Source organism: Bos grunniens, chromosome 13 (assembly GCF_055505025.1).
Source record: "Bos grunniens cultivar Pamir isolate PY7600 chromosome 13, Bosgru_T2T1.0, whole genome shotgun sequence".
In the NCBI taxonomy this organism is placed as follows: Eukaryota; Metazoa; Chordata; class Mammalia; order Artiodactyla; family Bovidae; genus Bos; species Bos grunniens.
The window spans coordinates 40,114,983-40,226,257 of NC_141177.1; the positions used below are offsets into that span (position 1 = coordinate 40,114,983).

The window sequence follows — 111,275 nt, forward strand, 5'->3', positions numbered from 1 at the left end:
AGAAAATAACTAGAGCTAATCAATGAATATAGTAAAGTTGCAGGATATGAAATTAACACACAGAAATCCCTTGCATTCCTATATACTAACAATGAGAAAACAGAAAGAGAAATTAAGGAAACAATTCCATTCACCTTTGCAATGAAAAGAATAAAATACTTAGGAATAAATCTACCTAAAGAAACAAAAGACCTATATATAGAAAACTATAAAACACTGATGAAAGAAATCAAAGATGACACAAATAAATGGAGAAATATACCATGTTCATGGATCAGAAGAATCAATATAGTGAAAATGAGTATACTACCCAAAGCAATCTATAGATTCAATGCAATCCCTATCAAGCTACCAATGGTATTTTTCAGAGAACTAGAACAAATAATTTCACAATTTGTATGGAAATACAAAAAACCTCAAATAGCCAAAGCAATCTTAAAAAAGAAGAATAGAACTGGAGGACTCAACCTGCCTGACTTCAGGCTATACTACAAAGCTACAGTCATCAAGACAGTATGGTACTGGCACAAAGACAGAAATATAGATCAATGGAACAAAATAGAAAGCCCAGAGATAAATCCATGCACCTATGGACACCTTATCTTTGACAAAGGAGGCAAGAATATACAATGGAAAAAAGACAATCTCTTTAACAAGTGGTGCTGGGAAAACTGGTCAACCACTTGTAAAAGAACGAAACTAGAACACTTTCTAACACCATACACAAAAATAAACTCAAAATGGATTAAAGATCTAACGTAAGACCAGAGTCTATAAAACTCATAGAAGAAACCATAGGCAAAACACTCTCAGACATAAACCACAGCAGGACCCTCTATGATCCACCTCCCAGAGTAATGGAAATAAAAGCAAAAATAAACAAATGGGACCTAATTAAACTTAAAAGCTTTTGAACAAAGAAGGAAACTATAAGCAAGATGAGAAGACAGCCTTCAGAATGGGAGAAAATAACAGAAAACGAAGCAATGGACAAAGAATTAATCTCAAAAATATACAAGCAACTCCTGCAGCTCAATTCCAGAAAAATAAAAGACCCAATCAAAAAGTGCATCAAAGAACTAAACAGACATTTCTCCAAGGAGAACAGATGGCTAACAAACACATGAAAAGATGCTCAACATCACTCATTATCAGAGAAATGCAAATCAAAACCACAACGAGGTACCATTTCATTCCAGTCAGAATGGCTGTTATCCAAAAGTCTACAAGCAATAAATGCTGGAGAGGATGTGGAGAAAAGGGAACTCTCTTACACTGTTGGTGGGAATGCAAACTAGTACAACCACTATGGAGAACAATGTGGAGATTCCTTTAAAAACTGGAAATAGAACTGCCATATGACCCAGCAATCCCACTGCTGGGCATACACACTGAGGAAACCAGAATTGAAAGAGACACCTGTACCCCAGTGTTCATCGCAGCACTGTTTATAATAGCCAGGACATGGTAGCAACCTAGATGTCCATCAGCAGATGAATGGATAAGAAAGCTGTGGTACATATACACAATGGAATATTACTTAGCCATTAAGGAGAATACATTTTAATTAGTTCTAATGAGGTAGATGAAATTGGAGCCTATTATACAGAGTGAAGTAAGCCAGAAAGAAAAACACCAATAGAGTATGCTGCTGCTGCTGCTAAGTCGCATCAGTGTCCGACTCTGTGTGACCCCATAGACCGCAGCCCACCAGGCTCCCGTCTCCAGGCAAGAACACTGGAGTGGGTTGCCATTTCCTACGCCAATGCATGAAAGTGAAAAGTGAAAGTGAAGTCGCTCAGTCGTGTCTGACTCTTGGCGACACCACCCCCCCTCCCCGCCGTCCCCCCCGCCCCGCCACCAAACCCCCCCCCCCACACCGTCCCCCCCGCCCCCCGCGCCGGACTGCAGCCTACCAGGCTCCTCCGTCCATGGGATTTTCTAGGCAAGAGTACTGGAGTGGGGTGCCATCGCCTTCTCCAAATACGGTATACTAACGCATATATATAGAATTTAGAAAGATGGTAATGATAACCCTGTATGAGAGACAGATGTATAGAACAGTCTTTTGGACTCTGTGGGAGAGGGAGAGGGTGGGATGATTTGGGAGAATGGCATTGAAATATGTATAGTATCATATGTGAAATGGATCGCCAGTCCAGGTTCAATCCATGGGACAGGGTGCTCGAGGCTGGTGCACTGGGATGACCCAGAGGGATAGGATGGGGAGGGAGGTTCAGGATGGGGAACACACATGCACCCATGGCTGATTCATGTAAATGTATGGCAAAAAAATATATATATATACTACAATATTATAATTAGCCTCCAATTAAAATGAATACATTTATTTTAAAAATTAATAAAGTGAGATGAAAGTACCAAAAAAATATAAATAAATAAATAGATACCCAGTAATCCTTACATCCGGAGAAGGCAATTGCACCCCACTCCAGTACTCTTGCCTGGAAAATCCCATGGACGGAGGAGCCTGGTAGGCTGTAGTCCATAGGGTCACGAAGAGTCGTACACGACTGCGCGACTTCACTTTCACTTTTCACTTTCATGCATTGGAGAAGGAAATGGCAACCCACTCCAGTGTTCTTGCCTGGAGAATCCCAAGGACCGGAGAGCCTGGTGGGCTGCCGTCTATGGAGTCACACAGAGTTGGACACGACTGAAGCGACTTAGCAGCAGCAATCCTTACATCCCAAATGATCCGTGGTCGATCACTGGCATCGGAGGACCCCAAGACCACCTCCAGGTTAAGTGATTTGCTAGAAGAACCCAAAGGTCTCAGCATAAAGTTTTAGTCATGAATATGATTTATACTACAAGATAGGTGACACAAAATCAACGAAGGTATAAGGTACACGGTATAGGAGTGTACTCTATCTCAACTATAGGAGATAGAGACAGGGAGCCTGGCCTGTTACAATCCATAGGATCACAAAGAGTTGGACATGACTTAGTGACTGAACAATAACAAAAAGCATCAAGAAGCAAGGTGAAAGCTTCTAAGACCACTGTCTACCAATGAAGCTATGTGGAATATACCAAATGTAAACTGTATCTATTCAAGGTGTACAAAGTGACGTTCTCATATAAGGATCCATTGTTGATGATCACAAAAATCAAGCTAGTTAGAGGATCCATCGCTTCACATACCTTACTTTAGGGGGTGTTTGTAAGAAGGATTAAGATCTAGTCTCTACAAAATCTCAGGGTATCACCCATTATTTTTAACTATGGTTGTGGTGCTATACCTCATGTCTCCAATGTATTCATCTTGTAACTGAAGGTCTGGACTCTTGACCAACATCTTTCCATTTTTCCCAGATTTGTCTCAGCTTCTGGTCATCATTTCTGTTTCTATAAATTCTACTATTTTAGATTCCACTTACAAAGAGATCATGTAGTATTTGTCTTTTTATTTCTGGTTTAATTCACTTAGCTGAAGTTCTCCCTGTTCACCTGTGTGGTTTCAAATGACAGGATTAACTTTGTTTTAAATGCTGAATAATACCCCATATCTTTTTCATGTGTCAGAATCTTTCCTATTTCAAGGAGGTAGATAATTGGTGTAACCACCCTCTGTTGGGTTCAGTCCTGGTCTTTCTTAAATGCTCAGGCATTCAGGGAATGTGCTGAGGAATGGACCAGTGAGCTTCAGTACTAGCCTTGACACATTACTCCCCTCACCATACTTTGCACTACAAAGTCCTGTCTTCTCTTTCCAAAATGCCTCTGAATATTTCCTTCTGTTTTCCAAATGAAAAAAGTGAGATGCAAAGTTTCAGGATCAGAACTTGTCACAACTACATTCTCTAAAGACAAGATGGACAGCAAACTTTCTAGCTTCAGGTCTAGAGACTTGTCTGCTAGTCCCTTTTCTGTCTAAGTACTGAAAACTACACTTTAATAAAAAGACATTACAACACCCAAGGATACATTACACAACCTGGCCTGTAAGATGGTAGCTTATCCCCTCAAATGACACTATATTTTCCACTAGAAGAAGTTTCCAAGGAGCAACCAAAGTACAAGGCAAAACAGAGCTAGAGTGTCTTCCCTGGCACCTACCAGGCACCCCACGGTAGAAAAGCAATTCTCTCCCATTAGTTCCTATTCACCTCATCTTTAAAACCTTCCACCTCAAATACTTCTCTGGGTCACATCTTTTTTGAAGGAGGTAAGAGTTCTGGAACTAATGAAATACACAGAGAAACCCGGCCATTGCAATTGCCCTCAAAGCAAAGCAGCTGACAGTCAGTGATCTTAACAGCCAAGTCTCACCTCTTCTGCCAAGCTGGGAAAGAGACAGAAACTGGGGGGAAACCCAGAGTAATCTGCAGGTGAGCACAGCCTCAAATCCTGATGCAAAGTGAAGATGGCATGCTCCCTCCCCTTTCACAGGACATAGTTCTATCCTGATTGTGGAACCATGTGACCCTCCCAGAGTCACACAGGAGCTCTGTGCTTGACAGCCCAAGTCCCTTCCATTCATGTTACATCCACTACTATTTATATCTCAACCCCACACCAGTACTTATACCTCTGGAGGTACAGCGGTGCCAAATCCCAGGAGAGGAATGAAGTGGCTGTCATTAAGCTTCACACTCTGGCCTTTGGGATCCATTGCCTGTTTCGCCTCTGAATAAGCAGACACTGGTCTTTTCTTCCACCTCCACTGGTTATAAATAACAGGAAGTTAATGCCCCAGCTGACTGTCCAATATTAGCAGATACATTGCAGGAGGAGAAGAATTAAACCAGTGCCCATAGAGTAAGAAGAGAATTGAAGCCAGTTACATTGCTTTTTTTTTTTTTTCAGAATAACTTAAGTTATATAATGATGAAATGTCCTAAACAATTATTGACCAAATGTTACACAGAAACCTCCACATATCAGTCATTTCATTTTTCTAATTATGAAGCCCACTTTTGATCAAACATCAATTGAAACAACTATGTCATTGTACAGAAAGACACACTAATCACACAATTGAAAAGTGATGATTATTAACCATTTTCCTAAATGTAATCCTAAAATAAAGAATCCAAATGTGAAATGAAACTAAATTTGCCTTCTTAAATTTCCCAACAATAAAATTATTTTGCTTTATACACCTATGGTTGCTGCAGCCAGTGCAATAAGGTAGGGATCCAAAGTGGTCGACGCACAGTATGGGAAAAAGAAACTAGACAGAATGAAAGTTTTAAAGATGGGATAGGGGGGTTCAAGACCCCTTGGATCAAGAGCCTTGTTCCTCAGAGCCACATCACTTTTATTTAGTGTCTTGGCAAGCAGAAAGCATCTGTTACACTACAATGAAGTCAGCCTCCTGTGTCCCCTGTCACGTCTACCATTTTATTGATTACTTTAAACCATCTTCCTCGTACAAGGACTATCACCTAGCTAGAGGTCATAGACCCGCATATGCCTTGGGAAAACATCTTGGTGTGTGCACAACCCACGTTCTGAACTTGCATTCACCCCGCATCCCAAGGTCCACACTATGTTTTCCCTTAGCTTACCAGGGTATGACGACCCCAACTAATCAACCTAATGTACTTTTATTGGGGTTATGCTGTATTGCTATATTTTGCTTTTATTCTTTTCCCGTGGTGACTTTCTCATGGCTTAGCCAGAGCAACAGGGTGCTGACTATTAAACCCTGCGTATCCCACTTTTTGTTTTTGTAGCAGAAAATATATTGATCTCGCAACTTCTTTCTTCATTAGTTTTCAGAGGGCTTTTTGCATGCATCTAAGAACTAAAGAGAAGATTATAGTGAAACAGCAAAACATTGCTAGTGTTCCAATGAGACCACCTCCGATACCTTTGATCCACTCAAGAGGACTCAGTGAGTTAAGGCCCTCTTTATTCCTAGAAGTGTATCTGTACCTGGTGATAGTCTAAGAGAAGCATGCTGTATGCCAATGATTTTCGCTTGTAGCTTTTTAATATGTAGAGTGAGGTTGTCAGCCATATAGCCCCACAAGTGCCATCCAATATTTTCCCAGGAGTTTTCGGATTGGTTATATTCCTGGGGGTTACAGAGAAAGTAATAATGTTCTAGTCACACTTTAGATGTATTTGTAATTTAAGATTTTGTACTCCTAAGAGTAGCACTGCATTTTCTAAATCCACCAACCTGTTGTTAATCTCCTCATCTATGCAAGTTTGGGCTCTGCAAGTGAAACTGGCATTTTTATGCCATTCCTGCACAAAAGTAGTAGTTTGTACTATCTGATGGAGAGCTATTTCCACCACTGCCGCCATGGTGGTGATGGCAAAAATGCCCATTATGGTGGCAATGAGCCCAAAAAATGTTTGGATCTTCTCAGAATAATATTTAGGTCTGTGAGCAAAGTATGAGTGTCAGAGGAGAGTGTCCAAGGCCTATTTTGAGTTACTGGCAGCCAAACTCCTAAACATCTATGCAAAACCACATAGGAATGTTTAGAGTTAAATAATGAACTGTTCAAGTATACAGTTTGCAATCCTGGAAGGTCAGGTTCCTCGCTATCTGATTAATAGTTATCAGTTCAGTTCAGTTGCTCAGTCATGTCTGACTCCTTATGATCCCATGAATTGCAGCAGACAAGGCCTCCCTGTCCATCACCAACTCCCAGAGTTCACCCAAATTCATGTCCATCGAGTCGGTGATGCCATCCAACCATCTCATCCTCTGTCATCCCCTTCTACTCCAGCCTCCAATCCCTCCCAGTATCAGGGTCTTTTCCAATGAATCAACTCTTTGCATGAGGTGGCCAAAATATTGGAGTTTCAGCTTTAGCATCAGTCCTTCCAATGAACACCTAGGACTGACCTCCTTTAGAATGGACTGGTTGGATCCCCTTGCAAGTGGGTGAGAGTGGGCACCCTTGTCTTGTTCCTGACTTTAGGGGAAATGCTTTCAATTTTTCACCATTGAGGATAATGTTTGCTGAGGGTTTGTCATATATAGCTTTTGTTATGTTGAGGTATGTTCCTTGTATTCCTGCTTTCTGGAGGGTTTTTATCATAAATGGATGTTGAATTTTGTCAAAGGCTTTCTCTGCATCTATTGAGATAAAGATCTAAATGTAAGACCAGAAACTATTAAACTCCTAGAGGAAAACATAGGCAAAACACTCTCCGACATAAACCACAGCAGGATCCTCTATGACCCACCTCCCAGAATATTGGAAATAAAAGCAAAAATAAACAAATGGGACCTAATTAAAATTAAAAGCTTTTGAACAGCAAAGTAAACTATAAGCAAAGTGAAAAGACAGCCTTCAGAATGGGAGAAAATAATACCAAATGAAGCAACTGACAAAGAATTAATCTCAAAAATATACAAGCAACTCCTGCAGCTCAATTCCAGAAAACTAAAAGACCCAATCAAAAAGTGGACCAAAGAACTAAATAGACATTTCTCCAAAGAAGACATACAGATGGATAACAAACACATGAAAAGATGCTCAACATCACTCATTATTAGAGAAATGCAAATCAAAACTACAAGAAGATACCATTTCACACCAGTCAGAATGGCTACTATCCAAAAGTCTAAAGCAATAAGTGCTGGAGAGGGTGTGGAGAAAAGGGAACCCTCTTACACTGTTGATGGGAATGCAAACTAGTACAGCCACTATGGAGAATAGTGTGGAGATTCCTTAAAAAACTGGAAATAGAACTGCCATATGACCCAGCAATCCCACTGCTGGGCATACACACTGAGGAAACCAGAATTGAAAGAGACACATGTACCCCAGTGTTCATCGCAGCACTGTTTATAATACCCAGGACATGGAAGCAACCTAGATGTCCATCAGCAGATGAATGGATAAGAAAGCTGTGGTACATATACACAATGAAATATTACTCAGCCATTAAGGAGAACATATTTGAATCAGTACTAATGAGGTGGATGAAACTGGAGCCTATTATACAGCGTGAAGTAAGCCAGAAAGAAAAATACCAATACAGTATACTAATGCATATATATGAAATTTAGAAAGAAGATAACGATAACCCTGAATGCAAGACAACAAAAGAGACACAAATGTATTGCACAGTCGTTTGGACTCTGTGGGAGAAGGCAAGGGTGGGGTGATATGGGAGAATGGCATTGAAACACGTAAAATATCATATGTGAAATGAATCACCAGTCCAGGTTTGATGCATGATACAGGGTGCTCGGGATTGGTGCACTGGGATGACCCAGAGGGATAGGATGGGGAGGGAGGTGGAAGGGGGGTTCGGGATGGGGAACACATGTACACTAACGGCAGATTCAAGTCAGTGTATGGCAAAAGCAATACAATATTGTAAAGTAAAATTAATTAATTAATTGATTTTAGAAAATTGAGAGTAAGTAAAGCTTTATTAATATTGTTTTCTGCCCTATGGCATCTCCCCCTTTTTGTTTTGTATCATATGTTTACATGATTTACTAGCCCCCTCCACTATGGCCTGTCCTTGTGGATTATAGGGAATGCCAGTGGAATGTTTTATAGATCAAATTTTAAGAAATTGTTGGAATACTCTACTGGTATAAGCAGGGCCATTATCAGTTTTTATAATTTTGGTAGTTTTATAATAGCAAAAAATAAGCACATAGATGTCTTTGTACATGTTTCATAGTCTCACCAGATTGAGTAGTGGTCTATATAAATTGAAAGAATTTATCAACAGTCACATGTGCATAAGAGAGTTTGCCAAAGGAAAATATATAAGTTACATCCATTACAACTATGGATTTCACATGGAACTGTATACCATCATTATATCAGTGACTCAGTCACACCTTTGATAATACCTTTGACAAAACTTTTTGAAATAGGCAATGTAGAAAACAATATAGCTAGCAGTAATAGTAAAATCATAAGTAAAAACTTAAGAACTTTCATTAGATATAGCCCAGTGACATTTTTAAGTCATCTGACTTAGTTTGTTAAATGACTATAGCTTGTTGTTAACTTCCTGGTTGTAGATCCTGGAGCATCTGATCTTTATTTAAAGACTGGTTACTGAGATAAGCTTTAGAAACAAATTTAGAGTGTCCTTTCTAATGAACGACCCTTTTAATTTAACTTAATGAATGTCCTTTTAGCAATGTAATATAACCACAAGGAACTATCTAAGAATGAGTCTTATTAAGTACAGACCTTAATTAACAAAACTAGAATTTAATATGCAGTGAAATATATTAGATGTCATAGGCTTGACATCAGTTGAGTGGATATTTCTTTCAGAGCTCCCTAGTAATGGCACCCCACTCCAGTACTCCTGCCTGGAAAATCCAATGGATGGAGGAGCCTGGTAGGCTGCAGTCTATGGGGTCGCTAAGAGTCGGACACGACTGAGCGACTTCACTTTCACTTTTCACTTTCATGCATTGAAGAAGGAAATGACAACCCACTCCAGTGTTCTTGCCTGGAGAATCCCAGGGATGGGGGAGCCTGGTGGGCCACCATCTATGGGGTCTCACAGAGTCGGATACTACTGAAGCGACTTAGCAGCAGCAGCAGCAGCAGTATTACTCTGAGATTTTTGTATATGTCTGGAGACAGTCTTTTTTTACCGTGATGAAGCTGTTTAGAACTCAAAATGTCTCCAATTTTTGGAGGCTGAGGCAGAGAGAAAAGAAAAATGTTCTAATTTTACCCACAGGTGTAAATCACTAAATTGTTTTAAACCATCAGTTACTTGAGGAGAAGAGCTTTTTTATATCTGAAAACAAAGATTAGAAACCAGTAATACATCAGACAAAAAGTCATGAAAATTGTAGTCATATTTAGCGGCTGTTTAATCTCATGTAACCAATCCCTTTGTTTTGTGGTCCTTGTCTGATGACAAAGGACGTCAGTGAAAGTGATAATCTCTAAGAAACTCATGAAGTTTTTGCTAGTGTCTGTAGACCCAGCAAAGTGGGTACCCTGATCACTGGAGATTACAGAAAATGCATTTTAACCATTTTTTCCATTGTGAGATATTAACCCTGCAGCCAGGAAAGGCTTTATCCTATCAAATAAAAGTAAGGATTTCCCATAGCCCTGATTGTGTGGTTTATAGCCATTGTTTATCCATTTTAAATTTCCTGATGGAGGGTTAATTTTGTAGAAGCAGAATGAGTTTTGTCTATGTGTGCCATGGTTTCCATAGATCATTGTGAAATAACACTCATTAATTTAGCAAAGTAACAACAGATTTTAAAAGCAAGTATGAATCATTTAAAGAAATTTACATAATCGGTTATCAAAAGCCGTATTCCAAGAAACATTTGTTTTTTTAATAGGAAGAGAAAACCAAATTCCAGATTGGTACCACCTTATATTCAGTGTCAAACAATAATTATTTACTCAGTCAAAGTAACAATAAGACTTCAAAGGCAATTTAATGTCTTAAGACAATTGTACCATGCACAAAATTCTTGTATCTCTTGTCATAAACCTTTTTTTACACTTTCTGTAGTCATCACTCCATTTATCTATTTAGAGAATAGCCACTTGTAAGTTTAGATTTACTTTATTTTCTTCCTTAAAAGACTGTAATTTTATTTTTCATATCTTTTATTATTATTAACAACATAAATCTTATTTTCCTTAAGCAACCATGAACCGTCTTGTATATTAGCATTTTATAGATTGGTGAACATAAATACCATAAATATTTTTAATTTTTAAAAAATATTTGCTTTTTTTTCTTTTTTAATAGAGAATATCTCAGGATGGCACCAAACATATTTATTAATAGTCCAAAATCTCTTTAGCTTCTCTGTAAGACAAAGTTAGTGTTCAGTAATTAATGTTTCAAAATCTTATTTTATTTGGATTTGGAAATGACCTAGCTATTTAATAAACTTTTTTCATTTAGTTTAGTACAACTCTAGAAATTTAAGTTACCCCAATCTTCAGAGATTATTTTAGATAGACATTTCTAAAATATAGCTATTTTTAATAGAGTTTATCTAAAAGTTTTCATCTCATTTATATATATAAAGAGTTATTTTCTTTGTTGACAAGTTTAGTTTACCTTAAACCTAGGCACAATAAAAATATTACATAATGTTGATGACTTAAGACATGTCTTAATTAGATATTTAATTAAGATGATTAGATAATTAGATACTTATTTAGATATTAGATACTTAATTAGATGTCTTAATTAAATATTAAATATTTAATATTTTTCAGTTCACGTGAACCTGAATTTAAATAGAGCTCATTTATAAATTACCCTCGTGTTATGCAAAAACAAAGACACACACTGAGACACAGATAAATTTAAACAGACAGACAGAGATCCCATAGTTTTCCACTTGAAATTTAAAATGTCTCTTTGCTCTGCCCCACCCCTTTTTTTCCCGCCTTGGCTTGAGTTCTACCAATTTGCTCAGGGCTGGAGTCCCAGATAGAGTAGGCTGTATATCCCAACGACATGATAAGAGTTAATTAACTTCAGGTTTTTTCCCAGGCCTGTTGTTGTTTTTCAGGCAGAACTGGAGCTCCAAAAAAGTATCTTAACAAGCCAAGTTTTTCTTAATTGTACATGGAAGAAGAACCAGTTTTGCAACTTCAAAAAAGATTTTATTTTAGCCAGTTTTCTAAAGAATATCATGGCCATTCGGTGTCAAAAATGTCATCTCTCTTTTTTGTAGTCATAGTTTCATAGCTAAAAATTAAACCAGGGAATGTTCAAATTGGCTTGATGACAGGGGTAGCCTGACAGATAAGATGTTGTCCCAGCAAGGATTGTCTCTCTGGGGAGGTGAGGTCTTCTTTTAAAGTAAAGAAAGCCTGTCCTTTAGCCTCTATTTTCTCCCAGGCTCTTATGCAGTATCACCTCACCTGTTCTATAGCTTGGTTGTCCATAAGCACTTGATCTTGAGTTCTCCCCAATTTCAAAGAGATGGGGCTCTGCCTGGCTTGGTCATGAGACACCATAATCAAATGGGAACCCTCAGCTAGTCCCTGCACTATGCCCAAGGTAAAAGGAGAATTTACTCCATGATTCTGAACAGCTTGCTTAAGTTCCTTTAGTATTTTGAAGGGAATCTGTTTGTGTACAGCCTCACACACCCCATTAGGATTATTAGGATCTGTCCCAGGAGCTATCCGTTTGTGTATTGTCACTGGGAATGCCATAATCACAGCCTCCAAGTCACCCTCCTTTCGAGTCCAACAAACACCTTTCTGGAGGGGTAACAGAACTGCTGTGTTGTGAGGAAGGAAAAGCTTGAGCCACTCCAGCGGTCAAGGCAGGAAGGGGCAGAGGAAACCGGTCTTCCCCAAACAAAGGCTCAGAAAGAACTGCAGCTTTAAGAGCCTCCTGCGTTTTCTGTTCTACTCCCTTGGGCTCTGCATTTTCAGGTCCTCCCTCTGATGGGATTTCACTTTCATCTTCACTCCCTTCTGAGCTTTCCGGGATCTGAAGAGGTTCCAAAACGGATTTTATCAGTGCCCAAGTTGACCAGATATATACAGGCAAGAGCACTCCCTTGCAAAGAGGTTTCTGTAATTCGCTACCTACCTTCTCCCACGTTCTTAAATCTAAAGTAAGGAGAGAAGGGAACTATGAGCAACGTTTCTCAATGGTGTGTGAAAGCGCCAATAGCCGGCCCTCACTTGTTTCTGTTCCCCTGCTTACCTGTGATGGATTCATTTTGATATTTGGCAAAACTAATACAATTATGTAAAGTTTAAAAATAAAATAAAATTAGAAAAAAAAAAAAAAAAGCTGCCTTTTGTTCCCAGCTTTCTGAATTCCTATGCCCGGTTTCAACCCTGAGAGAGTATCACTTACCGCAAAGGGGGGTTTTCAGAGGCCTCGCCCCACTCTTCTGCAGGACAAAGCACCGCCCATATTTCAACTTCAGTTTCTCTCGAAGAGATCTTTCACATTCCAGCACCAAATTGGGCACCACTTGCTGCAGCAGCAGGTAGGGATCCAAAGTGGTCAACAATGCACAGTTTGGGAAAAAGAAACTAGAGACAGAATGAAAGTTTTAAAGATGGTACTTCGGTACTCAAGACCTCTTGGATCAAGAGCTCTGTTCCTCGGAGACACATCATTTTTATTTAGTGTCTTGGCAAGCAGAAGGTATCTGTTGTGCTACAATGAAGTCCGCCTCCTGTGTCCCCGGTCACATCTCTCATTTTATTGATTACTTTAACTTATCTTTGTTATTTCCTTGTACAAGGGCTATCACATAGCTGGAGGTCATAGACCCACATATGTCTTGGGAAAATATCTGGTGTGTGCACAACCCGTGTTTTGAACTTGCGCTCACCCGGTGTTTCAAGGTCCACAATATGTTTTTTCTTAGCTTAGCAGGATATGATGACCCCAACTAACCAACCTGATGTACTTTCATTTGGGTTATGCTGTATTGCTGTATTTTGCTTTTATTCTTTTCCCATGGTGATTTTCTCATGGCTTTACCAGAGCATCAGTTAACCCCTGCATGTGGTGGAGGTTTAGTCAATAAATCGTGTCTGACTATTTTACAACCCCATGGACTGTAGCCACCAGGCTCCATAGTTCATGGATTTCCAGGATTTCCAGACTAGAATACTGGAGTTGGTTGCCATTTACTGTACCATGGGAACTTCCTGGCCCAGGGATTGAACCTGAGTCTCTTGTGTCACTTGCATTAGGGGACAAATTCTTACCACTGGGCCACTTAGGAAGCCCTTACAGAAGTGACAAGGGAGAAATCCTACAAAATTTACAAAACCAGATATTTTGGCAACGTGTATATTGAAAGCTAATTATTAATAGCTTCACGACACCATGTGCAGGATGCAAAGAGACTCTGATTGTTTATACCTTGTACTTAGTTATAGAACATTTAGAGTACTCTCATAATGTAGCTGAAACATATTATACATACTTTATTATCTTGTTCAACATTATTCATAAGAGGAAAACCTATAAACAACTGAAATTGCAACAAATTTCGGAAGAGTAAGGGAAATCATGATGCACTGGCACAAGTGGATGTTGTGAAGGAAAATACAGTTGAACACATAGAGTGATGTCAGCAAAATAGTGAGCTAGGAGGAGTGAAGTCTCCCTTGGAAAGGGAAGCATGGCAAGAGAAAGCAGCTGAAAAACATCACAGGAGTTCTGGAAAACAGTCAAACAAACATCTTCAGCAACAAAGTGAATCCGTAACTAGGGAAGATCCAGAAGACTGGAAGGACATTTCTGTGTGTTTTTGTTCATACTCACCTCTCCTGTGACTTGAACAGAGCCGTCTTGATCTGTAAAGGGTGGTGGCTCAGCACCCTGGTGCCTCCCTCAAAGCAGACTCATTGCAGAAATCCTCATGTGCAATATTCTCCCCTACTTAGGGGCTGCCTGGAGACTGATATCCATTTCACTTAACTGAGCTTAAACTGAAGAGCAGCTGGAGTGGTTCCTTACAGTTGCAGGCAGACTATATATATATGGGGCCAAGGACAAGGGAGTAAGGGTGGAGACACAGACTGGACCATGTAAAACCCTGATGGAACTGGGGTGTAGATTTCGGGGGTTGTAGGGCTTCAAGGAAGGAAAGGCATCAACACAGAGTGTGTTTTCAGGCCTCTATCTATCAGGAACTATCCAGCTTCTAAGATGTGAGACCTCCAAGTTTGCCAAAAGGCCTAACTTCCAGAGACAGGGCAGTGTGTCTCCTTGCACTTTCCGAGCCTTATAAACACATTCCTAGGTCATACTGGGACTGCCCATGAGGAAGCAGGTTGTGGGAGTGTGTCTGAGAGTGCTGGGTGCCGTACTGTGGTTGCCTAGACAAGGTGATATTAGCTCAAAAAGTAAAGAATCTTCCTGTGATGCAGGAAACCAGGGTTCAACGCCCCAGGTTGGGAAGTTCCTCTGGAGAAGGAAATAGCAATCCACTTCAGTATTCTGGGGGAAGAATTCCACGGACAGAGAAACCTGTCAGGTTACAGTCCATGGGGTCGCAAAGAGTTGGACACGTCTGCACGACTAACACACACACACATGCAAACACAGGGCACTCAAAAACAGTCATAAATTCCTCAAAACTCAGGGGCCAGGTAAGTTGTGACTCAGAAATCAACTGAGTTGCCCTTAGTTTCCTGTTGGGCTGACCCCAGGACCAGGCACATGCCACGTCAGCTAGTGAAGGACAATCAGGATGTGGTACAAATCTGCAAACAGTAGGTATGCTGTGGTTGTTCAAGAACCCAGTCATGAACACACAGAGGAAGAGAGAGAAAAGGCATACAATAAAGAAACAAGGAGGGGGAAAGCTAAAAAAGAGACAGAGAGGAAAAAAGAAAGAGAAAAACATGAGCCATGAAACGGTTTCTGTTACTGTTTAGTCGCTAAGTCAAGACCCTTCTTTTGTAAACCCATAGATGGTAGCCTTGAATGGTCTAGTGGTTTTCCCTACTTTCTTCAATTTAAGTCTGAATTTGGCAATAAGGAGTTCATGATCTGAGTCACAGTCAGCTCCTGGTCTTGTTTTTGTTGACTGTATACAGCTTCTCCATCTTTGGCTGCAAAGAATATAATCAATCTGATTTCGGTGTTGACCATCTGGTGATGTCCATGTGTAGAGTCTTCTCTTGTGTTGTTGGAAGAGGGTGTTTGCTATGACCAGTGCATTTTCTTGGCAAAACTCTATCAGTCTTTGCCCTGCTTCATTCCGTATTCCAAGGCCAAATTTGCCTGTTACTCCAGGTGTTTCCTGACTTCCTACTTTTGCATTCCAGTCCCCTATAATGAAAAGGACATCTTTTGGGGGTGTTAGTTCTAAAAGGTCTTGTAGGTCTTCATAGAACCATTCAACTTCAGCTTCTTCGGCGTTACTGGTTGGGCATAGATTTGGATTACTGTGATATTGAATGGTTTGCCTTGGAAACGAACAGAGATCATTCTGTCATTTTTGAGATTGCATTCAAGTACTGCATTTCAGACTCTTTTGTTGACCATGATGGCTACTCCATTTCTTCTAAGGGATCCCTGCCTGCAGTAGTAGATATAATGGTCATCTGAGTTAAATTCATCCATTCCAGTCCATTTTAGTTCGCTGATTCCTACAATGTCAACGTTCACTCTTGCCATTTCCTGTTTGACCACTTATAATTTGCCTTGATTCATGGACCTAACATTCCAAGTTCCTATGCAATATTGCTCTTTACAGCATCAGACCTTGCTTCTATCACCAGTTACATCCACAACTGTGTATTGTTTTTGCTTTGGCTCCATCCATTCATTCTTTTTGGAAAACATCTATTTCTGATTTATTGACTATGCCAAAGCCTTTGACTGTGTGGATCACAATAAACTGTGGAATATTCTGAAAGAGATGGGAATACCAGACCACCTGACCTGCCTCTTGAGAAACCTATATGCACGTCAGGAAGCAACAGTTAGAACTGGACATGGAACAGCAGACTGGTTCCAAATAGGAAAAGGAGTACATCAAGGCTGTATATTGTCACCCTGCTTATTTAACTTTTATGCAGAGTACATCATGAGAAACGCTGGGCTGGAGGAAGCACAAGCTGGAATCAAGATTGCCAGGAGAAATATCAATAACCTCAGATATGCAGATGACACCACCCTTATGGCAGAAAGTGAAGAGGAACTAAAAAGCCTCTTGATGAAAGTGAAAGAGGAGAGTGAAAAAGTTGGCTTACAGCTCAACATTCGGAAAACGAAGATCGTGGCATCTGGTCCCATCACTTCATGGGAAATAAATGGGGAAACAGTGGAAACAGTGTCAGACTTTATTTTTTGGGGCTCCAAAATCACTGCAGATGGTGATTGCAGCCATGAAATTAAAAGATGCTTACTCCTTGGAAGAAAAGTATGACCAACCTAGATAGCATATTCAAAAGCAGAGACATTACTTTGCCAACAAAGGTCCATCTAGTCAAGGCTATGGTTTTTCCAGTGGTCATGTATGGATGTGAGAGTTGGACTGTGAAGAAAGCTGAGCACTGAAGAATTGGTGGTTTTGAACTGTGGTGTTGAAGAAGACTCTTGAGAGTCCCCTGGACTGCAAGGAGATCCAACCAGTCCATTCTGAAGGAGATCAGCCCTGGGATTTCTTTGAAGGGAATGATGCTGAAGCTGAAACTTCAGTACTTTGGCCACCTCATGCAAAGAGTTGACTCATTGGAAAAGACTGTGATGCTGGGAGGGATTGGGGGCATGAGGAGAAGGGGACGACAGAGGATGAGATGGCTGGATGGCATCACTGACTCAATGTACGTGAGTCTGAATGAATTCTGGGAGTTGGTGATGGACAGGGAGGCCTGGCGTGCTGTGATTCATGGGGTCGCAAAGAGTAGGACACGACTGAGCAACTGAACTGAACTGAACTGGATGGTAGCCCCACAGGTTTCTCTGTCCATGGGATTCTGCAGGCAAGAATACTGGAGTGGGCTGCCATTTCCTTTGCCAGAGGATCTTCCTGGATCAGGGATCCAACCTGCATCTACTGCATTGGCAGGCAGATTCTTTACCCCTGCCCTACCTAGGAAGTCTGATTCACGAAAGGAAGAAAAGAAATTGGCACCGACTCTTCCAGAACTGTCACGGGAGCCACACTTAGTGCATAGTGAGTGTCACACATTGTCCTGGGGAGGAGCTTCAGGTAGATAAGCTGACGCTGAGATCACCCCCACCCCCCACCAGGAGCACATCAGGGTCACATCTCCTGAAAACACACGACACCAGCAGGAAGCCTTGTCCACACCAAGGCTGGATAGAACCATCCCCACAGAGCTGGCTGGGAAGGGAAGAGAAGCCGTCAGATCAAGACTGAGTCCCCGGGAGGGCCCAGACGAGGAGTGGGGACAGGGGCTCAGAGGTCCTCCCTGGAGAGACCCGTGCACACCATGCACTGGGCACCGCAGCCCTGGGACGATGCCAGGAGGTCATAGCCCCGCAGCTGCTGTGAACCCAGGGGGACCCACAGGAGGCCTGGGAACCTGACTTTTCTCCTGAGACATGCACCCACTCCTGCTCCTAGAACAGGCTGAGGGGGCCACCAGACACTGCCCAGGACTTGGCTGATTTACTGGGCAGCCCGTGTGCCCCCAGCCCAGACATGCCCCCTCAGTGCCTCTGGATTCAGTTCGCTCTCCCTGGGGCGAGGGCCACCTGTGCTGGGCAGAGTGGGTAGTGGGGGATACAGAGCCGGCTCAGATCAGCAGGATGTCTGGACAGGCCAGGGTGGCCACTGGCTATCAGAGAGGGGCCCAAGAAGCAGTGTTCTGGAAATATCCTTCTCCATTTCCCTCACAGTAAAGTCCTTTAAAAGCTTATGTGACAAGGACCCCCTGCCCCACTGGCTCTCTGACTTGTCTTCAGCTCCTCCGTCCCCACCTCACTAAATCCACCCAAATCAGTCAACTTGCTGGCCCTTAAATGTTCCATGAATACTCTTCCTTCCTGGAATAACTGTTTACTATTCCAGAGAAATGCAGGGAGCCACTGTCTCTGTGTTGCAAGGCTGTTTGTAAAAATGAAAAGGTGGGTGAGGTGAAGGAGATTTGGTGTCTCTGCCTAAAAGATGTACAGAAGAAATAGGAGAAATTGTGCAGAATTATCTCAACAGACACTTACACATTTCTAAAAGTTAAATTCTCCTCATATCCTTCACAGTTTCATTCTCCACAAGACTAATGACTCAAGACATTTCTCATTTCACTTATTGACATTTATTGATATAACAATTTCTTACTAAAGAATGCTCAATAAAGTTTGGCTAAATGACCAATGAATAAACTCAAAATATGTAAAGATTCATCAAAATGCTGAGCATGGGAAGACAAATAAGAAATTACATAAATGACTAGAATGTGCTGCTTACTATACAGGAAGCAAAATATAATACTGGATTTTTTAACTCATATTTTTAGCTTACCAAGATACTTAGGCTATGTTTCAAGAGAAGTATACAACCTGTAGATTGAAGTTTATTTATCTTCATAAATAAACAAACACACATATTTGCCTAGGAAAATCACAAGGTAAACACATCAAAGGTAACTGTTATCCAATGGGTAAATACAGCTGATCATCACCGCCCGTCCTGTCCCTTCTCTATCTAAATATTCTGTCATATATATGTATTATTTGAATCATCAGGAAGAAAGCGTATTCTTTTAAGTCTATGCTGTTTCATAAACAGTTTATTTTTAAAAGAAAAAGCATGGTTTCAGAAGTTCAGACACTTTATTTAAACTTCTTCAGGCATAAAAATTTCCTTCACCACCCTAGAAGTAACAAGTTATGGTAGAACCACAGTGAGAGCTGAGAGTCAATATTCTTCATGGTATGGATACTCAGGGTGGCTGAGACCACTGGAAGACAAAGAGGTTGATTCATTTATGAGATCTGGCATCATTATAACATAGTTTTAATTAATGTAATCATTTTCCCCTGACGTAAATAGAATTAACAATTAAACATGTTCACTGGTCCCTGAAAGAATAGTGGGCTGCAGGCACTGTGCCCTTTGTGTTTCCTGGCTCCATGGGCTCTGAGAGAAGGTACACCAGGCACAGGGATTAGGGGCACAAAGTAGTGAATTTATTCACCACAATGTCAACTGTGGGAATTTTACTGATGGACTGTCCTGGTCCCCAGTCGCATTTCTGTTGATCAGGATGAAGCCCTGGAGGAAATCTCTGGTTTGAGGTCTGCAGGAAGTAACTGGCTGACTCCTACACTAGAAATCAGGACTGTCTTCCAAGAATTAAGCTTTTTAAAAAGCTTAGTTCCCCTGCTTACCTGCCTGCAGCAAAAAAAACAAAACAAAACTGTGTGTGTGAAACAGTCACTTACATTAGAAATTCATAGTATCTTAGATTTCTGTTGAGGCCATCAATTGCTTTCATGTCGTCCGGACTCAGTTCAAAGTCAAACACCTGGAAGGAAGGAACAATCACATTAACCTCTCCCGGAAGGAGCTGGCCTCCCCCTGGGGACTGGAGGACTTTCCAGCTGGATGGAGACAAGAAGAGGGGACAGGGAAGACGTGTCTGTCCTCAGCTTCCAGGAGAATAACCTGGGTCCCTCTGCTGAGTTCTCACCTTTCCTTCCCACACCTTCTCCTTCTCTGTCCACCTCACAAACATTACAGCACATCAGTCCCTTATCTTTCTGAGTGAATCACTTGTGACAGAAAACAAACTAAAATCTGCTTTTCCAAACACTCTGCTTTAGACACTCCTGATTCGATACTGAACCTGAGCTAACATTAGGCTGATTGCCTCTCCCTAACACGCCCGAAGGGTGACAGCGTTCAGCTGAAGCAGTGTGGGAAGGAAATGCCCCCTTGAAATCCTGTTCAGAAATCTGTTATGAAACTTGCTCATTATCTATGAGTAAATCTAACGAAACCTATACATCAATGCCTTAGTGGAGAAGATCCCTGTGTTGGGGAAATGTCCTGGAGAAGGAAATGGCAACCCACTCCAGCTTTCTTGCCTGGAGAATCGCATGGACAGAGGAGCCTGGCAGGCTACAGTCCATGGGGTCGCAAAGAGTCGTATACAACTAAAGCAACTAATGCTTTAGTGTAAACAGCTATGAATGAATGGTGTTTAAAACATTAAAGAACAACAAACTATTAAAAATTCACATCAAAGTCATGAGAAAAAAGCTCAACTTTCTAAAGAAATACATTTTACAGAGTGATCCAGTGATTCAGTGCAACATGAACATGACTTAATTACATATTCCTTTGTGGAAATCCAAAAAGTGATACTAAATGTTAAATAAAAGAACAGCCAGTCAAGAGTAGTCAAGACATCCTTAAAGACAAATGTATAATTCTGAGAAAAAACACTTATTTTCCATTTTTAAAACACAGAACAGAAAACTGAATAGTTAAATAGGAGAGAAGGGCCACAAATGTACTTATGGACACTTATTATATGACAGAGTTGATAATGAAAATCTATTAAATACATTTAAGTAAATAAACATATAGGCAACCATTTTTATATCATATTAGAAAATCAGTTTCAGGTGTATTTTTGAATCAAATTTGAATGGAAACAGAAAAACAATTTTTCAAGGGCCTATGCACCTGACCCTAGACATGGCCTGACCTATAACTTGCAATGGAGACTGAAATGTGCAAGAAGTGGTGACTTAGTTCTGAGCTGAGATAATGACATGGATTTTTTTCCCACTCCCTGGCTTGAAATCACAGCACTGTCCTGAGATGAAAATCAGGTTAGCTGACCACAGCCTAGCCAAATATATATGAAAAACTACATGGAGAAATGTGCAGGCTCCTCTGAGAAGAGTCATATCCACCTGCTACAGCAGAACTGCCAAGCTGCTCTGCACTGAACTGCAAATGCATGAGGGAGCCCAGCCAAGAGGACAACAGTTGAGCTGAGTGCAGGCAGAATCTCAAACCACAGAATCAAGAGATGCATAACTGATCTCTGCATTAAATCTTAAAACTGAGGAGAGTTTTCTGTACACCTATGCCTAAGGGAAGAGCAATGGTCTCTTACACAGAAAAAAATGAGAGACATCATGCAAAAGTGGACAAAGTCTTGAAGAGGAACTTCACAAAAACAGAAACTCAAGAAGGTTAAATATATGAAGATGAAACCTTATTGGTATTCAGGAAAATGCAAAATAAAACCACGATGGTTTGGAGATGAAAGATTGCTGCCATAATTTTCATGCTTCAAAATTCACATGTGGATCGTGTTAGAAATGGAGCCATTCAGGAGTGATTAGGTCATGATGGTGGAGCCTTTGTGAATGAGATTTCAACAATATCACAGTCATATAAGAAACTTGAGAGAACTCTGTTGCCCCTCAACCATGTTAAGATACAAGGAGAACTTTATGACATAGAGGAGGGGCCATTACATGAACATACAGGCACCCTGACCTCAGACCTCCAGCTTCAGAAATGTGAGAAACAAATTTTCATTGTTTCTGAGACATCAAATCTGTGGCATTTTGTTAAAACAGTCCAAATGGCTTAAAATAATCACATAATGCAATTTCATCCATTGAGAATGAAGGTAAGAAGACATCATTTGTACAAGGTGATAGGATAAACTGAAGACCTAGCACTGTAACTAAAATCTCCATTTTCTGTCCAAATTTAATTTCTTGGGCTCCAAAATCACTATAGATCGTGACTGCAGCCATGAAATTAAAAGACCTTTGCTCCTTCTAAGAAAAGCTATGACAAAACTAGACAGTATATTAAAAAGCAGAGACATTACTTTACCGACAAAAGTTCACAGTCAAAGCTATGCTTTTTCCAGTAGCCATGTATGGATGTGAGAGGTAGACCATAAAGAAAGCTGAGCACCAAAGAACTGATGCTTTTGAACTGTGATGTTGGAGAAGACTTTTGAGAGTCCCTTGGACTGCAAAGAGATCAAACCAGTCAATTGTAAAGGAAACCAGTCCTGAATATTCATTGGGAGGACTGATGCTGAAGGTGAAGCTCCAATACTTTGGCCACCTGATATAAAGAACTGACTCATTGGAAAAGACCCTGATGCTGCAAAAGATGGAAGGCAGGAGGAATAGGGGAAGATAGAGGATGAGATGATTGGGTGGCACCAACAGCTTGATGGACATGACTTTGAGCAATCTACAGGAGTTGGTGATGGACAGAGAAGCCTGGCGTGCTGCAGTCCATGGGGTTGAAAAGAGTCAGACATGACTGAGCAACTGAACAGAATAGAACCCTCTGCAGCCAAGCCACCTCCTACCACAGTAGGAGGAGAAAACCATCAGGAATACATACAAGGCATTCATGCAAAGGGAAGAACAGGTAATTCATCTTGTCTCAAGGAAAGTCTTGAGAGACAAAGAATGACCCTCATGAAGGATATTCCTTAGGACCCCTCTGCCAACAGCTCCACTCATCACCTGTATGTTCTCTTTGATCCGCTTCTTGTTGTAACTCTTGGCCAGAACCACAACCCCACGTTGTACCTGGTAGTGAAGGGCAACCAGAGCTGGGGTTTGCTTGTGCTTTTTGGCAATGGCACAGAGAACTGGGTCCTCCAAGAGAACGGGGTGGTTCGGATTCACCCTGGAAGAAAATTCAGAAATACTGAGGACCTGAGACTAAGTACTCAGTTCATGAGTAGTTTTCCCAAACAGATAAAGTAGGTACACTCTACACCAGTGCTTCTCAAAGTGTGGTCCATGGACCAGCATCATCAGTATCACCTGGGATTTTGTTAGAAATACAAATTTCATGGCTTAGCTGAAGAGAAACTGAATCAGCATCTCAACTGTGTCACCTCCCATTCTCTGTTTACAAAGCTCTGCAGGTGGTTCGGATGCATTATTGACCTCAGACCAGGATTGCTAAAGTTGCGGGGTTTTTCTTTAATTCTCAGAGGTTGTTTTTCTTCTATAATCAAGGGCATGAATCGAGAAACAGAAGGGAAAGACCACGGATTGTTTTTATTTTCACTTTCCTATTGATAAAAAGTAAGTAGCTTCAAAATCAGAGACATGTATTCCCATATTTACAAAAATGGTTCAAGTTTAGTTTTTTCTATCATAATAGACCTGAGAATTGTATATGATTATCCCAATTTTAGGCATAAGGTAAATGAGATTTGGAATTTCTATTTTTAGAAACGTGTTATTAGTTAACAACTACATAAATCATGGCATAAGCTTGTGTCTCTGGTCCAACTAGGGGATTATATATAGATTTTTAATGCATATATCTGTTAATGATGAGTCTACAAGCTAATACAATGTATGAAAAATGTCTGGGTAATGGGAAGTTAAAAGAGAAGAAAATATTCCATCTGTCCCCTCTCTCCCCTCTGCTTATGAGTTATCTGAGTAGTGTATTTTAAAATATCTCATCAAAAATTGAATTTTAGGGAAACTCCCACTTGTCTTCAACAGGATTCAATACCATTCTTTTATTCGTTGGGATCCCAGAGCACCATAGGCAACAAGAACAATATCATGTGACTTGCAGAAATCCAACAGCTTGCTCTGGTTGAGATAAGGGTGACATTCCACCTGTAGAATGTCAACAGAGAAGAGTGTCAGATTATTTGAAAAGGGAATATTAATATGACAGATAAAGATTAAAATTTTTAAGTGCCTAAAGGAGAGATAAACTGTGGAAAATTCTGAAAGCAATGGGAATACCAGACCACCTGACCTGCCTCTTGAGAAACCTATGTGCACGTCAGGAAGCAACAGTTAGAATTGGACATGGAACAACACACTGGTTCCAAATAGGAAAATTAGGAAAAGGAGTACATCAAGGCTGTATATTGTCACCCTGCTTATTTAACTTATATGCAGAGTACATCATGAGAAACGCCGGGCTGGAGGAAGCACAAGCTGGAATCAAGATTGCCGGGAGAAATATCAATAACCTCAGATATGCAGATGATACCACCCTTATGGCAGAAAGTGAAGAGGAACTAAAGAGCCTCTTGATGAAAGTGAAAGTGGAGAGTGAAAAAGTTGGCTTAAAGCTCAACATTTAGAAAATTAAGATCATGGCATCTGGTCCCATCACTTCATGGCAAATAGATGGGGAAACAGTGGAAACAGTGTCAGACTTTATTTTTGGGGGCTCCAAAATCACTGCAGATGGTGATTGCAGCCATGAAATTAAAAGACACTTATTCCTTAGAAGGAAAGTTATGACCAACCTAGACAGCATATTTAAAAAGAGACATTATTTTGTCAACAAACATCTGTCTAGTCAAGGCTATGATTATTCCAGTGGTTACATATGGATGTGAGAGTTGGGCTATAAAGAAAGCTGAGTGTCAAAGAATTGATGCTTTTGAACTGTGTTGTTGGAGAAGACTCTTGAGAGTCCCCTGGACTGCAAGGAGACCCAACCAGTCCATTCTAAAGGAGATCAGTCCTGGATGTTCTTTGGTAGGACTGATGCTGAAGGTGAAGCTCCAATACTTTGGCCACCTGATGCAAAGAGCTGACTCATTTGAAAAGACCCTGATGCTGGGAAAGATTGAGGGCAGGAGGAGAAGGGGACAACAGAGGATGAGATGGTTGGATGGTATCACCGACTCAATGGACATGGGTTTGGGTAGACTCCAGGAGTGAGTGATGGACAGGGAGGCCTGGCATGCTGCGGTTCATGGGATCGCAAAGAGCTGGACATGACTGAGCCACTTAACTGAACTGAAAAGAAAGATCGCAACATTAAATGTAAACTGGAAATATCAACATCTAGAGAGAAATAGAGAAAAGTGTGCTTATACAGTTAATTTTTTCACAGACCATGGATGGAAGAACCAGTCCAAGGCTGAGTAATCAAAAGGTGTACTCTACATTTGGTAGATATTCCCGAGTAAATGTTTTATCTTCTGTTAGCATCATCACAAACCTTTAACTTCACCCTCTAAACTGGATGACTTTCATCATCTCCAGCACATGTTTCTGTTCTGTGCTCCCTGTTGAGACTCATAAATGCTGAGACAACAAGACTAAGGATTCAGCCATCAGAACCCAACACAAACCCTTACCACCCATATCAGCTGATTTGTTACTTTATTAATTTACTTCTCATTCTATGTTTTCATGGCTTCCTTCCTATACACAGTTCATTTCAGGGCACTTTCCCATTCAATCTTGTCATCTTTTAATCTCAGGGAAACACCTCCTACCTCTACTTCTAGGTTCTACCTACAATTCAGCAGGATGCCCTCCACACCTTTTCCATCCAGACTACATAGAGATACTATTTTGGGTTCTAGTCACACCATCCAGATAGAGATTCTGTTCTCTAGAGTCCTCTGTCCACAAAGGTCGGATGAACAGGAGGGAAGGAAAGACAGACGTCTGGCTTTAGTGCGAGAAGGAGGGTCTGAAGATCAGGAGAGAGAGGAGCTGAGTTGCTCACCTGGTTGCAGACGGGCTTATACTTGAGCCCCGGCTTGTTTAGGATCTTCTCCAGCTGCTTACGGTTGAAGTTGGACACCCCGATGGACTTGGTCAGCCCTGCATCCTTACACTTCTCCAGGGCCTGGAAGGGAGGGGTGGTGAACAGTCACTTGGAATGGACAATAGAACAAGAACAAATGCTGAAAAAATCAATAAACATGGTCACGTTCAAGAACTAGTGTTGAAAAAAAAAAAAAAGAACTAGTGTTGAGTATCAAGAGGAAAAAATGGAAGAAAGTCAACACATAAATTGAAGAATTACCATTTCCTCCATAAAAAAAACTGAAGAAGACATATATGGAAGGAAAAATGCATTGTCTTCATTGTCCAAAATTCTCCATTTCGTTCCTCCATGGAAACATTTCAGCAATGGTTTCCTCCCCACAACCTCAGCATCGCAGCCCTTAGATTCATGAACTGCTGAGTCTGATGGGCCACAGCCCATTCTCAGAGGTGGAAGAAATGAAGGAGGTTCCCCCTCACCTGGATCCTCCACTGGTTCTCTCCTCCCTGGACTCACCTCCCATGTGTGACAGAGATCCACCGAGTCAAATATCAGTTTTCCATTTTCATCTTTTGGAAATAATTCCTCCCCTGGCTGGAACAGAAGCAGAAATATTGGAGATGTGATAAAATAATTTCTCCACATTTAGCCAAGCTGCAAGGCACCAGGAATTAAATCTCCATGAGGTAGGTTTACAACTTTCTACATTTGTGAGGTGATTTATGTATGGAGTTGTAAGCAACTTCTATAGGAGGAAGGCTTATTCTATTGTCTTACACTTATTATATGTTACAAAAAATACAATTTTTATATGTCCTAAAAAATAGGGACTTCCAGTGACTTCTGTGAATTTTGTCTGTTTCTTGTACTTGCCTTTCTTGAAATGTCTCTGGTCTGAGAATTGCTGTAAGTTCCATGCTATAATTTCCAGAATAAAAATTGAAAGCTACACCTGGGCTAGATACTCAGATTTCCTTTTCCCTTTGAGTATCAGATGCCCTAGAGCTGGCATGTGAACCAGCAAGGCTCTCATTAGGTTGGCATGGAGTGTGGAAGAGCCAGACATGCTCTCAAATATTCATGACCCTGAGCCTTGAAATGCCCCCAAAATCATACTTGCCACCAATGGAAAATGTTCAGTAAAAATATAGTAATGCCATGATAAGGGATAGAAAAAGGAGACATTTCTGAAGAGTCCTGCAAATCCTCAAATTTCTCGCTCTGAGACTTGCAGTCTACATAGTCCACTTAGCTATTTTGCATTAGATGGTTTGAGTTGATTTCTGTAACTTGAAATCAAGAGTTCTAAGTAAACCATTCTTTCTTTTTAATTTCTTTTTTTATTGAAGGATCATTGCTTTACAGAATTTTGTTGTTTTCTGTCAAACCTCAACATGAATCAGCCATAGGTAAACATATATCTCCTCCCTTTTGAACCTCCTTCCCATCTCCCTCCAAATCCCACCCCTCTTGGTTGATACAGCGCCCCTATTTGACTTCTAAGTAAAACATTCTTAATGACTAAGTGCAGTCTAAACATCTCATCGTAAAGTAGGGCAGGACTGCAGACAATGTCTCCTAATTCCCTATAAAGGTACAAGGTTTAGACTCACCCAAGTGGGAGCACCACCAAATCTGCTCAACTTAAAAGGATGAAAGACAAGATAAAGTCATCATGTTCAATGTAAGGCAGTGTCATGCTCACCACGGCTTCACCAAACTCTTGGTTCATGAAATCCCCAGACACTCAGGAGTCATAACCAGGACTGTGTGCAGAACTCACCTATTTCTACTTCCTCAAGTTTTTCAGGCAGAGACTCTCAGATTATTAACTCCTTTGTCTCAGAGGCATGTAACAGATTCAAAGAAACTCAGTAAATAGATGACCACAAAGGCTTATTTGGGGGAGTCTACTCTAGCATTATCATCCCTTCAATCTACTAATAAAAATCTTAATTCAACCATCCATGCAAGTTGACACACATTCTAACACAAGATATAACATCGATGTGATCACACATATTTCCGACCTTCATAGCCAGTGGAAAATGAATAATATAGAGATCGACATAGTCCAGTTGAAGATTTTTCAGTGACTTTTCCAAGGCTGGTCTGACCAACTCTGGTTGATGGAAAGTGCACCAAAGCTGAAAATATTAAACAATAGAAATTTTATTAATAATAATTAGGGAAGTTTCTTTTGGTTTTACTATGTGACTTGTGGGATATTACTTTCTTGACCAATGATGGTAATGTGCCAACTCTTAACCACTGAACACCAAGGATTTCTAATACCTTAAGAATATACCAAGAAGCATAGTTCACCAATCAACTCTTCACCAAACAAATGATCCCATTATATATTAGCCACCAGGGCACACTCACAAGCCCACATATTCACACACACAACACACAACACCTTTGACGTGTAGAATATGTCTTCTCTCTTCACAGTGCCATCTGCAATCTTGCTTCGAATGGCCTGGCCAACGTGCTCTTCATTTTTGTACACATAAGCACAGTCAATATGGCGGAACCCAACCTCTATAGCAAATCTGGTAACTTCCAGAGCTTCTCTCTTAGGAACCTACATAAGCAACAAAGGCAGAATTTTAACATCCACATGATTAAGAGATTGCTAGCACAAGCTTTGATCTTCCAAAGAATCAACTTTTCTTCATGTCTTTGATTAGATCTGTATGTGTGGTGCTGAACCCTGGACAGTTTCCCTGAACATTCCTAGTCAGATTTTAAATACAAACCCAGTAACCCTTACCTCCCTAATGATCTATGGTCGATCACAGGCATCAGAGGACTCTAAGCCCACCTCCCGGTTCAGTGGACCTAAAGGACCTAGCATAAAGTTGTAGTCATGAATAAGATTTATACTATAAGATACTTGAAGCAAAATCAACAAAGGTGTAAGGTATATGATAAAGACATTAAACTACAGGAGATAGTTAGAGACAGGGAGCCTGGCCTGCTGCAATCCATAGGATCACAACGAGTCAGACATGACTTAGTGACTGAACAACAATAATAACAAAAAGCATCAAGGAGCAAGGTGAAAGCGTCTAAGACCACTGTCTACCAGTGAAGATATGTGGAATATACCAAATATAAGCTGTATCTATTCAAGATGTACAAAGTAATGTTCTTATATAAGGATCCATTGTTGATGATCACTGAAATCAAGCTAGGTAGCAGATCCCTCATTTCACTTACCTTACTTTAGGGAGTTTGTAAGAAAACTTAAGACCTAGTGTCTACAAAATCTCAGGGTATAACCCATTATTCATAACTATAGTCATGGTGCTTGCATCAGGTCACCAACTTATTCATCTTATCACTGAAGGTCTACATTGTTGACAAACATCTTTCCATTTTTTGCAGATTTGTCTCCAGCTTCTGGTCTTCATTTCTCTACTCTATGTTTGTATAAGTTCCACTATTTTTGATTCCACCTACAAAGAGACTTCATTGGTGGCTCAGATGGTAAAGCATCTGCTTACAATAAGAGAGAACCAAGTTTGATCCCTGGGTCAAGAAGATCTCCTGGAGAAGGAAATGGCAACCCACTCCAGTGTTTTTGCCTGGAAAATCCCATGGACAGAGGAGCCTAGTAGTCTACAATCCATGGGGTAGCAAAGAGTCGGACACGACTGAGCGAATTCACTTTCACTTTTCACAAAGACATCATGTAGTATTTGTCTTTTTATTTCTGGCTTACTTCACTTAGCTAAACTTCTCCCAGTACACCTGTGTGGTTTCAACCTGTGTGGCAGTATTAACTTTGTTTTAAAGGCTAAATAATATTCCATTTCTTTTTCATGTGTCAGAATCTTTCCTATTTCAAGGAGGTAGATAATTGGTGTAACCACCCTCTGTTGGGTTCGGGTCTTTCTTAAACATTTGGGCATTCAGGGATGCACTGAGGAATGGGCCAGTGAGCTTCAGTACTAGCCTGGACACATTACTCCCCTTACCATACTTTGCACTACGAAGTCCTGTCTTCTCTTTCCAAAATGCCTCTGAATATTTCCTTCTGTTTTCCAAATGAAAAAATGAGATGCAAAGTTTCAGGATCAGAACTTATCACAACTACATTCTCTAAAGACAAGACGGACAGCAAACTTTCCAGCTTCAGGTCTAGAGACTTGTCCACTAGTCCCTTTTCTGTCTAAGCACTGAAAACTACACTTTAATAAAAAGACACTACAACACGCAGGGATACATTACACAACCTGGCCTATAAGATGGTAGCTTATCCCCTCAAATGACACTATATTTTCCATTAGAAGTTTCCAAGGAGCAACCAAAGTACAAGGCAAAATAGAGCTAGAGTGTCTTGTCTGGCACCTACCAGGCACCCCACGGTAGAAAAGCAATTCTGTCCCATTAGTTCCTATTCACCTCATCCTTAGGACCTTCCACCTCAAATACTTCTCTGGGTCACACCTTTTTTTGAAGGAGGTAAGAGTTCTGGAACTAATGAAATACATAGAGAAACCCGGCTGTTGCAATCGCCTTCAAAACAAAACAGACAGCCAGTGATCTTGACAGCCAAGAATCACCTCTTCTGCAAAGCTGAGAAAGAAACAGAAACTGGGGGAAACCCAAAGTAATCTGCAGGTGAGCACAGCCTCAGACCCTGATGCAGAGTGAAGACTGGATGCTCTCTCCCCTTTGACAGGACATGATTCTAGCCTGGATAGTGGCTAGAGGAGCTAGCCAGGAGCTCAGTGCTTGACAACCCAAGTCTCTTCCACTCATGTTACATCCACTACTATTTATATCTCAAGCCCATACCAGTACTTATACCTCTGGAGGTACAGCGGTGCCAAATCCCAGGACAGGAATGAAGTGGCCATCATTAAGCTTAACTCTCTGGCCTTTGGGATCCATTACCTGTTTCACCTCTGAATAAGCAGACTGATCTTTTATTCTTCCTCCATAGGTTATAAAATACAGGAAGTTAACACCCCAGCTGACTGTCCAATGATAACAGATACATTGGAGGAGGAGAGGATTAAACCAGTGCCCATAGGGTAAGAAGAAAAATGAAGCCAGTTACATTGGTAGTTTGTTTTGTTTTGTTTTTTATCAGAATAACTTCAGTTATATAATGATGAAACGTGCCAAACAATTATTGACCAAATGTTACACAGAAACCTCCACATACCAGTCATTTCACATTTCTAATTATAAAGCCCACTTTTGATCAAACATCAATTGAAACAACTATTTCATAGTACAGAAAGGCACACTAATTACACAATTAAGAAGTGATGATTAATAAGCATTTTCTAAAATGTAATCTCTTAAGAAAGAATAAAAATGTAAAACAAACCAAATTTGCCTTTTTAAATTTTCCAGCAGCAAAATTATTTTGCTTTACACACCTGTGGTGGTAGAGGTATAGTCAGTAAGTCATGTCCGACTCTTACAACCCCATGGACTGTACCCCGCCAGGCTCCACAGTTCATGGAATTACCAGGCTAGAATACTGGAGTGGGTTGCCATTTCCTACACCACAGTATCTTCCTGATCCAGGGATCGAATCCAACTCTCTTGTGTCACTTATATTAGCAGCTGAATTCTTACCACTGGGCCACCTAAGAAGCCCTTACAGACCTGTCTAGGGTGAAATTCTGAAAAGGATACCAAAACCAGACATTTTGGCAAAGTGTTTATTGGCGTTAATCAAACAATTTATGGATACTGTGTGCAGGTCAAACAGGCTCTTGAGTATTTATACCATGTACTAAGTTACATAGCTTTTTAGAGTACTTTTATAATGTAACCAAGGCTTCAGCAGTATGTGATCTGTGAACTTCCAGATGTTCAAGCTGGTTTTAGAAAAGACAGAGGAACCAGAGATCAAATTGGCAACATCTGCTGGATAATCAAAAAAGCAAGAGAGTTCCAGAAAAATATCTATTTCTGCTTTCTTGACTATGCCAAAGCCTTTGACTATGTGGATCACAATAAACTGTGGAAAATTCTTCAAGAGATGGGAATACCAGACCACCTGATCTGCCTCTTGAGAAACCTATATGCACGTCAGGAAGCAACAGTTAGAACTGGACGTGGAACAATAGACTGGTTCCAAATAGGAAAAGGAGTACGTCAAGGCTGTATATTGTCACCCTGCTTATTTAACTTATATGCAGAGTACATCATGAGAAACGCTAGGCTGGAAGAAGCACAAGCTGGAATCAAGATTGCTGGGAGAAATAGCAATAACCTCAGATATGCAGATAACACGACCCTTATGGCAGAAAGTGAAGAGGAACTAAAAAGCCTCTTGATGAAAGTGAAAGAGGACAGTGAAAAAGTTGGCTTAAAGCTCAACATTCAGAAAATGAAGATCATGGCATCTGGTCCTATCACTTCATGGGAAATAGATGGAGAAACAGTGGAAACAGTGTCAGACTTTATTTTTGGGGGCTCCAAAATCACTGCAGATGGTGATTGCAGCCATGAAATTAAAAGACGCTTACTCCTTGGAAGGAAAGTTATGACCAACCTAGATAGCATATTCAAAAGTAGAGACATTACTTTGCCAACAAAGGTCCGTCTAGTCAAGGCTATGGTTTTTCCAGTGGTCATGTATGGATGTGAGAGTTGGACTGTGAAGAAAGCTGAGCACTGGAGAATTGATGCTTTTGAACTGTGGTGTTGAAGAAGACTCTTGAGAGTCCCTTGGACTGCAAGGAGATCCAATTAGTCCATGCTAAAGGAGATCAGTCCTGGGTGTTCATTGGTAGGAATGATGCTAAAGCTGAAACTCCAATACTTTGGCCACCTCATGCAAAGAGTTGACTCACTGGAAAAGACTCTGATGCTGGGAGGGATTGGGGGCAGGAGGAGAAGGGGACAACAGAGGATGAGATGGCTGGATAGCATCACCGATTCGATGGACGTGAGTTTCAGTGAACTCCAGGAGTTGGTGATGGACAGGGAGGCCTGGCGTGCTGTGATTCATGGGGTCGCAAAGAGCTGGACACGACTGAGCGACTGAACTGAACTGAATACATATTTTACATAGTTTGTTATTGTGCTAAATATTATTCATAAAAGAAAAACCTATAAGCAACTTAAATTGCAACAAATTTGGGAAGAGTAAGGGAAATCATGATGCACTGGTACAAGTGGATGTTGTGAAGGAAAATTCAATTGAACACATAGAGTGATGTCAGCAAAATAGTAAGCTAGAAGGAGTGAAGTCTCCCTTGGAAAGGGAAGTATGGAAAGAGAAAGCAGCTGAAAAATGTAGTAGGAGTTCTGGGAAAGAGTCAAAAAGACATCTACGGCAACAAAGTGAACACGCAACTAGGGAAGATCCAAAAGACGGGAAGGACATTTCCGTATGTTTTAACTCTCACTCACCTCTCCCCTGACTTGAGCAGAGCCATCTTGATCTGTAAAGGGCAGCGGCTTAGCACCCTGCTGCCTCCCTCAAAGCAGACTCATCGCAGAAATCCTTACCTGCAATATTCTCCCCTACTTGGAGCTTGCCTGGAACTGGTGTCCATTTCACTTAACTCTAAGCTTGAACTGAAGAGCAGCTGGACTGGATCGTTACAGCTGCAGGGGTACTAGAAATATATGGGTCCAGGGCCAGGCAATAAGGGTGGAGACACACACAAAACCATGTAAAACCCTGATAGAACTGGAGTGTGGATTTGGGGGATAGTAAGGCATTCAAAAACAATTATATATTTCCCAGAATCAGAAAGCCACTCAAGGGCCAGGTAAGTTGTTGACTCAGAAATGAACTGAGTTTCCCTTTGTTTCCTGTTGGACTGACCCCAGGACCAGGCACATGCCAACGTCAGCTAGTGAAGGACAATCAGGATGTGGTATGAATCTGCAAACAGTGAGTGTGCTGTGCTTGTCCAAGTACCCAGTCATGAACACACAGAGGGAGAGAGAGAAAAGGCATACAGTAAAGAAAGGTGAAACAACAAAGCTGAAAAAAAGAGAGAGAGAGGAAAAAAGAGAGAAAAACATGAGCCATGAAACTGTTTTTGTTACTGTTTAGTCACTAAGTCAAGACCCCTCTATTGTAACCCCATGGACCGACCCCACAGGTTTCTCTGTCCATGGTATTCTTCAGGCAAGAATACTGGAGTGGGCTGCCATTTTCTTTTCCAGTGGATCTTCCTGAATCAGGGATGCAACCTGTATCTCCTGCATGGTCAGGCAGATTCTTTACCACTGCCCTACCTGGGAAGCCTGATCCATGAAAGGAAGAAAAGAAATCGGCACCAACTCTTCCTGAACAATTGAGCCATGCTTAGCGCACAGCAAGTATCACACACTGTCTTGGGGAGAAGCTCCAGGTGGGCAAAAGGACACTGAGTTCAGCTCCCCCAGGACCACATTAGGGGGTTCCATCTCCTGAAAACACACGACACCAGCAGAAAGCCCCCTCCACACCAAGGCTGGATAGAACCGTCCCCACAGAGCTGGCTGGGAAGGGAAAAGAAGCCGTCAGATCAGGACTGAGCCCACAGGAGTGCCCCAGATGAGGAGGAGGAACAGGGGCTTGGAGGTCCTCCCTGGAGAGACCCATGCTCACCACACACTGGGCATTGCAGCCCTGGGATGACCCCAGGAGGTCGTAGACCCGCAGCTGCTGTGAACCCAGGGGGACCACAGGAGGCCTGGGAACCTGACTCCTCTCCTGAGACACGCACCCACTCCCGCTCCTGGAACAGGGTGAGGAGGCAGCTGGACATTGTCCAGGACTTGGCTAGTTTACTGAGCAGCCTGTGTGCTCCCCAGCCCACAGACACCCCCTCAGTGCCTCAGTTTACCCACCCCTCAGGGCAAGGGCCGGCCATGCTGGACAAAGTGGGAAGTGTGGAGTACAGAGCTGGCTCAGACAGGCAGGACGTGTGGACAGGCCAGGGTGGCCATTGGCTATCAGAGAGGGGCCTGAAGAGCAGTGTTCTGGAAATATCCTTCTCCATTTCCCTCACAGTAAAGTCCTTTAAAAGCCTACGTGACAAGGACCTCCTGTCCCACCGGCTCTCTGACTTGTCTTCAGCTCCTGTCTCCCCACCTCACTAAACTCCACCCACATCAGCCAACTTGCTGGCCCTTAAATATTCCATGAACACTTGTCCTTCCTGGAATAAGCGTTTTCTGTTCCAGAGAAATGCAGGAATCACTGTCTCTATCTTCAAGGCTCTTTTGTAGAAATGAAAAGTTGTGTGAGATGAAGGGTGTTGATGTCTCTGCCTAATAGACATACAGAAATGCAAGATGTTATGCAGAACTATCTCAACAGACACATACCCATTTCTAACAGCTAAATTCTCCTGATGCCATTCACAGACTCATTCTCCACGAGACCAAAAGCTCAAGAATTCATTTCACTTATTGACATTTATTGATGAAACAATGTCTTTCTAAAGAATATTCAATAAAGTTTTGCTGAATGATCAATGAACAAACTCAAAATATGTAAGAATTCATCAAAATGCTAAGCATGGGCAGACAATTAAGAAATTATATAAATGAGTAAAATGTGCTGCTTTACAGGAAGCAAAATACAACAACTGATTTTTTAAATCATTCTTTTAGCTTACCAAGTTACGTATGCTAAGTTTCAAAAGAAGTATACAACCTGTAGATTAACGTTTGTCTTTGTAAGTAAACAAATGCACATATTTGTCTAGGAAAATCACAAGGTAAATATACCAAAGGTAAGTATTTTTAAGTGGGTAAACACAACTGATCTTTGTTTTCTATCTGGTCCCTTCTATTTTCCAAATTTTTTATAATTTGGAGGTATTATTTTAATGATAAGAAACAAGAGTTCTTACTTGAAGTCTTTATTGTTTCATGAACTTTTTATTTTTTAAAAAGGAAAGGCAAGCTTTCAGAAGTTCAGACACTTCATTTAAGTACCTTCACCAAGTACAAAAGTCTTCACCATCCTAGATGCAAAATTCTTGAAGAATCTCAGTGAGAGTTAAGAGTCAATATTCTTCAGAGAATGGATACTCAGGGTGACCAACACCACTGAAAGATAAGGAGGAAGATTCATTTATTAAATCAGTCATGTTGTCATAGAGCATTACTCTATGATGTGGTCAGAATGGGCTAAAACTCTAAATCCACAAACACATCCCTCATTCTCCCCCGACAAGCACACATGCAGATGTCTGCTCCATGTGCACACGGCACCTGCACATCCACTCCCAACATCCACATGTGATATTCACTCCACAGTGACAGGTAGTTTGACTCATTACAATTTATATGAGACCACAAGATCAGGCAGTAACTGTAGCAATCATTTCAGATACAGGTGAAATTTCTACCCCTAGATGATGAAAAAGTGCACAGTAAACAAATTAGCTGCCCTTTTTCATACATCCATGGGTAAGCAAATGAGCACTCTAAAAATGCAGAGTGCCTGGAACTTGTCATCTATTGAAGAGCTACCACAAGCACCTGAATAATCACACAGCTCAAAGTGGGATTTTTCCTTTCTTCATTAATAATGTATTAAAACATTTGTTACTCAGCAATTAGTATTACTGCTGTTTTCCTTTTTTCCATCTTTTTACTTTTCTTTCTGAATTTGTCCTTTTTCATTCATTAAAAAGTGCACTCCGAGCGATTCCAAGTGCCAGGAGCTGTGCTGTTGACCCAAGCCCACAAAGATGAGTAAGTCTAGGCATTCACAGCCTAGTGAAGAAGAACATAGAATTATACTTAAGAGCCCCTAAGTACAGAAAAATAACCTTCCACATCTTTTCTTTTATCATGGCTTTTCTCAGAAGCATGATACAGCTTTACAAGCAATAGGGAGAGTTTTGAGATACTTCATTGGAAACAAAATCTTCATTTTACCAATAATTTGTATTCCCTTCTCTCTAAACTCCCTTCCAACTACTCTCCGTTTGATCAGTCATCTGTCTCTTCGGTCTTGACATCCTCCTGCAGTAATTAGGCAGCTGGAATCTCATGTTAGTGACTAAGTTAAAGTACAGGAGGTAGGGACTCCACAGTGGATGGATCACTGATGAACAAATACAACACAGGTGTGAGTCTTTACTCAAGAAAGCAGCAGACCCAGATGATCTTACCTGGGTGTGTCCTGCTAAGGACACAGTCACTCACTGGAGGGTCAGTTAAGCTCATGATCTACTGGTAATTCAGCTTTGTGAGATAACAAGGATGGGGATGTGGGAGTTATAACAGGGGAAAAAGGCCAATGAAGAGTTCAATTTTGAAAGAAATGGATGATGTTTTGGAGAAAAAATGCCCATTAGGGAGAATATCCACCAGACACTTAGGGGACACAGTGGAAGCAGGCCCCCTGTGACTTCATAGCACAGATGCACATTGGATTTCATGGGACCATCCTTCACAAAAAAATAAAACAATACATTTTGTAATTTTGTTAGGCATAATATGAATGCCTTCTTCCCAGGTGGCTCAGTGGTTACTGATCCACCTGACAAGCAGGATACCTGGGTTCGATCTCTAGGGTCACAAGATCCATTGGAGAAGGAAATGACAATCCACTCCAGTGTTATTGCCCGGGAAATCCCCAAAACAGAGATGCCTATTAGGCTATAGCACATGGGATGGTAGAGTCATACAGGACTTAGAGATTAAACAAAAACAACAAAACATGAATGCAATGCATGATGGATTCATTATTATATAGTTATTATTAATATAATTATTTTCCCCTGATGTAAAAAGAATTAAAGATGAAACATGTTCACAAGTCCCTGAATGAATACTGGGCTGCAGACACTGTGCCCTCTGTTTCCTGAGTCTCTCAGCCCTGAGAGGAGGTGCACCAGGCACAGGGGTCAGGGGCACAAAGTAGTGAATTCACATGATGTGAACTTGGGATTTTATTGATGTGCTGTCCTGGGCTCCAATCACATTTTGGTTGGTCTGAGATGAAGCCCTTGAGGAAACCTCTGGTGTGAGGTCTTCAGGAAGCCCCTGGTTTACTCCTATGCTGGAAATCAGGACTGTCTTCCAAGAATTGAGCTTTAAAAAGCTTAGTTCACCTACTGAATTGCCTGCTACAGAAAATAACATATGTGTGAAACATCTGCAAGTCACTTACGGTAAAAATTCATAGTATCTTCTATTTCTGTTGAGGCCATCAATTGCTTTCATGTCTTCTGGACTCAGTTCAAAGTCAAACACCTGGAAGAAAGGAAAGAACCACGTTAACTCCCCCAAGAACTTGCGTCCCCCTGGGGACTGGAGGACTTTCCTGCTGGATGGAAATAAGAAGAGGGGACAGGGAAGTCGTGTCTGTCTTCAGCTTCCAGGTGAACAAGCCTGGGAGCCTTTGCTGAGTTCTCACCTCTCCTTCCCACACCTTCTCCTTCTCTGTCCATCTCACAAATGTTACAGTGCATCAGTCCCTTATCTTTCTAAGTGAATCACTTGAAAAAACAAACAAATTAAAATCTTCTTTTACCAAGCATGGTTGTTGAACACTCCTGACTCAATACTGAACCTGAGCTAATATTAGACTGATTAACTCTCCCCAACATGCCCTAAGGGTGACAGCATTCAGCTGAAGCAGTGTCAGAAGGAGGCTCCTCCATGAAAGCCTATTCAAGAATCTGATATCAAACATACTCATTACCTATAATTGAATCTAAAAAACTTTATGTATATGCCTTTGTGGAGAAAGTTATGAAAAGTGTTTTAGACATTAGAGAACACCTAAATAATTAAAAATTCATATCATAATTTTGAAACAGAAAGCTCAATTTTATCAAGAAATTCGTTTTCTCCAAAGTGATGTAGTGTTTCAGTGCAACATGAACCAATGACTTAAACACGTATTATTTTGTGGAATTCAGTAAAGTGACACTAAGTCTGAAATAAGAAATAGCTAGTCAAGACCAGTCAAGATAGCCTTAATGAAGAAGAATATACCACTCTGAGAAGCAAACTTATTTTATACTCTTCTAACACAGTACAGAAACCTGAATAGTTAAATATAAGGGAGAGGCCAGAAATGTATTTATGAACATTTGATATATGACAGAGTTGGCAGTGAAAATCTGTGGAAAATGTGGACACTTAGATTTCCATTTAAATAAAAAATATATATAGGTAATCATTTTATATCATATTAGAAAATCAGTTCCAGGTGTATTTCATACACAAACTTGAATGCAAACACAAAAACAATTTTTCAGGGGGCCATATAATTGACTCTTGACTTGGCCTGACCCATAACTTGCATTGGGTAGTGAAATTTGCCAGAAGAAATGGTGAGTTAGTTCTGAGTCTAGATATGAAGAGGATTTTTTCCTACTCCCTAGCTTGGGATCATAATTGGGAAATTAAAAGACACTTGCTCCTTGGAAAAGTGTGAAGAAAAGCTATGACAAACCTAGACAGCATATTAAAAAGCAGAGACATCACTTTTCTGACAAAGGTCCATCTAGTCAAAACTATGGTTTTTCCAATAGTCATGTATGGATGTGAGAGTTGGGCTATAAAGAAAGCTGAGGGCCGAAGAATTAATGCTTTTGAACTGTGGTGTTGGAAAAGACTCTTGAGAGTCCCTTGGACTGCAAGGAGATAAAACCAGTCAATCATAAAGGAAATCATTCCTGAAAATTCTTTGGAAGGAATGATGCAGAAGCTAAAACTCCAATACTTTGGCCACCTGATGCAAAGACCTGACTCACTGGAAAAGACCCTGATGCTGGGAAAGATTGAAGGCAGGAGGAGAACTGAACTAGCTGTCAGTTCAGAAACTGAACTGACGGACTGGCTTGGGATCATAAGGCTCTGCTAAGATATTTGTCACAGTCTCCAGTTCAGTTCAGTTCAGTCACTCAGTCATGTCCGACTCTTTGCGACCCCATGAATTGCAGCACGCCAGGCCTCCCTGTCCATCACCAACTCCCAGAGTTCACCCAAACTCATGTCTATCGAGTCGGTGATGCCATCCAGCCATCTCATCCTCCGTCGTCCCCTTCTCCTGCTGCCCTCAATCCCTCCCAACATCAGATTCTTTTCCAATAAGTCAACTCTTCACATGAGGTGGCCAAAGTACTTGAGTTTCAGCTTTAGCATCATTCCTTCCAAAGAACACCCAGGGCTAATCTCCTTTAGCATGGACTGGTTGGATCTCCTTGCAGTTCAAGGGATTCTCAAGAGTCTTCTCCAACACCGCAGTTGACAGCAAAAGAGACACTGATGTATAGATCAGTTTTATGGACTCTGTGGGAGAAGGAGACGGTGGGGAGATTTGGGAGAATAGCAGTGAAACATGTATAATATCATGTATGAAACGAGTCACCAGTCCAGGTTTGATGCACGATACTGGATGCTTGGGGCTGGTACACTGGGACGACCCAGAGGGAGTGTATGGGGAAGGAGGAGGGAGGAGGGTTTAGAATGAGGAGCACAGGTATACCTGTGGTGGATTCATTTCGATATTTGGCAAAACTAATACAATATTGTAAAGTTTAAAAATAAAATAAAATTTAAAAAATAATAAATTTATATTAAAAAAAAGAAAATGATATTTCTAGTTTAAATAAAGTCAAATATAATTTAAAAGCATCAATTCTTCAGTGCTCAGCTTTCTTCACATTCCAAGTCTCACATCTATACATGACCACTGGAAAAACCATAGCCTTGACTAGTCAGACCTTTTTTGGCAAAGTAATGTCTCTGCTTTTCAATATGCTATCTAGGTTGGTCATAACTTTTCTTCCAAGGAGTAAGCATCTTTTAATTTCATGGCTGCAGTCACCATCTGCAGTGATTTTGGAGCCCCCAAAAATAAAGTCTGACACTGTTTCCACTGTTTCTCCATCTATTTCCCATGAAGTGATGAGACCAGATGGCATGATCTTCGTTTTCTGAATGCTGAGCTTTAAGCCAACCTTTTCACTCTCCTTTTTCACTTTCATCAAGAGGCTTTTTAGTTCCTCTTCACTTTCTGCCATAAGGGTCGTGTCATCTGCATATCTGAGGTTATTGATATTTCTCCCAGCAATCTTGATTCCAGCTTGTGCTTCTTCCACTCCAGCGTTTCTCATGAGGTACTCTGCATAGAAGTTAAATAAGCAGGGTGACAATATACAGCCTTGACGTACTCCTTTTCCTATTTGGAACCAGTCTGTTGTTCCACGTCCAGTTCTAACTGTTGCTTCCTGACCTGCATACAAATTTCTCAAGAGGCAGGTCCTGTGGTCTGGTATTCCCATCTCTTTCAGAATTTTCCACTCCTTTTCTAGCCAAATATATATGAAAAAATATACAGAGAAGCATGCAGGCTCCTCACAGAAGAGTCACATCCACCTGGTAAAGCACTGAACTGCAAATGCACAAAAAAGCCAAGCCTAGAGGACAACAGCTTAGCTTCATGCTGCCTAACACTGTAGATTGTCAAGCATTGTGGATTGTCAAATCACAGAATCAAGAGATGCAGAAGTGATCTCTGCATTAAATCCTAAAACTGGGGAGAGCTTCCTGTACAGCTATGCTAAGGGTACAGTAATGGTCTCCTATGCAGAAATCAAAACACAGACAGCTTAGCAATAATAGGCACAGTCTAGAACAGAAACTTTGCAACAGCAGAAACTCAAGGAGATTAAATGTGTGAAGTGAAACCTTACAGGATTCATGGAAATACAAAATAAATCCAAAATTACTAGAGCTAATCAATGAGTATAGTAAAGCTGAAGGATATAAAATTAACACAGAGAAATCCCTTGCATTCCTATACACTAAAAATGAGAAAACAGAAAGAAATTAAGGAAACCATTACATTCACCACTGTGATGAAAAAAAAATAAAATACTTAGAAATAAATCTACCTAAAGAAACAAATTGCAGCCATGAAATTGAAAGACGCTTATTCCTTGGAAGGAAAGTTATGACCAACCTAGATAGCATATTCAAAAGCAGAGACATTACTTTGCCAACAAAGGTCTGTCTAGTCAAGGCTATGGTTTTTCCAGTAGTCATGTATGGATGTGAGAGTTGGACTGTGAAGAAAGCTGAGCGCCGAAGAATTGATGCTTTTGAACTGTGGTGTTGGAGAAGACTCTTGAGAGTCCCTTGGACTGCAAGGAGATCCAACCAGTCCATTCTGAAGGAGATCAGCCCTGGGATTTCTTTGGAGGGAATGATGCTAAAGCTGAAACTCCAGTACTTTGGCCACCTCATGCAAAGAATTGACTCATTGGAAAAGACTCTGATGCTGGGAGGGATTGGGGGCAGGAGGAGAAGGGGACGACAGAGGATGAGATGGCTGGATAGCATCACCGACTCAATGGATGTGAGTTTGAGTGAACTCTGGGAGTTGGTGATGGACAGGTGATGGTCACAAAGAGTCGAACACGACTGAGTGACTGAACTGAACTGAACTGAAAGAAACAAAAGACCTATATATATAAGACTCTAAAACACTGATGAAATAAATCAAAGAAGACACAAATAGATGGAGAAATATACCATGTTCATAGATCGGAAGAATCAATATAGTGAAAATGAGTATACTACCCAAAGCAATCTATAGATTCAATGCAATGCCTATCAAGCTACCAATGGTATTCTTCACAGAGCTAGAACAAATAATTTCACAATTTGTATGGAAATATAAAAAACCTTGAATAGCCAAAGCAATCTTGAGAAAGAAGAATGGAACTGGAGGAATCAACCTGCCTGACTTCAGGCTCTACTACAAAGCTACAGTCATAACAATATGGTACTGGCACAAAGACAGAAATATAGATCAATGGAACAAAATAGAAAGCCCAGAGATAAATCCACACAACTATAGATACCTTATCTTTGACAAAGGAGGCAAGAATATACAATGGAGAAAAGATGATCTCTTTAACAAGTGGTGCTGGGAAAACTGGTCAACCACTTGTAAAAGAATGAAACTAGAACACTTTCTAACACCATACACAAAAGTATACTCAAAATGGATTAAAGATCTAAACGTAAGACTAGAAACTATAAAAATCCTAGCAGAAAACATAGGCAAACCCTCTCTGACATAAATCACAGCAGGATCCTCTATGACCCACCCCCCAGAGTAATGGAAATAAAAGCAAAAATAAACAAATGGGACCTAATTAAAATTAAAAGCTTTTGAACAATGATGGAAACTATAAGCAAGATGAAAAGACAGCCTTCAGAATGGGAGAAAATAATAGCAAATGAAGCAACTGACAAAGAATTAATCTCAAAAATATAACCAGCTCATGCAGCTCAATTCCAGAAAAATAAGCTACCCAATCAAAAAATGGGCCAAAGAACTAAACAGACATTTCTCCAAAGACAGACAGATGGCTAACAAACACATGGAATGATGCTCTACATCACTCATTATCAGAGAAATGCAAATCAAAACCACAATGAGGTACCATTTCATGCCAGTCAGAATGGCTGCTATCAAAAAGTCTACAAACAACAAATGCTGGAGAGGATGTGGAGAAAAGGGAATCCTCATACACTGTTGGTGGGAATGCAAACTAGTACAGCCACTATGGATAACAGTGTGGAGATTCTTTAAAAAAAAAAAAAAAAACAGAAATACAACTGCCATAAGACCCAGCAATCCCACTGCTGGGCATACACATTGAGGAAATCAGGATTGAAATAGACATGTGTATCCCAATGTTCACTGCAGCACTGTTTACAATAGCTAGGACATAGAAGCAACCTAGATGTCTATCGGCAGACGAATGGATAAGAAAGCTGTGGTACATATACACAATGGAATATTACTCAGCCATTAAAAAGAATGCATTTGAATCATTTCTAATGAGCTGGATGAAACTGGAGCCTATTATACAGATTGAAGTAAACCAGAAAGAAAAATACCAATACAGTATACTAATGCATATATGTGGAATTTAGAAAGATGGTAATGATGACTGTATATGTGAGACAGCAAAAGTGACACAGATGTAAAGAACAGTCTTTTGGACTCTGTGGGAGAATGCAAGGGTGGGATGATTTGAGAGAATAGCATTGAAACATGTATATTATCATATGTGAAACAGATCGCCAGTCCAGGTTCAATGCATGAGACAGGGTGCTCGGGGCTGGTGCACGGGGGTGACCCTGAGGGATGGGATGAGGAGAGAGGTGGGAGGTGGGTTCAGGATGGGGAACACATGTACACCCATGGCTGATTCATGTCAGTGTATGGCAGAAACCACTACAATATTGTAAAATAATTAGCCTCCAATTAAAATAAATTAATTAATTTAATTTAAAAAGGAGGTTAAAGATCACTGCCATAAATGTGTGCCCCCTAATTCACATCTTGATGGTGTTAGAAAATGAGTTTTTGAGAGGTGATTAGGACATGATTGTGGAGCCCTCATGAATGAGATTTTTTAAATATCATATAATATAAGAGACTTGGGACAGCTCTGCGGCCCCCTCCACCATGTTAAGGTACAAGGAGAAGCCTGTGACCTGGAGGAGGGCCCTTACTTGACCACACGGGCACCCTGACCTCAGACCTCCAGCTTCAGAACTGTGAGAAACAAATTTCACTTTTTTCTCAGTCACTCAGGCTGTAGTATTTTGTCAAAACACACAAAACAGTCTAAAAAAAACCACATAATGCAATTTCATCAGTTGAGAACAAAGACAAACAGATATCATTTGTACAACGTGACAGAATAAATTGAAGACATAGCACTAGAGTTAAAAATCTCTGCTTTCTGTCCAACCGTAACCCTCTGCAGCCATGCCAACTCTCCTGTTGTCACATCAGTTGGAGCAAACCACCAGGAATACACACAAAGCTTTCATGCACGGGAAAGAGCAGGTAACTCATTTTGACTCAAGGAAAGTCCTGAGAGATGGACACAGAATGACCCTTGTGAAGGATATTCCCTAGGAGCCCTCTGCCCACAGTCTCACTCATCATCACCTGTATGTTCTCTTTGACCCGCTTCTTGTTGAAACTCTTGGTCAGAACCACAACCCCACGTTGTATCTGGTAGCGAAGGGCAACTAGAGCTGGGGTCTGCTTGTGCTTTTGGGCAATGGCAGAGAGAACTGGGTCCTCCAAGAGAACGGGGTGGTTCAGGTTCACCCTGGAAGGAAATTCAGAAATTATGAGGATGAGACTCATTTGTCTTAGGTTCTCAAACAGACCAAGAAGGTCCACGGTAGACAGGGCTTCTCAAAGTGTGGTTCATGGACCAACAGCATCAGCATCACTTGGGATCTTGTAAGAAATACAAATTCCATGGTTTAGCTGAAGACAAACTGAATCAGGACCTCAACTGTGTAACCTCCCATTCTGTGTTTACAGAGCTCTGCAGGTGATTCAGATGCATTATTGAGTTGAGACCAGGACTGCCAAACTCATGGATTGTTCTTTAAATCTGAGAGGTTGTTTTTCTTCTATTATCAAGAGCATGAATAGAGAAACAGAAGGAAAAAAAACAGGGATCATTTTTAAATTTCACTTTTCTAAGGTACTAATTGAGAGGTCTCAAAATAAGAGACATTTATTTAATCATTATTCTATAGATGTTTACAAAAATGGTTCATCGAAATTTTTTCTAACATGATTGATCTATGAGTTACATATTATTATCCTAATTTTAGACATAAGGTAAGGGGCTTGGAACATCTATTTTTAGAAATGTGTTCCGTGGTTAATAAATAAGTAAATCATGACATAATGCTGTGTCTCTGATCTCAACTGGGGGACTATATGCAGATTTTAATGCAGACATTTATTACTGATGAGTTGACAAGCTAATACAATGTGGGAAAACAGCCTGGGTGATGGGATGATAAAAGAGAAGAATTCATTTCATCCCTCCCCGCTCTCCCCCCTGCCTATGAGAGCTATCTGAGCACCGTATAATGTAAACTATTTCATCAAAAATTGAATTTCAGGGAAAATTCCAGTTGTCTTCAATAGGATTCAGTACCATTCTTTTACTCGTTGGGATCCCAGAGCACCAAAGGCAACAAGAACGATATCGTGTGACTTGCAGAAATCCAACAGTTTGCTCTGATTGAGATAAGGGTGACATTCCACCTGTAGAATGCCCAAAGAGAACAGTATCAGATTATATGCAAAGGTAATATTAACAGGAGAGAGAAAGATTAAAAGGTTAAAAAAATGCTGAGGGAAAAACTGTAACATTAACTGGAAACTTGAAATATCAACAGCAAGAGTGAAATAGAGAAAAGTGTGTTTATATAGTTAATTTTATGATGGAAATGGATGGGAGAACAAGTCCAAAATTGAGTAATCAAAATATGGGCTCTACATCTGAGTAAAAGTTTCAGAATAAATATTTTATCTACTGTTAGTATTACCATGAACCTTTAATTTCGCCCTCTAACCTAGATGGTTTTCATCATCCCCAGCATGTTTTTTTGTACTGTGCTCCCTGTTGAAGGCCCATAAAGGATGAGACCACCAAGACTAAGGATTTAGCCATCAAAACTCCACACAAATTCTTAAGCCAGTCTTACATGATTTTTTCTTTTTTATTCACTTCCCATTCCATCTTTTCATGGTTTTCCTTCCTATACACAGTTTGCTACAAGCAGTTTCCCATCCAGTTTCTGGTCATGCTTTCATCTCAGAAAAATGCCTCTGGCCTCTACCCATAATTTACCTGGAAGCTTTCCCCACCTTTTCCACCCAAATTTATCAGACAGAGATACCATTATGGATTCTATTCACACCATCCGGACAGAGGCTCTGTACTCTAGAATCTTCTGTCCACAAAGGTCAGATGAATAGGAGGAGAGGAAAGACAGACATCTGGCTCCAGTGCAAGGAGGAGGTTGTGAAGAGCAGGACGGAGAGGAGCTGAGCTGCTCACCTGGTTGCAGACGGGCTTGTACTTGAGCCCCGGCTTGTTCAGGATCTTCTCCAGCTGCTTGTGGTTGAAGTTGGACACCCCGATGGACTTGGTCAGCCCTGCATCCTTACATTTCTCCAGGGCCTGGAAAGGAGGGGTGGTGAACAATTACATGGAATGATAGAGCAAGAATAAATGCTGAGAAACATCGGTAATCACCGTCATCCATCAAGAATTAGCATTGATTTTCAAGAAGAAAAAAGTGGAAAAAGTCATGACACAGGAAGAATTACTGTCTCCTCCCTAGAAAAACCCTAGAGAAGACATCACATGGAAGGAAAGAGATACCTGTCTGCACTCTCCCATATTCTCCCTCTTCGTTCCTCTCTGTGAACATTTCAGCAATGGTTTCCTCCCCACAACCTCAACATCACAACCCTTAGATTCATGAACTGCTGAGTCTGATGGGCCACAGCTCATTCTCACAGGTGGAAGAAATGAAGGAGGTTCCCCCTCTTCTGGCTCCTCTCCTGGTTCTCTCCTCCCTGGACTCACCTCCCATGTAAGACAGAGATCCACCGAGTCAAATATCAGTTTTCCATTTTCATCTTTTGGAAATAATTCCTCCCCTGGCTGGAACAGAAGCAGGCATTTTAGAGATGTCACAAAATAATTTCCCAACCTTTATCCAGGGTGACAGGCATCAGGAATTAAACATCCATGAGACAGATTTAAAGTTTCTAGATACTAATATCTGCAAAGTGACTTGTTTGTGGAGTTGTGAACAGTGTCTTTAGGATGGAGGCTTATTCTAATCTCTTATACTTAATATATGTTGCAATAAATAGAATTTTTCTAGGTCCTAAAAGTGACTCACAGTGATTTCTGTGAATTTTGTCTGTTCCTTGTACTTGTCTATTTTGAAATGGCTCTCTTGAGCTAGAACTGGTAGTAAGTTATATGGACTTTATTTCCAGCATAAATGTTGCAATCACTTTCTTTTCTCTCTGAGGATCAGATGCCATAGGGCAGGCATATGAACCAACAAGGCTCAAGTTAGGTGGATATGGAATGTGGAAGATCCAGACAAGCTCTCAAATTCGTGACCATGAGCCTTGAACTGCTCCAAGGCCATATTTGCTACCAATGGAAAATGTTCAGTAAACATAAATAATACCATGAGTAAAGCCATGATAAGGGATAGAAATTAAGAGACACTTTTGAAGAGTACTGCAACTCTTAAAATCTGTCTGTGACTGGGACTTGCCATCCACATAATCCACTAAGCGATTTTGCAACAGATGACTTGAGTTGATTTCTATAACTTGAAATCAAGAATTCTAAGTAAACCGTTCTTATCGGCTAACTGCAATTTACAAACATCATCCTGAAGACAGGCAAGAGTGTAGGCAAGGTCTTCCAAGTCCCTATAAAGGCATGAGGTTTAGACACACCCAGAGGGAGCACCACCAAATCTGCTCAACTTAAAAGGATGAAAGACAAGATAAAGTCATCATGTTCAATGTAAGGCAGTGTCATGCTCACCACAGATGCACCAAACTCTTGGTTCATGAAATCCCCAGAGACTCAAGAGTCATAACCAGGACTGTGTGCATAACTGGCTTATTTCTCAAGCTTTTCAGGTAGAAAAACTCAGATTATTTAATACCTTTCCCTGGGAGTCTTGTAAGAGATTCCAAGAAACTCAGTAAAAAGATGATTACAAATGATTATTTGGGGGATTCTACTCTAGTGTAATCATCCCTTCAACCTACTAAGAAAAATCTTTATCCAACCATCCAAGAAAGTTGATGCACATTCTAACACAAGATACAAAATGATGTGATCACAGAAAGTTCTAACCTTCAGAGCCACTGGAATATGAATAATATAGAGATCAACATAGTCCAGTTGAAGATTTTTCAGTGATTTTTCCAAGGCTGGTCGGACCAACTCTGGTCGAAGGGAAGTTAACCAAAGCTGCAGAGGTTAAAGAATGGAAGTTGTATTAATAACACTTTAGGTAACTTTTTTTCCTTACCACTTGGCTTGTGGGATATTACTACCTTGACCAAGGATACATCTGGGCTCATGGCATTAAAGCACCAACTCTTAACCACTGAACCATGAGGGAACCCTAATACTTCAGGAATGTATGTAAGAATAGTTCACCAATCATTCACTGAACAATGATCCTATTATATAATTGTCACCTGGGCAAAATCACTTGGACACATGTGCACACACTCAACACACAGCACCTTTGAGGTGTAGAATATGTCTTCTCTCTTCACAGTGCCATCTGCAATCTTGCTTCGAATGGCCTGACCAACTTGCTCTTCATTTTGGTACACATGAGCACAGTCAACATGGCGGAACCCAACCTCTATAGCAAATTTGGTGATTTCCAGAGCTTCTCTCTTAGCAGCCTACATAAGCAACAAGGTAGAAGTTGAGTATCTACATGATCAAGAGATTGCTAAGGCGCAAGATTGATCTTCCTGAGAATCAGCATTTCTTTGTGTTTTTGGTTCATTCTGCAAGTGTTGTGATAAACTCATGACAGTTTCTCTGAATGTTCCTGGCCAGAGATTAAATGGGCACCAAGGAACCCTTCAATCCCAGATGGCCCGTGGTTGATCACAGGCCTCAGAGGACCCCAAGACAACCTCCAGGTTCAGTGATTTGCTGGAAGATCTAAAGGACTCAGCATAAAGTTGTAGTTATGGATAAGATTTATACTGTGAGATGTTTGAGGCAAAATCAACAAAGGTGTAAAATGCCTGGTAAAAGCATCAAGAATCATGTGAAAGCTTCTAAGACTTCTGTCTCCCAGTGAAGCCACACAGAATACAAATAAAAAGCATGTATATTGAATAAAGTGATATTTTCATATAAGTATATATTGCTAATGGAGAAGGCAATGGCACCCCACTCCAGTACTTTTGCCTGGAAAATCCCATGGACCGAGGAGCCTGGTAGGCTGCAGTCCATGGGGTCACTAGAGTCGGACACAACTGAGCAACTTCACTTTCACTTTTCACTTTCATGCATTGGAGAAGGAAATGGCAACCCACTCCAGTATTCTTGCCTGGAGAATCCCAGGGACGGGGAAGCCTGGTGGGCTGCTGTCTATGGGGTCGCACAGAGTCAGACACGACTAAAGCGACTTAGCAGCAGCAGCAGCATACATTGCTAATGATTACCACAATCAACCTAGGCAACAGATCCATCACCTCACATACTTAAATTTAGGGCATGTTTGTAAGAAAATTTAAGTTCTAGTCTCTACAAAATCTCAAGATATAGTCCATTATCTTTAACTATAATCACCATGCTATACATCAGGTGTTCAGACTTTATTCATCTTAGGACTGAAAGTTTGTGCCCTTGACCAACATCTTTTCATTTTTCCTAGACTTATCACCACCTTCTGGTCACCATTCTCTACTCTTTCTTCTATGAGTTCCACTTTTTTATATTTTACCTATAAGATCATACAGTAATTGTCTTTCTGTTTATGGCTTATTACACTTAGCTTAAAGTTAGTTCATCTGTGTGGTTGTAAATGACAGGATTAATTTCATTTTTAATATTGAATAATATTCTATTTCTTTTTATGTGATTCAGACTCATTCCTGTTTCAAGGAGGGAGATAGTTGGTGTAGCTTCTCTCTGTTAGGGCTAGTCCTGGATTATCTTAAATGCTCGGGTATTTGTGTATACCAAGGAATGAACCCACTGAGCTTCAGTAACAGCCTGGACACTTCCCTCCCCTCACCCCAATTTGTACTACAAAGTACTGTCTTCTGTTTCCAAAATGTGTCTAACTATTTCCATCGGTTTTATAGATGAAAAACATGAGGCTCAAAGTTTAAGGACCAGTCCATTGTCACAACTACATACTATAAACACAAGATAGATAGCAAATTTTCTGGTTTACAGCATAGAGACTTGTCTACCAGCTCCTCTTTTATACCCCAGTGTTGAAAACAATACTTAAATAAAAACATATTACAAAACACACAGATACATTACAAAACCTGGCCTGTAAGATTGCATCTCATCACCTCAAATGATACTATAGTTGCCATCAGAAGAAGTTTCCAAGCAGAAACAGAAGCACAGGGCAAAACACAGCTGGAGTGTTCCTGCCCTGGCACCTACCAGGCACCCCACAGTAGAAAAACAATTTTCTCCCATTATTTTTCAGTCACTTCATCTTCAGGACCTTCCACCTAAAAACTTCTCTGTGTCATATCTTTTTGGAAGGAGGAAATAGTTCTTGAACTAATAAAATCTACAGAGAAACCCCACCATTGCAATCATCCTTAAAGCAAAGCAGCTGACAGTAAGTATTCTCCACAGCCAAGTCTCACCTCTTCTGCCAATCTGGGAAAGAGATGGAAACTGGAAGGAAAGCCAGAGTAATCTGCAGGTGAGCACAGCCTCAGACCCTGATGCAGAGTGGAGACTGGATGCTATCTCCCCTTTCACAGGGTATGTTCTAACCTGGCTAGTGGAACCACATGACCCCCCCAGAGTCACACAGGAACTTAGTGCTTGACAACCCAAGTCCCTTCTGCTCATGTCACATCCACTACTATTTATATCTCAACCCCAAACCATTACTGTTACCTCTGGAGGTGCATAGGTTCCAAATCCAAGGACAGGAATGAAGTGGCCATCATTAAGCTTCACCTTCTGGCTTTTGGAATCCATTGCCTGTTGTTCCTCTGAGTAAGCAGATTGATTTTTTCTTCTGCCTTCAGAGGTTATAAATAACAAGAAGGTAACACTCCAGCTGCACTGTCCAATGTTAGCAGATGCATTGTAGAAGTGTGATTATCTAATGCCCATGGAGTCAGAGAGTTAACTTGTTTGATTTTTTTTTTTATCAGTATAACCTAAAGTATAGTATAAATTGAGATCAGCTGAGTGATTAATGACCATTAGTTAAACTAGAAATTTCCACACACCAATCTTTTTTTATTTCCTATTATAGGCCCAATCTCAATCAAACATAAACTGAAACAACTATCTTACAGTACAAACAGCACACATACACACACCACAAAATATAAAAGTGATAACAGCATTTTTGAAAATGTTATACCTTAATAAAGAATCAAAACTTCAAATGAAAGTAAATTTTCCTTTTAACATTTCCCACCAGCAAACTTATTTTGCTTTACAGACTTGACAGTGGTGAAATCCTGAACAGGATACCTCAACCAGACATTTTGGAAAAGTATTTATCGGAGGTTAATTATTAATAGCTTTAGGATACCATGTGCAGTGTGCAAAGAGACTCTGAGTGTTTCTATGTTGTACTTAGTTATGTAACCTTTAGAGTACACTTGCTTTCCAGGTGGCCCTAGTGGTAAAGAACCTTCCTGCCAAAGAAGGAGATGTACAGTTTCTATCACTGGGTTCAATCCCTGGGTTGGGAAGATCCCCTGAAGGAGGGCATGGCAACCCACTCCAATATTCTTGCCTGGGGAATCCCATGAACAGAGGAGTCTGGTGGGCTGCAGTCCATGGGGTTGCAAAGAGTCAGATGGGACTAAAACAGCTTAGCACACACCCAGAGTACTTTCATAATGTAACTGATACATACTTTACATAATTTACTAACTTGTTGAACATTATTCATAAGAGAAAACCCAATAAACTACATGTGTGTTAGTCGCTCAGTCATGTCCAACTCTTTGCGACCCCATGGGGTGTAGCCCACCAGGCTCCTCCAGCCATGGGATTTTCCAGGTAAAAATTCTGGAGTAGTTTGCTATTTCCTTCGCCAGGGGATCTTCCTGACCCAGGGATCGAACCCGAGTCTCCTGCATAAGGTACATAAATTATAACACATTTGGAAAGAGTAAGGGAAATTGTGATGCACTGATATATGGGGGTGTGGTGAAGTTAAACAAAATTTAACATATATAGTGATGTCAGCAAAATGGTGAAGTTGCAAAATGGTGAATTCTCCCTTGGAAAGGCAAGAAATGAAAGAGAAAGCAGCTGCAAAACCTCCTAAGATCTCTGGAAAACACTCAAAGATCTACAGCAACAAAGTGAACACACAATTAGGAAAAATCAAGAACAGAATGGTAGGAAATTTCCTCGTGTATTACTCACCTGCACCCTCCTCCTGCCTGGGACAGTGCAATCTTGATCAGCCCCCAGTTGCTTCCCTGAATCCAGAGTGATCAAAGAAAACCAACTGTGCAATGTTCCAACCAACTTGGGGGCTTTCTGGGGACTGGTGCCTGTTTCAGTTAACTCTAAGCTTAAACTGAAGAGCAGCTGGAATGGCTATTGCAGCTGCAGGGGAACTATATATACACACACAGAACCAAGGACAAAGGAATAAGGGTGAAGCCATAGACTGGACCATGTATTGATAAAACCCTGAGTAGAACTGGGGTGTGGATTTGGAAGCCATAGGGCATTCAAAAACAGTCATAAATTCACTGGACTCAGAAAGCCACCCATGGGCCAGGCAAGATGCTGACTCAGAAATGAACTGAGTCACCCTTAGCTTTCCTGTTGGGATGAAACAAAGACAAGGAGAATGCCAGGCAAACTAGTGAAAGCCAGCAGGACAAGGAACAAGATCTATCAAGAGTGAGTATTTGCCTGCTGTTTCAGGTAGCCAATAATGAACACACAGGAACACACACATCTGGACGGGGCAGGGAGGCCAGACGGGCCAGAGGAGCCGGGTCTGGGGCTCTGATGGTGTGCCAGGGCTGCACCACAGGCACGGCCACCCGCACCAGGGGCTGCTCCAGCATGCCTCCCTCCAGCTCTGCCACCCTCTGGGGCAAAGGTGCCAGAGTGGAGGAGGTGGGTGCACACTTGCATGGGGTGGAACCAGTCTGGACCCAACCCTCAGAGTTCTGCTCCAGCTTCTTGGGACCCACCTGGCCCAGTTGGGTGGGGACAGCCACTGAGCACAGGAGAAGCCTTTGCTCACACTGGGCTCTGGCTCTAGTCTTCCCCTCCCCCTCCCACCGAGGTGACAGTTGCCAGCAGGCCCTAGGAAAGGGTCACCCTGCCCACCTCAGCTTGAGTTCTGCCCGCAAAGCCTCTGGGCACACAGACTGCACAGGGACACGTCCACAAAAGGACAGCCCCGCAAAATCAGGACAGGTAACTTTTTCACCTAATTTCATAGAGACAGAGGATGTTAAGCAAAATAAGAAGACAGAGAAATCTGTTTCAAATGAAACAATGGAAAAAAATCTGCTAATAAGATAGATATTAATAATTTACCAGAATTCAGAACAGTAATAAGAATGTTATTCTAACTACAAAATAGAACATACTAACATTCACATGATAGGGGTTCCAGAAAGAGAAGAGAGAGGAAAAGGGGAAGAAAATGTATCTAATGAAAATATGGCTAAAATTTTCTCAACCTGGGACTTCCCTGGTGGTCCAGTGGTGAGGATTCTGTGCTTCCACTGCAGAGGGCACAAGTTCTGAAACTGATTGGGGAACTACTTAGCAAAGGTGATTAAAACCATGAGAGGGGGAGGTTCCTGGATTACCTGGGTCACCCTGGTGTAATCACAAAGTCCTTACATGTGGGACCTGGGAGGGTTGTAGTCAAAGATAGGTGGGAAGACAGGAGCATTAGATAAGAGACTCGAAGACACTATGCACTGTCTCTGAGATGGCGGGAGAGTCTACAAGACCAAGAACGGAGTGTTCTCCTGCTGTTCAGTCCCTCAGTGATGTCCAACTCTACCACAGCATGGACTGCAGCATGCCAGACACTTCTACCCTTCACTGGCTCCCAGAGTTTGCTCAAACTCATATCCATCGAGTTGTTGATGCCATCTAACCATCTCATCCTCTGTCACCGTCTTCTCCTCATTTTCTTAATCATTCCCAGCATCAGGGTCTATTTCAATGAGTTGCCTCTTCTGGTCAGATGACCAAAGTATTGGAGCTTCAGCTTTAGCATTAGTCCTTCCAATGAATATTCAGTGTTGATTTCCTTTAGGATTGACTGGTTTGATTCCCTTGCTGTCCAAGGGACTCTCAAGAGCCTTATCTGGCATCACAGTTTGAAAACATCAATTCTTCAGCACTCAGTCTTCTTTATGGTCCAACTCACATCAGTACATGACTACTGGAAAAAACAGAGCTTTGACTACACAGAACTTTGTCAGAAAAATGATATCTCTCCTTTTTAATATGCTGCCCAGGTTTGTCATAGTTTTTCTCCCAAGGAGTTTTTAATTTTAAGGTCAGCATCCTCAGTGATTTTGGAGCCCAAGAAAATAAAACCTGTCATTGTTTCCATTGTTTCCCCGTCTATTTGCCATGAAGTGATGGGACCAGATGCTGTGATCTTAGTTTTTTTAATGTTGAGTTTCAAGTTGGCTTTTTCACTCTCCTATTTCACCTACATCAAAAGGCTCTTTAGTTCCTCTTGCCTTTCTGCCATAAGGGTGGCATCATCTGCATACATTAGGTTACTGATATTTCTCCCCAAATCTTGTTTCCAGCTTGTGATTTATCCAGCTTGGCATGTTGTAGGATATACTCTGCATGTAATATAGATAAGCATGCTGACCATATACAGCCTTGATGTGCCTGTTTCCCAATTTTGAACCACTCTGTCATTCCATATCCAATTCTAACTGTTGCTTCTTGGCCTGCATACAGGTTTCTCAGGAGGCAGGTAAGGTGGTCTGGTATTGCCAACTCTTTAAGATGTATCCACAATTTGTTGTGATCCATACTGTCAAAGGCATGAGCCTAGTCAATAAAGCAGAAGTAGATGTTTTTCAGGAATTCTTTTGCATTTTCTGTGATCAAATGGATGTTGGCAATTTGATCTCTGGTTCCTCTGCCTTTTCCAAATCCAGCTTGTATATCTGCTATTGAAGCTTAACTAGAAGGATTTTGAGCATTACTTTGGTAGCCTGTGAGATGAGCACACTTATGTAACAGTTTGAACATTACTTGGCACTGCCATTCTTTGGGATTGGAAAGAAAGCTGACCTTTTCCACTGTTGAGTTTTCCAAATTAGCTGCCATATTGAGTGCAACACTTTAACAACATCATCCCTTAGCATTTGAAATAACTTGGCTGGAAATTCTTCACCTCCAATAGCTTTGTTCATAGTAATGCTTCCTAAGGCCCACTTGACTTCACACTCCAGGATGTCTGGCTCTAGGTGATTGAACATACCACCCTGGTTATCCAGGTCATTAGAACCTTTTTTGTACATTTTGCTGTGTATTTTTGCCACTTTTTTCTTAATTTCCTCTGCTTATGTTAGATCTTGGAGAAGACAATGGCACCCCACTCCAGTACTCTTGCCTGGAAAATCCATGGACAGAGGAGCCTGATGGGCTGCAGTCCATGGGGTCACTAAGAGTCCGACATGACTGAGCGACTTCACTTTCACTTTTCTCTTTCATGCATTGGAGAAGGAAATGGCAACCCACTCCAGTATTCTTGCCTGGAGAATAGCCTGGTGAGCTGCCGTCTATGGGGTCACACAGAGTCGGACACGACTGAAGAGACTTAGCATAGCATGTTAGATCTTTACAGTTTCTGTCCTTTCTGTGGTCATCTTCACATGAAATCTTCCCTTGGTATCTCTAATTTTCTTGAAGAGATCTCTAGTCTTTCCTCATTACATAGTTTTAATCTATCTCTTTGCTTTGTTCACTTATGAAGGTGTTCTTATCTCTCTGTGCTATTCTTCAGAACTCTGCATTCAGTTGCCTATGTATTTCCCTTTCTCTTTCGCCTTTCACTTCTCTTCTTTTCTCAGGGATTTGTAAGGCCTCCTCAGACAACCATTTTGTCTTCTTGCATTTCTTTTTCTTGGGGATGGTTTCAGTCACTGCCTACTGTACAATATTATGAACCTCCATCCACAGTTCTTCAGGCACTCTGGATCAGATCTAATCTCTTGAATCTATTTGTCACTTTCACTGTATAATCATAAGGGATTTGATTTAGGTCATGCCTGAATGGCCTAGTAATTTTCCCTACTACAGGGAGGAACCACAGTCCCACCCATTAGCAAAGAATTGGATAAAAGATTTACTGAACATGGCCCTGCCCACCAGAGCAAGACTCAGTTTCCCCCACAGCCAGTCCCTCCCATCAGGTAGCCTCTTATCCTCATCCATCACAAGGCAGACAGAAGGAGCAAGAATTTCAATCCCATGACCTCCAAAATGAAAACCACAATCATAGAAAAGTAACAAAAATAATCACATGGATCACAGCCTTGTGTAACTCATGAGTCATGCCATACATGGCCCCCAAGATGGATGAGTCATGGTGGAGAGTTCCAACAAAACTTGGCTCACTAGAGAAGGGAATAGCAAACCACTTAGAATTCTTGCCTTGAGAACCCCATGAACAGTAGGAAAAAGCAAAAAAGATACGACCCTGAGAGATGACTCTGCCAGGACAGTAGGTGTCCCATATGTTATATGCTAGGGAAGAGTGGAGAAATACAACCTGAAAGAATGATGAGGCTGAGCCAAAGAGGAAATGACACCCAGCTCTGGATGTGTCTGGTGGTGAAAGTAAAGTCTGATGCTTTAAAGAACAGTATTGCATAGGAACCTGGAACATTAGGACCATGAATCTAGGTAAATTGGATTTAGTCAAACAGAAGACAGCAGGAGTGAATATGGATTTTTTAGGAATCAGTGAACTAAAATAGATGGGAATGGGTGAATTTAATTCAGATGATGATTATATCAACTAGTGTAGGGAAGCATCCCATAGAAGAAATGGAGTAACCCTCATAGTCAACAAAAGAATCCAAAATGCAGTACTTAGGTGAAATCTCAAAATGACAAGGTACTCAATCCATTTCCAAGGTAAACCATTCAATATCACAGTAATCTAAGTCTATGCCCCAACCACAAATGCAGGAGAAGCTGAAGATGAACATTCTATGAGGACCTACAAGAACTTCTAGATCTAACACCAAAAAAAAAGACGTCCTTTTCATCATAGGGGACTGGAATGCACAAGTAGAAAGTCAGGAGATACCCGGAGTAATGGGAAAGTTTGGCCTTGGGGTACAAATGTAGCAGGGCAAAGGATAACAGAATATTACCAAGAGAACGCTATATTCTTAGCAAACACACTCTTCCAACAACCCAAGACCTGTTCTCTAGGAGCTGGATAAAGCAACAAAATGGATTTCCCCTACAAACTCCAGAAAATACCACAAGCCTGCTGGCACTTTGATTTTAGACCTCAGAACTGTATTTTGAATTTGTGACCTCCAGATATATAAATGAATACCTTGGTGTTGTTTCAAAGCACAAAGTTTTTGGTCATTTGTTATAACAGCAGCGTTAACTAAGACAGATGTGGTTCAAGTCAGCCCCACCTCCATCTGCTGCATCATGAGTTTTACCCTTTACTGGAATGTTCCTCTGACCTCAGAGGCAGGTGGTCATCTCCCCAAGCACAGGAGCCTTGATTCTTGATTGCACTTTCTTCCATAGTGACTGACTGATTCCATGGTCCTCATTAAAGCAAAGTCTTTGAAAACTGTGTATACTCTGTTCCACATTGGTCTCTTTACATCATTTCTTGAACCAACTTTACTCAGGGTTTGCCTTCACTACTCTATCAAAGCTGCACTTGATCCTGCCAAGGTTAACTGCTGAATCCAGTGGTGCATTTTCAATCTTCTTTTACTTGACCCATTGAAAGCACTGGACTCTTTTCTCCTTCAAACACTTATTTCACATGCCTTGTAAGAACAGTCCCTCCTACTTCACTCACTGATCCTTTTCAGCCTCTTTTGCTGGTTCCTTCAGTTTTGGGGTGTTTTTTTTTAAGGATTTTCTTAATGCTTATTTCTCATGAAGCTTGACTATCCTGTCCACACCACTCACTGTATAATGTAATATCTCTGACTGGTTAGTTACATGGTTTTAAGAGACTATATTTAACAATTTTCAGATATGAATATTCTGTCTAAAACTTTTCTGTAATTGATTTGCATGTCCAATTCTATGCACACATCTTCACTTGGATACCTAAAGGCATTTGAAAGATGAGTTTCTATAACTGAACTCATGATCTTCCCACAAAAATGAGATTCCCCGAATTGTCTCCATCTGAGCAAATGGCATCTGCATTTCCTGTTACTTAAACACAAACACCTGGAGTCAACTTTGATTCCCCTTTACCTTTCACCATATGTCCAACATGTTAGCAGTCTAGTTAATGCTGCCCCTAAAATAAGTTCCTATTCCAATACCTCTGGCCATCTTTACTGCTCCTTCTGTGGTTCCAGCCAACATTACCTCTCACCTAAATTCCTGTAGAGTCCTAAAAAAGGGCCCTTTTTACTCTTTTTCTTCTAGACATAACAACCAGAGTGATTTTTTTTGAAAACATGTCAGCTCATGTAACTACTGTGCTCAAAACAAAAATATCATTCTCCACTTCTCTCAGAATAAAGACCTCTCAAAAACCCACATGACACAGACCCCATGGCCCCACTGGCTCTCTGGCTTATCTTCAACTCCTGTCTTCTTCCCTCACTAAACTCCACCCACATCAGCCAACTTGCTGGCCTTCAAATGTTACATGAACACTCTTCTTTCCTGGACTTAACGTTTTCTGTTTCAGAGAAATGCAAGGAGCCACTGTCTCTATGTTTCAAGGCTGTTTCTTGTACAAGTGAAAAGTTGTGTGGGATTAAAGGTAGTTGGTGTCTCTGCCTAACAGATGGACTGAAATGTGAGAGATTGTGCAGGATTTTCTCAACAGACACCTACCCATTTCTAACAGCTAAATTCTCCTGATGACATTCACTGTCCCATCCTCCACTAGACTATAAACTCAAGGATTTCTCATTTAGTTAATATATATTGATAAAACAATGTCTTACTGAAGAATGTTCAATAAAGTTTTGCTGAATGAATGAGTGAATGACAACCAATGAATGAATGGTAAAATATGTAAGTATTTATCAAAATGCTAAGCATGGTCAGACAATTAAGAAATTAAATAAATGAATCAGATGTGCTGCTTTACAGAGAGAAAAATATAATACTGGATTTTTTAAATCATATTTTAGCTTACCAAGATGATTATGCTAAGTTGAAAAGTATACAACATGTAGACTGAAGATTATTTGTCTTTGTAAATAATCATACACACAAATTTGTATAGGATTCTATAAGGAAAATGTACCAAAGTATTATATAATGGTGAATTACAGCTTATCTTTATTTTCTGTCATTTCTATTTTACTTTCCAAATTTCCTGTAATTTTTTTAATTATCAGAAAAAAAGAGCATTCTTACTTTGAAGTTTTAATTGTTTCATGAACTGTTTATTTCACAAGGAAAGGCATTTTCAAAAGTTGAGACACTTCATTCAAGCACCGTCACCACATACAAAAATCCTCTTCACAGCCCCAGAAGCAAGAAATTCTTGAAGAACCACAGTGAGACCTGAGAATCAATATTCTTCAAAAAATGGATATTCAGGGTGACTGATACCACTGAAAGAGAAGGAGGAGGGTTCATTTATTAATTCTGTCATGTTGTCATAGAGAGCATTACTCTGTGAGTGCAGTCAGGATGGCCTAAAATTCAAAATCTACAAATACATCCCTCCTTCTCCCCCAACAAACACACAGCAGGAGTCTGGTCCATGTGCACATGGCACCTGCACGTCCAGTCCCAACATTCACGTGTAATCGTCACTCCACAGTGACAGGTAGTTTGACTCAGGTTACAATTTTAAGAGGGCACAAGACCTGGGGCTAACTCTGGAGATCATTTCCCGCCCTTCGTGGAACTTCTGTCTCTAGACGATGAGAAGGATCATAGCAAACAAAGTAGCTGCTCTTTTTTCTCACATCCATGGATAAGCAGATACCAAGCACCCCCAAAAATACAGACTGTCTTCATTAAGGAAATTCTAATCTATTGAAGAGATACGCAGTCACCTGAATAATCATACAGCACAAAGTGGCATTGATATTTTCTTAATTTATGATGTATTAAAACATTGGTTACTCAGTAATTAGTATAACTATTGTTTTTTCTCCATGTTTCTACTTTTCTTTTTAAACTTTTCCTTTTCAATTCAATTTGTCCTTTTCAATTCAATTCATTAAAAAGTGCATTCTGAGCAATTTTAAGTGCCAGGAGCTGTGCTGTTGACCTGAGCTCACAAAGAGGAATAAGTCTAGCCATTCACAGCCTAATGAAGGAGAAGATAGAATTATACTTAAAAGTCTTTAAGGGCAGAAAAGTAAGTTTTCACCTTTTTTTTTCATTTATCATGTATTTTATCAGAATTGTGATATAGTTTTACAAACAATAGGGAGAGTTTTGATAGCTTTCCCTTCAAATGAAATCTTCACTGTATCAATAATTTGCATTCCCTCCTCTCTAAACTCCCTTCCAAATTTCTCTTCTGTCTCTTCAATCCTAACATTCTCCTGCAGTAATGAGGCAGCTGGAATTCTGTTAGTGACTAAGTCAAAGGCAAGCAGGTGGGGGCTCCCCAGGGGATGGACTTCTGCTGGACAAAGGCTAAACTGCAGTGAGTCTTCACTCAAACCAGAGAGACCCAGATGATCTTACCTGAGTGTGTCCTGTTAAGGACACAGCAGTCTCTCACTGGAGGGTCAGTTAAGCTCATGATCTATGGGTAATTCAGCTTTGTGAGATAACAAGGATGAGGACATGGGAATTGTAATAGGGAAAAAAGATCAATGAAGAGATTAATTTGAAAAAAATGGATTGTGTCTTGGAGAAGAAATGCCCGTAAGGGAGAAAATCTACCAGACCCTTAGGAGATGGCGGGGAAGCAGGCCCATGTGACTTCTCAAAACTGTTGCAGGTTGGCCTTCATGGGACCTTCCTCCATAACAAAGTGTCAACAAGATGTTTTATCATTGTGTTAGGAATAACATGAATGGGGGCTTCCCAGGTGGTCAGTGATAAAGGATCCACCTGCAAAGTAGGAGACATGGGTTCAGTGATTGGCAAGATAACTTGCAGAAGAAAATGGCAACCCACTCCAGTATTCCTGCCTGGGAATCCCATGGACCCTAGCAGGCTACAGTCCGAGGGTCCCAAGAGTTGGACACAACTAAGCAACTAAACAACAACAAAACATGAATGTAATCCAAAAAGGCTTAATCATTATACAGTTTTTATTAATATAACCTTTTTATCCTGATGTAAAAAGAATTAAACATACTCACAGGTCCCTGTAAGAATAGTGGGCTGCTGGCACTGTGCCCTCTGTGTTTACTGGGTCCCTCAGCCCTGAGAGGAGGTGCACCAGGCACAGGGATTAGGGGCACAAAGTAGTGAAATTACCACGATGTAAACTCTGAGGATTTTACTGATGGGCTGTCCTAGGTCCCAATCATTTCTGTTGGTCAGAGACAGAGCCCAGGAGGAAACCTCTGGTTTGAGGTCTGCAGGAAGACTCTGGTTGGCTTCTATGCTGGAATCAGGACTGTCTTCCTAGAATCAAGTTTTTAAAAAGCTTAGTTGCCCTACTGATCTGCCTGCTACAGCAAAAAAAAAAAAAACCATGTATGTGAAATATCTGCAAGTCACTTACAGCAGAAATTCATAATATCTTATATTTCTATTGATGCCATCAATTGCTTTCATGTCTTCTGGAGTCAGTTCAAAGTCAAACACCTGGAAGGAAAGAAGAATCACATTACCTTTCCCACAAGAAGATGGCCTCCCCCTGGGAACTGGAGGACTTTCCAGCTGGATGGGGACAATAGAGGGGACAGGGAAGCCGTGTCTGTCCTCAGCTTCCAGGTGAACAAGCCTGGGACCCTCTGCTGAGTTCTCACCTCTCCTTCCCACACATCTTTCTCTGTTCACCTCACAAACATTACAGTGCATCAGTCCTTTATTTTTCTAAGTGAATCACTTCAGACAGAAAAGAAATGTACTAAAATACCCTTTTGTCTTTGAAAACTCCTGCCTCAATACCTGCACCTGAACAAACATTAGACTGCTTCACACTCCCCAACATGCCCTAAGTGTGACAGCATTGCACTGAGGCCATGTGGGGAGGAGTCTTCCTTGCAAAAGCCTATCCAAGAATCTGATATCAAACTTACTCTTTATCTATGAATAAATCTAAAAGAAACTTTATGTAAATGCCTTTGTAGATAAAGTTAGAAAAGTTTAAACAGTAAAGAACATCTAAAATATTAAAAATTCACATCATAATCATGAAATGGATAGCTCAGTTTTATAAAGAAATTTGTTTTCTCTGAAGTGATCTACTGTTTCAATGCAACATGAATCAAAGACTGACATACATATTCTCTTGTAGAAATCAGCAAAGTGATACCAAATTTTAAATAAAAGAAGAACTAATTAAAAGTAGCCAAGACATTCTTCAGTTCTGTTGAGTTCAGTGGCTCAGTTGTGTCCGACTCTTTGTGACCCCATGAACTGCAGCATGCCAGGCCTCCCTGTCCATCACCAACTCCCGGAGTCCACCCAAACCCATGTCCATTGAGTCGGTGATGCCATCCAACCATCTCATCCTCTGTCGTCCCCTTCTCCTCCTGCCCTCAATCTGTCCCAGCATCAAGGTCTTTTCAAATGAGTCAGCTCTTCACATGAGCTGCCCAAAGTATTGGAGTTTCAGCTTCAGCATCAGTCCTTCCAATGAATGTTCAGGACTGATTTCCTTTAGGATGAACTGGTTGAAGAATTTACCATTCTGGAAATAAGACTTATTTTACAATTTAATAACACAGTACAGAAAACTGAATAGTTAAATAGAAGAAAGAGGCCAGAAATGTACTTATAGGTTCTCTATATATGACAGAGTTTACCATGAAAATCTGTGGAAAATATGGATATGTTGTTTTTATTCAGTTGCTAAGTCATATCCAATTCTTTGTGACACCCTGGACTGTGGTAAGGCAGGCTTCCCTGTTCACCACCAACACACAGAGTTTTCTCAAACTCATGTCCATTGAGTTGGTGATGCCATCCAACCACCTCATTCTCTGTATCCTGCTTCTCCTCCTGCCCTCAGTCTTTTCCAGCATCAGGGTCTTTTCCAATGAGTCAGCTCTTCACAATCAGGTAGCCAAAGTATTAGAGCTTCGGCTTCAACATCAGTCCTTCCAATGAATATTCAAGGTTGATTTCCTTTAGGATAGATTGATTTGGTATCCATGCTGTCTTAGATTTCCATTTAATAAACAAACAAACATATATGTGACCATTTTCATATTATATTGCAAAACCAATTCTAGGTGTACTTCAGGGGCAAATTTGAATGGAAACACACAAACAATTTTTTAGGGGACCATACACTGAAGCAACTTAGCAGCAGCAGCAGCAGCAACACTTGACCTTGACTTAGATGGACCTGTGAACTTTGGCAGAATTGATGAGTCAGTTCTGAGTCTATAAATGAAGAGTATTTTTTTTTCCATTCACTGACTATGGATCATAGTACTGTGCTGACGTGATAACCAGGTTAGTTGACCACAGTCTAGCCAAATATATATGTAAAACTAGAGGGAGAAGCATGCAGGCTCCTCTGACAAGAGTCATATCCACCTGTTAAAGCAGAACTGCTGAGATGCTCTGCACTGAGTTGCAAATGCATGAGCAAGACCAGCTAAGAGGATAGCAGCTGAGCTGAGTTGAGGCTGATTGTCAAAACACAGAATCAAGAGACACAGAAATGATCTCTGCATTAAATCCTGAAAGTGGGGAGAGTTTCTTGTATAGCTGTGACTAAGGGTACAATTATGGCCTCCTACAAATAAATCAAAAGAGAAACAACCTAGCTAAAGTGGACAAAGTCTTGAAAAGGAGCTACACAAAGAGAAACTCAAGAAGATTAAATGTATAAAAATGAAACCCTATAATATTCAGGGAAATACAAAATAAAACCATGATGGTTTGTGAGTTAAAGATTGCTGCTATAATTTTTGTGCCCCCAAACTTCCAAATAGGAAAAGAAGTACATCAAAGCTGTATATTGTCACCCTGATTATTTAACTTATATTCAGAGTAGATCATGAGAAAGCTGGGCTGGAAGAAGCACAAGCTGGAATCAAGATTGCTGGGAGAAATATCAATAACCTCAGATATGCACATGACACCACCCCTATGGCAGAAAGTGAAAAAGAACTAAAGAGCCTCTTAGTGAAAGAGGAGAGTGAAAAAGCTGACGTAAAACTCAACATTCATAAAACTAAGATTATGTTATCTGGTCCCATTACTTCATGGCAAATAGATGGGGAAACAGGGGAAACAGTGGCTGACTTTATTTTGAGGGCTCCAAAATCACTGCAGATGGTGATTGCAGCCATGAAATTAAAAGACGCTTACTCCTTGGAAGGAAAGTTATGACCAACCTAGACAGCATATTAAAAAGCAGAGACATTACTTTGTCAACAAAGGTCTGTCTAGTCAAGGCTATGGTTTTTTCAGTAGTCATGTATAGATGTGACATTTGGATTATAATGAAAGCTGAGTGCTGAAGAACTGATCCCTTTGAACTGTGATGTTGGACAAGACTGTTGAGAGTCCCTTGGACTGCAAGGAGATCCAACCAGTCCATCCTAAAGGAGATCAGTCCTGGGTGTTCATTGGAAGGACTGATGTTGAAGCTGAAACTCCAATACTTTGGCCACCTGATGCAAAGAGCTGACATTTGAAAAGACCCTGATGCTGGGAAAGATTGAGAGTAGGAGGAGAAGGGGATGACGGAGGATGAGATGGTTGGATGGCATCACCGACTCAATGGACATGAATTTGGGTAAATTCTGGGAGTTGGTGATGGACAGGGAGGCATGGCATGCTGTGGTTCATGGGGTCACAAAGAGTCAGACATGACTAAGTGACTGAACTGAACTGAAATGTATATGTTGATGGTGTTAGAAAAATCCCAACACATGGAGGCTGAACAACACACTGCACAATAATCAACAAATCAAAGAAGAAATCAAAACATGCATAGAAATGAATGAAAATGAAAACACAACAACCCCAAACCTATGGGAAACTGTAAAAGCAGTGCTAGGGGGAAGGTTCATAGCAATACAGGCTTACCCAAGAAACAAGAAAAAAGTAAAATAAATAACCTAACTCTACACCTAAAGCAACTAGAAAAGGAAGAAATGAAGAACCCCAAGGTTAGTAGAGGGAAAGAAATCTTAAAAATTAGGGCAGAAATAAATGCAAAAGAAACAAAAGAGACCATAGCAAAAATCAATAAAACCAAAAGCTGGTTCTTTGAGAAGATAAATAAAATTGACAAACCATTAGCCAGACTCATTAAGAAACAAGGAAGAAAAATCAAATCAACAAAATTAGAAATAGAAATGGAGAGATCACAACAGACAACACAGAAATACAAAAGATAATAGGAGACTATTATCAGCAACTATGTGCAAATAAAATGGACAACATGGAAGAAATGGACAAATTCTTAGAAAAGTACAACTTTCCAAAATTGAACCAGGAAGAAATAGAAAATCTTAACAGACCCATCACAAGCACAGAAATTGAAACTGTAATCAGAAATCTTCCAGTAAAAAAAAGCCCAGGACCAGACAGCTTCACAGCTGAATTCTACCAAAAATTTAGAGAAGAGCGAACATCTATCCTACTCAAACTCTTCCAGAAAATTGCAAAGGAAAGTAAACTTCCAAACTCATTCTATGAGGCCACCATCACCCTAACACCAAAACCTGATAAAGATGCCACAAAAAAAAGAAAACTACAAGCCAATATCACTGATGAACATAGATGCAAAAATCATTAACAAAATTCTAGCAAACAGAATCCAACAACATATTAAAAAGATCATACATCATGACCAAGTGCACTTTATCCCAGGAATGCAAGAATTCTTCAGTATGCACAAATCAATCAATGTAATACACCACATTTAAAAATTGATAAATAAAAACCATATGATTATCTCAATAGATGCAGAGAAAGCCTTTGACAAAATTCAACATCCATTTATGATAAATATTGTCCAGAAAGCAGGAATAGAAAAAACACACCTCAACATAATAAAAGCTATATATGACAAACCCTCAGCAAACATTATCCTCAATGGTGAAAAATTGAAAGCATTTCCCCTAAAGTCAGGAACAAGACAAGGGTGCCCACTCTCACCACTACTATTCAACATAGTTTTGGAAGTTTTGGCCAGAGCAGTCAAAGCAGAAAACGAAATAAAAGGAATCCAGATTAGAAAAAAAGTAAAACTCTCACTGTTTGCAGATGACATGATCCTCTACATAGAAAACCCTAAAGACTCCACCAGAAAATTACTAGAGCTAATCAATGAATATAGTAAAGTGTCAGGATATAAAATTAACGCACAGAAATACCTTGCCTTCCTATACACTAACAATGAGAAAACAGAAAGAGAAATTAAGGAAACAATTCCATTTGCCATTGCAAAGAAAAGAATAAAATACTTAGGAATACATCTACCTAAAGAAACAAAAGATCTATATATAGAAAACTATAAAACACTGGTGAAAGAAATCAAAGAGGACACAAATAGATGGAGAAATATACCATGTTCATGGATTGGAAGAATCAATATAGTGAAAATGAGTATACTACCCAAAGCAATCTATAGATTCAATGCAATCCCTATCAAGCTACCAACGGTATTTTTCAGAGAACTAGAACAAATAATTTCACAATTTGTATGGAATTACAAAAAACCTCAAATAGCCAAAGCGATCTTGAGAAAGAAGAATGGAACTGGAGGAATCAACCTGCCTGACTTCAGGCTATACTACAAAGCCACAGTCATCAAGACAGAATGAAGTAAGCCAGAAAGAAAAACACCAATACAATATACTAAAACATATATGTGGAATTTAGAAAGAAGGTAACAATAACCCTGTATGCAAGACAGCAAAAGAGACACAGATGTATTGAACAGTCTTTTGGACTCTGTGGGAGAGGGTGAGGGTGGGATGATATGGGAGAATGGCATTGAAACATGTAAAATATCATATGTGAAATGAATCACCAGTCCAGGTTTGATGCATGATACAGGGTGCTCAGGGCTGGTACACTGGGATGACCCAGAAGGATGGGATGGGGAGGGAGGTCGGGGGGGGTGGTTCAGTATTGGGAACACATATACACTCATTGCGGATTCAAGTCAATGTATGGCAAAACCGATACAAAATTGTAAAGTAAATTAAATTAATTTATTAAAAAAAAAAAACGAAACGGAGCCTTTCAAAGGTCATGATAGTGGAGCTCTCACAAATGAGATTTTAAAATAGCATATTCATATAAGAGACTTGGGAGAGCGCTGTTGCCCCCTCCATTATATTAAGATGCAAAGAGAAACCTGTGACCTGGATGAGGGCCCTCATCTGACCACACAGGAACCCTGACTCAGATCTCCAGCTTCAAAACTGTGAGAAATAAATTTCAATTTTTCTCAGCCTCTCAAACTGTGATATTTTGTTACAGCAGGTCAAATGGTCTAAAAAAATCACATAATGCAATTTCATCAACTGATAACAAAGAAAATAAGATATCATTTGTACAAGATGATAGAATAAATGGCTGACATAATTCTGAAACTAAAATCTCTGTTTTCCGTCCAACCTGAACCCTCTGCAGCCATGCCACCTCTTCTGTTGCCACATCAGGAGGAGAAAATCACCAGGAACACACACAACACATTCATGCATGGGGAAGAACTGGTAACTTGTCTTGACTCAAGGAAAGTCTTGAGAGATGGACAAAGAATGACCCTCGAGAAGGATATTCCTTAGGAGCCCTCTGCCCACAGCCCCACTCATCACCTGTATGTTCTCTTTGATCCGCTTCTTGTTGTAACTCTTGGCCAGAACCACAACCCCACGTTGTATCTGGTAGCGAAGGGCAACTAGAGCTGGGGTTTGCTTGTGCTTTTTGGCAATGGTACAAAGAACCTGGTCCTCCAAGAGAACGGGCAGGTCCAGGTTCACCCTGGAAGGAAATTCAGAAATGCTGAGGAGCTGAGACTAAGTACTCAGTTTGTGAGTAGTTTTACCAAACAGACCAAGTATGTCCTATACCAGTGCTTCTCAAAGTGTGGTCCGTGTACTAAGATCATCAGCATTACTGGGAATCTTGTTAGAAATACAAATTCCCAGCTTAAATGCAGACACACTGAATCAGAACCTCAACTGTGGCACCTCCCAATCTGTGTTTACAAAGTTCTCCCAGTCATTTGGATGCATGTTTGAGTGAGACCAGAACTGCCAAACTCATGGATTTTTTTTTCCTTTTTAAATTATCATTTGTTGTTTTTCTCCATTCATAGCTCTAAAGTTTGTACAATGGCACACACAAAAAAAAAAGTAATGGAAAAAGACTGGGAAATTTTTTTTAATTGTCACTTTTCACAGGTATTGATACAAGTTGAATAGTCCAAAATAGAACTATTCATTTCACATTATTTATATTATGCAATTTTCTATAGATGTTTACAAAAATGGTTCATACTGAAATTTGTTATCATGATAGACCTGGAAGTTACATATTATTATCCCCATTTTAGATAAAAGATATGTGAGGTTTGCTACTGCTGCTAAGTTGCTTCAGTCGTGTCTGACTCTGTGTGACCCCAGAGACAACAGCCCACCAGGCTCCCCCATCTCTGGGATTCTCCAGGCAAGAACACTGGAGTGGGTTGCCATTTCCTTCTCCAATGTGAGGTTTAGACATGTATTTTTAGAAACATGTTCATAGTTGAATAAATAAGTAAATCATAATATAAGCTTGTGTCTCTGGTCTCAACTGGGGGATTATATATAAATTTTAATGCAGACATTTGTTATTGATGGGTCAACAATTTAATACAATGTAGAAAAATTGGCTGGGTGATGGGAAGATAAAAGAGAAGGATTCATTCCATCCCTCCCTGCTTATCCCCTGTGCCTATGAGTTATCTGAGTAATATATGATTTAAACTAGTTTATCAAAAATTTAATTTTAAATAAATTCCTTGTTATCTTCATTAGGATTCAATACCATTCTTTTAGACGTTGGGATCCCAGAGCAGCATAGGCAACAAGAACGATATCATGTGACTTGCAGAAATCCAACAGTTTCCTCCGGTTGAGATAAGGGTGACATTCCACCTGTAGAATGTCAACAGAGAAGAGTGTCAGATTATATGGAATGGTATTATTAATGTGACAGAAAAGATGTAAACTGGAAATACCAACACCAAGAGATAAATAGTCAAAAGTGTGTTTATACAGTTAATTTTATGATAGACATGGATGGGAAAACCAGTTTAAGATTGAATAATCAAAAGGTGGGCTCTACATTTGAGTAAATGTTTCTGAGTAAATATTTCATGTAATGTTAGCATCACCATGAGCCTTTAAATTAACCCTCTAGCCTGGATGATTTCCATCATCTCCAGCACATTTTTCTGTTTGGTGCTCCCTGTTGAGACTCATAAATACTGAGCCACAGAGATTTTGGATTCAGCCAACAGAGCCCCACATGAACTCTTAACACCCATCTCAGCTGATTTGTCTTTTATTACTTCCCATTCCAGTTTTTTTTTATTAATTTATTTTTTACTGACGAATGATTGCTTTACAGAATTTTGCTGGTTTCTGTCAAACCTCAACATGAATCCATTCCAGATTTTCATGGTCTTCCTTCCTGCTTGCAGTTCGCTCCAAGCCACTTTCACCCTCCGTCTGGTCATCCTTCCATCTCAGGGAAATGCCTCCTTCCTCTAGTTCTGGATTCTACCCACAATTTACCAGGAAACGGTCCACACCTATCTACCCAGACTTTATCAGAGATATCGTTATGGATTACATTCACAAAGTCCAGACAGAGGCTCTGCTCTCTAGAATCCTTTGACCCACAAAGGTCAGATGAACAGGAGGAGAGGACAGACAGACATCAGGCTCCAGGGCAGAAGGAGGTTGTGAAGAGCAGGAGGGAGAGGAGCCGAGCTGCTCACCTGGTTGCAGACGGGCTTGTACTTGAGCCCCGGCTTGTTCAGGATCTTCTGCAGCTGCTTGTGGTTGAAGTTGGACACCCCAATGGACTTGGTCAGCCCTGCATCCTTACACTTCTCCAGGGCCTGGGGATGGATGGGTGCTGAAAATTCACTTGGAATGGGCAATAGAACAAGAATAAAAGCTGAAAAAAATCTGTAAAAAGTGTCATCCAGAAGAATTAGCATTGATTATCAAGAAGGAAAGAGGGGAAGAATGGCATGACACAAAAAGAAGAATTGCCATCTCCTCCTTGGAAAACCCTGGAGAACACATATCACATGGAAGGAAATAGATATCTGTCTCACTGTCCCAGATTCTCCTCCTCTGTTCCTCTCTGTGAACATTTCAGCAATGGTTTCCTCTCCACAACCCCAGCATCACATCCCTTAGAGTTCATGAACTGCTGAGTCTGATGGCCCACAGCCCATGCTCACAGGCAGAATTGATGGAGGTTTCCCCTCTCCTGGCTCCTCCTTTAACTCTCTACTCTTGGAACTCACCTCCCATGTGTGACAGAGATCCACTGAGTCAGGTATCAGTTTTCCATTCTCATCTTTTGGGAATAATTCCTCCCCTGGCTGGAATAGAAGCAGTCATTTTAGACATGCAAAAAATAATTTCTCCACATTTAGCAAGGCTTCCAGGCACCCAGGATTAAACCTACATGAGGTAGGTTTACAACTTTCTAGATACTAATATTTGCAAAGTGATTGCATATTGAGATGTAAGCAAGGTCATTGGGATGGAGGCTTATTCTACTTTTTTACACTCAATGTATGTTGTAATAAGTACAATTTTCCTAGGTCCTAAAAAGGACTTCAAGTGACTTCTGTGAATTTTGTCTGTTCTTGTACTTCCCTCTTTTGAAATATCTCTGATCTGAGAATGGCAGTAAGTTACATGGCTTTATTTCCAGAATAAAAGTTTCAACCTTGACCTGGGCTAGAAAATTAGATTTCCTTTTCCCTCTGAGCATCAGATGCCCTAGAGCAGGCCCATGAACCAGCAAGACTCTCCTTAAGTTGGTACGGATTGTGGAAGATCAAGGTCTCAAAGATCTTTGAGACCATTGTGGAAGATCAGGGGTCTCAAATGTTCATGGCCATGGACCTTGAGCTGCCCCAAGGTTATATTTGCCATCAGTGGAAAATTTTCAGGAAAAAATAAGCAAACCATGAGTAACATCCTGATAAGGCATAGAAATTAGTAGAAATTAGGAGACATTTCTGAAGAGTACTGCAAATCCCCAATCTGTCTGTGGCTGTGACTTGTCATCTACATAGTCCACTAAGCTATTGTGCATCAGATGGTTTGAGCTGTTTTTTGTAACTTGAAATCAAAAGTTCTCAGTAAACCATTCTTGGCAGCTAAGTGCAGTCTACAAACCTCATCATGAAGTCAGGCAAGAGAGGAGGCAATCCCTCCCAAGTCCTTGTAAAGGAACAAAGTTTAGATGCACCCAGAGGGAGCACCACCAAATATGCTCATTTGAAAGGGTGAAAGACAAGAGAAACTCATCATGTTCAATGTAAGGCAGTGTCATGCTCACCACGGCTGCACCAAACTCTTGGTTCTTGAAATCCCCAGGGACTCAGGAGTCATATTCAGGACTGTGTGCAGAATTGGCCTGCTTCTACTTCCTCAAATTTTTCTGGCAGAGACTCTCAGATTATTAACTCCTTTCTCTGGGAGGCATGTAAGGGATTCAAAGAAACTCAGTAAAAAGATGATCACAAATTATTGTTTGGGAGATTCTACTCTAGTGTAATCGTCCCTTCAACCTACTAGGACAAATCTTAATTCAACCATCCATGCAAGTTGATGCACATTCTAACACAAGAAATAAAATTGATGTGATCACACATATTTCCAACCTTCACAGGCAGTGGAAAATGAATAATATAGAGATCGACATAGTCCAGCTGAAGAGTTTTCAGTGACTTTTCCAAGGCTGGTCGGACCAAGTCTTGTCGAAGGGAAGTTAACCAAAGCTGTAGAGATTAAAGAACGCAAGTTTTATTAATAATACTTCAGATATTTTTTTTTGCCTTACTGTGAGGCTTGTGGGATATTACTTCCCTGACCAAGGATCAAATCTGGGCTCATGGCATTAAAGCACCAAGTCTCAACCACTGAACCACCAGGAAATTCTAATACTTTAGGAATTTACCAATAAGCATAGATCACCAAACAAATGATCCCATTATATAATTGTCACCTTGGCACAATCACTTGCATACATGTTCATACACAACATGCATAGTACCTTTGAAGTGTAGAATATGTCTTCTCTCTTCACAGTGCCATCTGCAATCTTGCTTCGAATGGCCTGGCCAACTTGCTCCTCATTTTGGTACACATGAGCACAGTCAATATGGCGGAACCCAACCTCTATAGCAAATTGGGTGACTTCCTGAGATTCACTCTTAGCAGTCTACATAAACAAAAATGTTGAATATCCACATGATTAAGAGATTGCTAAGGTACAAGCTTTGATCTTCCCAAGGATTGACTTTGCTCTGTGCCTTTGGTTAGTTCTATATGTGTGGTGATGAACCCATGATAGTTTCCCTGAACATTCCTGGAAGTTATTCCATGGACACCCAGGAACCCTTCAACCCCAGGCAACTAGTGGTTGATTGCTGACCTCAGAGGACCCAAGAATACCTCCAGGTTCAGTAATTTGCTGTTAGAAGCCAAAAGACTCATTAAGTTGTAATCATGAGTAGCATTTATATTGTGAGATGTATACTTATATACAAAGGTATAAGGTGCCTGGTAAAAGCAGCAAGAAACTAAGTGAAAGCATTTGAGACCTCTGTCTACCAGTGAAACCATACAGAATGCACCAAATAAAACTGTATCTATTCAAGGTGTACAAAGTGATGTTCTCATATAAGAATCCATAGTTAATAATCACCACAATCAAGCTAGGTAACAGATCCATCACCTCCCATAGCTAACTATTAAGGTTGTTTGTAAGAAGACTTAAAATCTAATCTAACAAAATCTCAAGTTATGCACATTATCCTTAACTATAGTCACTGTGCTATACACCAGTTGTTCAGGCTTATTCATCCTGTAACTGAAGGTCTATACCATTGACCAACATCTTCCCATTTTTCCCAGCCTTGACACCAGCTTCTGGTCACCATTTCCCTATTCTCTGCTTCTATAACTTCCACTTTTAGAGAATCCACCTATAAAGATATCATGTAGTATTTATATTTCTATTTCTGGCTTATTTCACTTAGTTTAATGTTCTCCCAGTTCATCTGTGTGGTTACAAATGGCAAGATTATTTTTTTTATAATGCTGAATAAATGTTCCATTTCTTTTTTTTTTTTAGAAAGTATTGCTTTATTTGAGAAACTTACTTCCAAATTACTTTTATGTATTTTAAAAAGTCATAAAGAGCATCCAAGAGAAAAACATATACAGTTTCTATAGGAATAAGGACAAAAAAATGGGGTTGATGACTGCCCCAAACGATATTTCCTAAAGGAAAAAAATGTAATATTTAACTTCTCTTTTTTTGAGGCAGGGTAAGTGAACTACACACATCATAAATAAAATTTTCTTACTTTACAAGGAGGAAGGACTGTGATCCTGTTTTTGATGCATATGAAATACAAAAATCCACTGTTCTGATCACGATGAGGGAAAAAAACATCATTCTTCAACACTTCAGTTCATGCAATGAAATCCAAAGGTCTGTTGAATCCACCTTATGGATTCATGTACTGCCTATACTTTCTCTTCTGAGACACATTTATGGCGTAGGCATTTACAGAGCCATCCACCTTTTTCCCTTTTGTGGAGTCAAAGGAGGCAAATCCCATTAACTTCATCATTTCTATTTCTTCCTCTGTTTTGCCCTCTAAGTCTTTCTCAGTTATCTGACGTTCTTTGCTCTTTCTTTCTTTTCCTCATCTCTTCTTTCTTTCAGTTGAGAAGGGAAGATGTGGATCTATGTGGTCTTGGGGACCTGGAACGCTTTCTGGGTGGGGAGCGAGAGCGGCTTCTTCTCTGATCTTGCTCCCGAACCGGGACCTTTCTTGGCGCCTGTGTTCTCTTTCCCGGGATGTGGACCCGGACTGCCTCCGCTACCTCTGTGGGGCGCGGCTGCGGCTGCGACCCATTTGGAATCCTTCTCCAGTACAAGTCCTCCGTTTCTTTTTATGTGATTCAGAATCTTTCCTATTTCAAGGAGATAGATATTTGGTCTAACTTCCCTCTGTTGTGTCTGCTCCTGGTTTTTCTTAAATGCTCGGACATTTGGGGATGTACTGAGCCATGAACCAGTGAATTTCATTGACAGCCTGGACCCTTCCTCGCCCTCACCCCCTGAGTCCTACAAAGTCCTGTCTTCTGTTTCCAAAATGTCTCTGGATATTTCTATCTGTTTTATAGATGAAAAAGCTGAGACTCAAAGTTTAAGGACCAGTCCCTTGTGAAAATTACATGCTCTAAAAACGGACAGCCAACTTTCTGCCTTCCAGTCTAAAGACTTGTCCACTAGCCCCACTTATGCCCAGGCACTTCAGACTATACTTTAATAAAAAAAAAAAACACACAATGAAACCCAAGAACACACTGCAAAACCTGGCTTGTAAGATTGTAGTTTATCCCCTCAGTAATATCCCTTCAGTTATATCCTCCTCCCACTCAAATGATACTATAGTTCCCATCAGAAGAAGTTTCCAAGTAGAAAGAGAAGTACAAGGAAAAATATAGCTGAAGTGTTTCTGCCCTGGAACTGAGCAGATATCCCACAGTAGAAAAGCAATTCTCTCCCATTATTTTTCAGTCACCTCATCTTCAGGACCTTCCACCTCAAATGCTTCTCTGGATCATGTCTTTTTGGAAGAAGAAAAGTGTTCTGAAACTAATGAAATATACAGAGAAACCCCACCATTGCAATCCCCCTCAAAACAAAGCAGCTGACAGTCAGTGATCTTGATGGCCAAGTCTCACCTCTTCTGCCAAACTGGGAAAGAGATGGAAACTGGAGGGGAACCCAGAGTAATATGCAGGTGAGCACAGCCTCAGACCTTGATGCAGAGTGGAGACTGGATGCTCTCTCCTCTTTCATAGGGCATGGTTCTAGCCTGGTTAATGAGCCAGATGACCTTCCTAGTGTCACATGGGGACTCAAGACTTGAGACCCCACATCCCTTTCACTCATGTTACATCCACTATTTTTTATACCTCAACCCCAAACCACTACTCTTACCTCTAGAGGTGCATAGGTTCCAAATCCCAGGACAGGAATGAAGTAGCCATCATTAAGCTTCACTTGCCTTTTGGGATCCATTGCCTGTTTCTCCTCTGAGTAAGCAGACTGATTTTTTTTTCTTCTTCCCTCACAGTTATAAATAACAGGAAGGTAACACCCAGCTGCAGGATTCAATGTTAGCTGATATGTTGTAGGAGGAGCATGACTAAACCAGTACCCATAGAGTAAGAAGAGAATTGAAATCAGTTAACTTGTTTGATTTTTTTAATCAATATAACCTTAAGTATCAAATAATGATAAGATATGCTAAACAATTATTAATCATTAGTTGCACAAGAAACTCTACACAGTAATCTTTTTTATTTTTCTATTATGAAGCCAATCTCAATCAAACATCAATTGAAACAACTTCCTTACAGTACAAACACACTCACATACAAAAGTGTTTAATAAAGATTTTTCAAAATGCTATCCCTTAATAAAGAATTAAAACTTCAAAAGAACATAAATTTCCTTTTTCATATTTCCCACCAGCAAAATTATTTTGCTACAGATCTTACAGTGGTGACATCCTGAACAGGATACCAGAACTAGACATTTGGCAAAGTCTTTATTGGAGGTGGACTCTTAATAGCTTTAGGACACCATATGCAATGTGCAAACAGACTTCGAGTGCTTATACCTTGTCCTTAGTTATATAACTTTTAGAGTACTCTCATAATGTAACTGATACATATTTTACATATTTCACTTAACTTACTATCTTATTCAGCATTACTCATAAAAGAATAACCTATAAACAACTTAAATTATAACAAATTCAGGAAGAGTAGGGGAAATTATCATGCAATGCTACATAGTTATATTGTGAAGTCAAAAGTTTAATATGTACTATGATGCCAGCAAAGTGGTGAGCTAGGAAGACTAAATTCTCCCAAGGAAAGATGAAAAAAGAGAGAGAAAGCAGCTGAAAAACCTCATAGAAGTTCTGGAAAACAGTCAAACAAAGATCGACAGCAACAAAGTAGTAGTAGCAAACAGGCAATTAGGAAAAATTCAGAACAGAGTGTGACAAGGAATTTCATTGTGCATCACTCACCTGTACCCTCCTCCTGTCTGGAGCAGTGCAGTCTTGATCAGCTCCCAGTTGCCTCCCTCAAACCAAAGTGATCACAGAAAACCTGTGTGCAATGTTCCAACCTACTTGGGGGCTGTTTGGAGATTGCTGTCTGTTCCACTTAACTCTAAACTTAAACTGAAGAGCAGCTAGAGGGGCTATTACAGCTGCAGGGGGACTATATTTATATGGAGTGAGTGTTAGTTGCTCAGTCATGTCTGACTCTTTGTGACCCTGTGTTCAATAGCCCACCAGGCTCCTCTGTCCATGGAATTCCCCAGGCAAGAATGCTGGAGCGGTTTGCCAGTCCCTTCTCCAGGATATCCTCCCGACCCAGGGATTGAACCCAGGTTTCCTGCATTATAGGCAGATTCTCTACCATCTAAGCCACCAAGGAAGCCCATATATATGTATATATGGGGCCAAGGAAAAGGACAAAGGAATATGGGGGAGACATAGACTAGACCAAGTATTAATAAAGCCCTGAGTAGAACTGGGGTGTGGATTTGGGTGAGGAGGAACATAGAGCATTCAAAAACAGTCATAAATACACCAGAATCAGAAAGCCGCCCACAGGCCAGGCAAGATGCTGACTCAGAAATGAACTGAGACCCTTCAGTTTTCCTGTTGGGCTAAAACCAGGACTAGGAAACACCCTGATGCTGGGAGGGATTGGGGGTAGGAGGAGAAGGGGACGACTGAGGATGAGATGGCTGGATGGCATCACTGACTCAATGCACATGAGTCTGAGTGAACTCCAGGAGTTGGTGATGGACAGGGAGGCCTGGCTTGCTGCAGTTCATGGGGTCGCAAAGAGTCGGACATGACTGAGCGACTGAACTGAAACTGAACTGAGGAGCATATCAAGCAAACTAATGAAGGAAAATCATGACAAGGAACAAATCTACCAAGAGTATTTGCCTTGTTTGTTAAACAAGTTGTTTAAAGTACCCAACTATGAACACATTCACAAAGGAACACACACAGGAACACACGCACGTATGGATGGGGCAGGGCAACCATCAGAGAGGGGCCAGAGGAGCAGAGTCTGGAGCTCTGACCAGTGTGCCAGGGTTGCACCACATGCATGGCCATCCATGCCAGGGGCTGCTCCAGCACACCTTCCTCCAGCTCTGCTCCCCTCTGGGGCATAGGTGCCAGTATCAGGGATGGGGAGGGGGTGCACACTTACAAGGGGTGGAACTAAGTTGAGGCCAACCTTCATGGCTTCTGCTCCAGCCCCTTGAGACCTACCTGGCCCAGTAGGGTTGAGACAGTCAGCGAGCACAGGAGAAGCCTTTGCTCACACTGGGCTCTGGTTCTTGCCTCCCCCACCCTGTCCCACTGAGGTGACAGTTGCCAGCACACCCTGGGAAGGGGTGACCCTGCCCACCTCAGCTCCAGCTTTGCCCCAAAGCCTCTGGGCACACAGACTGCATAAGGATGCATCCACACAAGGACACCCCTGTAAGAACAGATCAGGAAACTTTTTCACTTTTTCTGTCTCTTTTTCCTAGAGACAGAGAAAGTAAAGCAAAATGAGAAGACAAAGGAATTTGTCTCAAATGAAACAATAAGAAAAACACCTGAAAAAATCTGCTAAAGAGATAGAGATGAATAATTTACCAAAATAATTCATTTACCAGAATTCAGAATAGTAATTAAGAATGCTTCTCTAACTAGGGAATAGAACATAAAAACATTCACATGATAGGGGTTTCAGAAGGAGACAAGTAAGGAAAAAGGGTGCAAAATGTATGTGGTGAAATTATGGGTAAAAACTTCTGAACCTGGGACTTCCCTGGTGGTCCAGTGGTGAGGATTCTGTGCTTCCACTACAGGGGGCACAGGTTTTGAACCTGGTCAGGGAACTACTTGGCAAAGGTGATTAAAACCATGAGACAGGGGATGTTCCTGGATTACCTGGGTCACCCTAGTGTAATCACAAAGTCCTGGGACCTGGGAGGGCTGTAGTCAAAGAGAAGGTGGGAAGACAGGAGCATTAGAAAAGACATTCCAAGATGTGATGTGCTGTCTCTGAAGATGACGGAAGAGTCTACAAGGCAAAAAATGAGGTATTCAGTCGTTCAGTTGTGTCCAACTCTTTGCCACCCTATGGACTGCAGCACACCAGCCTCCTCTGTCCTTCACTATTTCCCAGAGTTTGCTCAAATTCATTTCCATTGAGTCAATGATGTCCTCCAACCATCTTGTCCTCTGTTGGCCCTTTTCCTCCTGCCTTCAATCTTGCCCAAAATCAGGGTCTTCTCTAATGAGTCAGCTCTTCGCATCAGGTGGCCAAAGTATTGGAGCTTCAGGTTCAGCATCAGTCCTTTCAATAAATATCATGGTTGGAACTAGGATTTCCTTTAGGGTTGATTGGTTTGATCTTCTTTCAGTTCAAGGGACTCCCACAAGTCTTCTCCAGCACCACAGTTCAAAAGCATCAATTCTTTGGTGCTCAGCCTTCTTTATGGTCCTACTCTCACATCCTACATGATTACAGGAAAAGCCAAAGCTTTGACTCTATGGACCTTTGTCAGAAAAGTGATGTCTCTGCTTTTCTATATGCTCTCTAAGCTTCTCATAGCTTTTCTTCCAAGAGGCAAGTGTCTTTAATTTCATGGCTGTGGTCACAGTCTACATTGATTTTTAGCCCAAGAATATGAAGCCTGTCACTGTTTCCGTTTTTTCCCTATCTATTTCCCATAAACTTATGGGACCAGATGCCATAATCTCAGTTTTTGAATGTTGAGTTTTAAGCCAACTTTTTCATTCTCCTCCCTCACCTTCATCAAGAGGCTCTTTAGTTCCTCCTCACTTTCTGCTAAAAGGGTAGTGTCACCTGCGTATCTGAGGTTATTGATATTTCTCCTGGCAATCTTGATTCCAGCTTGTGATTCATCCAGTCCTTCATTTCACATGATGTACTCTGCATATAAGTTACATAAGCAGGATACAATAATATACAGTCTTGACATACTTCTTTCCCAATTTTGAAGCAGCCCATTGTTCCATATCCAATTCTATCTGTTGCTTCTTGACCTGCATACAGGTTTCTCAGGAGGCTGGTAAGATGGTCTGGTATTACCATCTCTTTAAGAATTTTCCACAGTTTGTTGTGATCCACACACCCAAAGGCTTTAGCATAGTCAGTGAGGAGGAGTGGATATTTTTCTGGAATTCTCTTGCTTTTTCTATGATCCCATGGATGCTGGCAATTTGATCTCTGCCTTTTCTAAATCCAACTTGTACACTTGGAAGTCTTTGGCTCACATACTGTTGAAGTCTAGCTTGAAGGATTTTGAGCATTAATTTGCTAGCATGTGAAAAGAGTACAATTTGCAGTAGTTTGAACATTCTTTGCAATTGCCCTTCTTTGGGATTGAAATGAAAACTGACATTTTCTACAGTTTTCCAAATTTGCTGGTAAATTGAGGGCAACACATTAACAGCATCATCTTTTAGGATTTAAAATAGTTCAGCTTGAAATCCATCATCTCCATGACCTTTGTTCATAATAATGCTTCCTAAGGCCCACCATTCAGGTATGACCTAAATCAAATCCCTTATGATTATACAGTGGAAGTGAGAAATAGATTTAAGGGCCTAGATCTGATAGATAGGGTGCCTGATGAACTATGGAATGAGGTTCGTGACATTGTACAGGAGACAGGGATCAAGACCATCCCCATGGAAAAGAAAAGCAAAAAAGCAAAATGGCTGTCTGGGGAGGCCTTACAAAAAGCTGTGAAAAGAAGAGAAGCAAAAAGCAAAGGAGAAAAGGAAAGATATAAGCATGTGAATGCAGAGTTCCAAAGAATAGCAAGAAGAGATAAGAAAGCCTTCCTCAGCGATCAACGCAAAGAAATAGAGGAAAACAACAGAATGGGAAAGACTAGAGATCTCTTCAAGAAAATTAGAGGTACCAAGGGAACACTTCATGCAAAGATGGGCTCGATAAAGGACAGAAATGGCATGGACCTAAGAGAAGCAGAAGATATTAAGAAGAGGTGGCAAGAATACACAGAAGAATTGTACAAAAAGATCTTCATGACCCAGATAATCATGATGGTGTGATCACTCATCTAGAGCCAGACATCCTGGAATGTGAAGTCAAGTGGGCCTTAGAAAGCATTACTATGAACAAAGCTAGTGGAGGGGATGGAATTCCAGTTGAGCTATTTCAAATCCTGAAAGATGATGCTGTGAAAGTGCTGCACTCAATATGCCATCAAATTTGGAAAACTCAGCAGTGGCCACAGGACTGGAAAAGGTCAGTTTTCATTCCAATCCCAAAGAAAGGCAATGCCAAAGAATGCTCAAACTACCGCACAATTGCACTCATCTCACACGCTAGTAAAGTAATGCTCAAAATTTTCCAAGCCAGGCTTCAGCAATACGTGAACTGTGAACTTCCAGATGTTCAAGCTGGTTTTAGAAAAGGCAGAGGAACCAGAGATCAAAACAGCAAGAGAGTTCCAGAAAAACATCTATTTCTGCTTTATTGACTATGCCAAAGCCTTTGACTGTGTGGATCACAATAAACTGTGGAAAATTCTGAAAGAGATGGGAATACCAGACCACCTGATCTGCCTCTTGAGAAATCTGTATGCAGGTCAGGAAGCAACAGTTAGAACTGGACATGGAACAACAGACTGGTTCCAAATAGGAAAATGAGTATGTCAAGGCTGTATATTATCACCCTGCTTATTTAACTTCTATGCAGAGTACATCATGAGAAACGCTGGACTGGAAGAAACACAAGCTGGAATCAAGATTGCCGGGAGAAATATCAATAACCTCAGATGTGCAGATGACACCACTCTTATGGCAGAAAGTGAAGAGGAACTCAAAAGCCTCTTGATGAAAGTGAAAGTGGAGAGTGAAAAGTTGGCTTAAAGCTCAACATTCAGAAAACAAAGATCATGGCATCTGGTCCCATCACTTCATGGCAAATAGATGGGGAAACAGTGGAAACAATGTCAGACTTTATTTTGGGGGGCTCCAAAATCACTGCAGATGGTGACTGCAGCCATGAAATTAAAAGACGCTTACTCCTTGGAAGGAAAGTTATGACCAACCTAGATAACATATTGAAAAGCAGAGACATTACTTTGCCAACAAAGGTCTGTCTGGTCAAGGCTATGGTTTTTCCTGTGGTCATGTATGGATGTGAGAGTTGGACTGTGAAGAAGGCTGAGCACTGAAGAATTGATGCTTTTGAACTGTGGTGTTGGAGAAGACTCTTGAGAGTCCCTTGGACTGCAAGGAGATCCAACCAGTCCATTCTGAAGGAGATCAGCCCTGGGATTTCTTTGGAGGGAATGATGCTGAAGCTGAAACTCCAGTACTTTGGCCACCTCATGCGAAGAGTTGACTCATTGGAAAAGACTCTGATGCTGGGAGAGATTGGGGGCAGGAGGAGAAGGGGACGACAGAGGATGAGATGGCTGGATGGCATCACTGACTTGATGGACATGAGTCTTAGTGAACTCCAGGAGTTTGTGATGGACAGGGAGGCCTGGCGTGCTGCAATTCATGGGGTCGCAAAGAGTCAGACACGACTGAGTGACTGAACTGAACTGAACTGAAGGCCCACTAGACTTCACACTCCAGGATGTCTGGCTGGAGGTAAGTGACCACACCATAGTGGTTATCTGGATCATTGACATTTGTGGTTAATTCTGTGTATTCTTGCCATCTGTTCTTAATCTCTTCTGCTTCTTTTAGGTCCATACTGTTTCTGTCCTTTACTGTGCCTACCTTTGGATGACATTTTCCCTTGGTATCTCTAGTTTTCTGAAGAGATCTCTAGTCTTTCTCACTCTATTGTTTCAGTCTATCTCTTTGCATTGTTCACTTATGAAGGTGTTCTTATTTCTCTTTGCTAGTCTTCAGAACTCTGCATTCAGCTGCCTATATATTTCCCTTTCTCCTTTGCCCTTTCACTTCTCTTCTTTTCTCAGGTATCTGTAAGGCTTTCTCAGACAGCCATTTTGTCTCCTTGCATTTCTTTTACTTGGGGATGGTGTCAGTCACTGCCTACTGTACAATGTTATGAACCTCCATCCACAATTCTTTAGGCACTCTGTATCAGATCTAATCTCTTGAATATATTTGTCACTTCCATTGTATAACCATTTGATTTAGGTCATACCTGAATGGCCTTCACAACAAACTGTGGAAAATTCTTCAAGAGATGGGAATACCAGACCACCTGACCTACCTCTTGATAAATCTGTATGCAGGACAACAAGCAACAGGTAGAACTGAACATGGAAAAACAGACAGGTTCCAAATTGGGAAAGGAGTACATCAAGGCTGTACATTGTCACCCTGCTTATTTAACTTATATGTAGAGTACATCATGAAAAATGCTGGGCTGGATGAAGCACAAGCTGGAATCAGGATTGCTGGGAGAAATAGCAATAACCTCAGATATGCAGATAACACAACCATTATGGCAGAAAGTGAAGAAGAACTCAAGAGCCTCTTGATGAAAGTGAAAGAGGAGAGTGAAAAAGTTGGTTTAAAGCTCAACATTCAGAAAACTAAGATCATGGCATCTGGTCCCATCATTTCATGGCAAATAGATGGGGAAACAATGGAAACAGTGAGAGACTTTATTTGGGGGGGCTCCAAAATCATTGCAGATGGTGACTGCAGCCATGAAATTAAAAGATCCTTGGAAGAAAAGCTATGACAAACCTACATAGCATATTAAAAAGCAGAGACATTACTTTGCCAACAAAAGGCCATCTAGTCAAAGCTATTGTTTTTCCAGTAGTCATGTATGGATGTGAGAGTTGGACTATAAAGGCAGCTGAGCACTGAAGAATTGATGCTTTTGAACTGTGGTGTTGGAGAACACTCTTGAGAATCCCTTGGACTGCAAGGAGATCCAACCAGTCCATCCTAAAGGAAACCAGTCCTGAATACTCACTCATTGGAAGGACTGATTCTGAAGCTCAAACTCCAATAATTTGGCCACCTGATGCGAAGAACTGACTCATTGGAAAAAGCCCTGATGCTGTGAAAGATTGAAGGTGAGAGGAGAAGGGGACGGCATAGGTTGAGATGGTTGGATGGAATCCCCAACTCGAGGGACATGAGTTTGAGTAAGCTCCAGGACTTGGTGATGGACAGGAAAGCCTGGTGTGCTGCAGTCCATGGGGTCACAAAGAGTCAGACACGACAGACCAACTGAACTGAACTGACCTGAATTGCCTAGTTGCTTTCCCTAGTACAGGGAGGAACCAGAGTCCCACACATTAGCAGAAAATTGGATAAAAGATTTACTGAACATGGCCCTGCCCACCAGAGCAAGACTCAGTTTTCCCCACAGCCAGTCCTTCCCATCAAGTAGTTTGTACAAGCCTCTTATCCTCATCCATCACAGGGCAGAAAGAAGGAGCAAGAATCTCAGTGCTATGGCCTCCAGAATGAAAACCACAATCACAGAAAACTAACCAAAATAATCAGATGGATCAAAGCCTTGTGTAACGCCAGTAACTATCAGTTCAGTTCAGTCACTCAGTCTATAAGTCATGCCATTCACCCATGATGGACAGGTCCTGGTAGAGAGTTCTGATAAAATGTGGTTCACTGGAGAAGGGAATGGCAAACCACTTAGCATTCTTGTCTTGTGAACCCCATTAACAGTATGAAAAGGCAAAAAGATATGACACTGAAAAATGAGCACCCCAGGTTCGTAGGTGCACAACATGCTACTAAGGAAGAATAGAAATATACCAGCAGAAAGAAAGAGGATGAGCCAACACAGAACAACACCCAGTTGTGGGTGTGTCTAGTGGTAAAAGTAAAGTCTGATGCTTTAAAGAATGATATTGCATAGGAACCTGGGATGTTAGGTCCATGAATCAAGGTAAATTGAATATGGTCAAACAGGAGACGGCAAGAGTAAAGATCAACATTTTAGGAATCAGTGAACCAAAATGGGCTGGAATGGACAATTTTAATTCAGATGACCATTATATCTACTACTGTGGGCAAGAATCCCTTAGAAGAATTGGAGTAGCCCTCATTGTCAAGAGAAGAGTGTGAAATGCAGTACATGGGTGCAATCTCAAAATCAGCAGAAGGATCTCAGTTCATTTCCAAAACAAATCATTCAGCATCACAATAATCCAAGTCTATGCCCCAACTTCAAATTCCAAAGAAGCTGAAGTTGAATGGTTCTGTAAAGACCTATAAGACCTTCTAGATCCAACACCAAAAAAAATAAATAAAAGATGTCCTTTTCATCATAGAGGACTGTGAAGCAAAAGTAAGAGGTCAAGAGATAACAGAAGTAACAGGCAAGTTTGGCCTTGGAGTACAAATGAAGCAGGGCAAAGACTAAACAGAGTATTACAAAGAGAATGCTCTTGTCTTAGCAAATACCCTCTTCCAACAACACAAGACCTGGTCTTTAGGAGTTGGAAAAGGCAAGAAAACAGATTTTCCCCTACAACCTCCAGAAAAGAAGGCACATCTGCTGACACTTCAATTTTAGCCCATGGAACCAGATTTTGAATTTCTGACCTCCAGAAATATAAAATAATACATTATTTTCATTTCCATCCCCAAAGGTTTTGGTCATTTGTTGTAGCAGCAACAGTAACTAATACAGATGTGGTTCAAGTCAGCCCCACCTCCATCCGCTGCATCATAGGTTTTCCTCTCTCTGCTGGACTGTTCCTCTGACCTCAGAGGCAGGCAGTCATCTGCCGCATCAGGAAAACTTGTCTCTTGATATCACTTTTCTCCTCAGAGACTGTGCAATTCTGTGGTCGTCATTACAGCAAAGTCTTTGAAGACTGTGTACTCTGCTTCTCACTGATCTCTTGCACCATTTCTTGAACCCATTCTCCTCATGGTTTGCCTTCACCACTCTATCAAAGCTGCACTTGACCTTGCCAAGGTTAACTGCCCAATCCAGTGGTCAGTTTCAGTCTTCCCTGATTTGTCCCCTTGTTAGCATTGGTCTCTTTTTTCTTCCAAACATCTGTTTCGCATGCCTTCTAAGAACAACCCCTCCTTCCTCACTCACCAATCCTTCTCAGCCTCTTTTGCAGGTTCCTCCATATTTTTTTTTAATCACCTTCTTAATGCTGGGTTCTCATGAAGCTTAACTTCCCTATCTATACCACTCACTGTATAACATCTTTGATTATCGAGTCTCGTGGCTTTAAGAGGCAACTAAAATTAACAAACCACAAGTTAAATATTTTATCTAAACCTTTTCGCTGGTAGAATTCTATGTCCAACTGTATGCATGCATCTTCACTTGGGTACCTAAAGGCATCTCAAAGATACATGTCTATAATTGAACTCCTAATCTTCCCACAAAAGTGTGCTCCCCCACATCGTCTCCATCTGAGAAAATGGCATCTCCATCTCCTGTCCCTTAGCCACAAACACCTGGAGTCAACTTTGATTCCCCTTTTCCTTTAACTGTATGTCCAACATGTTAGACAGTCTAAGTCATGCTGCCCTTAAAATAAATCCCTGTTCTAACAACTCTGACCATATTTACTGCTCCTTCTGTGGTCCAAGCCAACATCATCTCTCACCTAAATTCCTGTAGAGTCCTAAATGAGGGCTCTTCTTTCTCTTTTCTTCTCAACACAACAACCAGGTTATGTTATGTAACAACTCATGTCTGTTCCTGTAACTACTCTGCTCAAAACACAAAATATCATTCTCCATTTCTCTCACAGTAAAGTCCTTTTACATGCCTATGTGACACAGATCCACTGGCCCCACTGGCTCTCTGGTCAACTCCTGTCTTCTTTCCTCACTAAACTCCACCCACATCAGCTGACTTGCTGGCCCTTCCTTCCTGAATTTAGTGTTTTGTGTTCCAGAGAAATGAAGGGAGCCACAATCTCTCTTTCAAGGCTGCTTTTTGTACAATTGAAAAGCTGTGTGGGATGTAGGGCAGTTGGTGTTTCTGCCTAACAGATGTACAGAAATGCAAAAGACTGTGCAGAATTTTCTCAACAGGCACTTACCCATTTCTAACAACTAAATTCTCCTGATTTCATTTACTGTCTCCTCCTCCACTAGACTATAAACTCAAGAATTTCTCATTTTAAAAGAAAAATAATTTCTCATTTTAATTAACATTTATTATAAAACAATGTATTACTAAAGAACGTTCAGTAAAGTTTTTCTGAATGAGAGTAAATGGCAACTAATGAAATACTGGGAGAATATACAAGAACTCATCAAAATGCTAAGCATGGGCAGACAATTGAGAAATTAAATAAATGAGTAATGTGTGCTGCTTTACAATAAAAATATAATACTGGATTTTTTAAATCATATTTTTAGCTTACCAAGATAATTATGCTAAGTTAAAAAATAAATATACAATCTGTAGATTGAAGATTATTTGTCTTTTATATAAACACACATACACAATTGCATAGGATTCATAAAGAAAATGCACCAAAGTTAAGTATTAGTAAGTGGTTTAATCGTAGCTCATTTTTATTTCCTATCCTTTCCCTTCTGTTTTCCAATGTTTCTGCAATTTGTGTGTTTTTTCAAATATCAGAAAGAAAGAGTATTCTTACTTTGAAGTCTTTATTGTTTCGTAAACTGTTTTTCTTTTTTTAAGGAAAGGCAAGCTTTCAAATATTCAGACACTTCATTTAAGCACATCCACCAAGTACAAAAATCCTCTTCCCTAGAAGCAAGAAATTCTTGAAGATCCAGAAGGAGGACTAAGAGTCAATATTCTTCAGAAAATGGAAACTCAGGGTGACCAACACCCCTGAAAGAGAAGGAAGCAGATTAATTTATTAAATCTGTCATATTGTCAGAGAAAGCATTACTCTGTGGAGGCAGTCAGGATGGGCTAAAACTCTAAATCTACAAACACATCCCTCCTTCTCCCCACCCTCCCCGACAAGCACACGCAGGTGTCTGCTCCATGTACACACAGAAGCTGCATGTCCAGTCCCAATATTCACATGTAATATTCACTCCACAGTGATACGTAGTTTGACTCAGGTTACAATTTCCAAGAGGGCACAAGACCTGGGTCTAACTATGGAGATCATTTCAGACACAAGTGGAACTTCTGTCCCTAGATGATAAGAAGGGTCGCAGTGAACAAATTAGCTCCTCTTTTCCACAAATCCATTACTAAGCTGATATTGAGCACCCCCAAAACAGAGTGTCCCCATTAAGGAACTTCTCATCTATTGGAGAGATACCTTGTGCACCTGAATAATCATAGAGCACAGAGTGGGATTATTATTTTCTTAATTTATACTGTACTGTATTAAAACACTGGTTATTCAGCAAGTAGTATTACTGCTGTTTTCCCTTTTTTCCATGTTTCTACTTTTCTCTCTGAAAATGTCATTTTCCGTTCACTTCATTAAAAAGTGAATTCTGAATGATTCCAAGTGCCAGGAGCTGTGCTGTTGACCCAAGCCCACAAAGATGTGTAAGTCTAGGCATTCACAGCCTAATGAAAGAGAATATACATTTATACTTAAAAGTCTTTAAGTATAGAAATGCAACTATCCACCTTTTTTTCAATTATCATGTCTTTAATCAGAACATAATAGTGGCTCAGCTGGTTAAGAATATGCCTGCAATGTGGGAGACCTGGACCGATCCCTGGGTTGGGAAGATCCCCTGGAGAAGGGAAAGGCTACCCACTCGAGTATTCTGGCCTGGAAAATTCCATGGATTGTATAGTCAGTGGGGTCCCAAAGAGTCGAACATGACTGAGCGACTTCCACACTTATCAGAATCATGATATAGCTTTACAAACAATAGGGAGAGCGTTGGGATCTTTCATTTGAAGCATAATTTTTGTTAACCAATAATTTGTATTCCCTTCTCTCTAAACTTCCTTCCAAATTTCTCTTCTGTCTCTTCAGTCCCAATATTCTCCTGTAGTAATTAAGCAGCCGGAATCATGTTAGTGACTAGGTCAAAGTCAAGGAGGTGGGGGCTCCCCAGGGGATGGACTTCTAAAGTGCGCTTAGTTGCTCAGTCACGTCTGACTGTTTATGACGCCATGGACTGTAACCCACCAGGTTCCTCTGTCCATGGGATTTTTCAGGCAAGAATACTGGATTGGGCTGCCATGCCCTCCTCCAGGGGATCTTCTCACACAGGAATTGAACCCAGGTCTCCTGCACTGCAGGTGGATTCTTTACCATCTGAGCCACCAAGGACTTCTGATGGACAAAAGCTAAACTGGGGTGAGTCTTTACTCAAGAAACCAGAGACCCAGATGATCCTATCTGGGTGTGTCCTGCTAAAGACACAGAGTCACTCACTGGAGGGTCAGTTAAGCTTATGATCTACTGGTAATTCAACTTTGTGAGATAACAAGGATGAGGACATGGGAGTCATAATAGGGAAAAAAGATCGACAAAGAGATTAATTTGAAAGAAATGATGGTATCTTGGAAAAGAAATGCCCATTAATGATAATATCCACCAGACACTTAGGGGCAGGCCCATGTGACTTCACAGCACTGTTGCACATTGACCTTCATAAGACCCTCCTCAATAAAAATGTCAACAATACATTTTATAATTGTGTTCACAGGATTTACATGAATGCCGGCTTCCCAGGTGGCTCAGTGGTAAAGGAAACACTTGCCAGGCAGGAGACATGGGTTCGATCCCTTGATCCCCAAGGTTCCCTGGAGAAGGAAATGGCAACCCACTCCAGTATTCCTTCCTGGGGAATCCCATGGATTGAGGAGCCTGTTGGGGTTCATTCCACAAGGCCCCAAGATTTGGGCATGAATAAGCAACTAAACAGAACAAAACAAGAAAGTAATCTTTGATGGATTCGTTAATACATCAGTCAGTTCAGTTCAGTTCAGTCGCTCAGTTATGTCCGACTCTTTGGGACTCCATGAATCGCAGCACACCAGGCCTCCCTGTCCATCACCAATGCCTGGAGTTTACTCAAACTCATGTCCATCGAGTCAGTGATGCCATCCAGCCATCTCATCCTCTGTCATCCCCATCCCCTCCTGCCCCCAATCCCTCCCAGCATCAGGGTGTTTTCCAATAAGTCAACTCTTCACATAATACATAGTTATTATTAATATAATCATGTTCCCCTGATGTAAAAAGAGATAAAGATTAAACATGTTCACAGGTCACTGAAACAATTGTTGGCTGCAGCACCATGCCCTTTGTGTTCCCTGGGTGCTCGGCACTGAGAGGAGGTGCACCAGGCACAGGGAATAGGGGCACAAAGTGGTGAATTCACCACGATGCCAACTCTGGGGATTTTACTGATGAGTTGTCCTGGGCCCATCACTGCTGTTGGTCAAAGATGGAACCCTGGAGGAAATCTCTGGTATGAGGTCTGCAGAAAGTCCCCGGTTACTCCTAAGCAGGAAATCAGCACTGTCTTTCTAGAATTATCCTTTTGAAAAGCTTAGTTCCCCTGCTGACCCGCCTGCTAGAGAAAACAGTGTCTGGGTGAAACATCTGCGAGTCACTTACGGGTGAAAATCACAATATCTTATATTTCTGTTGAGGCCATCGACTGCTTTCATGTCTTCTGGAGTCAGTTCAAAGTCAAACACCTGGAAGGAAGGGACAATCACATTACCCCTCCCTCAAGGAGCCAGTCTCCCCCTGGGGACTGGAGGATTTTCCAGCTGGATGGAGTCAAGAAGAAGGAGCAGGGAAGCCATGTCTGTCCTCAGCTTTCAGGAGAACCAGCATGGGAACCTCTGCTGAGTTCTCACCTCTCCTTCCCATACCTTCTCCTTCTCTGTCCACCTCACAAACATTACAGCGCATCAGTCCCTTATCTTTCTAAGTGAATCACTTCAGCCAGAAAGCAAACTAAAATCATTCTTTTCCAATCACACTGCCTTCAGGTACTCCTAACTCGATAACTGCAATTGAGCATTAGACTGATTAACTCTTCCCAACATCCTGTAAGGGTGACAGCGATCAGCTAAAGTAGTGCAGGGAGGAGGCTCCCCCTTTAAAGCCTGTTCAGGAATCTAATATCAAAATTACTCATTGTCTATGAATAAATCTAACAAAAACTTTATGTAAATGTCTTAGTGGAGAAAGTTATGAAGTGTTTTAACATTAAAGAACACCTAAGTAATTAAAACTTCACTTCATAATCATGAAATGAAAAGCTCAATTTTGTAAAGAAATTCATTTTCTCCAAAGTGATCTAGTGTTTCAATGCAACATGACCCAAAGACTTGAGCATGTATTCTCTCCTGGAAGTTGGTAAAGTGATACTAAATTTTAAATAAAAGAACAGCTAATCAAAAGCAGCCAATACAGCTTTAAAAAATAAAAAATTACCATTATGAAAAGCAAGACTTATTTTCCACTTTAATAACATGGTGCAGAAAACTGAATAGTTAAATAGAAAAGAGATAACAGAAATGTATTTATGGACACTTGATATATGACTGAGTTGACAATGAAAATCTGTGAGGAAATATGAAACCTTAGATTTACATTTAAATATACTTAAACATGTGTGCATCCATTTTCATATTATCTTAGATAAACAGTTCCAGCTAGATTACAGAACCAAATTTAAATGGAAACACAGAAACAAATGATGAGGAGACAATTTCCGTTCCCCTCACTTGGCCTGACCTGTAACCTGCATTGGACAGTGATATTTCCCAGAAGAGATGACCCAGATCTGAGCCCAGACAGGAAGAGGACTATTTCCCTAATAACTGACTTGGGATAATAGCACTGTGCTGAGATGAAGACCAGATTAGTTGTCCCAGTCTAGTCAAATATTCATAAAAACTATACAGAGAAGGGTGGAGGCTCCTCTGACAAGAGCCTCGTCCGCCTGCTAAAGCAGAACTGCCCAGCTGCTTCGCATTGAACTGCAAAAGCACAGGATAGCCCAGCCCAGAGGACGGCAACTTAGCTGAGTGCAGGTTGATTGTCAAACCACAGAATCCAAAAGACGCATAAATCATCTCTGCATTAAATCCTGAAACTGGGGAGTTTCCATACAATTATGGCTAAAGGTACAATAATGATCTTCTACACAGAAAACAAAGTATAAACAACCTAGCAAAAATGGACAAAGTCTTGAAGAGGACTTCACAAAGACAGAAACTCAAGATTAAATGTATGAAGATGAAATCTTATTAGTATTCAGGGAAAGGCAAAATAAAAATACAATGGTTTGGAAGTTAACGATCACTGCCATAGATTTTCTGTCCTCATATTCACATGATGATGCTGTTAAAAATGAATCCTTTGAGGGGTGATTATGTCATGATGATGGAGCCCTCATGAAAGAGATTTAAACAACATAATATTCACATAAGAGAACTGGGGGAGTTCTTTGCCCCCTCCACCATGTTAAGATACAAGGAGTAACCTGTGACTTGGAGGAGCAGCTTCACCTGACCACACAGCCATTCTGATCTCAGATCTCCAGCTTCTACTGTGAGAAACAAATTCCAGTTTTTTTCTCAGCCACTTAACCTATGGTGTTTTATTACAGCAGTTCAAACAGTATTGAAAAAATCACATAATGCAATTGCATAATTGAGAATGAAGAAAATAAGATGTCATTTTGCACAAAGTGACAGAATACATTGCAAATGTAATGCTCAAGCTAAAATCTCCATTTTCTGTCCAACCGTAACCCTCTCCAGCCATAATGCCTCTCCTGTTGCCACAGCAGGAGGAGAAAACTACCAGGCATTCACACACAGGGAAAGATCAGGTAACTCGTTTTGGCCCAAAGATAGTCTGAGAGCTGGACAAAGAATGACCCTCGTGAAGGATACTCCCTAGGAGCCCTCTGCCCACAGCCCCACTCATCATCACCTGCATGTTCTCTTTGATCCACTCCTTGTTGTTACCCTTGGCCAGAACCACAACCCCACGTTGTATCTGGTAGCGAAGGGCAACCAGAGCTGCCGTTTTCTTGTGCTTCTGGGCAATGGAAGAGAGAACTGGGTCCTCCAAGAGAACGGGGTGGTTTGGGTTCACCCTGGAAGGAAATTCAGAAATGCTGAGGAGCCAAGACTAAATACTCAATTTCTGAATATTTTCCCAAACAGAACAAGAGGTTCACTCTAGACCAGGGCTTCCCAAAGTATAGTTCATTGACCAGCATCATCACTATCAACTAAGATCTTGTAAGAAATACAAATTCCATGGCAGAGCTGAAAACAAACTGAATCAGAACCTCAACTGTGTCACCTCCTATTCTGTTTACAAAGCTCTGCAGGTGATTCAGAGACATTATTGAGTTGAGACCATGACTGCCAAACTCATGGATCTTTTTCCTTTAATTTTCAGGGGTGTTTTTTCTTATATAATCAAGGGCATGAATAGAGAAGCGGAAGGAAAGACCAAGAATTGTTTGTATATTTCACTTTTTCTAAGGTATTGATAAAAATTGAGAGGTCTCAAAATAAGAGACATTTATTTCATCATTATTCTACTATAGATGCTTATAAAAATGGTTCAAATTGAATTTTTTTTCTATCATGATAGAAACCGAGGAGTTAAATACTATTATCTCAACTTTAGACATAAGGTAAGTGAACCTTGGAACACCTATTTTTAAAAATGTGCACATTAGTTAATAAGTAAATCATGACATAAGCTTGTGTCTCTGGTCTCAACCAGGAGATTATATACAGATTTTAATGTAAACATTTGTTATTCATGAGTCGACAAGCTAATATAATCTAGAAAAATTGGCAGGGTGATGGGAAGATAAAAGAGAAGAATTCATTCCATTACTCCTCTCTCTCCCCTCTGCCTATGAGAGTTATCTGAGTATTGTATGATTTAAACTATCTCATCAAAAATTGAATTTTACATAAACTCCCTGTTGCTTTCATTAGAGTTCAATACCATCCTTTTACTCTTTGGGATCCCAGAGCACTATAGGCAACAAGAACAATATCATGTGACTTGCAGAAATCCAACAGTTTCCTCTGGTTGAGATAAGGGTGACATTCCACCTGTAGAAAACCAATAGAGAAGAGTGTCACGTATTATGGAAATGTAATATTAAATGACAAAGAAAGGCAAAAAGTTTAAAAAATGATAAAGGAAATACTATAACATTAAATGTAATTTGGAAATATTAATATCAACAGAGAGAAATAGAGAAAAGTTTGTTTATACACTTAATTTATGATGGACATAGATGGGAGAACCAGTCTGAGATTGACTAACCAAAAGATGGGCTCTACATTTGAGTAGATATTCAAGAGTAAAATTCATACAGTGTTAGCATCACAATGAGCCTTTAACTCCACCCTCTAACCTGAATGATTTTCATCATCTCCAACACAGTTTTCTCAACTGTGCTCCCTGTTAAAGACTTATAAACACTGTGACACCAAGACTAAGGATTCAGCCATCAGAACCCCACACAAACCCTTAACACCCATCTCAGCTGATTTGCCTCTTTATCAATTTATTTCCCATTCCACATTTTCATGGTTTTCCTTCCTGTACAAAGTTCACTCCAGGGCACTTTCACCCTGTGACTTGGCCATCCTTTCATCTCGGGGAAATACCTCCTTCCTCAACTTCTGCGTTCTACCGGGAAGATCTCTGCACTTTTCCGCCAAGATTTACAGACAGAGATACCATTTTGGATTTTATACACACCATGCAGACAGGAACTCAGCTGTTTAGAATCTCCTGTCCACAATGGTCAGGTGAACAGGAGGGGAGGACAGACAGACATCAGGCCCCAGGGCAAGAAGGAGGTTCTGGAGAGCAGGAGAGGGAGAAGCTGAGCTGCTCACCTGGTTGCAGACAGGCTTGTACTTGAGCCCCGGCTTGTTCAGGATCTTCTCCAGCTGCTTGTGGTTGAAGTTGGACACCCCGATGGATTTGGCCAGCCCTGCGTCCTTGCACTTCTCCAGGGCCTGGGAGGGAGGGGTGGTGAACAATTACATGGAATGATAGAGCAAGAATAAATGCTGAAAAACATCAGTAATCACTGTCATCCATCAAGAATTGCATTGATTATCAAGAAGGAAAGAGAGGAAGAAGACATGATATAAAAAGAAATATTGTTTGCTCCTTGAACCCTGGAGAAGACATATCATATGGAAGGAAAGAGATGCCTGTCTGCACTGTCCCATATTCTCCTCCTCCATTCCTCTCTGTAAACATTACAGCAATGGCTTCCTCCCCACAAACCCAGCATCCCAGCCCTTAGATTCATGAACTGCTGAGTCTGATGGTCCACGGCGCATTCTCACAGGTGGAAAAAATGAAGGAAGTTCCCACTCTCCTGGCTCCTCCCCAGTCTCTCTACTCCTCATACTCACCTCCCATGTGAGACAGAAATCCACTGAGTCAGCTATCAGTTTTCCATTTTCATCTTTTGGATATAATTCCTCCCCTGGCTAGAATAGAAGCAGTCATTTTAGAGATGTCACAAAATAATTTCTCCACATTTAGCAAGGCTGCCTGGCACCAGGGATTAAACCTCCATGAGGTAAGTTTAAAATTTTCCAGATACTAGAAAATATTTGCAAAATGATTTGTGTATATAGCCAATGTCTTTAGGAGAGAGACTTATTCTAATCTCTTATATTTAATATATGTTGTAATAAGTACAATTTTTCTAGGTCCTAAAAGGGACTTCCTGTGACTTCTGTGAATTTTGTCTGTTCTTGTACTTGCCTGCTTCCAAATGCCTCTATGAGATGGGAATGGCAGTAAGTTACATGACTTTATTTCCAGAATAAAATTTGCTATCTTGACCTGGTCTAGATAATCAGACTCTCTTTTCCCTCTGAGAATCAGGTGCCCTAGGACAGCAGGGATCTCATTAGGTTGATATGGAATGTGGAAGACCCAGACATGTTCTCATATGTTCATGACCATGAGCCTTGAGCTGCCCCAAGGTCAAATTTCCCACCAATGGAAAATGTTCAGTAAAAATAAAGTAAACCATGAATAGTGCCCTTATAAGGGATAGGAAAAGGAGACACATCTATAGAGTACTGCCACCATCATTTCTGTCTGTGGCTGGAACTTGCCATCTGTGTAGACCACTAAGCTATTTTGCATTGGATGGTTTGAGTTGATTTCTGTGACTTGAAATCAAGTGTTCTAAGTAAACCTTTATTAATGGATAAGTGCAGTCTACAAACCTCATCTGAAGACTAGGGAGAGTGCAGGAAAGTTATCCCAAGTCCCTGTATAGGTACAAGGATCAGATGCACTCAGAAGGAGCACCACCAAATATGCTCAACTTGAAAGGGTGAAAGACAAGAGAAACTCATCATGTTCAATGTAAGGCAGTGTCATGCTCACCACGGCTGCACCAAACTCTTGGTTCATGAAATCCCCAGACACTCAGGAGTCATAACAAGGACTGTGTGCAGAACTCACCTAGTTCTATTTCCTCAAGTTTTTCTGGCAGAGAGTCTCAGATTATTAACTCCTTTCTCTGGAAGGTATGTAAGGGATTCAAAGAAACTCAGTAAAAAGATGATCACAAATGATTATTTGGAGGATTCTACTCTAGTGTAATCATCCCTTCAACCTACTAAGAAAAATCTTAATTTAACCATCCATGCGAGTTGATGCACATTCTAACACAAGATGTAACACTGATGTGATCACACGAATTTCTAACCTTCAGAGCCAGCGGATAATGCATAATATAGAGATCGACATAGTCCAGTTGAAGACTTTTCAGTGACTTTTCCAAGGCTGGTCGGACCAACTCTGGTCGAAAGGATGTGCACCAAAGCTGCAGAGGTTAAAGAATAAAAGTTGTATTAAGAATACTTTAGGTAACTTATTTGGCTTTACTGCAAGGCTTGTCTGATATTACTTCCCCAACCAAGGATCAAATCAGGGCACATGGCATTAAAGTATCAAGTCTTAAGCATTGAACCACCAGGGAACTCTAATACTTTAGGAATTTACCAATAAGCATAGTTCACCAAGCAACTCTTCACAAAAGGATCCTATTATATAATTGTCACCTGGGCACAATCACTTGCACACATGTGCACACACACAACACACACAGTACCTTTGAAGTGCAGAATATGTCTTCTCTCTTCACAGTGCCATCTGCCATCTTGCTTCGAATGGCCTGACCTATCTGCTCTTCATTTTGGTAAGCATGAGCACAGTCAATATGGCGGAACCCAACCTCTATAGCAAATGGGGTGAATTCCAGAGCATCCCTCTTAGCAACCTACATAAGCAACAAAGGGAGAAGTTGGATATCCACATGATTAAGAGATTGCTATGCAAAAGCTTTCATCTTCCCAACATCAACTTTTCTTTGTGCCTTTGGTTAGTTCTGTATGTGTGGTGATGAAGGCTTGAAGATTTCCCTGAATATTCCTGGTGAGTGATTTAGTGGACACCCAGGAACCATTCATCTTGAAGTGATCATGGTTGATTATGGGCATCAGAGACCTCAAGACCACCTGCAGGTTCACTGATTCGCTGGTAGAACCGAAAGGACTCAGGATAACATTGCAGTCAGGATAGGATTTATACTGTGAGATCTTTGAAGATAATTCAATAAAGGTGTAAAGTGCCTGGTAAAAGCATCAAGAAACAAGGTAATTGCTTCTAAGACCTCTGTCTACCAGTGAGGCCACAAAGAATACACCACATAAAAACTGTATGCAATCAAGGTGTACAAAGAGATGTTCTCATATAAGTCGCTGTTTTTGTTCATTCACTCAGTCCTGTTCAATTCTTTCTGACCCCATGGACTGCAGCACTCCAGGTTTCCCCATATTTCATTATCTCCTGCAGTTTGCTCAAACTCATGTCTGTTGTATCAATGATGCCACCCAGCTATCTCACCCTCTGTTGCCTCCTTCTTCTCGTGCCTTCAGTCTTTTCCAGAATCAGGGTCTTTTCCAATAAGTTGGCTCTTCGTATTGTGTGGCCAAAGTATTGGAGCTTCAGCTTCAGCATCAGTCCTTCCAAGGAATACTCAGGGTTGATTTCCTTTAGGACTGACTGGTTTGATCTCCTTGCTGTCCAAGGCATTCTCAAGACTTCTCAAACACCACAGTTCAAAAGCATCAATTCTTCCGTGCATAGCCTTTTATGGTCCAACTCTCACATCCATACATAACGAATGGAAAAACCATGGCTTTGACTATGTGGACCTTTGTCCACAAGCCAATGTCTCTGCTTAAGACGATGTCTAGGTTTCTCGTAGCTTTTCTTCTGAGGAGCAATTATCTTTTAATTTCCTGGCTACAGTCACCGTCTACAATGATTTGAAGTCCAAGAAAATAAAGTCTGCCACTGTTCCCATTTCTCCCCCATTTATTTGCCATGAAGCGATGGGACTGAATGACATGATCTTAGGATTTGAATGTTCAATTTTAAGTCAGCTTTTCACTCCCTCTTTCACCTTCATCAAGAGATTCTCTAGCTCCTCTTCCTTTCTGCCATTAGGGTGGTGTCATCTCCATTCTGAAGTTATTGATCTTTCTCCCGGTTCGAGCTTCATTCAAGCTTGAACTTCAATCAGTTACCATTTCCCATGATTATTCTTACCAATGTAAGTATCCACTCTTAATGAATTACCAAAATCAACCTAGGTAACAGTTCCATCACCTCACACACCTAATTTTTTTGGGTGTTTGTAATATTGTCACCCTGCTTATTTAACTTACACACAGAGGACATCATGAGAAATGCTGGGCTGGAAAAAGCACAAGCTGAAATCAAAATTGCCGGGAGAAATATCAATAACCTCAGATATGCAGATGACACCACCCTTATGGCAGAAAGTAAAGAGGAACTAAAAAGCCTCTTGATGAAAGTTAAAGAGGAGAGTGAAAAAGTTGGCTTAAAGCTCAACATTCAGAAAATGGAGATCATGGCATCTGGTCCTATCACTTCATGGGAAATAGATGGGGAAACAGTGGAAACAGTGTCAGACTTTATTTTTGGGGGCTCCAAAATCACTGCAGATGGTGATTGCAGCCATGAAATTAAAAGACACTTACTCCTTGGAAGGAAAGTTATGATCAACCTAGACAGCATATTGAAAAGCAGAGACATTACTTTGCCAACAAAGGTCCATCTAGTCAAGGCTATGGTTTTTCCTGTGGTCATGTATGGATGTGAGAGTTGGACTGTGAAGAAAGCTGAGCACTGAAAAATTGATGCTTTTGAACTGTGGTGTTGGAGAAGACTCCTGAGAGTCCCTTGGACTGCAAGGAGATCCAACCAGTCCATTCTAAAGGAGATCAGCCCTGGGATTTCTTTGGAGGGAATGATGCTAAAGCTGAAACTCCAGTACTTTGACCACCTCATGCAAAGAGTTGACTCATTGGGAAAGACTCTGATGCTGGGAGGGATTGGGGGCAGCAGGAGAAGGGGACGATGGAGGATGAGATGGCTGGATGGCATCACCAACTCTATGGATGTGAGTTTGAGTGAACTCCGGGAGTTGGTGATGGACAGGGAGGCCTGGCATGCTGCGATTCATGGGGTTGCAAAGAGTCGGACACGACTGAGCAACTGAACTGAACTGAAGAAGACATAAGATCTAGTCTACAAAATTAAAGATTTATCCCATCATTTTTAACTATAGTCACAGTGCTTTACATCAGGTCTCCATGATTATTCATCTTATAATTGATGGTCTGTACCCTTGACCAACAACTTACCATTTTTCCCAGGCTTGACACCAGCTTCTGGTCACCACACCTCTATTCTCTGCTTCTATGAGTTCTACTTTTTAAGATTCTAGCTACAAGGAGATTATACAGTATTTGTCTTTCTATTTCTGGCTTGTTTCACTTGCTTTAATATTCTCACCATCCATCTGTGCAGTTGCAAATAGCAGGATTAATGTCATTTTAATGCTGAATAATATTCCATTTCTTTTTATATGATTCAGAATCTTTCCCATTTCAAAGTGTTAAAGTGTTAGTCATTCAGTCATGTCCCACTCTTTGTGACCACATGGACTGTCGCCCATCAGGCTCCTCTGTCCACGGGATTCTCTGCAAGAATACTGGGGTGGGTTGCCATTTCCTTTTCCAGGGGATCTTCCTGACCCAGGGATCGAACTCAGATCCCCCACATTGCAGGCAGATTCTTTAACATTTGAACTACCCGGGGAAGCCCAAGAAAACATTACAAAACCTGGCCTGTAAGGTAGTAACTTTTACCCTCAAATGACAGTATATTTTCTCTGAGAATGAATTTCCAAGCAGAAACAAAAATATGAGGCAAAACACAGCTGGAGTGTTTCTTGCCTGCCATCTAGAAGGCACCCCACAGTATCAAAGAAATTCATTCCCATTATTTTTCATTCAACTCATCTACAGCACCTCCCACCTCAAATACTTCTCTGTGTCATGGCTTTTTGGAAGGAGGAAAGAGTTCTGGAATTAATTAAATATACAGATAAACCTCACCATTGCAATCACCTTCAAAGCAAAGCAGCTGACACTATTCTTGACAGCTGAGTCTCACCTCTTCTGCCAATCTGGGAAAGAGATAGAAACTGGAAGGAAACCCAGAGTAATCTGCAGGTGAGCACAGCTTGAGACCATGATGCAGAGTAAAGGCTGAATGCTTTCTCCTCTTTCAGAGGAAATGGTTCTAGCCTGGTTGGTGGAACCACATGACCCTCCCAGAGTCACACAGGAGCTCAGTGCTTGACAACCCAAGTCCCTTCTGCTTGTGTCACATCCACTACTATTTATATCTCAACCCACAACCAGTACTGTTACCTCTTGAGGTGCATAGGTTCCAAATCCCAGGACAGGAATGAAGTGGCCATCATTAAGCTTCACCTTCTGGCCTTTGGGATCCATTGTCTGTTGCTCCTCTGAGTAAGCAGACTGGGATTTTTTTCTTCTCCCTTCAAATGTTATAAATAACAAGAACATCACACCCCAGCTGCACTGTCCAGTGTTAGCAGAGACACTGTAGGAGAAGCATGATTAAACTAGTACCCATGGAGTCAGAGATGATTGAACACAGTTAACTTGTTTGATTCTTTTTATCAACATAACCTCACGTATTATACAATGATGAGATTGGGTGAGCAATTATTGACTATTTGTTAGACTAGAAACTTCCAACAAAAATCTTTTTTAATTTTCTATTATGAAGCCCAATCTCAATCAAACATCAATTGAAAAAACTACCTTACAGTAAACACACACACATACACACAAATCACACAATCTGAAAGTGTTTAATAGCATTTTTCAAAATGTTACCCCTTAATAAAGAATCAAAACTTCAAGTGAAAATAAATTTCCCCTTTTACATTTCCCGCAGCAAAATTATTATGCTTTACAGACCTGACTGGTGAAACCCTGAACAGAAAATGGAAATGAGACATTTTGGCAAAGTGCTTATTGGAAGTTAATTATTAATAGCCTTAGGATACCATGCACAGTGTTCAAAGAGACTTTGAGTGTTGATCCCTTGTAGCTAGTTATATAACTTTTAGGGTACTCTCATAATGTCACTGATACATATTTTACATAATTTACTAACTGCTCCACATCATTCATAAATGAAAAACCTATAAACAAATTAAAATGCAACAAATCTGGAAAGAGTAACAGAAAATATGATGCACTGATGCGTAAGAACGTTGTGAAGACAAAATTTAACATGTACAATGATGTTGGCAAAATGGTGAGGTGGGAGGACTGAACTCTCCCATGGAAAGACAAGAAAAGAAAGAGAAATCACCTGAAAACTTCATAGGAGTCTGGAAAACAGTCAAACACAGATCGACAGCAACAAAGTGAACAGCCAATTAGGAAAAATCAAGAACAGAGTGGAAGGAAATTTCATCGTGTATTACTCACCTGTACCCTCCTCCTGCCTGGGGCAGTGCAACCTTGATGAGCTCCCAGTTGCTCCCTTAATCTAGAGTGATAACAGAAAACCTTATGTGCGGTATTCCAACCTACTTGGGGGCTGTCTGGGGACTAGTGTCTGTTCCACTTAACTCTAAGCTTAAACTGAAGAGCTCCTGGAATGCCTATTGCAGCTGCAGGGGAACTATATATATATATATATGTTTGTGTGTATATATACATACATACGGAGCCAAGGACAAAGGTATAAGGGTGGAGACATAGACTAGACCATGTATTAAAAGGCCCTGAATAGAATGGGGGTGTGGCTTTGGGGGACATAGTGCATTCAAAAACAGTCATAAATTCACCAGAATCAGATAGCCAGTCTCGGCCAGGTAAGATGCTGACTCAGAAATGAACTAAGCCACCCATAGCTTTCCTGTTGGGCTGATCCCAGGACTAGGACCATGACGAGCCAACTAGTAAAAGTCATGACAAGGAACAAATCTACCAAGAGTGAGATTTTCCCTGTTCTTTCAAGTACCAAATTGAATGCACACACACAGAAACACACAGAGGAACACACATACAGAAACACAAACACACAGAGGAACACACATACAGGAATATACACACACACAGGAACACACACACACAGGAACACACACAGGAACACACACACACAGGAACACACACACACAAAGGGACACACATATAGGAACACATACACACACAGGAACACACACACATCTGGACAGGGCAGGGCGGCCATCACAGAGGGCCCCAAGGAGCAGGGGCTGGGGCTCTGACTGTGTGTAAGTGCTGCACCACATGCACAGCTGCCCGCACCAGGGGCTGCTCCTGCACACCTTCCTCTGGCTCCTCCACCCGCTAGGGCAAAGGTGCAGTGCAGGGGATGGGGGTGCACACTTACAGGGGGTGCACACTTACAAGGAGTGGAACCAGTCTGGACCCAACCCTCAGAGTTCTGCTCCAGCGTCTTGGAACTCGCCTGGCCCAGTAGGGTGGAGACAGCCACCGAGCACAGAAGCCTTTGCTCACACTGGGCTCTGGCTCTAGCCTGCCCTTCTCCTTCCCATCAAGGTGACAGTTGCCAGCACGCCCTGGGAAGGGGTGACCTCTGACCAGCTCAGCTCCAGCTCTGCCCCAAAGCCTTGTGCACACGGACTGCACAGGGACGGGTCCACACAAGGGCAGCCCCACAAAACCAGGACAGGTAACTTTTTCACATAACTTAATAGAAAAGGAGGAAGCTAAGCAAAATGAGAAGAGAGAGGAATTTGTGTCAAATGAAACAATTAAAAGAAAACTTGAAAGGATCAGATATTGAGGTAGAGATTAATAATTTACAAAAATAATTTACCAGAATACAGAATCATAAGAAAAATGCTACATTAACTAGGGAATAGAACATACTAACATTCACAGTGTAGGGGTTCCAGAAGCAGAAGAGATGGAGAAGAGAGCCGAAAATGTAGGTGTTATGAAATTGTGGCCAAAAATTTCCTTTAACCTGGGACTTTCCTGGTGATCCAGTGGTGAGGACTCTGTGTTTCCACTGCAGGGGCATGGTTCTGAACCTGGTCTGGGAATGATCTTGTAAAGCTGATTAAAATCTTGAGAGGCAAGATATTCTTGGTTTACCTGGTAACCCTAGTATAATGACAAAGTCCTTACATGTGTGACCTGGGAGGGTTGTATTTGAAGAGAAGGTGGGGAGATACGATCATTAGATAAAAGATTCTAAGATGCTGTAGTCTGTCTTTGAAGATCTCAGTAGAGTCTACAAGATGAAGACAGAAGAGTTCTCTTGTTCAGTTTCTCCGTTGTGTCCAACTCTTTGCCTACCCCATGGACTGCAACACACTGCCGGGGTCCAGCCCCGGTGGATCCAGGGAATTTGAAGCGGGGACGGCGTCGGCGAGGATCAGGAAACAACTGCTTAATTAAACGTTAATTAAGGATATAAGGGTGGTTAATTAAGGATAGCTCAGTGAGAAAATTTAGTGGAGAAAAGAGGCTGAATAACTTGGTTTACGTGGAAAGCTAATAAAATTCCAAAATAAGGAATTTGCATCACCTACGTAGGCCGCAGGCATCCTCCCGTTCTCCCGAAGGAGAGGAGACACTAAGGCCTCCCCAGTCAGATCTTAGAAGCCCAGGCAAAATTAGTAGGCTTGACGAGCCTCCATGCCCCAGATGGAAATTCAGCCAGAAGGTGAGAGAAAGAACGACATGGGGAGACCAAGTTTTGGTGAACAAAAGGGCGCACTTTATTTTCCAAAGTAGTTTTATACCTTAAGTTGTGCATAGAGGATAATGGGGGAAGGGTAGAGTCATGCAAGGACAGCAGTCCTTGATCCTAATCGAAGCCAGGCTTTCAAACTTAACATATGCAAAAGTTTAGGTGATTTACATCATCTTCTGGCCAAGAGGCCTGTTAACATTTTAAAATCTTTTCTTCAGAAAACTTATTTTTCTCTAAAGGTGATTATTCTAAAGTCAGGCGCCACCCTCCAAAAGCATTAGATTAAGTTGCATTCCTATAGGGCAAAGGTGTGGTGGGCTATAATAAGAAAAGAATTAACTCAAGGGTCCAAGGTTACAAGCATTAAAGCTACTACTTACTTTTCTATACACCAATTATATCAATCAATATACACTGCCAGGGACACAGTAGGTAAGGGTTATGGAGACTTAGCAGCAAACATTGGCCCAACAAATGAAAAACCCTTCACCAATACAATTTCTAATCAATCTTTTAACTGCTCAAAGGAATCTGTATTTAAACAGTTTAGAACATCTCATGCCTCTCACAGTTGGGAGGCTCTGAAAATCACATGTGGCCGGAAAAACCTATTCAGACAGGCTAGAGGACTTCCAAAGGAATTTGTAGGTTCAAACACTCTTGTCACACCCAGGAACTTTATTAACTGGAGCTGTAAGTTAACTCTTTTTTCAGAGAGAGATGGTGGGGGACAGCCCCCCATAAAGTCAGAGGTGCAGGTGAGAGCACAAAGCAGAAAGTAGGCAGACTCTGGTTTTGGGGGTAGATGCTCGAGAATTTCCAGGGGGGACTCCTGAGGCTTGATCCCGCATTTGCGTATGCCGAGCCTCCTTCTTCATGACCTTTGCCACGGGCAGAGTTCCTCACGCTGGCTCCCGGCAACACACCAGGCTTCTCTGTCCTTCACTATCTCCCAGAGTTTGCTCAGATTCATGTCCATTGAGTCAGTGATGCCATGTAACCATCTCATCCTCTGTCCTCCCCTTCTCCTCTTGGCCTCAATCTTTCCCAGCATCAGGGTCTTTTTCAATGAGTTGGTTCTTCACATCAGGTGGCCAAAATATTGGCGTTTCAGCTTCAGCATCAGTCCTTCCAATTAATATTCAGGATTGATTTCCTTCAGGATTGACTGGTTTGAACTCCTGGCTGTCCAAGGGGCTCTCAAGAGTCTTCTCCAGAATCACAGTTTGAAAGTATCAATTCCTCAAGGCTGAGCCTTCTTTACAGTCCAACTCTCACATTCATATACGACTACTGGAAATGCCATAGCTTTGACCCTACAGATCTTTGTCAGCAAGGTGATGGCTCTGCTTTTAAACAGGTTATCTAGATTTGTCATAGTTTTTCTTCCAAGAAGCAAGCATCTTAATTTAATGGTTACAGTCACCATCTCCAGTGATTTTGGAGGCCAAGAAAATAAACTCTGTCACTGTTTCCCTTTTTTTCTTCATCTATTTGCTGTGAAGGGCTGGAACCAGATACCATGATCTTAATTTTTCAAATATTGAGATTTAAGTCCATTATTTCTCTCTCCTCTTTCACCTCCATCAAGAGACTCTTTAGTTCCTCTTTGCTTTCTGCCATTAAAACAAAGAAAGAAAGTGAAGTCGCTCAATCATGTCCGACACTTTGTGACCCCATAGACTGTAACCTACCATGCTCCTCCACCCATGGAATATTCCAGGCAAGAGTATTGCAGTGGCTTGCTGCCGGGGACCAGCCCCGGCTGATCCAGGGTATTCGAAGGAGAGACGGCGTAGGTGAGGATCAGGAAACAATTGCTTAATTAAACGTTAATTAAGGATATAAAGAGTAATAGAATGAGGATAGCTCAGTGAGGAAATTCAGTGGAGAAAAGAGGCTGAATAATTCAGCCAGAAGGTAAGAGAAAGAACGACATGGTGAGACCAAGTTTCGGTGAACAAGGCCCGCACTTTATTTTCCAAAGTAGTTTTTATACTTTAAGTTATGCATAGAGGATAATGGGGGAAGGGGTAGAGTCATGCAGCAAGCCAGGCTTTCTTCCTGCAAACTTATCATATGCAAAAGCTTAGGTGATTTACATCATCTTCTGGCCCGGAGGCCTGTTAACATTTTAAGACCCTTTCTTCAGAAAACTTATTTTTCTCTAAAGGTGATTGGTCAAGAGCCACCCTCCAAAAGCATTAGATAAAGTTGCATTCCTACAGAGCAAAGGTGTGGTGGGCTATAACAAGAAAAAGAATTAACTCAAGGGTCCCAGGTTACAAACATTAAAGCTACTACTTACACCAATTATATTAATCAATACACTGCCAGGGACACAGCAGGTAAGGGATATGGAAACTTAGCAGCAAACATTGGCCCAACAAGTGAAAATCCCTTCACCAATACAATTTCTAATCAATCTTTTAACTACTCAAAAGAATCTGTGTTTAGACAGTTTAGAACATCTCCTGCCTCTCACAGTTGGGAGGCTCTGAACAATCACATGTGGCCGGAAAAACCTATTCAGGCAGGCTAGAGGATTTCCAAAGGAGTTTGTAGGTTAAACACTGTCACACCCAGGAATAATTAACTGGAACTGTAAGCTAACTCTTTTTTCAGAGAGAGGTAGTGGGGGACAGCCCCCCGTAAAGTCAGAGGTGTAGGTGAAAGCACAAAGCAGAAATTAGGCAGACTCTGGTTTTGGGGGTATATGCTCAAGAATTTCCAGGGGGACTCCTGAAGCTCGATCCCGCCTTTGCGTATGCCAAGCCTCCTTCCTCATGACCTTTGTCATGGGCAGAGTTCCTCACACTGGCTACCGGCAGTGATAGAATTCCAGTTGAGCTATTCCAGATCCTGAAAGATGATGCTGTGGAAAGTGCTGCACTCAATATGCAATATGCACTCAATATGCAATATGCCGGCTCCCAGCAGGTTGCCATGTCCTTCTCCAGAGGATCTTCCCAACCCAGGGATCGAACCTGGATCTCCCACATTGTAGGCAGACGCTTTACCATCTGAGCCACCAGGGAAGGCTTTTCTGCCATTAAGGTGATGTCATCTGCGTATCTGAGGTTACTGATATTTCTCCCAGCAATCTTCAACCCACCTTGTGATTCATTCAGCTCGGCATTCCACATAATGTACACTGCATATAAAGTAAATAAGCAGGGTGAAAATATACAGCTTTGATGTACTCCTCTCACAATTTGGAACCAGTCCATTGTTTCATGTCCAGTTCTATTGCTTCTTGGCCTGCATACAGGTTTCTCAGAGGCAGGTAAAGTGGTCTGGTATTTCCATCTCTTTAAGAATTTTCCACAGTTTGCTGTGATCCACAGGGTCAAAGGCTTTAGCATAGTCAATGAAACAGAAGTAGATTTTTTTCTGGAATTTTCTTGCTTTTTTTATGATCCAAAGGGTGTTGGCAATTTGATCTCTGGTTCCTCTGACTTTTCTAAATCCAGCTTGTACATCGGGAAGTTCTTGGTTCACATACCATTGAAGCCTAGCATCAAGCATTTCAGCATTTTACCTTGCTACTATGTGAAATGAGTGCAATTGTGCAGTAGTTTGAACATTCTTTGGCATTGCCCTTCTTTGGGATTGGAATGAAAACTGACCTCTTCCAGTCCTGGGGCCACTGCTGAGTTTCCCAAATTTGCTGGGCTATTGAATGCAGCACTTTCACAGCACCATCTTTTAGGATTTAGAATAGCTCAGCTGGAATTCCATCAGCTCTACTAGTTTCATTCATAGTGATTCTTCCTAAGGCCCACTTGACTTCACATTCCATAATGTCTGGCTCTATGTGAGTGATCACACCATAATGGTTATCCTGGGCATTAAGGCTTTTTTTTTTTTTTTTTTTTGTATAGTTCTTCTTTGTATTCTTGCCACCTGTCCCTAATCTCTTCTGCTTATCTTAGGTCATACCCTTTCTGTCCTTTATTGTCCTTGTCTTTGCATGAAATATTCCTTTAATATCTAATTTTCTTAAAGTGATCTCTACTGTTTCTCATTATATTGTTTTCCTCTATTTCTTTGCACTGATCACTTAAGACTTCCTTACCTCTCCTAGCTATTCCTTGGAACTCTGCATTCAGATGGGTAAATCTTTCCCTTCCCCCTTTGCCTTTTGCTTTTGCTCTTCTCTCAGCTATTTGTAAGGTCACCTCAGACAACCATTTTGCCTTGTTGCATTTCTTTTCTTGGTGATGGTTTGGTCACCGCCTCCTGTACAGTGTTACGAATCTCCACCCATAGTCCTTCAGGCACTCTGTCTATCATATCGAATCCCTTGAATCTTTTTGTCACTTCCACTGTATAATCATAAGGAATTTCACTTAGGTCATACCAGAATGGCCTAGTGGTTTTCCCTTCTACTGGAGGGAGCACAGTCCCACTTTTACCAAAAGGGCATTTGCAGGGCCAGCTGCTCTTCACTTCAAAGCCAATAATCAGGCCAGGCTGGTGGAAAGGAAAGTCTGTTTGATTTTGGATTCCTGCAACTAGGCTGTTGGGGTTACAGACATCGATCCAAGCCCGACCCCCCTCCACTTCACCCAGTGGGGTAAGAGCCCTTATATACAGAATTGATAGTGGTGCTATATGCAGAAACAGCACAGTCAGCTCTGACAGTCATCTTCAAATTGGTCATCAGTGGTCTGACCCGTGTCATCTTGATTGTTTTATGTACATTAGTCTTCAGTTCCAGGACCCATATGTTTGCATTTCTTGAGGCCAGTACTCAGAATTGTGGCAGCTTATGTCATGGATATATTCTGGCCATCATGTGGTTAACTTCTCCACCTGGTGCTCTAGGATCTACATGGCAGCTCTCAGGATATGGTTCAGAATATTATCTCTAGCCCTTGAGAAAGAGCAGAAGGGGTCCTTGATTATGCTTAATGACCACACGGTTATTATTTAGTCTCCTTTGACCCTTTTCCTTTGTGTCTACATTTCTCAATTCTCTGACTAAACTTATTCTTTGAAGTTTTCCACAAAGAGCAGGGAAAGGACATGGTACAGGGGCAAGGAACAAAGGATTCTTCTCATTTCACCACTTATCAGCAGAAATTTGGGTTAAAGATTTACTGAGCATTGCCCTGCCCACCAGAGAAATACTTTCCGCACAGGCAGTCCCTCCCATCAGGAAACTTGCATAAGCCTCTTATCCTTGTCCATCGGAGGGCAACACAGAAGAAGCAAGAATTTCAATCCTATGGCCTCCAGAATGAAAACTACAATCACAGAAAACTAAACAGTGTGATCACATGGATCACAACCTTGTGTAATTCATGTAACTATCAGTCATGCCATGCAGGGCCACCCAAGATGGACAAGTCATGATGGAGAGATCTGATGATGGAGAAGGAATGGTAAGCCACTTCAACATTCCTGCCTTGACACCCCATGAACAGTATGAAAAGGCAAAAGTATATCATACTGAAGGATGAGACCCCCAGGTTGCTAGGTGTCCAATGTGCTACTAGAAAAGAGTGGAGAAATAGCTCTAAAAGGAATGAAGAGGCAGAGCCAAAGCAGAAACAACACCCAATTGTGGATGTGTCTAGTGGTGGAAGTAAAATCTGATGCTGTAAAGAATAATATTGCATAGGAACCTGGAATGTTAGGTCTCTGAAACCAGGTAAATTGGATGTGGTCCAACAGGAGATGGCAAGAGTAAACATGGATATTTTAGAAATCAGTGAACTAAAATGGACGGGAATGGCTGAAATTAATTCAGATGACCATTATATCTCCTACTGTGGGCAAGAATCCCTTAGAAGAAAGGGAGTAGCCCTTATAGTCAACAAAAGAGTCTGAAATGCAGTATACTAGGGTACAGTCTCAAAGGTGACAGAATGATCTCAGTTCACTTCCATGGCAAACTATTCAACACCACCGTAATTCAAGTCCATGTCCCAAGCACAAAGGCCAGAGAAGCTGGAGTTGACTGGTTCTTTGAAGACCTAAGAGATCTTCTAAATCTAACATGAAAAAAAGATGTCCTTTTCATGAGGGGACTGGAATACAAAAGTAGAAAGTCAAGAAATACCTGAACTAACAGGCAAGTTTGGCCTTGGAGTACAAATGAAGCAGGGCAAAGGCTCACAGAATTTTGTCAAGAGAAGGCTCTGGTCTTGGCAAACACCCTCTTCCAACAACACAAGACTTGTTCTCTAGGAGTTGGAAAAGGCAACAAAATGGATTTCCCCCTACAACCTCCAGAAAAGAATGCAGGCCTGCTGGCACTTTAATTAGCCCATTGAACCAGATTTTGAATTTCTGACCTCAGGATATGTAAACTAATACATTGGTGTTGTTTCAAGGCACCACAGTGTTTGGTCATTTGGTGTAGCCACAGCAGTAACTAATACGGACATGGTTCAAATCAGCCCATCTCCGTCTGCGGCATCATAGGTTTTCCTCTCTCTGCTGGACTGTTCCTCTGACCTCAGAGGCTGGCGGTCCTCCTCAGGGTACCCCAACAGTGTACTTGTCCCTTAATTCCACTTTCTTCAGCAACTGGCCAGTTCCGTGGTCCTCATTACAGCAAAGTCTTTGAAAGCTGTGTTTACTCTGTTTCTCACTGATCCCTTAACACCACTTCTTGAACCCACTCTACTCAGAGTTTGCCTTCACCACTCTATCAAAGCTGCACTTGACCTTGCCAAGGTTAACTGCCAAATCCAATGGTCAGGTTCAGACTTCTCTTACTTGTCCCCTTGCAAGAATTGGATTCTTTTCTCTTCCAATCATTTACTTCACATGCCTACTAAGAACAGTCCCTCCTACCTCACTAGCCTCTTCTTCTCTGCCTCTCCTGCTGGTTCCTCCACATTTTTTTGTTTTTTTAAGAAAAAACTAACTTCTAAATGCTGGATTCTCATAGAGCTTGATGTCCCTGTCTACAATCCTCAAGTATACCGTATTATCTCTGA

At 41.1% G+C, this 111,275-nt stretch overlaps 4 protein-coding genes and 1 pseudogene across 19 annotated transcripts; all 5 read right to left on the reverse strand.

The window, feature by feature from the left end:
• Positions 1 to 19,199: 19,199 nt before the first annotated feature.
• LOC147360798 (aldo-keto reductase family 1 member C3-like) lies at positions 19,200 to 30,860 on the reverse strand. Of its 2 annotated transcripts, none has more exons than XM_086331156.1 (9): positions 30,767 to 30,860; positions 28,365 to 28,532; positions 27,976 to 28,092; positions 26,462 to 26,539; positions 25,901 to 26,023; positions 23,924 to 24,033; positions 22,909 to 23,074; positions 19,831 to 19,913; positions 19,200 to 19,346 (listed from the first exon to the last, which is right to left on the reverse strand). In XM_086331156.1, the coding sequence occupies exons 1-9, from the start codon at positions 30,848 to 30,850 to the stop codon at positions 19,304 to 19,306; spliced, it is 972 nt and encodes a 323-aa protein (XP_086187282.1). In that variant the 5' UTR covers positions 30,851 to 30,860; the 3' UTR covers positions 19,200 to 19,303. The 2 variants fall into 2 exon arrangements, with proteins under 2 accessions (XP_086187282.1, XP_086187281.1); XM_086331155.1 differs by having other exon boundaries at positions 28,722 to 30,860.
• LOC147360799 (aldo-keto reductase family 1 member C3-like) lies at positions 28,416 to 53,104 on the reverse strand. 8 transcript variants are annotated; one of them, XR_015138738.1, is made up of 11 exons: positions 52,930 to 53,104; positions 51,430 to 51,557; positions 49,053 to 49,220; positions 48,655 to 48,771; positions 47,347 to 47,424; positions 46,813 to 46,935; positions 45,904 to 46,013; positions 44,886 to 45,051; positions 38,061 to 38,143; positions 35,870 to 35,983; positions 28,416 to 28,532 (listed from the first exon to the last, which is right to left on the reverse strand). XR_015138738.1 is itself a non-coding variant. In XM_086331139.1 (10 exons), exons 2-10 carry the CDS (start codon positions 51,511 to 51,513, stop codon positions 35,941 to 35,943), a joined length of 972 nt encoding a protein of 323 aa, XP_086187265.1. In that variant the 5' UTR covers positions 51,514 to 51,557; positions 52,930 to 53,104; the 3' UTR covers positions 35,751 to 35,940. The 8 variants fall into 8 exon arrangements, 7 of the variants coding, with proteins under 7 accessions (XP_086187265.1, XP_086187267.1, XP_086187266.1 ...); XM_086331139.1 differs by lacking the exon at positions 28,416 to 28,532 and having other exon boundaries at positions 35,751 to 35,983; XM_086331141.1 differs by lacking the exon at positions 28,416 to 28,532 and having other exon boundaries at positions 35,751 to 35,983; positions 51,430 to 51,640.
• A 7,023-nt stretch (positions 53,105 to 60,127) lies between these two features.
• On the reverse strand, positions 60,128 to 76,341 carry LOC147360800 (aldo-keto reductase family 1 member C3-like). 5 transcript variants are annotated; one of them, XR_015138740.1, is made up of 10 exons: positions 76,093 to 76,318; positions 73,123 to 73,290; positions 72,731 to 72,847; positions 71,357 to 71,434; positions 70,817 to 70,939; positions 69,859 to 69,968; positions 68,646 to 68,811; positions 62,408 to 62,490; positions 62,158 to 62,307; positions 60,128 to 60,320 (listed from the first exon to the last, which is right to left on the reverse strand). XR_015138740.1 is itself a non-coding variant. In XM_086331154.1 (9 exons), the coding sequence occupies exons 1-9, from the start codon at positions 76,171 to 76,173 to the stop codon at positions 60,278 to 60,280; spliced, it is 969 nt and encodes a 322-aa protein (XP_086187280.1). In that variant the 5' UTR covers positions 76,174 to 76,341; the 3' UTR covers positions 60,128 to 60,277. The 5 variants fall into 5 exon arrangements, 3 of the variants coding, with proteins under 3 accessions (XP_086187280.1, XP_086187278.1, XP_086187277.1); XR_015138739.1 differs by lacking the exon at positions 60,128 to 60,320 and adding an exon at positions 61,649 to 61,785; XM_086331154.1 differs by lacking the exon at positions 62,158 to 62,307 and having other exon boundaries at positions 76,093 to 76,341.
• LOC147360801 (U4/U6.U5 small nuclear ribonucleoprotein 27 kDa protein-like) lies at positions 74,423 to 75,141 on the reverse strand (annotated as a pseudogene).
• An 11,448-nt stretch (positions 76,342 to 87,789) lies between the features above and the next one.
• LOC147360802 (aldo-keto reductase family 1 member C3-like) lies at positions 87,790 to 102,234 on the reverse strand. Of its 4 annotated transcripts, none has more exons than XM_086331127.1 (10): positions 102,057 to 102,234; positions 100,959 to 101,089; positions 97,262 to 97,429; positions 96,857 to 96,973; positions 95,538 to 95,615; positions 95,007 to 95,129; positions 94,099 to 94,208; positions 93,058 to 93,223; positions 90,718 to 90,800; positions 87,790 to 87,998 (listed from the first exon to the last, which is right to left on the reverse strand). In XM_086331127.1, the coding sequence occupies exons 2-10, from the start codon at positions 101,040 to 101,042 to the stop codon at positions 87,956 to 87,958; spliced, it is 972 nt and encodes a 323-aa protein (XP_086187253.1). In that variant the 5' UTR covers positions 101,043 to 101,089; positions 102,057 to 102,234; the 3' UTR covers positions 87,790 to 87,955. The 4 variants fall into 4 exon arrangements, with proteins under 4 accessions (XP_086187253.1, XP_086187249.1, XP_086187250.1 ...); XM_086331123.1 differs by having other exon boundaries at positions 100,959 to 101,154; XM_086331124.1 differs by lacking the exon at positions 102,057 to 102,234 and adding an exon at positions 101,938 to 102,027 and having other exon boundaries at positions 100,959 to 101,154.
• Positions 102,235 to 111,275: the final 9,041 nt, after the last annotated feature.

Excerpts from the sequence above, each read along its gene's own strand:
- LOC147360798 (XM_086331156.1), bottom strand. The coding sequence starts at position 30,850 with ATGGATCCCAAAGGCCAGAGAGTTAAGCTTAATGATGGCCACTTCATT. Across the intron at positions 26,024-26,461 it reads ATCTCTGTCACACATGGGAG|GCCCTGGAGAAGTGTAAGGA; the intron begins GTGAGTCCAGGG and ends CCTCCCTTCCAG. Across the intron at positions 19,347-19,830 it reads AGATACTATGAATTTCTAAT|TGGTCTCAGCCACCCTGAGT; the intron begins GTAAGTGACTGT and ends TTTGTCTTCCAG.
- LOC147360802 (XM_086331123.1), bottom strand. The coding sequence starts at position 101,117 with ATGTTCTTGTTATTTATAACATTTGAAGGGAGAAGAAAAAAATCCCAG. Across the intron at positions 95,616-96,856 it reads ATTATCCGCTGGCTCTGAAG|CCAGGGGAGGAATTATATCC; the intron begins GTTAGAAATTCG and ends CTTCTATTCTAG. Across the intron at positions 93,224-94,098 it reads TCCCAAAGAGTAAAAGGATG|GGTGAACCCAAACCACCCCG; the intron begins GTATTGAACTCT and ends ATTTCCTTCCAG.
- LOC147360800 (XM_086331154.1), bottom strand. The coding sequence starts at position 76,173 with ATGGATCCCAAAAGGCAAGTGAAGCTTAATGATGGCTACTTCATTCCT. Across the intron at positions 73,291-76,092 it reads GAACCTATGCACCTCTAGAG|ACTGCTAAGAGTGAATCTCA; the intron begins GTAAGAGTAGTG and ends TTGTTTATGTAG. Across the intron at positions 62,491-68,645 it reads GGATCAAAGAGAACATACAG|GTGTTTGACTTTGAACTGAC; the intron begins GTGATGAGTGGG and ends CTTTCCTTCCAG.
- LOC147360799 (XM_086331139.1), bottom strand. The coding sequence starts at position 51,513 with ATGGATTCCAAAAGCCAGAAGGTGAAGCTTAATGATGGCCACTTCATT. Across the intron at positions 46,014-46,812 it reads ACAAGCCCGTCTGCAACCAG|GTGGAATGTCACCCTTATCT; the intron begins GTGAGCAGCTCA and ends GGCATTCTACAG. Across the intron at positions 35,984-38,060 it reads AGATACTATGAATTTTTACC|TGGTGTTGGTCACCCTGAGT; the intron begins GTAAGTGACTTG and ends CTTATCTTTCAG.